This window comes from Sus scrofa, chromosome 2, assembly GCF_000003025.6.
Source record: "Sus scrofa isolate TJ Tabasco breed Duroc chromosome 2, Sscrofa11.1, whole genome shotgun sequence".
Lineage (NCBI taxonomy): Eukaryota > Metazoa > Chordata > Mammalia > Artiodactyla > Suidae > Sus > Sus scrofa.
The window spans coordinates 26903510-27005333 of record NC_010444.4 but is presented as its reverse complement, the minus strand read 5'-3'; the positions used below and the strand labels follow the sequence as shown (position 1 = coordinate 27005333).

General features: G+C 44.5%; 2 long non-coding RNA genes across 8 annotated transcripts; both read left to right on the top strand.

The window, feature by feature from the left end:
- LOC110259281 lies at positions 3007-51966 on the top strand. Of its 2 annotated transcripts, none has more exons than XR_002341526.1 (2): positions 3007-4909; positions 51820-51966. It is a non-coding gene; the product is annotated as an uncharacterized LOC110259281 (long non-coding RNA). The 2 variants fall into 2 exon arrangements; XR_002341525.1 differs by lacking the exon at positions 3007-4909 and adding an exon at positions 33869-34029.
- On the top strand, positions 59017-78764 carry LOC106509384. 6 transcript variants are annotated; one of them, XR_002341523.1, is made up of 7 exons: positions 59017-59130; positions 61990-62119; positions 63766-63844; positions 75608-75796; positions 76343-76428; positions 76512-76629; positions 77932-78764. It is a non-coding gene; the product is annotated as an uncharacterized LOC106509384 (long non-coding RNA). The 6 variants fall into 6 exon arrangements; XR_002341522.1 differs by having other exon boundaries at positions 76339-76428; XR_002341521.1 differs by adding an exon at positions 66434-66478 and having other exon boundaries at positions 75608-76428.

Genomic DNA, 101824 nt, shown 5'->3' with positions numbered 1-101824 from the left:
TCTTTCTTTCTTTCTTTATTTGCTTTCTAGGGCTGCACCTGAGGCATATGGAGGTTCCCGGGCTAGGGGTCCAATCGGAGCTGCAGCTGCCAGCCTACGCCACAGCAACTCCAGATCCAAGCCACATCTGTGACCTACACCACAGCTCACAGCAACGCCCGATCCTTAACCCACTGAGCAAGGCCAGGGATCAAACCCTCAACCTCATGGTTCCCAGTTGGATTCATTTCCACTGTGCCACACGGGAACTCTTTCCTCCACATTTTTACCAACACTTGGTTTTGTCTGAATTAAATGTTAACCAATTTATTGGATATGCAGTGATTTCCCCTTATGGTTTTAATTGGCATTTTCCTGATTATTAACATACATTAAGCACATTTTCAAGTATTTATTGGCTATTTGGATTTCTACTTTAGAAGATACCTGTTCAAATCTTTTCCCCCTTCTTCTACTGTGTTATCTGTCCTTTTCTCTACCTATTCTGAATACAATTCCTTTGTCATTGATAGGTGTGGAAGTATCTTCTTCATGCCAAGGCTTATCTTTTCACCTTATGATTGTGCCTTTTTTTTTTTTTCTTTTGTCTTTTTTAGGGCAGCACCCGAGGCATATGGAGTTTCCCAGGCCAGAGGTTGAATCGGAGCCATAGCGGGATCCGAGCTGCATCTGCGACCTACACCACAGCTCACGGCAATGCCGGAGCCTTAACCCACTGAGCGAGGCCAGGGATCAAACCCGCAACCTCATGGTTCCTAGTTGGATTCGTTAACCACTGCACCACAATGGGAACTCCAGGATGGTGTCTTTTAATGAACAAAATTTCATTGTGTCCTGTTTTCTTGTTTGTTTCACTTAGCATTATACTAATTCATTAAGTCATCATATCAATTCATTTATTCATGTTGCTACTGTCTTTGTTTTAATAATTTTACAACACTCCATGATTTGCTTATCCATCCTTCCATTACCTGCTATTTCAGTTGTTTTCAATTCCCTTCTAGTAGCACCTAACTGTTGGAATGAAATTGTATGGGCACTACCCCAGACTTAACTGAAGGAGGATCTTTAGGGAGAAGGACCAGGATCTGCTTTGTAGATTCCTCTTGACTATTTTCATGCACACTGAAGTTTGTGAATCAGGACTATGCTATGGAGAAACACACATATGAGCACAGGATTGTGTACAAAGAATGTTCACAGCAGCATTGTCTGTAATCGCCCCAGACTGAAAACAACCCAAATGTCCAGGAACCGTAAAATGTCCAAAAGCAGTAAAATAAGTAAGTGGAATAATATTCGAGAATGCAAATGAATAGGGGTTCCCGTCGTGGCTCAGTGGTTAACAAACCTGACTAGGATCCATGAGGATGTGAGTTCGATCCCTGGCCTCCCTCAGTGGGTTAAGGATCTGACTTTGCCATGAGCTGTGGTATAGGTTGCAGATGTGGCCCAGGTCTGGTGTTCCTGTGTTTGTGGTGTAGGCTGGCAGCTGTAACTCCGATAGGACCCCTAGCTTGGGAACCTCCTCCATATGCCACAGGTGTGGCCCTAAAAAGAAAAAAAAAAAAAAGAATGCAAATGAACAAACTAGAGTCTTATGCCATATGGATAAGTATTAAAAAGATAATGCTGATCACACACATACAAAAAATCCAGACACAAAAAAATATGACCTCTATGATTCTCTATAACAATATAAAATTCAAAAATAGACAAAACCTGAATGATATGGTTTTGGGGTGACGGCTTAAGTGACAAAACGTGAGGCAAGGAACTTATATTCCTTAAAGTCAGGATTACTGTCTTTGAGGGGAAAGGGGTGTTTATGAAATAGCACATGGGAGTTTGGGGGGCTGGCCATGTCCTATTTCTTGACAGCAGGGGAGGGGAGAGACGGTTACAGATGTATCTGCTTTATGATAATTTGTTAACATGTACATTTAAGTTTTATTCACCTTTCCGTATGTGTGATCTATTTCACAATTAAAAAATTTTAAAGAAAAGTAACTGCCAGGAATGATTCTCTGAGCTCATGGAACCTGCCAGATCCACTTCACACCTTGCCTTCCCGCTTGGCCAAGTCCCTGTAGCCCACCCAACTGCAAGTTGCAAATTTATAGGCCAACTGAGCCCAGATGGTTTCCTGTGATAGCTGCTAGGGGCATAATAATGAATACACGTCTCCCAGCACGTTCCTGAATGCATTTTGGCAGGATTTTTACTGCAGGCAGTAAAACCTTGTTACAAAGTCCCTCACTGTCTCAGGGGCTTGGCCACATTGTGGTTGAGCCACACTGCCTCTTGTTACAGGCAGCCCGTCATCCTTGTCCCACACAGCATCCTCGAGAGCTGGCTTTCTCTCTGTTGTCCTAGGAGGCCGTTTGATTGATTGTTACTAATAATCATTGCGTTTCAGGACAGAACCCGATTTCTGTCCTCACAGCTGGAACTTCCTCTTTGCACTAATTGGAAAAACATCCTCCGGGAAATGGGGCATTTTTATTGAGTCAGTCTTTGGCGATGGCCCTGTCAACGGGCAAGATGAAGTTTACAGCAGGGAGTTGAAGGCTCTGAAACCCTCCCAAGGCAGGGGTCCCAGGCCTGAGTCCAGAAGCCAGGCCATGCTGGTCAATATACAGATCCCCATTTGAAACCATGAAGGGTCACATTAGGCAAGGGCTAGCTCCGGAGGCTGGGGTCAATCCAGTAGTCCAAGAACCATCCTGGTGAACGGTCGCCTCAATTCTTTCCCTTTTTTTTCTTATTAGCAGTAGCCCTAGGAGTTCCCATCATGGCGCAGTGGTTAATGAATCTGACTAGGAACCATGAGGTTGCAGGTTCGATCCCTGGCCTTGCTCAGTGGGTTAGGGATCCGGCGTTGCCGTGAGCTGTGGCGTATGTTACAGACGCGGCTTGGATCCCACGTTGCTGTGGCTCTGGTGTAGGCTGGCAGCTACAGCTCCAATTAGACCCCTAGCCTGTGAACCTCCATACACCGAGGGAGTGGCCCTAGAAAAGGCAAAAAGACAAAAAAAAAACCAAAAACCAAAAACAACAACAAAACAGTAGCCCTAAAAATTAGCTGCAGAGTTAAGACATTTCCCAGACTAGTTGAAGTTAGAGATGGTCTTGAGTCCAAATTCTGACTCATGAGAAGGCCAGCAGAAGCTGCACATGGAACTTCCAGGAAGGGTCCTCAAAGCGAGTATCTATCCTTCTCACCCCTTCCTGTCCTTGCTTTTGGCTGGAATGTGGTTGGCACGTTAGCAGCCGTCCTGAGCAATGGGGTGACTTTGGAAATGGAGTCCATGCCAGTGGCTAGCAAAGCAGCGAATCTGCCCTGGATTGACTTTCTGCACTTTTTGCAAAAGAAAAGTCAACTTCTATCTTAAGTCACTGCTTTGGGGGATTTTCTGTCACTTGTAGTTGAACCCAATCCTAACTGTTACAACAGCATTTTTATCACGGTAAAGAAGTGAAAGCAACCACAGTAGCCCATAAAAAGGGACTAGTTCAATGCACTCATTTGTTTACTCGTTCATCACATTTTTAATGAGTATTTACTGCATGCCTGGCTCTCGTATAGGCACTGGGGATATAGTGGTAAAAAGAGAGAGAGAGAGAGGTTGTCTCTGCCCTCAAGAACTTTGTGAGAAGAGGAAGCAAGAGGCATAAATACATGGACAGCTAAAATATAGCTTAATTAGTGGAACCATGGAGGCTGAGTAGTTTGAAAAGATATTTTAACGAGATGGGGAAAATGTTCATGACATACGGCTAAAAATAGTAGGTTATTAAAGATCAGGCATAGTAGATCCAGTCTGTAAAACAGCACATGTATTTGCATGGCGAAAAAACAAAACTGATAGAGACTTTACACCTTGACCAGCCCTGGCATTTAGCAGGTGCACAATAAATGGTTAACAGGTGAAAGACGCTATTTCAGGATGGAGGGACTATTTCTTTTCTCTATATTTTTACATACTTTCCAAGTGGTCCCCTCGGCACACGTACTGCTTTTGTATTAAGGACAAATTTACCCGCGTTGGGAAACAATGTGAATTAGAAAGTTGCGGATCCAGACAAACTGTACAGGGTGGTGATTTTAGTTAGAATGCAAACTAAGCTGCGCTCAACTGTCTCAAAAAGAAACTCAAGCCTCAAGTCTGAGTTTGGCCTCTCTCTGGGGGCGAGGACTGGTGAGGGGTCTGGTTCTCTGCCCCAGGCCCTGTCTGCAAGCAGGCAGGGAAGCTTGCCCAGGGCTTTGTTCTACATTTTTAGTGGGGCAGGGCTCCCGGCAGCCAAGTTATTAAGCACTGGCCCTATCACTTCTCTTCCCATGGCTCCTCTGCTGGGCCTCCTGCCCCACCATTAAAGCAGCTGTTGTTGTTTTGGAGAGGCTAATTAACTCCACACTGCATGAAGCCAGACGCTAATTGGCCCCCTCACTTAATCAACTTTAATGTCTCTCTTCTGGTGGACCCGGCTGCTGCTTTTTGTTCTCCCATCACCAACACGCGCAGATTCAGGGGACGGGCGGTGATGGTCTCCGGTGGGCTCCCGCAGCCCTCACCCTGTCAACTCCCCCGCCGAGGGGCGGGCTGCCGGCCTCATGGTGACCCTCACTTTGCTTGGTGGACAGACTCTTAAGTTCGTGCTCGCTGGAGCATCTGGGGACCTGAGCTTATTGCTTGTCTTCCAAACACGGCACGATGATATGAGTCATCCGATGGTTGGTTTCTCAAGAGAATCGGCCTCATCTCTGCCTGTTGCTGACACATATTTAAGGCTCTAAAACCTAACTCACTCCCACAACTACTGCAGCTACATTTTACCGAGTGTGTTTTCTGCAGCGGATGCTGTGTCAAGTCCTTTCCAAAGCCACATGACCACCCTATGGCTCCAGGTAAGTAAGCATTACCTATTTTTAACCGAAGGAAGAAGAAGTGCCACGCTTTTCCCTGTTTGCCAGATGAGAAACCTGGGGTTGTAATCACATCTACATCTGTGGTTGGAATGACACACCTACTCATTTCAATCATGGTCCCTATATGATGAGGATCAAGAATTGTTATCTCGGAGTTCCTGTCGTGGCGCAGTGGTTAACGAATCCAACTAGGAACCATGAGGTTGCGGGTTCGGTCCCTGCCCTTGCTCAGTGGGTTAACGATCCGGCGTTGCCGTGAGCTGTGGTGTAGGTTGCAGACGCGGCTCGGATCCCGCGTAGCTGTGGCTCTGGCGTAGGCCAGTGGGTGTGGCTCCGATTCGACCCCTAGCCTGGGAACCTCCATATGCTGCGGGAGCGGCCCAAAGAAATAGCAAAAAGACCAAAAAAAAAGAAAAAAAAAAGAAAGAATTGTTATCGTCCTCATTTCTGAAGAGAACTGGAGGCTTTCAAAAAGAAAAAAAAAAAGACGTTTCCTAAGGTCACAAAGTGAGGGAGATGCGCTGATACCCCTGCACACCTGCTCACATCCTAATTCCAGAACCTGTTGCCTTATGTTACGTTACATAAGAATTTGTTTCCTTGGAGTTCCCGTCGTGGTGCAGTGGTTAACGAATCTGACTAGGAACCATGAAGTTGCAGGTTCGATCCCTGGCCTTGCTCAGTGGGTTAGGGATTCGGTGTTGCTGTGAGCTGTGGTATAGGTTGACGCGGCTTGGATCCCGCGTTGCTGTGGCTCTGGCGTAGGCTGGTGGTTACAGCTCCAATTTGACCCCTAGCCTGGGAACCTCCATATGCTGCAGGAGCGGCTCTGGAAAAGACAAAAAGACACACATACAAAAAAAAAGAATTTGTTTCCTTATGTGGCAAAATGACTTTGCTGATGTGATTAAGTTAGGATATGGAGAGATGATCCTGGATTATCCAAGTGGTCCTAATACAATTGCCAGGGTCCTTATAAGAGGGGTGAAGGAGGCTCAGAATTAGAGAAAGATGAAAGAATGACAGCAGAGATCAGACAGGAGAAAAGATAGAGGAAGGGGTCAAAAGCCAAGGGATGTGAGCAGCCTCCAAAAGCTGGAAAAGTAAGGAAATGAATCCTCCCCTGAAGCCTCCAGAAGGAACACAGCCCCATCAACACATTTTTTTTGGGGGGGGTCACCCCCCAGCATATGGAGCTCTCGGGCCAGGGATCAGATCTTAGCGCCCATCTCAACCTAAGCCACAGCTGTGGCAATGCCAGATCCTTAACCTGCTGTGCTGGGCTGGGGATTGAACCCATGTCCCAGTGCTCCCAAGACACTGCCAATCCCATTACACCACAGCAGGAGCTCTGCCACCAACACCTCGATTTTAGACTTCTGACCTCCGTAACTGTGAGAGAGTAAATTGCTGTTGTTTTAAGCCACTAAATTTGTAGTAATTTGTTGCAGCAGCAATAGGAAACCAGTACACACTATCCATGGAAGAGTTAAAGGGCTTGAGTTTAGGTCTCATATCAGGAAGTCTTTTTTTGGACTGAATTGAAAAAATTTCCCCATACCCAGTCAATACACAGTGACTTTAAATTCTAGGCTCTTCTGAGAGAAGGCTGACTGTGCACGGGGGGCCGTTGGATGGCATCTCCTTGCAGCCCAGCCTGCCCTCTTCCTAGTCTATTTCACACTTCTTACCCTTCTTTGACTTCCTCAAGCATCTAAAACCCAACTGCACAGCAGAGCTCACCTGGAGGAAACCAGGGTCCTATCTGTACCAGAAGATCGGCTCTCAACAGGGCAGAATGGGTCACAGGGCTTGTGAGAGTTTGGAGCTGGGGAGACAGTAACTCTTCCATTTGCATGCTCTCAATCCCACTTCCTTCCCGTGTGGCTCCCTTTCCTCTGCTAATGAAAAGTTTGGTTGGTGTGAGGATGAAATCAAGCAACCCACGTGTCATGCTTAGCGCAATTCCTGACAATGATGAATCCTCAACAGATGTTGGCAATGAAAACGCCAGTGCAAACTGAGTTTCTGGTTGGCAGAACCCTGAGGCCCCCTCCTCAGAGGCCTAAGAGTCGAGGGCTGTGGTTCTCAAACTGTAGCATCAGATTCAGCTGGAAACGACTGGGCTTCACATCCCCAGTTTCTGACTCAGTAGGTTTAAGGGGGGACTGGAGAATTTGCATACTTAACACATGGCCAGACCATGAGGGTGCTGCCCCACCAGGGACCACACTTTTGGAACCACTGATTTAAAACAGAAGCAAAGATCATGCCTTCTACACTATCTGTGCCTAGTGCCCAGCATAAAGCCTGACATATAATAGGCAGGTGGGCAGCAAATATTTGTGGAATGAATCTGTTTTTCCCCACTGTCTTCCTGAGGCTTTAAGTGTCCAGGAAGCTACCCTTCTCCATAAAAAAAATCCCATTCTCTATCTTTTTTATCACTCTCATATTGACTACAACTTGGTGCTGACAATCTCTCTTCATAGACTCCCTGTTTTCCCCTTGAATACCCTCCATTTCCCCAGCGAGTGTCTCTCCCCTGGATCTCAACCTTTTCCATTAACTCCATACACTGCACAGCCTGTTCCAGGACATCAAACTTTAATTTAAACAGAAAATAATCAATAAGCTTAGCAAATTGCCCATGGCAACCTCTGCTGAGTGAATCAAAGGGTTTTATAGGTAATTTAAAGGGTGTCCTCACTCATCCCTCAAGGTAAAGCTTAGCACATTGACAGGAGCCCTTTTCCACCCTGACCCAGGAAGCTCTGGGACGAAATGGGAGAGAAAGGACCTGGGTTCTGGGGACGGGGGAGGCTGAACCAGGAAGGAAGGGTCTGTCTTTCAGAATTAAAAGCATCTAAGTAAAAAGCACTGACATTCATTTGATCCTGAGCCCTGTGTGAGTGAGGGGTTTGGGGTTGGTTGGTTTTGGTTATAGGCCATTGAAACAGACTCTGGATCACTTCAAAAAAAAAAAGAAAACTCTTGAGGGAAAGGGCTAAATTAGCAGGGTCTCAGAAGTATTTGAAACCAGAGTGGCTCCCTTGAAGGTACGGTTTGGGGATGCACCTGCGCTGTTTCCTGTGTGTGTGTCTTGATTGAGGATTTGTACTGCAAGTGAGCGTCTAAGCAGAATCACTGGGTCATGTGGTCCTCCCTTGGCCTGGGAGGGTGGGGCATCCTGATGGGTAGTCCCACCAAGCCCGAAAGAGGGACAGAGAGCTAGTTCCCCAAAGAAAAACTGAGACGGAGTCACGGAAGAAGGGAATGGCAAAGCTGGGCTGGCAAAAACGAGTCTACTATAGAACTTTTCCGTCTATGCTGAAAAGTCAAAACAGAAAAGTCAAAACTGAAAGTCAGTACTCGTGGTTTTGATTTTCACTTTCTCCAAACAAGCGACCCATCTAGCAATTTTTAGGAGATCCTGGAGCCTCTGCAGGACTTTGAAGGGCCGTCAGGCACGTGGCTTGGTTATCTACCCAAGCCAGAGAGCTGTCTGTCATTTTCTGAGACTCTCCCCCAGACTCCTTGGAGAAGATTATCCAACTGCTAAGTACTTGCAAACAAGACAGTCTCCTCTCTGTCAACGGTGATATTAAATATTTGGCAACTAGTATGCCCTGGGCATGGACTAATCAAAACTATCACAACTGCAAAGAACTCTGAAGACGAAACTGGTCCATGCCAGCTGCCCATCAATCTGGTGTCTCCTAAACCAGATGGGACATGGAAAGCCTGCTCCTGCTGATCTTTACTACGGACGCCTAGATCACCTCCTCAGTTCTTGGGGGAAGTATTGGGGTCTTCTTCCTGAGTTTCACAGATCCATAGGCTCATCAGGGACTCTCAGATTTAATGTGGAACTGTGCAATGGCTGCATTTACAATGACATGCCATGCAATCTGCTGCTTTCTCCTACCTATTGAACGCTGGGTCCAGACTGCCTGGGTTCAAAACCCAGCTTTGCTACTTACCAGCTCTGTGACCTCGAGCAAGTGATTTGCTCTCTCTGAGCCTACCTTTTCTTTCTCTCTCTCTCTCTCCCTTTTTTTTTTTTTTTTTTTTTTTTTTTTTTTGCTTTTGCTTTTTAGGGCCACACCAGCGGCATATGGAGGTTCCCAGGCTAGGAGTTGAATCAGAGCTGCAGCTGCTGGCCTACCCCACAGCCACAGCAACACCAGATCAAAGCCGCATCTGTGACCTAAACCACAGCTCAAGGCAACACTGGATCCTTAACCCACTGAGCAAGGCCAGGGATCAAAACCACATCCTCATGGATACTAGTCGGGTTCACAATCCACTGAGCCAAAATGGAAACTCTGTGAGCCTACCTTTTCATTTGTGAAAAGGAGATAATAGTAGGTCCTGCCTCATAAAGATGGTTATAAGAATTACATGAATTAAAGCTCATAACGTATTTTAACATTATGCCCTGTTCGTACTTGGCTCTCAACAGTTCCTGACTGTTGTTGTTATTAACATTTTTCTCTGAAAACATTAAGGGCAGAGAATCTTTGGAAGCCAATATTTCCAACTCCTTCCTTGGACATAGGGGATTCTGAGGCTCTGAGAGAGGAGTCACTCACCCAAGGCCACACAGCCACGCCTTGACTGTGATCCAGCCTGTGATAGTTAAATGGGTGACTTGTGCATACAGTGGTCGTGTTGACTCCGTATGTAGACCGAGAAACTGGAAACCTACAGGGGTGGCATTGGAGGCCTGGGAGACCAGATAATAGAACTGGCCTTGGGGAGTTCCCTGGTGGCCTAGTGGTTAAGGACTCAGCATTGTCACTGCTATGGTTTGAGTTCAATCCCTGGCCTGGGAACTTCTGCATGCTGCAGGCCCAGCCAAAAAAAGAAGAAGGAGAAGAATCTCCCTCACCTTTGGCCTGGGGGTAGGCAAAGTGGGGAGCAAAAGACCCCAGAGATGAAGCGTTCAAGAACCTACCTTGCTTTTGTTTCTAACTTGACTTGCTGTCAGCCCCAGCCTCATGGGAGTAACTGGGGCTGCCTTTATCCATCTCCAAGTACTTTTATATACGCTATTCTTTCATTTTATCTCCACTCCACCCCGTGAGCTCATTGTTATTATTAGTCCATTTGAAAAATGAGACAGAAGGTAAATGACTTGTACTTTATCCTTAAAAAATTTCTTTATTATGGAAAATTCCAAACCTGCAGAAAAGGAAAAGAAAAATAAGATCACAAACGTCCAGTTACCTGTTCACAGCTTCAACAATTATCAACATGTGGCTGTTCTTGTCTTATCTATATTCCCCCACGAACCCTTTATCTTCCTTCACTTTAAAGCATATTCCAGACATCATATCATTTCATCCATAAATATAACACCAAATGATAAAGACTCTTTCAGCTGTTCCTCTTATGGTTCTCACATAATATCTTGTTTTCTTGGCACAATAGTAATTTTTTCCACTAGACGTAACAAACATTTTACCATGTCATTAAATATTCTTCTAAATGCAACTTGTACACACAAAGAGTATTACTGAGTCAATTCATTGAACCAATCATATTTTTAGATCTTTGCATTATTTCCAAATTTTTACTATTCAAAAGTGTTCCAAGAAACAACCGTGCTAGCCTCCATCCTCCACTTATTCTTTAGAGTAGAATCCCCATTTTACTTTGGTGTGACAAAAAAGATAAACTAAAAATGGCACTTCCCATCTTCCCTTGCAATTAACTGAGGTCAAGAGAACATGTGTTAGTTAATGAGATAAATAGAAATGTTAAGTGGGACCTCTGGGAAGGCTGCCTGGAGGAAATGACTCAGCTGGGAAGTGCTGTATTTTTTTGCCCTCCTCTTTTTTCCTTCTTTCTACTGCCTGGAACTCAGGTAGAGCAGGTAGAGCGGCTGGCGGTCCAGCGCCATCTTGAACTCTTAACATGGAAGCTACACTCTGAGGTGGTAGAACAGGGTAGGAGGGGCCTGGGCCTCTGATGATGCCACAGTCAGAGGTCTGTTTACCTCAAGGCCTCCTTTATGTGACAAAGCAATAAATATCTGTTATTTATTTATTTATTTATTTATTTGGGGGTTTTCAACCACACCTGCAGCATGCAGAAGTTCCCTGGCCAGGGATCGAACCCACACCACAACAGTGATCTGAGCCATAGCAGTAACCATGCTGGATCCTTTCACCTGCTGAGCTACCAGGGAACTCCAAATACCTGTTTTATTTAAGCCACTGTTATTTTGGGATTTGTATGCAGATGAACCCAGTTCTAATGAAATCTTTGCATGTGGGCATGATTATTGTGTACAGTAGTTTGTACACAATACATTATATAGTACCTTGTATTATAGATGTTTGTGTTTCCATCTCACCTTTCCTACTAATCTGTAAGCTCCTTGAGGGCTACGACTTTTTTCTATTTTACATTTTTATCCTATGTAATACCTATCCCAATGCCTGGCACAAAATAAAGATTTAAAAGCGTTTTTTAGGAGTTCTCTTGTGGCACAGTGGATTAAGGATCTCGTGTTGTCACTACAGCAGCTTGGGTCACTGCTGTGGTGCAGGTTTTCTCCCTGTCCTAGAAACTTCCACATGCCATGGGCATGGCCAAAATAATAATAATAATAAAAAAACAGTTTTTTTAAATGTACGAACATATGAACGTGGAAATGTGTATGACCTTGAACAACTGATTTTACTTAATTAAGACTTAGTTTCCTTAATTTTAAAAGGAGATATCAACACCTACGGCAAGAGTTTTTGAGGAAACCCAGTGATCTGTTATTGAAAGATCTGTGAAAACTGGAGCTCCCGTCGTGGCTCAGTAGTTAACAAATCCGATCAGGAACTATGAGGTTGCAGGTTTGATATGTGGCCTTGCTCAGTGGGTTAAGGATCTGGCATTGCCGTGAACTGTGGTATAGGTGGCAGATGTGGCTCGGATCCTGCATGGCTGTGGCTGTGGTGTAAGCTGGCGGCGACAGCTCCAATTAGACCCCTAGCCTGGGAACCTCCATATGCCATGGGAGCAGCCCTAGAAAAGGCAAAAAGCCAAAAGAAAGAATGAAGGAAGGAAGGAAGGAAGGAAGAAGGAAAGAAAGAAAGAGAAAGAGAGAAAGAAAGTTCTATGAAAACAATGTAAGGTGAGAGTTTATCATTATAGAGGACAAAAGAGCAGGGTCGAGATAGCCTTGAGATCAGAACATACCGGTCTTTGCATGGAAGAGCAGGAAGGCTGAGTGGCTGGAGCAGAGCTGTGGTGTGGTACACAGGCAGGTGTGAGGTTGGAGGGCGTTTTACAGGCCATGATGAAGACTTCTCTGTGATAAGTGCCTCATGATGGTTTATTAAGAGAGGATCATGTGACTGTGCTTACCACACAGCCTGCCACATTGTAAGCATTTAATATGTGGTCATTATCATTATTATTGTTGTTATTAACGGCATGTAGTGCGGTTAAAAGAGAATGGGACCAGGAGTCAGAAGAACAGGGCTCGACTATTGCTTTTAGAAGTTACCAATCTTGGAGGTCCCATCATGGTGCAGCGGAAACAAATCCAACTAGGAGCCATGGGGTTGCAGGTTTCATCCCTGGCCTTGCTCAGTGGGTTAAGGATCCAGCGTGGCTGTGGCTGTGGTGTAGGCTGGCAGCTGTAGCTCTGATTAGACCCCCAACCTGGGAACCTCCATCATCTGCCATCATGAGTGCAGCCCTAAAAAGCAAAAAAAAAAAAAAAAGTTACCGATCTCAAGACACTAGTCAAGAATCTTTTGTTCTTGTGATCTCAGTCTCATCATACGTAATATGGAAATGTGGAAAATGTAGGACTGGGTAAATGCCTGCTAAACTTACGTTAGCCTCAGAACACTTTGCTCAGCTGAAATATTCAATGCAAAGTCAAACATGTCAAATAGACACAAGCGGGGTGACTGTGGTAGAAGAAGCCATGGGGGTTTTAAACACCGTTGCTGCTTACTTGGCCTTCTCTTTCCCACCATGGTGGCGCCTCAGGGGTCTTCTCAAGGCACTGCTTAAAAAACCACTAGGCTGATGCCGAACATCATTAGTCATTAGGGAAATGCAAATCAAAACCACAATGAGGCGGAACACAGAGGGGTTTTAGGGCTGTAAATCGATTCTGCATGATGCTATGATGGTGGATACAGGTCATTGTATGTTTGTCAAATTCCATGGAATGTACAACATGAAGAGTGAACCCTAATGCAAACTGTGAACTTTGCTGCTAATGGTCTGTCAATGCAGTTTCGCCAGTTGTGACAAATGGGCCACTGTGGTGTAGAATGTCCATAATGGGGAAGGTTATGTATGTATACAGACAGGGGGTAAATGGGAACTCTGGATTTTCTGCTCAGTTTTGCTGTTTCCTTTGAAGTGATGGAAATGCTTTTGAATTAGGTAGAGGTGAAGTTTGCACAACATTGTGAATAGACTAAATGCACTGACTCAGACACTTTAAAGGATTAATTTTGTATTATGCAAATTGTACCTCAATTTAAACATACAACGCCAGACTAAAATCTCTCTTAATTCTTTCCAGTTCAATGCTCTGCCATTCTGTCCCATTGCCACCCATCATACATAGGAGGATTATAATTTTGAAATTTAATCAATGAATCAATTTTAACTGAAGTATAGTTGATTTACCATATTGTATTAATTTCTGCTATATAGCAGAGTGACTCAGTTATACATATATACACTCTTTTTAAAAAAATTTTCTTTTCCATTTTGGTTTATCAGAGGACATTGAATAGAGTTCTCCATGCTATACAGTAGGATCTTGTTGATTATTCCTTTCATATAAAATAGCTTACATCTGCTAACCCCAACCTTCTACTCCATTCCTCCCCCAACCCCTTCCCCCTGGGCAACCACGAGTTTGTTTTTTCTTAATTTTTTATTGTAGTTGATTTACATGTTCTATCAATTTCTGCTGACCCAGCCATACATCCATATACATTCTTTTTTTTCATATTGTCTTCTATTATGTTCCATCACAAGTGATCAGATATAATTCCCTGTGCTATACAGCAGGATCTCATAGCTTATCCACTCCAAATGCAATAGTTTGCATCTACCAACCCCAAACTCCCAGTGCCTCCCACTCCATCCCCCTCCCTCTTGGCAACCACAAGTCTATTCTTCATGTCCATGAGTTTGTTTCTTTTCTGTAGATAGGTTCATTTGTGCCATATATTAGATTCCAGATATAAGTGATATCATATGGTATTTGTCTTTCTCTTTCTGACTTCCTTCACTCAGTATGAGTCTCTAGTTCCATCCATATTGCTGCAAATGGCATTCTTTTGTTCTTTTTTATGGCTGAGTAGTATTCCATGGTGTATGTGTACCACATCATCTTAATCCTTTCATCTGTCATTGGACATTTAGGTTGTTCCTATGTCTTGGCTATTGCCAATAGTGCTGCAATGAACCTAGGGGTGCATGTATCTTTTTCAATGAAAGTTTTGTCTGGATATATGCCCAAGAGTGGGATTGCTGGATCATATAGTAGTTCTGTATGTAGTTTTCTGAGGTACCTCTGTACTATTTTCCATAGTGGTTGTACCACAAGTTTGTTTTCTATGTCTGTGAGTCTGTTTCTGTTTTGTAGATATATTCTTTTGTGTAATTTTCTAGACTCCGCATATAAGTGATATCGTATGGTATTTGTCTTTCTCTTTCTAACTTACTTCACTTAGTAGGATCATCTGTAGGAGGATTGTAATTTTGAAGTGGGTTGGTGATCCTAGTACCCAGGAAGAGCACCATAGTCTATTTTGACCAGTAGCCCTTCTTACCATTATTCCCCAAACCCTATGTAAGTCTCTGAGGGAAAAGGAGCCCAGAAAAAGTAAGTTTTGAAAGGATCAAGGAAGTACAGAAACTGCCAGAGCATGAAACACAGACAAGGTATGAATGTAGCATAAATAGGGGTGGGGAATGACGGGTACCATAGTGGAAGTCCCCTAAAATTTACCAGACTCCATCTCTGGGAGCAATCGAGACTATTATGCACTTAGAGGGCTAAGTAATGAGCTATTCCTAGCCAAGGTGAAAAAACACTGGGCTCTTCATTGCCTGCAAAGGACCCTCCAGGGGCTTCAAGGAGGCTGTGAAAAAACTCCAGACCAATGCTGTCCAACATGGCAGTCACCAGCCAATGGAGCTATTGAGCACTTGAAATGTGGCTGGTCAGAACTGAGAGGAGCTAAAGTGTAAAATACACATGAGGTTCTGAAGGCAGTATGAAAAAAAAAAGAATGGAAAATATCTGATTAATCATTGTCATATTGATTATATGTTGAAATCATAATAGTTTAGATCGAGTCGCATAAATATATTGTTAAAAGGGAACTCATCTATTTCTTTGTAGTTTTTTATGTGGTTACTAGAAAATTTTTACTTGCATACGAAGCTCATGTTCTATTTCCCTTGGACAGCACTGCTCTATAGACCATTGCATTACTTCTCCAGGGCAGAGACTCCTCAGATTAAAGCACCTTTTGGAAATTCAAGCTTCCTGAATGGTTGCTTGGAAATGTAGGTGTTTTATCCAAGGCAGCACACCCCCCCCCTCAAAAAAAACAAAAAACAAAAAACCAGAATCCACTAAGCAAAGTAAATTTTGCTTCCAGCCCAGATTTAAATACAGGTGCATCCAAAGCTTATAGTCTTTTTAAGTGACCCCATTTTCTCATAAAGACTATATGGCCATAAGCATAGTGTCAGTGGCGGTGGGAGTCCCCACCATGCTTTTCCCCAACAGCCCAATATATCTCCCAGAGTCCCAGAGAGTAAATGGAATAGAATTTCCAAAATCACTCGAAATCAGCCAAGAAAATTGTGAAATGTTTATTCTGTGGCAGAGTGAAAATTGCATATTTTCTATCAAGGTAGAAAATAAGAACAAAGCTCCAACTAGCCAGCCCCGCGCACTGCCATTTTAGTCACAGCCTGCCTGTGCTCTTGGCTGCGTTGCAAAATGAAATAAATCCCTTTATAATCCTTCACACTGGCTCCAAAAAAGTATTTTCACAAGCACCAGAGCAGACCCTTTGGGCGTTATTTCTCCCCATAAAAATGTTCATCTCCACTCAAAACCTTTTCCTTTTTTAATCACACCCTTTGACAAAATGGTAAACTGACAATTTGGGGGCAGGTTTGGTCGGATAGGGATGGGGAGGAGGGAAATGTGGGTAGTGGTCCAAACAGAAATCCCCCTCCCGGGAGTTCCCATCATGGCACAGTGGAAACAAATCCCACTAGGAACCATGAGGCTGTGGGTTCGATCCCTGGCCTCGCTCAGTGGGTTAAGGATCTGGTGTTGCCGTGAGCTGTGGTGTAGCTCGCAGACACGGCTTGGATCCTGCATTGCTGCGGCTGTAGTGTAGGCTAGCAGCGGTAGCTCCAATTCGACCCCTAGCCTGGGAACCTCCAGATGCTGTGGGTGTGGCCCTAAAAAGCAAAAAAAGAAAAAAAAATCCCCCTCCCAAGTTCAATATCCTCCCCAAAATGTCCATAATTCTCCCCAGATCATTCACCTCCCTTGGTTTCTTCTTCTTCCACTAAACCCAGTGGATTTCCCATTTTTCTGCCTGGAAACAGACCCTTGCGTTGTTGTTCGTTAACACTTTATAGTTTGTAGGGTCTTTGAACAGATGACACTTCCCCTTGACCCCCACCCCTCCACCACTTCCCTCCATAACACTCGATAAATAGTTGTTGAATGACTGAATGAAGTTGAATCTGATATTTGCCAACGCTGATAAAATAGAGGAAATCAATGTCTGCTTTCCCAGCTAGGTAGGGAAACAGGGCAGCTATATAAAATGATCTGAAGGAAAAATTGCATCTAGCACTTTACTTTCAGGTCTCTGAAGGAGGCTGTTTTAACAATGGACAATAAATACAGGGTGAATGCTATATCTGTAAAGAAGCAATTCGAACAGTGGTCTGGAAGAGCCAAGAAAATCCAGCTTCTTCTCCCAGAGTATATACACAGGTGCGCTGTGTGGAATGAAATCCACTTAACTTGATTTTATGGACAGTGATTCATGCAAACTCAGTTCCAAACTGCTCGGCACGGCTCAGTTAAATAAATTACAGCAAGAGTAAGCCAGCCAGCAGTAAAGGCAAAAGACAGAAAATAAACTTGAGGTGGAGGATTGAAATTTTAGGAGTGCCTGGTGTGCCAGAATCATCTTTCTTCTGGGGGTTCTGAAAGGGGTCTTAGTAATATGCAAGGTCAAGGCCTTGATTTGACTTGTGGGGAAACTGAGGCCCAAGGAGGATGGATTACACGTCCAAAGACACCTAGAGAATAACTGGCAGAATCAGGGCTCCTGGGTCCCAGGTCAGAGCATTTTTTCATCTCATCAGGCTTCTGAATGTCATGTTCATTGCCACAGTGCCAGGCACATCAAGGGGAGTCCATAAATATTTATGGAATTAATGAATCACTGAATTTCTGCTAGGCTAGGGACAGCCAGCATCAGCCTGAAGGATCAAGTGGAGGAGAGAAATCTAAGACAATGAAAATCAAGAATAAATATCCATGGGAGTTCCCTGGTGGTCTAGTGGTTAGGGCTTGGCACTTTTACCACTATGGCCCAGGTTCAGTCCCTAGTCTGGGAACAGAGATCCTCCATCAAGCCAGTGCTTACCACAGCCAAAACAAAACAAAACAAAACTATTTATTTATTTATTTTTGTCTTTTTTTGGGGGGCGGCCACAGCCATGGCACATGGAAGTTCCCAAGCTAGGGGTGGAATTAGAGCTACAGCTGCCGGCCTATACCACAGCCACAGCAATGCCAGATCTGTGCCATGTCTGCAACCGACACCACAGCTCATGGCAATGCCGGATCCTTAACCCACGGAGGGAGGCCAGGGATCGAACCTGTAATCTCATGGTTCCTAGTCGAATTCGTTTCTGCTGTGCCATGATGGGAGCTCCAAATATCAATTAATTTAAAAAAAAATCTTTAAAAAAAAAAGAAGAAATACCCATGTGTTTAGGAAAGGAAGTGACTGCTCCAAGCAGCACCTAGATCCTCGGTGTTCCAGCTCCCAAAGCTTGAACACGGGAGACAGAACCAGCTCTATCTTTTGGCCTCATCTTTGTTGCGTGTGATAAACCTCCCACAGTGCTCCACTCTCCCTCCACCGGTGCTCCCTGAGGGCCTGCAGGGATAAAGTGTCACTGCCCAGGTAGAGAGACACAGTGGTGGGAATGCTGGCCTCATGAACCCCCTAGCACCCACAAGGACTGAGCACACAATAGGACAAAAGGGACATCCTTGGGGTGTTCAGTGAGAGAACATCGCCTCTTTATAATAAGTTATTTCTTTTTTTCTAAGGTAGCTTGAATAATTTTTTGTTCCTTGCCACCAAGATTCTTACATAAAATAAAGGATCTTAGTAATTGGCACAATGGATACGTAAATTTAAGGTAGGACAGCTTTAATACATGGTTGCAAATGCTTCGCACCAGATAAGCATTTGAGGTCAAGAAATGAGGTCTTGGAGTTCCCTTCGTAACTCAGTGGTTAACAAACCTGACTAGGATCCATGAGGATGCAGGTTCTATGCCTGAGCCCTCTCAGCGGTTAAGGATCTGGTGTTGCTGTGAGCTGTGATTTAGGTTGCAGATGCAGCTTGGATCCTGCATCACTGTGGCGTAGGCCAGCGTCTGTAGCTCCAATTCAACCCCTAGCCTAGGAACTTCCATATGCCGAAAGTGCAGCCCTGAAAAGCAGAAAGAAAGAGAGAAATAAGGTCTCTGTCCCCTCCCCTTGCATCCGGGCAGGCTTGTGACCGTCTTAACCAACAGAGTAAGAGAGAGGTGGAGGAATATCTGAGTTGCAAGATAAGTCATAAAAGGCCACGGAGATTGCACATCATTCCTGGAGCGCTGTGCCACCCTATTAAAAGTTTGATGGAGTTCCCGCGGTGGCATAGTGGTTAACGAATCCGACTAGGAACCATGAGGTTGCGGGTTCGGTCCCTGCCCTTGCTCAGTGGGTCAAGGATCCGGTGTTGCCGTGAGCAGTGGTGTAGGTTGCAGACGCTGCTCGGATCCCGAGTTGCTGTGGCTCTGGTGTAGGCCGGCGGCTACAGCTCCGATTCGACCCCTAGCCTGGGAACCTCCATATGCCACGGGAGCGGCCCAAGAAATGGCAAAAAGACAAAAAAAAAAAAAAAAGTCTGACTACTGTGAAGACATTATACGTGGACAGGTTACATGCCACCATGTCAACAGTCCCAGCTGAACCACATAGGCCTATGTAAACCAAGAAGCTTCCAGATGACTCTAGCCCCCTCCATTCAAGTCTTCCCAGCTGAAGCCCAGACACCCAGGAGCAATGACAAGCCATTCTACCATGCCTTCTGTAGATTCCTGACCTGCAAAAAAAAAAAAAAAAAAAAAACACATGTACAGAAGGAAAAAAAAGGGGGGGTAGCCATTCTATGTCATTACATTTGGGATTGGTTGTTCTATGGCAATATAAAACTGAAAGAGAAGTGTATAAAGGAATACGAAAAAGACTGTGGAGCATTGCTTAGCTGGCGTATACTGAGTAGGACCGTGCAATGACAGTATCCGTCTGAAGATACCAAAGGCTAGGAGCCTTAGTCGGGGACAGGTATTGGCAAAGGTAGTTGTTGCACAGAAACATTGCCTCCTCTGGTCTACACCTGGTCAGCTCTGGGACGAGGCCCTCTCTGTAAAATGAGGAGGCTGACATAGGGACAACCCTCGAATGTGCTTGGGAGATTATAGCTTGCTTTCTTAGCCACGTGTCAGCTGTAGAAGGACCATGAGCATCAGATGGAAGGGGAGGCGCTATAGTCTCTTAAGTGTTCCCAGTGCCACAACCTGGACTCTGGGGTTGCCAGGGACAGAAATGCAACTCAACTAGTATAACCAGCATGTGGACAATATAACATGTAGCTTGTGATCCAAATGCAATTTGACTTCTCACAGTCCTTTTAAACTTTATTCGGTAGAGGGTGATGGCATTACACTATTCCTGAGTGGCCCAGTGGTGCGAGGCTGCTATTGGAATGAAATCGTGTGCCGTCCTGACCATCTTCTCATGTGCCCCTGGAGCACAGTGCTCCCTTCAGTAAATAGACACCTTTCTCAGGTGGCAGCTTGACATCTGGCTGTGCTGAGGCCAAGTTGTACCTGAGTCTATCCAGCATTTCATGACCTACTAGCTAGTATTGCATCTCTTAGGTGCCACCATAATGTGTAGCCACACTCATGCTGCAAAACAAGTAACCACATTAGTGGCATATAGCAATTAATATTCTACTCATGAGTCTGTGGGTCAATTAGGTGGTTTCCTGGGCTTAGTAGGGATCATTCGTGCATCTACACTCAACTGTAAGTTGGCTTAGGAGGTTGGGCTGATCTGGGCTGGGCTGGGTTTTTTCATGTATCTAGGGCCTTGGCCAGGCTCTTTCCCCCACTGAGCTGGCCCAGGGTTTTTTTCTGTGAGGAAGAGCAGAGGAACAGGAAATAGAACAAAAGCAAGCAAGGTCTCTTGAGGCTGAGGTTTGCGACTAGCCCATCATCACGTCCAACACATTCTGTTGGCCAAGGCAAGTTACAAGTTCAGCTCAAGTTCAAAGGGCAGGGAAATAAATAGCCTTCACTGCTCAAAGGGAGGAACTGCAAAGGCCAAATACAAAGGGCACAGACAGAGGGAAAAGTGAAGAATTAGAGTCACTTCTGAAGTCAACCTACCACACGGCATTTGCCACTTAGCAGAAAAATACATTTTATACATAAAATTTAGCATATTGTCTAGGAAAGATTAGCAGTAGACAGAATGCCAAAGTATACAGGTCGAGAACTCCTGGCACAATGGTTAAGAATAGGGACTATGGGTCAGACAGTGGAATTCGATTTCCTGCTCTATTATTTACTGCATGACTTTCGGCAAGGTTCTTAGCCTCCCTGAGCCTGAGTTTCCTCATCTCAAAAATGGGCACAATAATAGCATCCATATCATAAAATTTTAAATAACAGCATCTATTATAAAGAACCTAACACAGTGCTTCTCCTGTAAGTGCTCAATTTATAACGATAATAATAAGGAGCCAAAGCAGGAGTGAAGTACCTAGATCCACCCAATACCATTGTCACTTTTACTCCATTTAGCTCACCCTCAGGAGGACTCTGAGTTTTGGTAAAGTTAGAGAGCAGACACATAAAAGGAAAAAAGAAATATGAAGAATCAGCACTCATGTTAATTCACTGCATGTCCCTATGTGCTCTCTAATTTGTCTCCAAGATACAATTTTGAAGTATGCTGGCCTTAGCAAATAATCTCAGATGTGCCCAAAGATTCAGTCACAGGGATTTTTGGCACGTAATTGCTGATGATGGTGAAAATCAAAAGCCACAGGAGGAGTTCCCGTCATGCCACAGTGGGAATGAACCTGACTAGGATCCATGAGGACTCAGGTTCAATCCCTGGTCTCGCTCAGTGGGTTAAGGATCCAGCATTGCCATGAGCTGTGGTATAGGTCGAAGACAAGGCTTAGATCTGGTGTTGCTTTGGCTGTGGTGCAGGCCAGCAGCTACAACTCTGATTCGACCCCTAGCCTGGGAACCTCTATATGCCGTGGGTATAACCCTAAAAAGCAAAAAAAAAAAGCAAGAAATTGACTATGATACCTTTATTTAATGCAATACAATGTGGCCATTTAAAATGATCATGTAGGATGATAGTGGCACAGAAAGATGCAGACTATATATTGCTTACAGAGAAAAGCAAGACACTTTTGATGGGTATAAGGTGATGTGCTATCTTGGATTCTCTTATATTACACAGCACAACTGTAGGTCCATCACAGGGGTTCAATAATTCCTTGTTGATCAATATCAGAACTTCAAGAGGTAGAAGTTTTGGCAACCTCCTCTCCCACCGAAGTGTCATTTTCTGTATTTTGACCATTTGGTTCTTCAACCTCTATCTTATTTAAGTCCAATCAGAAATAAACATAGGAAGAGTGCTCAATCTCATTAATGGTTGAGGACTAACAATTCAAAACTGCACTGAGATTCCACTATACATCTGCCCAAATGGCTAAAATAAAAAACTGACAATTCCAAGTGGTGATGGGGAAGCAGTGCAGCGGCGACAAACACATCATTTTGAAAACAATTTGTGCAAAGCCAAAACCATCAAACATGCACACCAGCTATGGATGTGGCCCAGCAGTGCACTCCTAATTGCTGCTCAACAGAAATAAGAGTGCATATGCACTAAAAGATATGCATAGGAATGTTCATGGCAGTATTTTTCACGATAGCCATGGACCAGAAACAACCCAAGTGTCCACACAGTAAAATGACATCTTGCCATGTGTTCATACAGTGGAATACTGACTGGTAATGAAAATCAATGATGCAGAGCTACAAGCAACAAACCCAAGTGGGACAAAAGAAGCCGGTTATAAAATTATTCGTACATGGACCCACCAGTACCCACACACATATATGGTTCCATTTATAAAAAAGTTAAACTCCTAAAACTAAACTATTGTCTTAGAAGTCAGGATAGTGGTTACTTTGGGGAGGGCATAGGGAACAGTGATTGGGAGAGGGTGTAAGGGGGTGGGGGGGCTCCTGGGTATTGGTAGTTGTAAGGTCAGCTGAAAGGATGAGACCTGAGTTCAGGCGTAAAAGACTTTATTGGCGGGGTATGTTGCTGGGCTGACTCACAAGAGGAGGTCAGCAGTCAGCTGTTTGAGGAGGGAGGTTATATGTGGGTGCCAAGAAAGGGGTTTCTGTGCAGAAGCTGATTGGCCATTTCTTATGTAAAATAGGGTGAAAAGGAACAGACCAATCTGTGTACTTTCAACAAACTATGTAAATAGGGTGAAAAAGGAACAGACCAATCAGTTTGGGAGAATTGTTAGTAGCATATGAACAGAAGTTTAGACATTCTCCTGGGTAGTGGAGGTAGTCTTTAAGATTGGGTCACATGATTTCGGGGAAGACTTAGTCACATCTTAGTCATGTCTCTCCAGGAGCGAGGCGAGAGCCTAGAGCTAAGTCTTGTATTTCCCAGGACGAACCTAACAGTAATAATCTCTTCTTGAGCTGAATGGTATCCCATGGTATTTGCTTTATGATAACTCATTAACTTGCCTGTAAACATAACAATTTGACAATTCGTGTACTTTTTTTGCATATGTGATATACTTTGCAATAGAGCCTTTTTTTTTTTTTTAAGGGCTGCACCTGCAGCATGTGGAAGTTCCCAGGCTGGGGTAGAATTGGAGCTGCAGCTGCCAGCCTATGCCACAGCCACAGCAATGAGGGATCTGGGCCACCTCTGTGACCTATGCCGCAGCTTGTGGAAACACCAGATCTTTAACCCACTGAGCGAGGCCAGGGATCAAACCCACATCCTTGTGGATACTATGTCAGGTTCTTAACCTCCTGAGACACAACAGGAACTCCACAATGAAATGGTTTTTTGTTTGTTTGTTTACTTTTTAGGGCCACACCCGCAGCTTACGGAGGTTCCCAGGCTAGGGGTCCAAGCAAAGCTGTAGCTGCCAGTCCACACTACAGCCACAGCAACACCAGATCCAAGCTGCTTCTGCAACCTACACCACAGCTCATGGCAATGCTGGTTGCTCAACCCAATGAGGGAGGCCAGGGATTGAACCTGCGTCCTCATAGATACTAGTTGGGGCCGTTAACTGCCGAGCCATGAAGGGAACTCCACAATGAAATGTTTTTAATAAAATAAATTTAATTTTGTCCATACAAGGCATGGCTTTCCAGCACTTTCTAGGAGTTACTGCCTAACAAAGTGAGATTGACTGTCTTTTGTCATTCCTCAGGGGACAAGAAGACATCTCCCTGAGAGTGGCCAGAATGCACAGGCGCCTTGGGGTGATGCCCAAGTAGGCACAGCCCAGCCCCTGAGAGGAGAGCCCAGTCTAGCTGCAGACTCAGGCTAGCAGAAACACTAGTTGGGAAAAGCCTACAAGGAGCCCAAAGGAGGTGGGAGACCCCACCCCCTGGGCAGGGATAGGCTGGCATTGCCTACTTTGGAGATAGGCAAGCATTGAAATGAAACAAAGCCCCTCCCTGCCCCCATTAAAGGAACTGTTTGTTTCCAAAGGCCTGATGGAACAACTAACTGTAAGCTAGGGAGAGGAAATTACACAATGGATGTTGAAATGTGGGCTTGTTGAAAAGTTGTCACTCGAGTAATGAATGCCCTATTTCCTGTTTTTTTTTTTTTTTCCCCCGAAAGTTAAATGCTGGGCATAATTAGCTAGTAAAAAAGCAAGCTTGGCAGCAGAACAAAAATAGCACATTTTGGGAGCCCAGGCCAATTAAAATTGTTTATGCAGCCATTTAGCAATATTTTTCTCCCAACTATTATGACCAGGAAATATGCAGCGTGAGACTGTAAGGCAAGTTCCTCTGAAGAAAAATGGCCCACACAGTGATCCTTTCAACAGCCTGCTGCTCTCAGGGGATTTTATAATAAGAATGAACACTTCCATCCTCCTTGGTCCTCCTTGGGATCTTGAAACCAGCATCACTCACCCTGCGTAGCAGGCAGCTGTGGGTGAGGGGTTGCAACCCGCTAATGTTAAGACCAGCCAAGGTCCCCTACATGTTGGAGAGGCCAGCGACTATGGATTTAGCTGCCTAAGGCAGTCGTTTTTTATTTTATTTTATTTTTTATTTTTTGTCTTTTTGCCTTTTCTAGGACCGCTCCCACAGCATATGGAGGTTCCCAGGCCAGGGGTTGAATCAGAGCTGCAGCTGCCAACCTATGCCAGAGCCACAGCAGCACAGGATCCAAACCACATCTGCGACCTACATCACAGCTCATGGCAACGCCAGATTCTTAACCCCCTGAGCAAGGCCAGGGATCGAACCCGCAACCTCATGGTTCCTAGTCAGATTCATTACACTGAGCCACAACGGGAACTCCATTTTTAAAAATTTTTTATTTTATTTTATTTTTTCAGTCGTTTAATTTCTCAGGCTGATGCCATAATCAATCTGAGTATCTGACACATTTCTGTGAATAACTGGACAGTCTGGCTGGTGTCAGGATTAGATGCTAGAACTCGGCAAAACTGCGCGCTGGCCGAGTCAGTCCCAATGTCTGCTCCTTCTAGCACTTTCTGGGTCTCTGATGATCTTCCACCTCAAATACTCAGGTTACATCCTCCTTTTCCTCTCCAACCTCTCTGTCCCAACATGCTTTCAGATCCTTTCCTCACAGTCAGGTGTCATCGGCTGATGACAGCTTTAGCAATCACAGCCTCCAGCTAATAAGAGATTTGATGATGGAATTTTAGGCCACATTCAGGTAAATTAAGGGATCGAGTGGGCAGTTTGGAGGCAAGGAGCCTGCTCATTATCCCTAAAATTTTACCTGAGGGAAATAGCCGATTTGACCTAGCTTAGCAGGTGAACCCACTTGGCTGAACCCCTCTTTGGCTTACAAGAGAAAAGATCTTTGGGGGGGGCTCACTCCGTGATGCACATTGCTCCAGAACTCCAGCGCAGTTATCGTAGCCTAGCCATCACCTCTGCCAGCCCACGCCACGGCACTGTCCTATGGTAATGAAGTCCTGGTGGGAAGCTTGAGCTCACGCCGGGCAGTGGGTACAGGAGGGGTGAGGGCTGCAGAAGCAAAGGAGACCTGGAGCCTCCTCTTTACAAGCTCAAGGTACTTGAGGACTTCCATTTCCATACAGATGGAATTGGAAACAACATGTAGAATCCAGGCTGTTTCCCTTATTAAATATTCCTAACGTCAACCAAAAAACTTGGGTTAGTTGGCAATACCGTGTGACGCCATAACTGTTAAGTGAGCTGGTAGGGAAGGGAGTGGCAGCTTCCCAGCCCTGAGGCATCCAGGTGTGCAGCACTCACCTGAAAGACTTTAAAGCCTTTTGTCCTCGCTGGTTATTCAAACAGCAGAAGCACCAGCCAGCTCCTTCCTGTTTATATTCTATTCATTTTCATATGCATGCATTTGTAGATAGTACTTATCAAATATATATGTGAATCAAAAATAATAGTGCCTTTTATTTATTTATTTATTTATTTTTGGTCTTTTGTTTTTTAGGGATTCACCCACAGCATGTGGAGGTTCCCAGGCTAGGGGTGGAATCTGAGCTGTAGCTGCCGGCCTATGCCACAGCTCACGGCAATGCTGGATTCTTAACCCACTGAGCAAGGCCAGGGATGGAACTGGCAACCTCATGGTTCCTAGTTGAATTCGTTTCCGCTGAGCCATGACGGGCACTCCTGATCAAAAATAATAATTTAAGTTCCTGTTGTGGCTCAGCAGATTATGAACCTAACTAGTATCCATGAGGACATGGGTTTGATCCCTGGCCTCCCTCAGTGAGTTAAGGATCCAGCGTTGCTGTGAGCTGTGGTGTAGGTCAAAGACACAGCTTGGATCCCACATAGGCTCTGGTGTAGCCTGGGCACTTCCATATGCCTCAGGTGCAGCCCTTAAAAAAAAAATTAAAAGTAATAATAATAAAAAAAAATTGTGGAGTTCCCGTTGTGGCGCAGTGGTTAACGAATCCGACTAGGAACCATGAGGTTGCAGGTTCGATCCCTGCCCTTGCTCAGTGGGTTAAAGATCTGGCGTTGCCGTGAGCTGTGGTGTATGTAGCTCGCAGATGTGGCTCGGATCCCGCGTTGCTGTGGCTCTGGTGTAGGCCGGCGGCTACAGCTCAGGTTCGACCCCTAGCCTGGGAACCTCCACATGCTGTGGGAGCTACCCAAGAAATGGCAAAAAGACAAAAAAAAATTGTTACAAAAAGAAAAAAGTAATAATAATAAATTCACTTGATATTAAGAGCTCTCCTTGCCTTGACCGTAGCCTCCCTCTCACCTTTTCTCTGACTAGGCACTTTCCTGAATTTGTCAGGACCTTCTTATCCCAGCAACACACACTGTGTTTTTCTACTTTCATACTCTGTTTAGACTCTGTCCCCTGCCTGTGCTTTTTCTCCATGTATCCAAATCTCTCCCATCATATGAGGGGACCCTGCTTCTTACCCATGAACCCCGCTTCTTACCCGTGAAGCCACCTTTGACCACCTCTGGCCGTGATGGTCCCCTACACACCTGAACTCCTATAGTATTTATTCCCTCAGCCTGCACTTGGCCTTCAGTCAAGACTTGCCTTTAGCATGTCCTGTGTCGCTAGTAAACTTTTTCTTTGGAGGGAGAACCTACAGCATAGGGTTGGCCTCCCTCCCTCCCTCCAGCCCGTGGGCATTTGAGTCAGAAGGGGACCTCTGGTCAGCAGTTTCCAGTTCAGAACTAAATGAAGTCCCTGACAATGGTCCCCCCCCACCCCCGCTCCCCCCATCCCCACAGGAATTTCCTGTCAACCCCCCCCTTCCATTTCCTCTCCTCCAGGCCTTACCTCTGAGTCATCAATTTCCCTGCTAGCCCTTCTTTTTTCTCTCTCCCCTCCAAAGCACCACAAGGTTCAGATAAGACTATTTTCTGAGGTCAGCCCTGCAGCCCCCAAAATGGCTCCAGGAGACATTATTCTGGTTCTACAGGGTGGATGTGGTGCAGCAGCTGTAACACTGTTGCAGGTAGCCAACCAGGGACCTTGAAAGGCAGCAGCCCCCTTCATTCATTCATTAATCCATTCATGCAATTAACAAATATTTTCTGAGTACATACTGTGTGCCACGCCCTGTCCTAGGCCCAAGGATACATTGGTGAAGAGATCCCAGCCCCTGTCCTTCTTCCTCAAGAAGCTGGCAGTCTAGAGCGAGATCTGGGCAAGCAAAGTAGCAGTTACCGTGCAAATTCTGTAGGACGGTGCTGGGAGAGGTTTAAGGTATCCCATATGGATGAAATTCTGTTCTAACAGTAGCTGTTGAGGAGTTTCCATCATGGTGCAGTAGCTGAGTTCCTGTTGAATCCAACTAGGAGCCATGAGATTGTGGGTTCAATCCCTGGCCTTGCTTCAGTGAGTTAAGGGTCCGGCGTTGCATGAGCTGTGGTGTAGGTTGCAGCTGTGGTATTGCTGTGGCGGTGGTGTAGGCCAGCAGCTGTAGCTCCGATTCAATCCCTAGCCTGGGAACCTCCATATGTTGTGGGTAAGGCCCTAAAAAGTCAAAAAAAAAAAAAAAAAAAGTAGCTGTTGAGACAGGGTCAGCAATGTTCTTCCTCAGCCCTCTCCAGAAACTGCAAGGTTTTTTTTTTTTTACTGTTCCCCCAAATCTGCAAATATCTCAGGTTGTTTCCATTACCTGTTACACTTAGCAACAATCTTTTTAAAAGAGCAGGTCACAAGGCTTAGTGGGATTCTTCAGGTATCTCAAGATGCTAATTAGGCCATGCCTCCAGCATTTCGCTATGTGCTTTAACTTTGCCTAATGTTTACAATTATGCCACAAGGTCAAGGATTCCAGCACAAATGGTCCTGGCTGTCACTTAGGGAACATAAGGGCATTTTCACAGGCCTCGGGGGATGGGGGGGATCCGAAGGCCAGGGGGTCTGAATGAGCATACCCTGGGTCACTTCGGACCGCCTTTGGGCCCACAGCCTCAGAGGTCTGTCTGTCTAGAGGACTTCCATTATTTTTGCCTGACTCACATCCAGTATCTCCTCTTTTGGCATCATCCTCATCTTTACTAGATTTGGACCATCTAATCGCCCTGCTCTCCTTTGGCCAAAGGACAGGCAAGTGACCCAACCGACATCAAACTGACATCCTCTCCCTAGAACTTGCATCTTCAGAAGCTTGGCTGGGGCTGACGTAGCCTCACTGCTCTCTGAGGTGACGTCCCACCAGGCCCTGCTTTGCTTACGGTCACCACATTGGATTTCTGTTGCTTGCCACCAAAGAACTGTAACCCAAACTGCTGTTAATTGCAACCTAGTGCAGTCTTATAATTCCTCTGTTCCCAAAAAAATGAGCTGATCCTGTCTGGAACTCACAAACCCTGCTCAGCACTCTGTAGAAGGAAGAGTGATTCGGGCGCCGGGGCCACGGACCGTGGGACGTTAGAGAAAGGAAATGCCTGACAAACAGCAAACGTGCCAGATGGATGCTTTCAGGGAAACAAGGGTGTCTGAACACTATTGATTCTAGGTCCACTAATGGTTCAGGCTGTGAGGCCGGGTGTGACAGCGCTGCCTCGCTCAGTGCAGCAAGACACCGCCACGTCAGGCCTATTTTCTGGTGTCAGCAGGAAAATGGGAGACTATTAAGGAAGCACCTTATCAGAAACGGAGCTCAGTGTCCCTGGGGAGACAGTGGCAATTAGCATGATGGAAGCCACGAAGCAGCCCCAGCTCCTGGCCAGGTGCAGAAGAAATTAGCAGGCAGCCTCTTAACTGACAGGTCAGCTTAGGCCCCAACAGAGAGAAGGCCCCGAGCAAATGCTGATGCTCCCTTTTCTCTGGTTGGGAAGATCTCCAGCCCTTCCAGTTATCTTTCAATTTGCTCGCTCCCCACACATTTGCTGGTGGACATCTATGCCCTTTACTGTCCCCAAGTGGCAATAATGACCCCTCTCATTTGACTGGTATACTCATCTTTATTATGTCAGGCAGGCAGTGTGGCTAAGGACCCAGGCTTTCAGACTAGAGTGTCTGGAAAAAAAATGGGTGAATAAGACAGACGTTGTCCATCCCTCTAGGTCTTGAGCTAGAGGGAGCTACAAGTGAGGGTGCAAGGAGATTTTTTTTTTTTTTTGGCCATAAAGCATGTGGATGTTCCCAGGCCAGGGACAGAACCCACACCACAGCTGTAATCAGAGCCCCAGCAGCAACAGTGCTGAATCTCTAACCCACGGAGCCACCAGGGAACTCCAATGAAGGGCTTTATTTTGAAGAAATGCTCATCCCTTCTCTCCCCTTCCACTCCAAACACACATGAAGCAAAGGAAACAGATATGGCCCGAAGGCTGGGAGAACCATTTCCTGCTCTGCAAGAGTTTACTGTGTGACTTCAGAAACATCCCTTTGCCTCTCTGAGCTCCGATTTTCTCAACCATGAAATGAGGCACTTACTAGATGATCTCTGAGTTAGTCCAGGTCCTCTAGGCAGCAGATGCCAAGAGCAAGTTGAATGTGCAAGAAAGTCCGAGGAGAAACACCTGGGAGAGGAAAGAAGGAGGAAGCTGAGCAAGGCTGAGGGAGCCCTGGGACCACAATGCAAGTCGAACTCAAGGAGAAAGGAGGAAGGATAAGTGGAAGCCCCTCGGGTGGCCCTACATCTAAGGAAAGTTCAGCTAGACCATTAAGGAGTCCTCAAGCCAAACACAGCTGTCAGGGAGTCCGGTGTCTCCCAGCAAAGGGTCTGCCTCAGCATCTGTGCTGTTCTTTGTCATCTGGGAAGTGTGGCCTCGGAGGAAACACTGCAAGGAGCGCCTTCAGAGCAAGCAGCTGGGGCTTTCCGTGCTTAGAGCTCGGCAAGGTGCATTCTTTGGACCAGTCATCTCTAAGCACCCCATGTGTGCTGATCTCCAACATTCCAAGAACCCTGGAGCTATGCCAGCAGACCCAGATCCACGTCGACCTGAGGGGGTCTGGCCAGGCACGGCCCTGCAGGCTGACCTCCTGACCGGCCTGCGTGTAGCAGCTGTTCTTGGGCACTCCCTGATGGCAAAGCTGGCAGGATGTTTGCGCTCATTTAACACATTGGGATCAAATGCTTCCTGTCGCTCCTATTTTTGGCTGTGCTTTGGTCTTCAGAGAAGGGAAGTGGGGGCTTCAGTTTCCCTGCTGTCATCTTTATTTGAAGTGAAGCCAAACAAAAGAGGCCCTCCCTGATTACATCTGTCCTGGCTTTTCTGTCCCTCACCCCAAGCCCTGGACCCTCCGTGCACACGTCCGCACATAGGAAGCTGTATGCCTTTGAGTGCTGGATGGGTCTGGGCTCAGGTAAACCTGGTTTGAGTTTTTGTTCCACCACTTCCTGGCTGTATAACCCCAGGCAAACGACCATCTCAGTGACCCTAGACATGCTCATCTATTAACAGTGGATAATAATACTTCCTGCATTCAATGTGAAAATTAGAGAAGGCACGCAAAATCTTTAGCACAGTTTGGCACATAGTACTTGTTCAACAAATGATACGTATTAGTGTTGTCACTTTCAAAATATCTGCTGTCAATATCATCACTTTTGCCTTCAATAGTGTGTTCTGGAGTTCCTGTCATGGCACAGTGGAAATGAATCCGACTAGGAACTATGAGGTTGCAGGTTCAATCCCTGGCCTTGCTCAGTGGGTTAAGGATCTGGCATTGCCGTGAGCTGTGGTGTAGGTTGCAGATTCGGCTCGGATCCCGTGTTGCTGTGGGTGTGGCATAGGCTGGCAGCTGTAGCTCCGATTCGACCCCTAGCCTGGGAACCTCCATATGCTGCGGGTGTGGCCCTAAAAAGACAAAAAAAAAAAAAAAAAAATAGTGTGTTCTGATGAGAGGCATCAAGTTCTCAGAAATTGCTCCAATTCTCAAGCATTCAGACTGGGACAAGAACACATAGAAAGCCTCTAGGTTATGGGACTGGCTTGGGAAATTTTTTCACGATCAAGACTGTCTCATTCATTCCGTGACTTTGACTGGGCTTCCCTCTCCTGTCTGTATATCCAGTCTCCTGAGCTCACGGGCTCTGTCTTAGACCCAACATGTCATAATGTGTAGATGCTCCTGGCATGATGAGTGTACATGCTAGGCACTAAGAAAATTATAAAAAAGAGTAGAGGTTGGGGAGTTCCCATTGTGGATCGGGGGAAACGAATCTGACTAGCACCCATGAGGATGCAGGTTCAATCTGTGGCCTTGCTCCGTGGGTTAAGGATCCAGCGTTGCCATGAGCTGTGGTGTAGGTCACAGACACGGCTTGGATCTGGTGTGGCTATAGCTTAGGCCAGCAGCTGCAGCTCCAATTTGACCCCTAGCCTGGGAACCTCCATATGCCTCTGAGGTGGCCCTAAAAAGACAAAAAAAAAAAAAAAGAGTAGCTGTTGGGAGTGATGATAGATAGAGCAGGAGGAAGCAGTGGGCCGCCGAGGCCAGGTGATGAAAGGCCTTGTAAACCATATTAAGGAATTGGACTTGATCCTGAGGGTACCAGGGGTGCTCTTGATGGGTTTCCAGTAGGAGAGTGATGTAATCAGATTTGTCTGATGGCTTCAGAACAATTTACTCAGATTAGCCCCCTTCCCTGGGGAAAGCCTGTCCCCTGGAGAAGAAAATAGGAAGAGAAAGGATTAGAATTGCACCCACCCCTGCAAAGCGCTGCCTGCTCAAACTTTCCCTGACCTGTCCGCCATCCGAACAAAGGCCCCGCGGCCAGCTGGAGAGGAGTCTTGTTGATTACTCACAATTCCCTTCCCGGGAGGACAGGCGCTGATGTGTTTTCTCTTGATAACACTGGCTCCTTTCGAGCAATAGGACTTCCTGCCTGATCAGAAGGCAATTACGGCACCTCCGAAGAGAAAACGTTTTAAATAAATCCAGTTTTCACCCTCCATGATAATGGAGACGTTGGCTCACTCATCAACCACTGCCCCTGAGTTTAAGCAAGAGTGGGCGCTTTGGATGCCCGGTAAACTGGGATGTATCCGGATCTGTGGGTAAACGATTCCAGTGGCCAAAGAAGAATTTTCCCCAGGGAATCTGGGCCCCCATACACCGACTGGGGCCTGGGACCGGGGGCCTGGGAAAACCAAGGCCAAATTTTGGTACCCTCGGGGCAAGTCTGAGCTACTCAGGTCAAACTCTGTGCCCCTTGGTCTGTTTGCGTGAGGGGGTCACAAGGAAATCTGCGCGAGGATAAACTGTCACCCAACAGCTATCCGTAAAAAACTGCATTGTTTCCCACCTTGGGAGAATTTAAGACCTGAAATTCCACCCCTCCATGAGCATTCCTGCCAGAGACCATTAGTTGTATTAACTGTCTCCTTTCCTTGCTAGGCATAGGAATATCCCTCACTCCTTGCTTGCTATTATAAGACTGCCTAAAGGATAAGAAGTAGATGGTAACATTAGTTGCCACTTATATAGCACTTGCAGTATGCCAGTAACCACTTTACATATACTTACTCTTGTCTTTCTTCCAATGACCCTACGGCATAGTATTGCTATTATTCCCACTTTTAAATGACATAACTGGGGCACAGAGGGGTTAAGAAAATTTCCAGAGCTCACACAGCTGGTACATGGTGGGGCCAGCCTCTGAACACAGATTCTGTGCTTGTAACCACTGTGCAAACTACCTCTCAAAACCACCATCCTCTCCCCAAATCCTTGGCCTTCTCTTGTGTCCAACCCTGGCTCGATCCTTATCTCTTCTAGGAGGCGTTCCTGAGCCTTAGCTTCCTGAAGGGCAGGAATAGTCACCTTGGTGCCTCCTTGGCAGTTGGCACCTAACCGATGCTCAAAATATTTGCTGAATAAACATTATGATTTATTGAGCACTGGCCAGAGGCTCTTCACCTCCTGAGGGCTTTTGTACCCTGTTACCACTCTCTGGGTTGTAATCACTTGCAATATGCCAGGTTCTCGAAGTGAAGCTCTCGCATCCTGGTGTGGACTTCGAGAGCCTCGGTCCATCCTTAGCAGGAAGCTCAGCCCCAAATAGATGCCTGGTCAGTGTATTATTTGGCTTTGTCTACTTTCCTTTATATTAGGTGTGGGAGGCAAAATAAGGGCTCCCCAAAGGGTGCCTATTGAATCCCTAGAATCTGTAGATATGCTATATTACATAGCAAAGGCGGGGGTTAAGTTTACAGATAGAATTAAAGCGGCTAATCAGCTGCCCTTGAGCTGGGGAGAGTAGCCTGGATTATCCAGGTGAGCCCAATGTAATCACTAGTCCTTATAAGGGGGGGGGGGGTGTCAGCATCAACTTTGAAGGTGCCTTGCTGCTGGTTTTGAAGGTGGCAGAAGGGGCCACGAGGGGAGGACCTCAGCCTCTAATTTCCTTCCCAGAGCCCCCAGAAGGAATGAGGTCCTCTAATGCCTTTGTTTTCGAGCCCCTGAGACGGATTTCAGGCTTCTGACCTCCAGAAGGGTAAGAGAAGACATTGATGTTGTTTTAAGCCATTAAGTCTGTGGTAATTTGCAACAGCCACTGCGGGAAACACATACACAGTTCCTGGGAGTTCCTGTTGTGGCTCAGTGGTTAACGAACCAGACTAGGATCCTTGAAGACATGGGTTCGATCCCTGGCCTGGCTCAGTGGGTTAAGGATCTGGCGTTGTCGTGTGCAGTGGTGTAGGTCACAGACGCAGCTTGGATCCCACATTGCTAGAGCTGTGCTGTAGGCCAGCAGCTGTAGCTCCGATTCAACCCCTAGCCTGGGAACCTCCATATGCCGCGGGCGTGGCCTAAAAAGACAAAAGACAAAAAAAAAAAAAAAAAAAAGACAAATACGCGGTTCCTGAGTGTACAGTGGGAAACAAAAAAACGTGGTGTCTGCCCTTGAGAGCTTGCTGGATGGAGCTGCCGCCTGTGGACTCTAGGTCCGGCCGGCAGGTCCTAAAGCACGCCGGGTCCCAGAAGCATCTCAGGGACAGCAGGAGCTCTGCCCTTCCTGGGGCCCAGGGCCTGTCCATGGTGTTCAGTGTGCTCCTTGGCCCATCTGCTTCCCCTCCTTTGGCGGCCATTTATCATGTATTTCCTTGCGTTAGGGGCTGTACTAAATGTTTTGCATACGAACCTAATTTCATCCTGACCACAGCAACTTTGAGTGAGGTATTTTTATCCCCATTTACCAGATGAAGAAACTGAGGCTCTGAGAGGTAAAATGACTTTCCTAAGAGCACACAACTAGTACGGGGGAGGTATACGCCCAAGACCTCGGACCCTGAAACCCTCCCTACTCTGGCAGCTACCAGGCTTTAGTCCCATCCTCAGCAGGCCAGTGCCGCCCCACCGCTCCCCACCCCACGCACATCTGAGGGCAGTTGCAGGGCCCGCTCTGGGTGGAGTAACCGGATAAAATCCCTTGTTTGGGCAAACGCTCTTCCCACCCAGGTGCACAGAGGGGTGTTTTTCTCCTGGAAGCGGAGACAAGCAGGATTCAGGACAGCTTACAGGGTGCTGTGGATAAAAGCTCTTGGCAGAGTGGTGGACTAGGCAACTTCCCGTGGTCTGGATGGCCACAAGCCGTGTACAGGGTGAAAGAGATGAGCTATGTTTCCCGGGGAGCTCTGGGCCCAGAAATGACCCCCAAGGAGGCCGAGACTCTGATTTGTCCCATCTCTAGGCAGCTTCATCCCTCTCCAGCCTTCACCTTGGACTATTGCTATCCTACTATTGCTATCGGGGAAGGGAAGACCGTGGGGGGAAGGAGGAAAGCAAGGCATTCTTAACAGCAGCAGCAATACCGGTAACCGAGGCTGTTTTCTTTTTGTTTTGTTTTGTTTTGTTTTCTTAAACATTAAAGTAATCCCGTTCAATCTCTCACCATCACCACTTTGCACATGGGAGAACTGAGGCTCAGAGAGGACTTCCCCAGGTCACAGAGGCAGGAAACACAGAACCTAGTCTCCCCTGCTCCAACGTGCATGCCATCGCAGGAGTCGGGGACACACAATTGAGATCATGAACAGGCTGCCTGTCACCATCACCTAAGAAACAACTGTGGGGAGAGCTGGCCTCCAGCCTGCTCCTGTTTCTCCCACGATCCTGGCTCCCAGCTGCCCTGCTTGAGAACCTTGCTGTGGGGCGTGGGACTGTCCGGCCAGCAAAGGGTGTGTGTCTGCAGGGCGAGCTGCACTATCGCACCAAAGGGAGTGGGGAGGAAGTGACTCAATCATCAAAGGCCTGGTCTTCCTCCGGGAACTGTCCCTAATCACAATTATCCCGCTACAATAATACCATTTCAGAGGGACTGTGAGCCAGGGCACTGTGTAGCCATGTAAACTGCTTCCTGTATCTGCCAAACCCAACAGCATTCAGCAATTAATAGAATCCAGCAAGGCCTCCCGCCCCGATAAGGCCAGAGCAGCCCTGCTGCCGCCGCCACCGCTGTGGCTGCTACTGGCCTTGTTGTTCTAATGACGAATCGCCCTCGTGCTGCAAAGTCATTTCTCTCTCCTCCCTGCCAGCCTGGGGCCACTGGGGCCTGGGGTCCCCAGGAAGCCAGAAAGAGCCACACACACTCTGCTGGTTTGGGCATTTCATGGAGATGAAAATTATTGTCATTCTCCTGCTAAACCAAAGACAATCCAGGCCAGCCCAGAATGATGATCCGGGGTTGGGCCGGACCGCACAGGCTGGATCAGGGACTCACAGACAAGTAGGCACTTCATGAGGTGGTTCGAGGGAAAAAGGACTTAGAAAAAGTTAATAGGGCATGACCTCTAGATCACACCAGGGCTCTGGGATTTTAAGAGCCTCAGATCCTTGTAATAAACTGCCTTGCAGGACGTAGAAAAACGCTTTAGAAAATGACCTAGCGCCACATAAATTCTTTGTGACTCTCTGGATACAGTTGGGAGGTGACATTTCACAGTCCCAGGGCCTCCCTGAATCTGGGAGTGAATTTGGTTTGACAGATGATGGCAACTTAGAGGCCCCGCCTGACTCTGCAGCCCGGAACAGCAGGCCCAGTGAGGGTGGGAGCACATGGAAACACTGGGAATGAAAATGGGTGCAGCCACAGTGGAAAAATGCGGAGGTTCCTCAAAAAATTAAAAAGGAAACTACCAGATGATCCAACAATTCCACTTCTGGGTATATATCCCACCCCCCAAAAACCATTACTTTGAAAAGATACATGCATCCCAGGGTTCATAGCAGCATTATGTACAATAGCCAAGACACAGAAACAACCTAAGTGTCCACCAATGGATGAATGGATAAAGATGTGGTATGTATATATATATATATACAGTGCACAGTGGAATATTAGCCTTACAAAAGAAGGAAATCTTGCCATTTGCGACAACATGGATGGATCTAGAGGGCAGTATGCTAAGTGAAATAAGTCAGAGAAAGACAAATACTTTATGGCCTCCCATGTGGAATCTTAAAAAACAAACAGAAACAAAACCCCTCCAAATTCAGTTACACAGAAAACAGACTGGTAGTTGCCAGAGGTTAGTGAGGCATTGGGGGGCGGGTTTGTGGAGTGGGCAAAATGTGGGGAAAGCATCAAAAGTTCCCACCTTCAAGTTAAAAAACAAATGTATGTCTCAGGGATGTCATGTATAACCTGGTAGCTTTAGTTAACAACACGGGGTTGTGTGTTTGACAGCTGCTAACAGTGAATCTGAAAAGTTCTCATCACCAAGAAAAAAAAAATGTGTAACCATGTGTGGTGATAGGTATTAACGAGATTTAGGGTGGTGATCCTTTTGCAATATATGCGGTTATCCACTCATTACATTGCACAAAGTCTGAAAATAATATAATGTATGTCAATTACGCCTGAATTGTAAAAAAGGAATGGAAAACACCCACTGTTCTTCCCAGGTTTCTGTGCTCTTTTTGGTGACCAGCACCCTCATTTCTTGTAAGTGGGTGGAGCACACCCATGGTCTTGCTGAGGATCAAGTGTCTGCAGTCCCTGGGGGGAAACACTGACTAATTAGCTTGACTGTTTTGGATCTTCAAGCCAAATTCCTGTGAAGTCACGGCTGGTCAGGTTGAAGGTGTGATTCTGACTCTTTTCCGGGGAGTGACTTCACAGCTTGCTCACTTTCCTCCACCCAAGAATGATGCAAATAAAGGCAAAGGGATTTTTGCCAGAGCCAGACCAGATGAACCTGTGGGGAGGAGGGAGCAGGGCCAGAGGATGGTGTGTGTTTTAAAATTGGCTCTCCAGGGGAGTTCCCGTCGTGGCGCAGTGGTTAACGAATCCGACTAGGAACCATGAGGTTGCGGGTTCGATCCCTGCCCTTGCTCAGTGGGTTAACGATCCGGCGTTGCCGTGAGCTGTGGTGTAGGTTGCAGACGCGGCTCGGATCCTGCGTTGCTGTGGCTCTGGCGTAGGCCGGTGGCTACAGCTCCAATTCAACCCCTAGCCTGGGAACCTCCATATGCCGCAGGAGCGGCCCAAGAAATAGCAACAACAACAACAACAACAAAGACCAAAAAGACCAAAAAAGACAAAAAAAAAAAAAAAAAAAAAAAAAAAAAAAAAAAAAAAAAAAAAAAATAAAATTGGCTCTCCCTTTGCAGGAAGACACTCTCTCTTTCAGGGGCTTGCAAATTGTACTCAAATGTAGTAATTCCCCACCCCCACCCCCCAGTTTGTGTTGTCGGTGTTGCTTTTCTGAGTTGGGGCCCGTCCCAATGAACTTTCTCTTGAGCTCCAGCTCAAATTACTTCAAGTCTCTGTTTCTGTCTTTGTCTCCTAGTCTCACAGGGTGGCAAGTGCAAGCTTGCATGCCCCAGATTGCTGTGAGGACTAAATGACATCATGCACATAAAGTAGCAGTATCGTGCTTGGTGGATCTAAGTACTCAACACCCACACACGGAGCTATGAATGGCTTTTAATTGTGTGGTCAGAGTAGATTACACTGTCCCCTTGCTTCTAGCATCCTGACCTTTCTCAAGAACAGCAAGCCCATGAAACATCCCTTGTTACACAGATGGTAGAACGGAATAGACAACCTGTACCTTGACCAATCTTGAACACCTTCAGGGACGGAGGACTCACTACCCACCTAGGTGGCCCATTTCATTTTCAGAAAGTTCTGCTTGATAGACATTTCTTCCTTTCCTTGCGTCAAAGGCTGTCTCTCTGGGATCTTTGCTTGATTCATGCTGTGCTTTTCAGAATCGCGGGAAATATAAATCTAATCTTTGTTCTATGTGGAAAGTTCATATCATTAGACATCCCTTCTGAGATGTCTCCATGCAGAAAGCTTGGGAGTCTTTAATGAAGTTGATCATGCTTTTTGGAACTTCTTCCCCACTCATCCCTTTGCAGTGAAAGGGTGAGATCAAAAAATCCAGAAGACTTGTTCAGTCAGCAGGAAGCACATTGCAATTTCCACGTCTTTTGTTATGGAGGTGACTCTCCATACCTATGGCGCCAGAACAGGTGGAGGTGGCCGATTGATGGGAGGTGGTTCTGGGTACCAAGCACACTCCAATGTCCTATGGCTGGTGGAGCATTTCCTTGACCAGAACTACTGGAGGTGGCTTTCCTGGAAAGGTAAGAGGGCCCCTCTGAAGCAGGGCTATGGCTGGGTCTCCCCAAGGCCAGGCAGCAGGTTGGGTTAGATAACAACTGGATTGTGGCATCAGGGAGCCATAATCTCACAGGCCATGTTGTGTGAGCATTCAGGATCAGGGGAAGGGACACTTCAGTCAAAATGCATTTGATTTGAGCTCAGGAGCCCTCCTACTCCCTCCTCTGCCTGCAACAGTTAACTACTTAGAAGACAATTTTCAGTCTCAATGCTGTCACACCTACTTCAAAGGGAATGGCTCAGTTTGACTTTTAGTTGCTATCTATAAGGATTTCCAGCTAAATCCCTTGGTCCAATGTCGTGTTAAATAATCATGACTATCACACACATTTAAGTCTTAAGTTGCTTTGCCCAGGATTTATTTGTTTTAATTAAAAAAAAATTTTTTTTGGTGACGTATAGTTGATGAACAATTGTATTAGTTTTAGGTGTACAATGAAGTGATTCAACTTATATATATATATATATATATTCTTTTTCATATTTTTTCCATTATAGATTATTATAAGATATTGAATATAGTTCCCTGCATTATATGTCAGTCCTTGTTGTTTATCTATTTATATATATATAGCAGTATGTTATCTGTTAATCCCAAACTCCTAATTTATCCCTCCCCCACCTTTCCTCTTTGGTAACCATAGATTGTCTTCCATGTCCGTGAGTCTTCTGTTTTGTAAATAAGTTCATTTGTATCATTTTTTTTGGATTCCACAAATAAGTGATACATGATATTTGTCTTTCTCTGGCTTAGTGTGATAATCTCTAGGTCTATTCATGTTGCTGCAAATAGCATGACTTCATTCTTATGGCTGAGTAATGTTCCATTGTATATATGTACCACATCTTCTTTATCCAGTCATCTGTTGATGGACATTTACGTCACTTCCGTGTCTTGGCTATTATAAATAGTGCTGACATAAACATAGGGGTACATGTATCTTTTTGAGTTGGTTTTCTCCAGATATATGCCCACTAGTGGGATTGCTGCATCATATGGTAACTCCATTTCTAGTTGTTTAAGGAACCTCATACTGTTCTCTATTGTGGCTTTCCAGTTTACATTCCCATCAACAGTGTAAGAGGGTTCCCTTTTCTACACACCCTACCCAGCATTTATTATTTGTAGACTTTTTGATGATAGCCATTCTGGCCAGTGTGAGATGATACCTCATTATAGTTTTGATTTGCATTTCTCTAAATAATTAGCAATGTCGAGTATCTTTTCATATTCCTCTTGGCCATCTGTATGTCTTCTTTGGGGAAATGTCTACTTAGGTCTTCTTCCCATCTTTTGATTGGGTTGGTTTTTGTTGTTGTTGTTGTCGTTGTTTTGTGTGTTTTTTTTTTTTTTTTTAGTATTGAGTTGTATAAGCTATTTGTATTTTGGGGAAATGAAGCCCTTGTTAGTCACATCATTTGCAAATATTTTCTCCCAAAATATTTTGTCCCAGTAGATCATCCTTTTGTTTTGTTTACAGTTTCCTGTGCTTGCAAAAGCTTTTAAGTTTGATGAGGTGCCCTTCATTTATTTTTGCTTTTACTTCCTTTGTCTTGGGAGGCTGAGCTAAGAAAACGTTACTATGATTTATGTCAGAGAATGTTTTGCCTATGTTCTCTTTTAGGAGTTTTTCAGTGTAATGTCTTATGTTTAAGTCTTTAAGCCATTTTGAGTTTATTTTTGTGGATGGAGTGAGGGAGTGTTCTAACTTCATGATTTACGTGCAGCTGTCCAGCTTTCCCAACATCAGTTGCTGAAGAAACGGTCTTTTCTTTGTTGTGTATTCCTCCCTCTCTTGTTGGATATTAATTGACCATAGGTGTGTGGGTTTATTTCTGGGCTCTTTACTCTGTTCCATTGATTCATATGTATTTTTTTTGTGCCAATATCACACTGTTTTGATTACTGAAGCTTTGCAGTATTGTCTGAAGTCTGGGAGGGTGATACCTCTAGCTTTGTTCTTTTTCTTCAGGATTGCTTTGGCAATTCTGGGGCTTTTGTAGTTCCATATAAATTTTAGGAGGGTTTGTTCTAGTTCTATGAAAAGTATCAGGGTAATTTGATAGATAATTTGAGTAGTATGGCCATTTTAACAATATTAATTTTTCCAATCCAAGAGCATAGGACATCTTTCCATTTCTTTGAATCGGCCTCAGTTTCTTTTATTAATGTTTTATAGTTCTCAGCATATGTCTTTCACTTCCTTGATAAAGTTTATTCCTAGGTTATTTTTTGTGTTTTTTTTTTTTCTGACATGATTTTAAAAGGGAGTATCTTTTTACTTTCTCTGATGTTTCATGGTCAGTGTAAAGAAATGCAACAAATTATCAGTTCTAATAGTTTTTGTGTGGCGTCTTCAGGGTTTTCTGTATAGAGTATCATGTCATCTGCATATAATAACAATTTTACCTCTTCCCTTCCAATCTGGACACCTTTTATTTCTTTTTCTTATCTGATTGCTGTGGCTTGGACTCCAGTACAATGTCGAATAGAAGTTGTGATAGTGCTTTGCCCAGTGTTTAGCACTGCCTAGGAAAAAACACCAGTTTCCTTTACTCTCACACTAACTCCACACTCCCAACACATCTGACCTGACATATATGAGTTTATTCCCACACTAACCAATTCTCTGACCAGCTGGATGTTCTACAATTCCATTCTGTTCTGACACTATCTACCTGGAATGAGCATCAAATCCTACAAGTGAAAGGTTCAGTCCCACAGACTGTCCCCACTTCAGACATGATAGTTAATTTTATGTGTTAACTTGAGTGGGCCACGGGCTGCCCAGATATTATTCTGAGTGTGTCTGTGAGGGTGTTTCTGGATGAGATGAACATTTGAATCCACAGACTGAGTAAAGCAGACTGCCCTCTCCAGTGTGGGTGGCTCTCATCCAATCAGTTGAAGACTTGAATAGAACAAAAGTCTGACACACTCTCAAGGGCATGGAACTCTTCCACCTGCGTGCCTTCAAGCTGGGACATTGGTTTTTCCAGGCTTTGGAGACTCACCTGAGCTCCAACTTGATGAATGCAGATCTTGGGACTTACTTGTCAGCCTCCTTAATCTTGTGAGCCAACTCCTTGTAATAACTCTCTTTAATTTGTATATGTATGAAGTGGGTAGGAGCACTCCCCTTGCTAGGGGCAAGACTTCTATAATGAAGAAATAGAACAAAGCAAGGAAATTATTTGACTGGCTATAGCTTAAGCAGTTGCCTTATTTGGGAAAGCCTCGTTGGCTGTTTGTGATTGGTTGTCCTTAGGTTTTGATTTGGGGCATTTATAGACTTAGGTTCTGGTTTGTTTACATTGGCTGCTGAGATATTAGAATGACTTCGGTCTAATGGTCTCCTTGTTTAATTGATTTAATAAATGTATTTGTAACTAAATAATTTTGGCAGTGACAATCATCAAGATCTTGTCTGCTTCTTCTACAGGAAAATATATGTTTAGTATGGGATGGATATGCCTGGATCTGATAAAGCCCTTAAAATGCTCCTCTTCATCTCAAGTCTCCTCTGCTTCATTGCATACAGTCATCACTCTCCCTACCCTGGACCACCTTTGGTATCCCGTGCCCTTCATAACGCAGTCCATCCTGAACATGAACTTTATTTCATTCATCCATTTATCTACCCATTCATTCATTCATTCATTCAACAAGTTCCGTTGAATCATGTTTATTCAATTGAATCAACTGTTACTGATATTCTAATTTAGGTATGGTTTTAAGGAGGATATAGTTTAAGCAAGGCAAGCATCCTTGCTCTCCAGAAATTTAAACTAGATTGGTAGGGGTAGGAGAGTATCTAGTGGATTAGAGATAGCCTGTAGGCAAATAAACAAATAGATAATTTAAAAAACTGTCAGCTTTAGCTGAAGAAAAGTGAGGGTAAGTAACTTGGGTATGGCCAGAGGGCAGGTGCTCTTTTTGACAGAGTAGCTAGAGAAGGCCCTCTGAGGAGGCCACATAAAAGCAGACACATGAATTATATCAGGGAGTCAGCCAGGCCAAGGTCTGATGGGAGAGAGTTCCAGGCAGAGGGAACAGCAAGTTTAAAGGCTCTGAGGTAGGCCTGGGTTGGGTGGGCTGCAGGAAAGGCAAGGTGGCCGCTGCAGCTGCAGCAAAGTGAACAAGGAAAGTGTGTTAGAAGTTAAGTTCAAAGAGATGGGGTGGAGAGGACAGCATAGGAAGGACTTGGTCAAGATTCAACTCCTCTGCTTTCCAGTACTTTCCTTCAGCAGCTCAATTTGCAAATGCCGCCATTGTGTGGGAGGCACTTAATGGCTGACCAGCTCATTAAGCAACAGTAGCAGTTTGCAGAACACAGTGGGCCATCACAGGATCTGCCAACACCTCCTTCCGACACACATCTCCATGGGCAGGGCCAGGGCCAGCCAGGCACAAATTACCTCACTAACCAGCCACCACCTGCCAATTCCAGCAAAGGCCTTCTCGGCCCCTTGCTTGGCTTTGCTGCTCTAAGAATTCACTAACCACCCACCAGTTTCCTCTTAAATGCCCATTGCCCCTGTCCTTGGCTGACCACACAACTGTGAACTTAATGTATTTTGCCTTGACTGGTGTTGCAGGGGACAGACCAAACTTGTTTTTTCTTCTTGGTAATATTCTGATTTGGTATTCATGACTTTTAAATCGTGGAGTCAGCAGGAGTTCCGTGACTACAACACAATTCAGAATGCTCCTAGTTTAGAAGTCTGGGGTGAATTATAAATATTTTCCCCACGAACAGAACTTCTTTGACTTTCGTGGAAAAGTGCTGGGGGTTTGCAGGGCGGTAGTTTAACAGAGCCAGTGTTTTTTATTGAGCGCCTCTGAATGTCAGGCATTATTTGAGGCATTGGTGGAACCGTGAACAAGACACAGCAGACCCCCTTGGGAGGAATATACATGAAGAGGGGGAATAGCCAACAAACAAGTAAACAATACATGATCGAGGTGCATTTGGATTGTGATAAACAACATTGGGGAAACAAAACAAGATGAGAGAGAGAGTGGCTGGAGAGTAGGGAGTCGGGTGGACAATGCTAGGATGGTCCAGGGTGGCGTCTTCGAAGATGTCTTCTGAGATGAGACCAGAACAAAAACGGGGAGCTGGCCATGAGTTTCCAGCAGATATGACAGAAGATGCAAAGGCACTGAGGTAGGACCGGCTTAGCCTTTGGAGTCACAAAGGCAAGTGGGTGTCCCAGGGTCAGGCTGTATAAAGTCCAGTGAGCCATGGTAAGAGGCTTGGACTTACATGTAATAAGGAAGCACTGAAGGAGTTTTCAGCCAGGGAATGATTTGCTTACTGTTTTAAATGGCCCACCGTGGTTGCCAGATGACAAAGCCATCAACCGCCAGCCCTTACATCTGTACAGTGCTTTTCCATTTACAAAGACCTTCCTCCTTGGCAATTTCAATAGCATCACAAATGAGATCCACAGGATGCTTCCCGTTTTGTAGATGAAAAAGTAAGGCTCAGACTGGTGTATGTGACTGAGGCCAGGTAAACTAATCAGCAAGTAAGTGACAAGATTCAGTGGAAAATATATTCAGCCTTCGGTACCACAGGTTCTTCATCTGTGGATTCAACTAAGCCCGGATTGAAAATGTTCAGAAGAAAATTCCAGGAGTTCCCGTTGTGGCTCAGCAGAAACAAACCCAACTAGTATCCATGAGGATAGGGGCTCGATCCCTAGCCTCACTCAGTGGGTTAAGTTTCTGGCATTGGCATGAGCTGCGGTGTAGGTCAGTGGCTGAAGCTCCCATTGGACCCTTAGCCTGGGAACTTCCATATGCCCCAGGTGCAGCCTTAAAAAGACGAAAAAGGAAAAAACGTCCAAAGAGCTAAACTTGAATTTGCCTCATGCCAACCGCTATTTATACAGTATTGGCATTGTATTGTATTACAAATATTTACAGAACAGCTACAATGTATTGGGTATTATGAGTAACCTAGAAATGGTTTAAAGTATAAGAGAGAATGGACATATGTTATATGTAAATGCTATGCCATTTTATGTCAGGGACTTGAGTATCCTCAGATTTTGGAATCTGGGGGGTGGTCCTGGAACAAATTTCCCATGGATACCAAGGGATAGCTGTACTTAGTGCAGAATCTGCTCCTTAGGAGAAGTTCCCTGGAACTGGAACTTGAGCAGCAGCTACTGTTCCATCCATTTCCTCTCTTTCTATGGCCAGCAGACAGCTGTTCCTTTTGAGTGTGTTTTTCCCTTACCTGGAATTCCTCCCCAACTCCTTTGTCCTTCCACCGACTCCTCCCCTTCTCAATCCAGAGACACATCCTCTCCTTCCAACCACCCACCAGAATGTATATGAAGATGCTCCAGTATAGTCGTATGTCCTTGTACTTTATCTTATAATCACACTTTGAAAGTGCATCTCCCAACTTTGTTAGTGCCTGCAGGCACACACCTAATTCCTGTGATAGACTAAACATGTCATAGGTGCTCAGTATAAAACAGGATTCTCTCAGTTGAATTAGGGTTACTATCCCAAGTGCTTCTTATCTGCCAGGCATGGAATTATTGGTATTTTTCAAAAATTCTTTCATATAATTCTAATAGCAACTATCTTTAAGAAAGGTACTATTACTATCATTTTATACATGAAGAAACTAGGGCCCAGAGATGTTAATGAGGAGCAAATGACTTCAATGCCCTTGCTCTTAATCTCTGCTGTACTTCCTTCTTATTGGAGAGAGAGTATCTTTGCTTTTTCAGCCTTGATATTTGACCCTTAGGTGCTAAAACAAATCAACATGTTTTCTGTTGCACACACATGGAAGAGCCTTGCAAAACTCCACGAAACAAATCATCCAAGCCATTGGTCCACCCATCCATCCGTTGAGCCATCCATCCATCCATCTTAGCAACCATCTTTCCCTCTGATTTATGCCAAGTTATGAAGAGAGACTAGGTGGGCGGGGTAGGAGGCAGAATGTATAAATTAGGTCTGGCTCACTTCAAATGCCCTGCTCTTCCTTGAAGTAACCGCTTTGCACCTCTAGAAGAGACAGAAGAGTTTTAGGCATGCTATGAAAACAGACGCTTGACTTCCTTCTCCTTGTCACTGCTTCTCCTCACCCCTTGCTGTCCCAGGGAAAGGAGCTATGAATCCGGTTGCCCTGGAGCTTCTGCAGAACTGGTCATCCCAGGGAGGGAACGTGCAGTTCAGAAACGCACATGCAGATGCACAGTCTGTTGCTCATCTGGATCAGTGGTTCCCACCAGATCAGTAAAGCGGAAATGACCGCAGCTGCAAAGACGCAATGGAGTAGATGTCAAAGGACCTTGATGAGTTCCTTACTCTCCCAGCCTGGTTTCTTCCTCTGTTTAATAGGGCAGAGTTTTCCTTTTTTTTTTTTTTTTTTTTTTTTTCCTCACTTCCTTTATCTTCTCCAATGCAAAACCTCTGGCCTGACAGAGATTTTTAGTAAGACAGGGTGGAAAGACCGAGACATTGTTAAGCTAATAATGCTTGAAATTGAAACAAGGATCCATAGAACTAGCTAACTTCAGCAAGAGCCAGGTCTGTTGGTCCTGCAGAGATCTCCACTCTAGACTTCCACGGGTAAAGCAGAGGCAACAAACTAAAATGACCAGAAGGACGAGGCAGGAAATAAGACACATGAGTGAAAATGAAGAGAGCAGTATCTGCACAGTAGGGAAGGTGGGTCTTTGATGAGCTAAAGCACATGGACCTGCCTACAGGAGCAGGGACAGCTCAGCTCGGAGCAGGTTCATTGCTGATGAATCATTCCAATTTTCAAAGAGAGCCAGCAATTCTAATTTTTAGGCAAAAATCTCCTTACTTTTAAACATGACCTACTATATCAACTTTGTGAAAATAGTATGGGTCAAGGGACCATGCTGTGTTAAGGGGAAACACTTCCCTTCCTGACGAGTCCCCCCCGAGGAGAAGAGTCATCCATAAAGGTAATACCTGGTCTCTCCTCACACTTCATTCATTCCTCCCCAAGTAGGGAAAAAGAACTCACCTGATTGATGGATTGGGGAAAAGGAACTGGGTTATGGAGAAGGAACTGGGCCTTTATAACTCAACGTCGGAGTTCCCTTGTGGCACAGTGGGTTAAGAATCTGGTGGTGTTACACCTGTGTCGTGGGTTCCGTCCATGCCCTGGAACTTCCACATGCCACAGGCGTGGCCCAAAATAAAACAACTCGGTGCCTTCCTCCCCCTTTCCTTAGGAGCTACCATCCACATGGTTCTGCCCTGATGAAGGCCAGCTTACCCCAGCCCCAGCATGGCTAAGACTGTGACCCGGGATTCTGAGTAGGAATGCTGTTTGCCTACCACTATAAGCCATATCCTCCAATATCCACTTTTTCATTGTGGTGATAAGTTACCTCAGCTGGCTTCCACTTTGGTCATACTTCTCAGTGGGTTCACAGTTCAAGCAGAAAAAAGGAGCCGTAATTACCAGGTCTACCTCAAGATTCCAAGCGTGGGAGTTCCTGTCGTGGCTCAATGGAAACGAATCTGACTAGCAACCATGAGGATATAGGTTCAATCCCTGGCCCCATTCGGTGGGTTAAGGATCTGGTGTTGCCATGAGCTGTGGTGTAGGTCGCAGACATGGCTTGGATCTGGTGTTGCTGTGCCTGTGGCGTAGGCCAGCAGCTACAGCTCCAATTCGACCCCTAGCCTGGGAACTTCCATATGCTGCAGGTGTGGCCCTAAAAAGACCAAAAAAAAAAAAAAAGACTCCCAGGGTCAGCTCTGGTTCCCACCACAGGTTTGCTCCCTCTAACAATAAACCAAATTTGGAGTGTCTGTTGCAGCTCAGCAATAAGGAACCCAACTAGTATCCATAAGGATGAAGGTTCAATCTCTGGCCTCGCTCAGCGGGTTAAAAATCCGGCATTGCGGAGTTCCCGTGGTGGCGCAGTGGTTAACGAATCCGACTAGGAACCATGAGGTTGCGGGTTCGATCCCTGCCCTTGCTCAGTGGGTTAAAGATCCGGCGTTGCCGTGAGCTGTGGTGTAGGTTGCAGACGCAGCTCGGATCCCGCGTTGCTGTGGCTCTGGCGTAGGCCGGTGGCTACAGCTCTGATTAGACCCCTAGCCTGGGAACCTCCATATGCCGTGAGAGCGGACCAAGAAATGGCAAAAAGACAAAAAAAAAAAAAAAAAAAAAATCCGGCATTGCTGTGAGCTGCGGTATAGTTCCCAGAAGTGGCTCAGAACCCACATTGCTGTGGCTGTGGTGTAGGCCAGCCACTGCAGCTCTGATCCAACCCCTAGCCTGGGAACTTCTATGTACCTCAGGTGCAGCCCTAAAAAGTTAAAAATAAGTAGAAATAAACCCAATTTTTGGATGCAGGATCAGGAACTGCTATCTCTCAGGAGGGTGAAGGCAGAAGCCATGCTTAGAAACTTGTGGACCTTTTGGCGGTTCTCCTGGACGGAACTTGCCGAGATGGGGTAGGGTAGATTGAGGGGATTATGAGAGGTAAGAGAAGAGGGATCTAAAAAGGGGGGGAACCTCGATGCCCATCAGAGGAGGACACTATATGGACTGGAAGGTGAGTCAGTGGGAAAATACAAGAGGGTTTTGCACCATCTTCTTCCCATCCTCCGTGTTCAGGATCATCTAATAGAAAGGTTATTTTCTTCCAGCTAATAGTCTGTACTTACGCCCCTTCCTAGGGGGAACATGAAAGTAGTAACATCGCCCAGGCCTCCTTCACAAGGTTGAAAGGATCAAAAGAGTTCTCTTTGGAGAATCTGACCATAAGACCCTGTTATCTGTATCATCAATAGTGTAATTCAAGGCGCCAGGAAAAGTCAAAACTTACTTACTCCGAAACTCACTTTCCAAAACCCTAGAGAACTCAGATCAGATGCTCTTTGCTTGAGGATGATTTAACAGCCATTGAAAACAAGAGAAGCTAATACCTAGGAAGAAGGTTAAACAGCAAAGTAAACCATTGTGTGGCACATTCATTGAACATTTATTGAGCACTTACTATGCGCCTGTCACTGGTGTAAGAGCCGAGCATGTAAAATTGAATAAGTACTCAGAACAAAGAGTTTATAGGGGCAGCAATTTCCAGCAATTCAATGTGCTGTGTTTTTGTTTTGTCTTATTTTAACGGAAAGTACATTTGTAAAGAATGTTTGGGAATTATAGCCCTACCATAAAATATGTTTTGTTTCACTTCCTTTAGCTGTTATTTTATGACAGCCCTGACCTTCTGACCAGAAGCAAAAATCTGGGCTTTCTAAATAGCCCATATTGGCTGGGCTTAATGGGTTTTCAAAATAAATGGATTGGATTTCTGAACCTGTCAAAATATAGAGCACGAGGGCTTTTTTGAACTTGAGAGGCCTGCTCTGAGCGTGGATTCAGAGTCCACTGTCTGAGCCAGGGCGCCAAGAGCCAGCTTATCAGCCACCTGTTATTTTTGATGGAAGCAGAGGTGACCAGGACAAAGGAATGAGCTCAGGGAGGTCAGATGTCACTTAAACATGATGTCACCCGGGGCAATCAAGGCATTAGGGACCTCAGATTCTCTCAGAGGGGAATTCTAGAGGATTTTAACCAAGACTTAAACCAAGGCCCATCTTTGGAATTCTAGAGGATTTTCCCCAAGGCCTAAACTAAGGCTCCTGTAGGACTATCTTTGGTAGCCATCCAGGGAAGGGATGGTGCCACCTGGCACATGATCCCAGGTGCCCGTGGCTGATGAGTAAGTACAGGGTCAGCTATCAGATGATGCGCTGTGCTAACCTTCAAAACAGGAGGAAGGAAAGATGCTTCCGTGTGAGGCCAGCCCAGCTCCACTACTTTCTTTTTCCTTTGTTGTTGTTGTTTTTTTTTTTTTATTTTTAGGGCCACATCTGCAGCATATGGAGATTCCCAGGCTAGGGGTTGAACTGGAGCTGCAGCTGCCAGCCCGCCTATGCCACAGCCACAGTGATGCCAGATCCAAGCCTCATCTGGGACCTACACTGCAGCTCATAGAAACACCAGATCCTTAACCGGCTGATCAAGGCCAGGGATGTTACCCAGATCCTCATGGATACAAGTCAGGTTTATAACCCGCTGAGCCACAACAGGAACTCCCCAGCTCCCCTGCTTTCCATGTGACCTTGAACAGGGCCTCAGTTTCCCCATTTATGAAATGGGGCTGCTAACAGTATTGAGCACACAGGGCCGTCACGATGGTCAAATAGAACAACCAGGTAGAAAAATTCCTCCAGTACCTGGAAGCCCAAACCAGCTCCTCGGGACAATCAGTCTGGTGGCTGCGTTGTCATACCCAGGGTCTCTCTGAGGTCAAGAGAGGCTCCTTGACGCCAAAACCGGTTGAACAGAATTTGATGTTTTAATGGTTGAATCCCATCCGTGGAATTTTGTGACTATCTACCTGATTGCACTCATAGATGGTGGATACAGTGGAATTTGAGGCCTTTTTTGTGACCAAGGCCATTGCAAAACCACCCCCTCCCTCCTGACCCCCACGGACCCCCTCCAACCCCCGAGCACTCTCTGCTAATAGAGTGCCCTTCAGGAGTGCCTGGCCTTGGCCCCTCATCCCTTCTCCCCACTACCCTCCAGGCTGTGTAACATTTAATACCTGATCCCCAAGCATGAGGGGAAGCGGAAGAGAGGCCCACAGAGGCCATCACTCTGTGAAGGCACCGCCAAGCCCTCGCCGCCGAGAGGGGCCTCTGCTGCAGGAAGTGTTTTATTTCACAATTAGCCAAGGCAAAGAGAAACCTTTCTAGAATCTGTTTGTCCCTCAAGGCCACAGGGTTTAAACTTCTCCACCCACCCACCCACCACCCCCAGCCACGGCTCTGAATGAATGATAGGAGCCAATTATTCTGCCAATAGGTGCTGGCTCTGTTGGAATGGACTCCACCGAGCTCTTCGGCACTTTCTCCAAGGGCAGGGTGGGGTCTCTTGTCAAGGGCACCCAGAAGCCTCTTATATGACTCAGCAGAGATCCAGAGTTTTCCTAAATGTAGGGGCAGGGTGGGGGAAGGGAGGAGGAAGAGAGCCAATTACTGACTCCTCCTGGCCACAACCAACAGCTCATCCAAGATACTTGCAGCGTGGGTTTGGGGATCCTAGAACATGTATGAGAAGAAGGCACAGGAGAATCCAGCTCAGACCAAGCTGAATTAGGGGTGCAGGAACCCACTGGGGCAATTCCACATTTCCTATCTTGCGAGCTCCAGGTCCCAGCAGATCATTAAACGGACCTCAAGAGCTGGCCCTGGGGGTGCAAATTACAAAATAGAAGGGTTTCCCAGCCAGGCTTTGAAATAAACCACGAACAAATGCCCACAGACAAAAGGAAGCGCCTATCAGCCCTGGGCCAGCGAACAACCGGGGAGCTACAATGGCATAAACCAGCGGGGGTGGATGTGGCCAGTTTATATGCTTCTAACTCTTGCATCCTGTGAATTGTGAGCCCGGGAGCAATGTTTGTAGCCCATCGAACTAGAAAGGGATCGCCTACAGTGTTCCCAAGTTTGTCTTCTTTTTTATTTGTTATTATCGCCATCACCTTGACCTTCCCCGTCACCGTTGTTATGGTCACTATTAATCATTTTTATCATCATTCCTTGCCTGTGCACAGTCTCTCACCATTGACGGAGAACTTCTGCATCCACCCTGACAACTCGATCGTCACAGTAACTCTCTGAAGCGGACTGGGCAGTATTAGCATCCCTGTTTCCCCCATGGGTGAGCCAAGGCTGGTGGAAAGTAAATTGCTGGCCCTACGTCATGCTCAAGTTCCCATCTCTTGCAAGGATCATCCATTTATAAGACTACAACTTCATTCTGAGACTGACATCAAAGTATTTAACAACTGATAAGACATAGGTACTGACCAGTCAGGACAGACACTAGCTATAAACAATGGATGAATGTGGCCCTTCTGGTTCATGCAGCTGAACATCTCCAAGAGTTTGTTTGACCTGAGGATATTACTTTATTTTTTTATTTAAAAAAATTTGTTTTTTGTCTTTTTGCCATTTCCTGGGCCGCTCCCGTGGCATATGGGAGTTTCCCAGGCTAGGGGTTGAATTGGAACTATAGTCGCCGACCTACACCACAGCCACAGCAACACGGGATCCGAGCCATGTCTGCAACCTACACCACAGCTCACAGCAACGCCAGATCCTCAACCCACTGAGTAAGGCCAGGGATCGAACCCGCAACCTCATGGTTCCTAGTCGGATTCATTAACCACTGAGCCACAGCTGGAACTCCCCCGAGGTATTACTTTAAACACAACATTGTGTCTTCTGGTCCAGTCTTCTCTGTCATTTCACAGAAGCCCTTCTGTCCCCACATAAGACTGCAAGATGAGAGGTGAGATGATGGGGTTATTATAATAAAGAGATGGCTTTCAATCTTATCTTCCTTGACCATCTTGAGACAAGGCAGTGGAAGAAGGGGGTGGGGAGGGCAGCTGTTGCGTGGGTTTGTGGCCTCAAATAAAGGAAGAGAGCACTCTCTTCAGAGCTGGGAGGTTGAGTTCAGACCAAGATGTTAAGGTGTCCCGAGGGAATCGTGTGGCTTTAGCAAGAAGAAAAAGCCAGGAATCAGGAGCCAGGCAGAAATAAGACTGGTGTGGGAGGCGACTGGGAATCGAAGAAGCCTCTTCCCAGTGAGAAACAGAGGGGTCTGCTGCTGTCTTCTCCTGGCACGTGGCACATAGGCATTGCAACCTGGCTTAGACACAGGGATAGAGCTGGGCAGCCGGTGGCCAGTGTTTTCATCAAAGCTAAAGGAAGTGTGCACAATATGAACTCAGAAATTAATAGAAGATTGGAGTTTCCGTCATGGCTCAGTGGTTAACGAATCCAACTAGGAACCATGAGGTTGCGGGTTCGATCCCTGCCTTTGCTCAGTGCGTTAACTATCTGGCGTGAGCTGTGGTGTAGGTTGCAGACGCGGCTCAGGTCCCGCGTTGCTATGGCCCTGGTGTAGGCCAGTGGCTACAGCTCCAATTCGACCTCTAGCCTGGGAACCTCCATATGCCTAAAGAGCGGCCCTAGAAATGGCAAAAAGACAAAAAAAAAGAAATTAATAGAAGATAAATCAGATTTCCACTTTCTCCAAAGCTACTCTCTTTATTTTCCATTATAGAATGTTACTCATTCTATTTCTGTACTTAGTTTTATCAGTTCTTCCCATGTCCTATTCTTGGAAAAGTATCTCTTTTTTTTAATTTCAAAAGTAATATACAGTCACAGAAAAAAATTAATATCGATAAGCCCCCCAAAAGGAAGAGAAAATTAAAATCATCTCTGATTTCTCTATCCCCAAATAATATCATTTAACATGTTGATATGCATCCTTCCAGACACTGCCCCAGGCATAAAACTATCATTGCTCCTAGAGTGATTTACAAATATTTAGTTATTTTATGCCTAACGTCTTCTCTACCTCCTGCTCTTGAAGTTTAGGGACATTTTCTTCGTTTGACAATGTGGACTTAATACGGGGACTCTGAACATATTTTATTGCATGAGGATCTTGTTGATATCATAAAATCAGAGGAAGGATAATATTTATTAGAAATATCCAGGCACAGGGCTCAGAAACAAATCGCTTGTGCCTGAGCAGCATTCTGTGTGTTCGAAGTGGCCATGTAAACACCAAGCCCAGTGGAATCATATATCATTACTCCATAAACAACAATAACAATCCTTGATTTATATCTTCATATTTTCTGCCTTGTTCTTGCAGAAAAGTTGGTAAAGGCTGATTATACTGTTACACCTACTTTTTTTAGAAGATAGAAGATAGGAGAAAATATTACCACAGTGGAAGGAGGGGGGAACCCAGAGGAAAATCCGTTTTTTAAAAAATCTGGGACGTGTCAGCTTGATACACAGCTCTGAAGATGAGAGCAAAGCAAAACAAACACATGAGTTATTTCTTGGATCAAAAGTTTCAATCATCTTTGGGGCTCGCTTCTTAGGTATTTGGATATTTATAAACGATAAGTAAGATGGCAAACTCAAAAAAAAATCTGGAATGTGAAGCTTTCAGGTGAAATGGTCTTGAACCATGTTTCAGGCTGCAGTCTTCATCAAAAGAATTTTTATCAGTGTGGGGAGCAGAGCTTAACATTAAGATGAAGGTGTGTTTCTTTTTTATGAGTATAATCCTGCTGCATTGATGTGAAGCAGAAATGTGTGCAGAGATTGCTACCAAACACAGCCCCCAGTTCTTCCATTTCAACAGGGAGTCATCTGCAGGATTTTTTGGCCATACATATGATTATTATGATGTGATTACTTCTAATAGAATTTCTACACAAAATGTGCTTGGTTAATTTTGTATTCTCAGGTTGTAGCAGTTTCAGAATCCACCGATTTGGATTTTTTTTTTTTTTGGACATTTTTGAGTACAGCATATCCAAGTTTTATTTGGTTTTTAAAAGTGCTGCTGATTGGAGTTCCCATCGTTGCTGCAGCAGAAACAAATCCGACTAGGAACCATGAGGTTGTGGGTTCCATCTCTGGCCTCAATCAGTGGGTTAAGGATCTGGTGTTGCCATGAGCTGAGGTGTAGGTCGAAGACACGAAGACACGGATCCTGCGTTGCTGTGGTGTAGGCCAGCAGTTGTAGCTCCGATTTGACTGCTAGCCTGGGAACCTCCATATGCCATGAGTGTGGCCCTAAAAAGCAAAAAAAAAAAAAAAAAAAAAAAAGTTCTGCTGATCAATGCCCTAGAGTTTATTGAGATTAACTTGCCCAGAACTCAGCCAACCACTCCCTGAGTTCGAAAAGAAATTCTCTTCTTAGCCTTCATCCTCATTGTATTCATGTGAGAACATAAGGAAAGACCAAGAGAGCTCAGTGCTGAGTTTCTATGGAGAAAGTTCCAGAAAATGGGAAAAAAAAAAAATTGTAGACTAGAAAGCTGAATCCCAACACTGGTGTTTATATGCTAAAAGCAGTAAGAAGAGAAAAGAAAAACAAAGAAAAAGCAACAATGAGGAGTTTCTGGCGTGGCTCAGTGGTTAATGAACCTGACGAGTAGCCATGAGGATGTGGGTTCGGTCCCTGGCCTCACTCAGTGGGTTAAGGATCTAGCATGGCCATGAGCTGTGTCATAGTTCAAAGACGCAGCTGGGATCCCAAGCATTGCTCTGGCTGTGGCGTGGGTGGGCAGCTACAGCTAGATTCAACCCCTGGCCTGGGAAGTCCCGTAGGCAATGGGTGCGGGCCCCAAAAAGATTAACAACAAAAGAAGAAGAAAAGAAAAGGCAATGATGGATGTTCTACTCCAGAGTATTATGTTCCAAGAAAACAGGAAATAGAAGAAAATCCAGGCAAAAGGTAACAAAGGATAAAGATAATAGAATTGGCCACAATTGGGAAAGGATGCTGGGAAGGGAAGAGACATTAACGATGCTCATTCTTTCTTTTTCTTTCCTAAAACAAATAATTAATGAGAACCTATTACGTGCCAAGAATTATACTCGCTGCTGGGGATAAAGATGAATCAGACATGGTCCTGGCCCTCATGGGGCTTAAAAGAGAGGGGAGGGGCAGCAAATAAGTAAAGAAATAAATTAAATGAACCTGGCCTTTGTTAATTACCATCAAAAACAAGATAACAGGCCCAATAGGGAGTCACTTACGCGCTGAAAGCCCCATGTCACTGAACCAAGAGACTTAACTAAGTACAGGTTCAGCTCTCCCAGAAATGGAATCTTAAACCGATTGGCCAGGAATCTCTTCATCATCACTAGTTAGGTAATCTGCCTAATGAACCCCTGCCATCCCCTAAAGGAAAGTCACTTGCAATAACCACCATGCTTTTGCCTAGCAAAACTTCCTCATTCCCGCTCCCTTCTGCCCCTAATTATGTCTTGCCTTTTTGCACAGCTTCTTGGGGCTCCTTTCTCTCTACTAGATTGGGCGCTGCCTGAATCATAAATGATTGAATAAAGCCAATAAGATCTTTAAAATTTGCTCACTAAACATCACTGTGAGGAACACAAAGGAACAAGGGGCAGCGTGTGAAACCTACTTTACAGAGAGTGGTCCACAAAGAATTTTCTGAAGAAGGCACTTTTAAACTGAGACCTGAGGAACAAGAAAGGAGCCACCAGAGGAGTTCCCATCATGGCTTAGTGGTTAACGAACCTGACTAGCATCCATGGGGACGAAAGTTCGGTCCCTGGCCTCACTCAGTGGGTTAAGGATCCAGCATTGCTGTGAGCTGTGGTGTGGGGTACAGACGTGGCTTGGATCCCGAGTTGCTGTGGCTGTGGTATAGGCTTGCAGCTACAGCTCCAATTGGACCCCTAGCCTGGGAACCTCCATATGCCACAGGTACAGTCTTAAAAAGAAAAAAAAAAAGGAGGAAGAAGAAGAAGCCGTCAGGTATTCTGCATTTAGGTATAGGAAACAGCAGTGCAAAAACACTGAGACAGGAAGGAGTCTGCTTGATTAAGAACTGTTAGAAGGACATTAAGAACTGCTATGACTGCAGCAATCTAGAGCGGGCCATGAGGTGGGGGAAGTGAGGAACTTGGAGTGCATCCACAGAGCAGTGGAAGCCAGTCCTGAATTTTAAGCAAGAGGAGACGCAAAGTCTGGTTTCTGCCTTTAAAAGATCACCCTGGCTCTGCCTCACACCACATGCAATAAGTAACTCAAGATGAATCAGATACCTAAATGTAAGAGCTAAAATTTATAAAACATTTAGAAGAAAACATTGGACTAAATCTTTCTCACTTTGGATTTGGTGGTGGTTCCTTAGTGATGACACCAAAGTACATGCAAAAGAAGAAGAAATAGAAAAATTGGATTCTCAAAATTAAAAACATTTGCATTTCAAACTACATCATAACAAAGTGAAACTACAACCCACAGAATGGGAGATAATATTTGCAAACTATCTGATATGGGGTTTGTATCTAGAATATAGAAAGAATTCTTATAACTCAGTGATATAAAGAAAAATAATCCAATTTAAAAATGGGCGAAGAACATGAATAGACATTTCTCCAGAGAAGACATACAGATGGCCAACAGGCACATGAAAAAAATGTTCTACATCACTAATTGTTAGAGAAATGCAAATCAAAACCACAATGACATGCCACTTCAAGTCCATTAGGATAGCTAGTGTTAAAAAATAAAAATAATAAAAAGTTAAAAAACAGAAACAAGAATGTTTGTTAGCAGGGCCTCGGAGGAGGAAGTTTCAGTCTGGGAGAATAAAAAATTTCCGGAGATGGACAATGAGGATAGTTAAACAATAATGTGAATGTACCTAATGCCACTGAACTGTAATAGTTAAAATGGTAACTTTTATGTATAAGTTACCAGAATAAAGAAAAATTTTAAAGGTGGGGGTGGGAGCAGGAAGTGGGAAAGCAAAGTATTTATTTATTTATTTATTTATTTATTTATTTTGCTTTTTATGGCCACACCCGTGGCATATGGAGATTCCCAGGCTAGGGGTCAAATCGGAGCCACAGCTGCTGGCCTACACCAGAGCCACAGCAACACCAGATCTGAGCCTCGTCTGTGACCTACACCACAGCTCACGGCAATGCCGGATCCCTAACCCACTGAGCAAAGCCAGGGATTGAACCTGCAACCTCATGGTTCCTAGTTGGATTCATTTCCGCTGTACCATGATGGGAACTCCCCAAGTATTTAAATAGACACTTTCCCATCGAAGATATATAAATGACCAATAAATTCATGGAAAGATGCTCAACATCATTGGTCCATAGGGAAAGGCAAGTCAAACCACCTATGAACTTGAGATACAAGTTCATACCCACCAGGATGCCCATACTCAAAAAAATAGATGATAACAAGCGTGGCAAGAATGTGGAGAAATTGGCACCCTCATACATTGCTGGTGGGATTATAAAATGGTGCAGCCACTTTGGAAAATAGTTTGGCAGCCCCTCAAAAATATTCAACATGGGTCGTCATATGACCCCTCAATCTAATCCTAAGTATACACCCAAGAAAAGTGAAAACATATGTCCACACAAAAGCTGTCCACAAATGTTCATAGCAGTAGTATTCATAATAGCCTCAAAGTAGAAAGAACTCAAGTTGTCTCTCAGCTGATGTATGGATAAACACAATGTGTGTACATGGGATATAATATTAGACTGCCATGTGAAGGAGTGAAATACTGAAACATGCTGCAACATGGGTGAACCTTGAAAACTATGCTAAGCAAAAGAAGTCAGAAGCAAAAGATCCCATAGTATTTCATTTCATTAATACAAAATATCCAGAATAGAAAAGTCCATAAAAACAGAAAAAGTAGTTTAGTGATTGCCAGATTGAAGAGGGAATGGGGAATGATGGCTAATAGGTATGGGTTTCTTTGGGGGTTGATTTAAACGCTCTAAAATGAGATAGTGATATGTATATGCATACATATATTTATGCATGTATATATGGATCATTTTTTTGTATACATGAAACAACATTATGAATCAACTATACTTGCATAAAAATAATTAAAGAGTGATGGTTGCACAACTGTGAATATACTGAAAGCCCCAGAATTGTACACTTGAAATGGATGAATCTTATATGACTTATATCTCAGTAGAGTTGTTATGAAAAACAATAACAACAAAAAAGATCACCTTGGCTGCTCTACAGAGAAAGGATTCTTGAAGGAGGAAAGTGGAAGCATGTGATCAATTAAGAAGCTACTGCAGCCATCAAGGCAACAGGTGACAGCAATTCCCATGGGAGGCAAGGCAGGGTGGGGGTGGTACAGGGGCGGGGTAAAGGAAAGAGGGAACTATGGGTTTCCGTTTGGGTAAACAGGTTGTAGGGTGGTGCCATTTACCATCCTCTGTCAGAGGGAGAATCGAGTTTGGGACCAAATGGGAAAATCTGCACGGAATCATGATCCCAGCCCAGAGAGGTAGGTACTGTTATCCCCTTTTATTATAAAATAAATGAGGCTCAAAGAAGTTAGAATACCTTAAATAAATACCTAATTAGTTCTGTGATTAATGTCAGCCTGAATCTGACACCCACGCTCTTTAATGCATACTATGAGAAATTTTAAAAAGAGGAAGAGAGAGAAATTATGGGGCAATATGAGAAGAGTAAAGAGGGAAGGGTCAGGCATCCCACATGGAGCATTTTTGCCACCTGGTTTTGGCCTAATACTTTGTATGCACTCACTAAGAACCAGAGAAGCCAAAAAATATCACCCTCAGCTCCCAGTCAGTAGCAAGGGGCTGTTAATTCTCAAATTTGCTCACAACTCTCTCCGGTCACATTGCTGGAATTGCCTTAGTCCAGTGACCCCTATCTCTTACAGGAGGTATTGCAACACTCTCCTGACTTCTCCCTACTTCTGGTCCCACCCACCTCACCATTCCTGCTCCAGCAATTCCTGTTGGAGAATGCGCGCACACACACACACAAGCACCCACACCAATCCCTCCTAATCCCTTTTCCATAACTAGGGTGCTCTTTCTAGAATACAAACCTGTTCATTGCACCACCTTCTTCAAAACCCTTCAAAGATTCCCCATCGGCTCAGGATCAGTTTAAGCTCCCGAACACAACTTAGAAGGCAAGGCCCTTCACAATCCTCCCTTCAAACCTCTCCAGCCTCTTCCTCACTCTTCCTTCCCATGTCACACACCCTCTACCCTGTGAGCCAGCCCCACTAAACCATTTTTAGTCCCTTAAGTGCACTGTGCTCTCACTGACCTCAGGCCTTTGCACGTATTCTTCCCTCTGTCCAGAACAGCTGTCACTGCCACCTTTTTGTATAACTAACTCCTATACATTCTATAGGCTCCCCTCACCCTCCAGCTCAGGTCACCTCCCCTTAAAGGTATCCTCATCACAGTCTGCAGAGCCCCCATCTCTGCAGGATTGAGGGGTGGTCAGCTGATCAATCACCTGGGGTAGCAATCTACAGGGGGAATAAAAATCATAGAAAATGTAACAAGATCAGAAAATTTCTCTCCTAGAATTTTCTCAAATCGTACACTATGTCGTTGGAAAGAATAAACCTCTTGGGGTAGGGGGAACACACACAAAGGACTTGCTTGAGAAATGTTAGATGAGTTTTGTTTTTTTTTTTCACTTTTCTAGGGCCACACCCACAGCCACAGCAATGCCAGTTCCTAGCCTTGTCTGTGACCTATACCACAGCTCACAGCAATGCCAGATCCTTAACACACTGAGCGAGGCCAGGGATCGAAACCCGCATCCTCATGGATACCAGTCAGGTCTGTAACCCCTGAGCCACAATGGGAACTCTGAGAAATGCTAGATGAACCTTTAAGGGGGCTTGTCTGTTTAACTTTGAAGTGTTTGTTTGGCCTAGTGGGGACTGCAAATTTGGGGCAGAGTGGAATTGCTCAGGACTTTGGGTATAAGGCTCAGAGTTAGCACTAGCAGGCCTCCTTTCTCTGCCCGTCCCTCCAGACTGAGTCCCAACATCTGTGTCTAGTTACACTGGACAACTCTGGGGAGGAGAGGGACGACCATCACAAAACCCCTAATGAGTGAGCCGTAATCCTGCCTCACAAAGTCCCCAGCCTCTTCTCTAATGAAATCTGAATAAAGATTTAGAGCACATTGACTTGAGGGAGTGTCTAATGATTAGCCTGTCCAGCTGCTCAGGTATTTCAGTCCAGACATGCACATCAGAGCATCCATCACATACCAGTGATTTATCTCTAGCTCTTGCTGGAAGGTATGTGCTGTGATAATCCTTACCATTTGAATGGTTAATATACACCAAGTATTAATTCATTTAATTGTCAAAATAATCCCTTAAGGCATGTGATATTTTACCCCCATTGTACAGCTGAGGAAACTAAAGCACAAAGAAGTCAAATCAGTAGAAGAGCTGGGTGGTGTGGCAGCGTTGCTCTATCTTATGCTTCCAGACTGGATGATACCCTCCCCCTTGGTGATGGGGGCGAGTCATCTTTTTTGCTAATGCATCCCCTGCAGTTGTGTATAGATTTAACACATAGAAAATTTTTTTTTGTCTTTTGTCTTTTTTTTAGGGCTGCACCCGTGGCATATGGAGGTTCCCAGTCTAGGGGGTCTAATCAGAGCTGTAGCCGCTGACCTACACCACGGTCACAGCAATGCCAGATCTGAGCTGCCTCTGCCACCCACACCTTGCTCCTTAACCCACTGAGCAAGGCCAGGGACCGAACCCACAACCTCATAGTTCCTAGTTGGATTCGTTTCTGCTGTGCCATAACAGGAACTACAAAGTATTTGTCTTTTTTTTTTTTTTCTTGTCTTTTTAGGGCCACAGCCCATGGCATATGGAGGTTCCCAGGCTAGGGGTCCAATCGAGCTGAGGCACCAGCCTACATTACAGCCACAGCAGTGTGGGATCTGAGCCGCATCTGCAACCCACACCACAGCCCACAGTAATGCCGGATCCTTAACCAACCGAGCAAGGCAAGAGATCAAACCCATGTCCTTGTGGATGCCAGTTGGGTTCCTTAACTGCTGAGCCATGACGGGAACAAAATTTTTAATAAATATTTAAAATATTTAATATTTCAATTAGTAGAAGACTGTTATTCATTTGTTCAACAAATATTAAATCTCTTCTACGTGCCCATCTCACAGCCACATGCCTCAGTAACACCCTTGTTCTGCCCTGAACTCAATGAAAGAACCCCTTCTCCCACATTCCTACTGGATAGCAGCCCTGCCTCTGGCTGAGGGGATGGGAAGGTCATGGCCCCAAAGGTAACTCCTTTTTTTTTTTTGGCTTGCTCCACAGCTCCCAGGCCAAGGTGCAATTGCAACCCACCCGGTCCTTTAACCCGATGAGCCAGGAGGGGATTGAACCTGTGTCCCAGCACTCCAGAGATGCCGCTGATCCTGTTGCACCATAGAGGAAACTCCAAAAGGTAACTCCTTTTATGTTTAGGCAACTCGGGGATTCTTTCTCGTTGAAGAAACGGGCCTCCCAAACCTTCCACCGGATGAGGCACAATCTTGTTGGACAGTCCCACTCGCGTGACAGCCTTTCACACATGTGAACGTAGTTTCATATCCCCCCAGGTCCTCATTTTTCTCATCTAGACTAAGCCCCCTGAGCTCCTTCCTTGGCTCAGGCTCTGATACCATCTCCATAGGAGATGTCTTTCCTTCATTCGCTCATTCATTCATCTAAACTTTACTAATGACTCCCTATGTAATGGTACATTGCCAGGCCCTAGGAATCCAGAAACAAAGGCATAGTTCCTCCCTTCAAAAATCAAAGGGTTGGCATTTCTGCCATGGTGCAATGGGTTAAGAATCCGACTGCAGGGGCTCTGGTTGCTGTGAAGGTGCAGGTACAAGCCCCTGCCTGGCACAGTGGGTTAAAGGATCTAGTGTTGCTGTCGCTGCAGCTGTGACGTAAGTTGCGGCTATGGCTGGGAGTCGGTCCCTGGCCTGGAACTTCCATATGATGTATGTGTGGCCATAAAAAAAGAGAGAGAGAGAGAGGGAGAGAGAGGGAAAAGAAACACAGGGTCCACCAGGGGAAGGAGGCATTTAAAGAAAAAATTGGCATATTCTGAGTGGCCAGCGCTATAACAAGGAGGCGCTGGACACCAGGCCCACTCAGTCCTATGACTGAATTTTTATTCTGGCCACTCTAGAGTGTTGAGTTGGTCCATGTTCTTACATAATGACCGCCAGAACTAGAAAAACTAAAGAGTAGAAAAACTAAAAAGGATACCTACACCACTCTGACATAAATGTTCTAAGAATGCGGTCCAGAACTGTGATTAATTTATTTAGCACATGGCTAACTAAAAAAAACAAAACAAAAAAACTATGGTATTAATTTCATGAAATGCTATTAGACTCATCCTATACAAATAAAATGAAAAAACAGGTAGATAGATGATTGATTGATTGATAAAAGATAGATAGATAAAGCATTTTATATTTATTCATCTTTGGTAAATACCTTCTTATTTTACTCTAGCAAATCACTCAGATACAGCCCCAGACTGTAGGAAGCAGGGTTAGATTTCCAGTTCTGCTGCTTCTAGCTGCAGGGCCTACCTCTTAGGTCTGTTCGGGGGATTCAAAGGAATAATGAATGGCATTATCTGGCATATCACCAGCCCCATAGTTGGTGCTCAATAAATACTAGTAATATTTATGCTCACTGGTTTGTCAAAAATTTTTTCAACTTTGTGTCTGACACCCGGTGTATAAGGCTGCCCTCAGCTTCATGCCAACTGCAAACCTGACAATATTTACTGATTTTCATTTTTCTTTTTTTTCTTTTTAGGGCCACATCCCAAGGCACATGGAAGTTCCCAGGCCAGGGCTCAGATCGGAGCTATAGCTGCCAGCCTATGCCACAGCCACAGAATCCAAGCCACATCTGTGACCTACACCACAGCTTGAGGCAAGGCCAGTCCCTTAACCCACTGAGCAAGGCCAGGGATCAAACCCGCATCCTCATAGATACTAATCCTGTTTCCTGGTTTTCAATAATCCCTCCACTCCCGACTCCATTCCTCAGGCGCATCTCTTTCCTCTCAATTTCCAGCTTTTCTTGGCCCAAGCGGCAGGCTCTCAGAAGCTTGACAAACCAGCATCGCCATCTGGAGGACAGCATGAGAATCTGGGTAAGAAAACAATTTTGTGGCTCCAGATAAACTAACTCAGCTGTTTCGTGCTGGCGCTAACGAGGCCAGGCTCACAGGTTCATCCCCAAAGGGGCCAATTAGCTTTGCACCGAGAGACACTTTGGAGCACAGCCCCAGCCCCTGACCTTGGCCCCCGGTTCACACGTGTGTGACTGTTGGCTAGAAAGTGGATTCATCACTCCGATCCCATTTTGTATAATTTCTTAAAAACCCGATTGTTAAGGCTGTGTGGAAACAATGAAGATGAATAAGACTTGTTCCCTGTTCTTAAGGAGTCTTGAGCTGCAGCTCTGTTTCCTTGGAAGATTTCTGAGACATGGATAGGAATTAGGAGAATAAATGGCTCTGCAGCGTTAAATTAGTTTGGGAAACACTGATCTAATCAAACTCAAGCAGGCTCTTTACAGAAGGGCTCATTAGAGCCCTTAACATGCTAATATGCACTGTTAATCTTCCAAGAAGAAAATAGAAGGTGCAGTGTCTCCCAGATTTTGACCGCCCGAGGCATTCCCTCCTCTTTTTAAAAAAGAATAGTAACGAAGCTGCTGTCCCTGAGTAGGGCTGCTTCCACTGGAACATCTATTTTAAGAAGCAACTCATCCATGGGGAAAAGTTTAGAGTCTATTGCTAGGTTTTTTTTTTTAAAAAAAAAAGACTAGGAGTTCCCTTCCTGGCTCAGCTGTTAACAAACCCGACTAGGATCCATGTGGACGCAGGTTCGATCCCTGGCCTCTCTTAGTAGGTTAAGGATCTGGTGTTGCCATGAGCTGTGGTGTAGGTCACGGAGGCGGCTAGGATCCCGAGTTTGCTGTGGCTATGGCTCTAGCCACCAGCTGTAGCTCCAATTTGACCCCTAGCCTGGGAACCTCCAAATGCCGTGGGTGTGGCCCAAAAATAGCACACACACACACAAAAGACTATAGAACAGTATCCCATTTTGGAAAGATAAAACAAAGATGTCCATACACTTAGGAGGAACAAAAAACAAAAAGACAGGGAGTTCCCTTCGTGGCTCAGTGGTTAACGAATCCGACTGGGAACCATGAGGTTGAGGTTTTGATCCCTGGCCTTGCTCAGTGGGTTAAGGATCTGGTGTTGCTGTGACCTATGGTGTAGGTTACAGACGTGGCTCGGATCCCGTGTTGCTGTGGCTCTGGTGTAGGCCGGTGGCTACAGCTCCAATTCGACCCCTAGCCTGGGAACCTCCCTATGCCCTAGGTACGGCCCTAGAAAAGGCAGAAAAAAAAAAAAAAAAAAAAGCCATGAACCAAAATGTTAGTTTTTGTGATCTTTTTGTTGGAGGAGTGGTTGTCTTTCTGTGTTCTATGTTTTCCAAGGTTTTTAAATTTTTTTTAATTTTTAATTTAAATTTTAAGTAAAAACCACAAAGCCCAAATTCTTGGATGATATACCATCTTCATGAGGCTCCTACTATAGAATACTGGTAAGAGCTAACATTTACTGAAGGCTAAGTGCCTGGCTCATGGATTATCTAGATTATCTCATTTAAACTTCACATATAAATCATATGAGATGAGATAAACTTCACATATAAATCATATGAGATGAGATACAATTCTGCCTCAATTTAAAGAGGGAAAATGAGAAAAACAGGAGTGCCCATCGTGGCTCAGCAAGTTAACGACCCAACATCGTATCCATGAGGATGCGGGTTCCATCCCTGGCCTCTCTGGGTGGGTTGAGGATCCTGAGCTGCCTCCAGCTGTGGTGTAGGTCAAAGACGGTTGCTCGGATCCCACGCTGCTGTGGCTGTGGTGTAGGCTGGCGGCTGCAACACTGATTCAGTCCCTAGCCTGGGAACCTCCATATGCCACAGGTGCAGCCCTAAAAAGAAAGGGGGGGAAGAAAAGAAAATGAGAAAAACAGAGAAATAAACCCTGTGGAACCAGAATTTGAACCCATTACATCCCTTATTTGCTGTCTGCCACGCTTCCTCCAAGACACACATACACACCACAAAAAAAGATGCTACTCCTCTGAGGAGAGAGACTATCAGAGGACAACAGTGAGAAGCTTTGCGACATGGCCCCAGCTGCCATGTATTAAATGCCCTCTGGTGCCAGGAATTATTCTAAGTACTTTGACATATGCAAACGTCTAAGCTGAACAACAGCTGGGCTCTACTAGCCCCTTAAGATCTGCCTTCTGCGGTGAAATTCAGGCCACCTCTCCCCTTTCTCTCTCTCCGTAGCCACTAGAAACTCCACAAATTGCTTATGAACCCCCCAAAAGCTATTTCCTGGGTAGAGAAACTCAGCCCTCTCCAGCTTCTCTAGCCCCATTCAGCTCCAGTTTTACTGCGGATTATCTGAACACCATTAATGTGCTGTTACACAGCAGACCAACTACCCAATCGGTCTGTCTCTCTGTCTGTCTGGCTCTCTCTTTGGAGAAAAGCATAAAGAAAAAATGTATTTCCTCACTGATATGAAGCCTCCCCCTTAAAAACCAGAAGTGTTTATGGTCAGTTTGGGGTTAAAATACTATTTTTATTTTCCATCACCTACATATAATTGAAGCAAGTCCTTTCATGAATGCCCTTTACAGATGAGGAAGCTGAGGTCGGGTGACTTGCCCCAGGCACCAAAGCAGGTAGGTGGCTGTGCCGCTCTTTGAACGAGGCCCGTCCAGCTCCACATGTCACCAAATTGAGAAGAGAGCAGGGACACTTGGGACTGCAAGACACAAAAACTCCCCTCAAGAGTTCCACCTTGGAGTTCCTGTCGTGGCTCAGTGTTTTACGAATCTGACTAGGAACCAAGAGGTTGTGGGTTCGGTCTTGCTCAGTGGGTTAAGAACCCGTCGTTGTCGTGAGCTGTGGTGTAGGTTACAGGTGTGGCTTGGATCTGGTGTTGCTGTGGCATAGGCCAGTGGCTACAGCTCCGATTAGACCCCTAGCCTGGAACCTCCATATGCCACTGGAGTGGCCCTAGAAAAGGCAAAAAGACAAAAAAGAAAAAAAAAAAAAGGAGTTACACCTCGTCAGCTGACCCCATTCCTTCAAGGCGAAAACAGACCGGTTAGAAGGGGCCTCAGCTGAAGAAAGCACACAATTCTTCATCCTCCGGTTGAGAAACCTGGTCCCAGTTAGAAATGATTTATTTAACAGCTCACCTCACTGACAGTAGCCCTCTGATAGAAAATCCCTCCTTTTTCTCCACTCCCTGCCTGACTTCTGCTTCTCCCCGCCTGATGTCTAGGAGCCAGGCAGCCACTCCCATTCCAAAACTACTCCATTATGCTTAATTTTTTTAATTATAGGAGATCGTCTCTTTTGCCCTCCTTGGATCTGGGGAGCAATAGTTACTGGACCCTTTTCCCCATTAGGTGGCATCTTCTACCCCAGCTGAGGTCTCAGGCTCCTGCCAAATGGCACAAACCATTTTTCTGTCCTTCCTCTGCCTTCCCGCTGAGCTCACAGCTGAGTTTTCCCACCAACTGGGCCTTAAAGGGCAAACAGGGCACAGGGCAGAAGGTATCGTAAAGCAGTTTTGGACAACAAGAGTTCTTCGTTCCATCTGTGAAATGCCACTGGCACCTTTGACCAAACGTTAATACTGCATGGCTTTGACATCCTACGATATAGCTGGAGTTTGAGAAATGGGGCTGAGGGTTGATTGGGGTCCAAAAAATAAATCTTTTCTATTGCCACGAAGCAGTTACAGTTGCACAACTGAAATACCAGCCCTTTGGAAAAGCTATCAAACCCACTCATGCAGTCGGGTAATACGATCGTTCAAAGCACTTCTTGGATGCCTGGTGTTCCAAGCACAGTGCAAAGCAAGCTAAGCGCACACAATCTATTATATGGGACATTTCCAAGGCTGGATATATGTTTCTGATGCTGGCAGTGAAACTGGCTCCAACAGATGCCCAAGAACCCCTCTCAGAGGCCAGCAGGGTGTATGATAATCATAACTAAGAGTTATTGGGCCCCTTCTATTTGCCAGGTCCATGCTCCACATCTCACATAATCTTTAGAGCAAGCTTTGAAGGAGGGGCCATTTTTAACCCCGATTTACAGATGACGAAACACAGGCTCCAAATCCGGACCAAGGTGACACAGCACGTAAATGATGGAGCAGAATTCAAATCCAAGACCCCCGATGCCATGGTTCACAAGCTTAATCGCTGCACCATACCTGTAAGATGCATGTAGATCGGCTCCAATGAGAGTCCTGGAGTTGGGTAGCTCTGTGTTCAAATTCTGGCTTTATTACTCAATTGGACCAGGTATACAACCTCTATAAACTTTAGTCACTTCATCTGCAAAACATGGAGACACTAATGCCTAGCTTGTCAGGAAATGAAGAAATACTTTTATAATCAATTGCACCCAAAGACCCACACGGATCCATCCCAGAACCAGAATCCTTTTCAAATGCACATCAGGGAGAAAGAGACGCTTCTGTTAATAATTATTGTTTTATTTAATTTGTGAAGCCTCTGTCCCATGGTAGGCATTCAGTAAGCTGTAGCTATTGTAATTCTTTTTTATATACTTTGAAGTTATTATGTTTTTGCTATTTCTTTGGGCCGCTCAGTGGCACATGGAGGTTCCCAGGCTAGGGGTCGAATCGGAGCTGTAGCCACCAGCCTACGCCAGAGCCACAGCAACACGGGATCCGAACCATGTCTGCAACCTACACCACAGCTCATGGCAACGCCGGATCCTTAACCCACTGAGCAAGGGCAGGGACCGAACCCACAACCTCATGGTTCCTAGTCAGATTCGTTAACCACTGCCCACGACGGAACTCCCTGAAGTTATTATCTTTAAATAACTCACCCAGTCCATCTATTTGAAATGCAACTTAATATGTCTCCACAAACTCTCCTATTTAAGAAAAAAAAACTACAAATTTGAGTTTCTCCTCATTTGTACTAAAACAGAATGAGGTGTGTAACAGAAGCTTCAAGCGATGTTTCTCAGAATTTGAGATTGATCTGCACATATTTGGAAATCTGAATACACAAATCCTGGGACAGAGGCACTCTTGGCAAAGAAATTAAGACGTGAGGCCCACCTAGCCACCTGGTTTAAGTACCAGGACAACCTCAGTGTTGGAGAGGAAAGACAGCTATTTGACACAGATTTTCCACTGGCTCAGTTCATGGGACTATTTGTCTGATGTGAACCAGCTGTTCCTACTCTTGACCTGAGACTTTCCCTGTATAAGACTCTTAGAGTTCCTGTTGTGGCTTAGCAGGTTAAGAATCCGATTAGTATCCTTGAGAAGACGGGTTCGGTCCCTGGCCTTGCTCAGTGGGTTAAGGATCTGGTGTTGCCACAAGCTGAGATATAGGTTGCAGATGTGGCTCAGATTCTGGTTGTTGTGGCTGTCGTGTAGGTCAGCAGCTGCAGCTCCACTTTGACCCCTAGCCTGGGAACCTCCATACGCCATGGGTGAAGCCCCCCCCACCCCCCCAAAAAGTCTCTTGTTTTACTCTAATTTATCCTTCACACAGCAGCCAGCGTGGTCTTTCTAAAGTGAAAATTAGATTGTGCTCACTCCCCTGCCCTGTTTAAAACTTTGAGTAGCTTCCAATTGCATTGATAAAATCCAAATTCTGGTTGTTCCCTGGTGGGGCTCAGCAGGATAAGGATCCAGCGTTGTCACTACAGTGGTCTGGCCTAGGAACTTCCTCAGGTGCGTCCAAAAAAAAAAAAAATCTGAACTCCGTGTTGTGACTTACAAGATGCGACACGATACTGTCCCTGCCTCCCTCTCTAGGCTCATCTAAGCTCATTACCTCCCCCTCTCCCTGCATTCACTGTGCTCTAGATACAGTAGCCTTCTGTCATTCCTGCCTTGGGGGACTGGCCCTCCCTGTCCTCCTGCCTGGGCCCCCACCTTAGCTGAGACAGCCTCCCAGGAGCTCTCCCCACACTGTCCTGTGCTGCATTCCTTGAGTGCCCTTCCCAGAATGGGAAGTTGGCTTCTTGGAATACAGGCTCCCAGTATTGGGAAGAGTCCTGGAGAATGCTAGGTCCCCGCTGTCCTCTGCACTCATCCGCCCTGGTTGCCAGTCCCGGCCCCGCACCCTGGATTTCAGCCCAGCTTGTGTTCTGACGCTCTGCCACCCATTTGGATCTCATTGTCTGGCTTTCCGACCTCAGCCTATAGGACTGCCTCCCCCCTTTGGATCTTTTTAGGGCCACAATCGCAGCTTATGGATGTTCCCAGCCTAGGGATAGAGTTGGAGCTACAGCTGCCAGCCTACACTACAACCACAGCAATGCCAGATCCAAGCGACCTCCACCACAACTCAGTACAATGCTGGATCCTTAACCCACTGAGCAAGGCCAGATATTGAACCAGCATCCTCATGGATGTGGGTTCGTTACCACTGAACCACAATGGGAACACTCATGGGACTCTTTTGACTCTTGGTTGGCAGATTCTCAGCATCTCTCGGAGCTTTGCCTGAGAAATACCTCTTTTGCCATCCTGAGTCCCAAGCCCGTCTCCCAGCGAAGCCTATTTCCTAGCACCTGTGGGAGCAGCAGTCTACACAGGCCCTGGGGATGGTAGAAAGGCCTCACCCGAAGGGGCCCACTTTGGCCATTGGACCTTGAAGTGGTTAAAGCAAAAACAGAAATTGAGACCACTCCAAAGAGGTGAGATCCCTTCTTTGTGGTTTCCTCCATGCTGGGCAGCCAGAACCATTGGGCTATGGAGAAATTTGGACTGGCAGGATGCAACGGAAGCTCCCCTGCCAGAGAAACTGTCCAGCCCTGGCACAGTGCTTCCATTTCTCCTGGAGTGGCCAACTGGGACAGACCATCACATATGGTATCACATGACGATTCCCTGCTACACACAGAAAGCAACAATAATAAAACCATGAGTACTTCTGTCACTTACTGGACTCCATAATCAATACCAGGTGTCAGGTACATTCTGTTCATGATGACAATTTTCACGATAAAATTACCATAGGTGATTATCCCCATTTAACAGATGAGACAATCAAGGCTCAGAGAGAGAGAAAATCCCCATTTAACAGATGAGACAATCAAGGCTCAGAGAGAGAGAAAATCATTTGCTCAAGGTCCTATAACCAAGAGTGGGAGAACCTGAATTTCTGACTCCAAAGCACATACTCCCAATCCTTACCTTTTAAATATTCAATTATGGGTCTCTTTACACCTACACACATACGCACACCTCCCACACACACACCAAATTGTATGCTCCTCCAGAGCTAGATTTATTTCTTGTTCATCATCCACATGGCACAGGAACTGATCCTTAGTGGATGGTCAGCACATTTTTGTAAGTGCATTCTTAATGCTATTGAATTAGTGTTATAATTTATATATGCTATAATTAATAGATTGATATCAATATTCATTGCCATAACACCAGGGTTGGTTTTCCTACTCCCTGTGATTGACCATTTGGACAATTTCCAATTTTTAGTTTTAATGCTCAGTACAGTAATTTGCTCTTACTGGAACATGGAATGGGCGTAAGAAGCAGCAGATGAATCTAATAAAGGAAAAATAACATTCTGCATCTTTCATGAGACCATTCAGGATGAATCCAATTAAGTAATATGCTAATTACATTAAATAGAGAAACAGTTCTGGGATCATGATAATAAAATTATCAGCCTTTTCTAGCAAACTTAAATACCACAATTTTCACTAGGAAAGCATTCCTTTTTTTGTTGTTTTTTTTTTTAGGAAAGCATTCGTGTTTAATGGATTGAAAAATACACTGTACCCTCTTATCTAGGCAAATCCAAAAAGCCTTTCAAAAATAAATATCAATCTATAAATGAAAGTGTCAAAATCCTATAATGTAGAGGAAAAAACATGTAGCTATCTTTTAGAAAATTGAATTTAGTTGATTGTGTACCAGACTGTTAAAAAATGGAGAGCGAGAGCACTTTATGTCTGGTTTTTTGGTTCAGATTTTTAAATTTGGTTTCCTGAGTGCTTTTAGTGACTGACTCTCAGGTGCCCTCTAGTGGAGGAGCTGAAGAACAGTTTGGTGCGGGAGGTGATATTTGTCATCCGTTTGCTATGCATTACATGCCTAAGAGTAACCACTGGTCACACTTCTAGTTCTACATGAAGGATATAGAAGTAACGATTTTTTTTTTTTTGTCTTTTTGCTATTTCTAGGGCCGCTCCCGCGCATATGGAGATTCCCAGGCTAGGGTCCAATCGGAGCTGTAGCCACCGGCCTACACCAGAGCCACAGCAACGCAGGATCCGTGCCTCGTCTGCAACCTACACCACAGCTCACAGCAACGCCAGATCGTTAACCCACTGAGCAAGGGCAGGGACCAAACCCGCAACCTCATGGTTCCCAGTCGGATTCGTTAACCACTGCGCCACGACGGGAACTCCACGATTTTTTTTTTAATATTTTATCCATTTATAGTCATTCCTAATGACAGAGTTTACTTTTTGTTTTATTAACATGAACAGGTCTTTGGTCTCAGTTTATTTAAATAACTACTACTGGAAGTTTATTTTTTCCCATCCTTTTTTGAAACATGAGTAAAAATTAATATGATGGCTTTAATCATCTCAAATAGATCATTAAATATATTTTTTCAAAGGACCCATAGGTAGGAGGTTAAAGTATCGATTTTCTCCCAAATGCAAAGAATTTACAAAGGAACACTATAACCCAGCCATAATTTGTGCTTTAAGGGGACCTCAAAATGACAGAGAGGTCAACAGTTTCCAAAACATGCTCTGTAAGATACTAGTTCCCTGATGTGTCAATGGGGGGAGGGGGCACTCCTAGTTGAGAGACACTTCAGAAGATTAACTCACTCCCTTGTCTTGTTTCTACACTCAGCTCCTAATTTTTTTTTTTTAATTTGCTTTTCTGTGCTACTTGTTCATGGGAAGAGAATACAGTGGGTAGCATGAGTCAAGTTTACAGCTCAGGTTATCCTTGTGAATTTAATTGTCGGCATTCATATTTCTGGAAATACATCAGCATGTGTTCCTACACACACCACACACACACACACACACATTTAATTAGTTAGTTGGTTGGTTTGCTAGCTATTTAGTGAATACAGTCAGTGGAAACGTACCAAACTCTTCACAATGCTTTATTTTCGGGCGAGGGGGCAGTGTGGAAGGGAATAGCAGAGGTTTCACTTTCAAAGATATACTTTCTCTAACATTGGAAATTTTTACAGTGTGCATGTTTAACTTTTATAGCCAGATACAGTGGGAAAATTAAAAAAAAAACTTTTATAGCCAGAAATATACATATATATGTATATGTGTTTGTATATATATATATACACACACACACATTATCATATTCAATCGTTGAACTTGAAAGATAAAAAATGTCCTGGAGCTCCTGTTGTGGCTCAGGGGTTAACGAATCTGACTAGGAACCATGAGGTTGCCCTTGATCGTGGGTTATAACGATCCGGCGTTGCCGTGAGCTGTGGTGTAGGTCACAGACGCGGCTTGGATCCCGAGTTGCTGTGGCTCTGGTGTAGGCCGGTGGCTATAGCTCCGATTCGACCCCTAGCCCGGGAACCTCCATATGCCGCGGGAGCAGCCCAAGAAATGGCATAAAGACCAAAAAAAAAAAAAAAAAAAAAAGTCCCCTAAGGCACCTCGCAAGCTCCCACATTCCTAGACTAATCAAATCTCTTCTAAAAGCAGCCCACCCACCTACACCTTGTTCCCCCAAAAATCCCATCCCTTGCATTTTGTCGGCTTTTTTTTTTTTTTTTTTTTTTTTAAGGGCTGCACCAGTGGCATATGGAGGTTCCCAGGCTAGGAGTTGAATCGGAGCTACAGCTGCTGGCCTCCACCATAGCCACCACAGCAACTCGGGATCCGAGCCGCATCTGTAACCTACACCACAGCTCACAGCAGTGCTGGATCCTTAACTCACTGAACTAAGGCCAGGAATCGAACCTGCATCCCCATGGATGCTAGTCAGGTTCATTTCCTCTGAGCAGCGACAGGAACTCCATCCATCCCTTGCATTTGCTTGTATCTGGAAGACAAGACCTGGTTGGATGCTCCGCCCTGTTCCTGGAGCTGATGCTTAGGGCGCCCCCTTGAGGCTTAGGACTCCACAGTGCTACCCAGGTCCGTTGTCTCAGAAGTTGCAACCCACAAAGGTGAACTGGTGTCAGAGCGGAAACCTGGACAGTTCCTTGAAACTGTCTTGTCACTGTTGGTGGTGTTTTTCCTCCTGGCAACCTTCAAGCTTTTTTAGGAATCATTTCTCTCACTGAAAAATATAAAGGTCATCCTCTCCAGACTCTAAACTTCTATTTGTTCTCTCTAAACTTCCCCCTTCCCCTTTTCTGGCCTTCTCTACGAGTGCATACACACACACACACACACACACTCCACTGATGTCCAGTACTGTAAGTATAACCCCTGAATTATAGCTTCCCTCTTAGGGTGTGACAAAACCAGGTTTCTGCATCAGCAAAATGAAAACCAGACCCCAAGTCAAGATGAACTCATCAGAATAAATACCATTCTGGGAGTACCCTGGTGGCCTAGTGGTTAAGGACTTGGCGTTGTCATTGCTATGGCTCAGGTTACTGCTCTGGCGAGGGTTCCATCCCTGGCCTGGGAACTTCCGCATGCTTCAGGCATGGCCAAAAAATACATAAATCAGTACTACCCACGTCTGGGAGCTGAGCAAATTCCCCTTGTGATACCCTCTCTGTCTCATTATCTGCCTTCATCAGAGTGAAACAATACCTAATTTTGAAGAGGTGATAATAAAATATTAATTTCTACTGAAAACATTTAGTCAAGGACTCAGCAGTCCACACCTTGGATGGGCTAACCCCAGGCTTTTCCCACATCACGTGTATTTCCTGGAATGGGCTGGGTACCACAGGCTGAAGACGCTGCAGGTACATGTGGCGCTTCATCCAGGAGTGTCAGTTCTCCTAGGTCTTAGGGAGAGAGAAATGTCCCTTTACGGTAAGATGAGTAGATACTTTAAGGAGTACGTTTAGGCTAAAATGCAAAAAGATAAAACCGAACTAAAACCATCCCTCTGATAAAGGGCCGCATCACTGAATCCCCCAGGGTGAGGCTTTGCAGGCTTTGGAGTACATTCCACCTGCGGGCAGGGCCGGAATGGCTGGCACAGGTGTGAGACCGGAATGGCTGGCACAGGTGTGAGACCTGTTAGGACCCCTTACACTTGCCTTGATGCCCTGCTGCCAAGGTTTTGATTTTTTTTCTACTCATTTTTAAACTTGTGCTTCGCATTTTCATTTTGCACTGGACCCCACAAATTATCCAGCCGGTCCTGCCTGAGGATCTTATTACGGTGGAGATTCTGGTTTAGTGTGTCTGGGGATCTGTGTTCTAACTCCCAGGTAATACTCAATATTGGTCCAAGACCACACGTTGAGTGGCAAGACCTGGCCTTTCACTCTCTTCCACAGTTTCTAATACTTCCTCTTCTTCGAAGGATACCAATTATATTGCACTAGGTCCCACCTGTAAGATCCCACTTTAATTGCCTCTTTTTAAAGGCTCAACCTCCAAGGAGTCACAATCTAAGTTACTAGGGCTTAGGATCTCAAAACATAAATTTGGGGTGGGGCGGAGTGGGGGACCCAATTCAGCCCATGACAAATACAGAAGATAAAACCAAACAGAAATAACATGGGATAGTGGGTCCATAGGCAGCCCGTTCTTGATTTCAGCATTCACTGCAATGCATCCTTTATTCTCAGGTGAATATTATCCATTGAAAATGATGCGCTCTTCCATGGAAGGCAAGCCGACAGTGTGTGTGAGGGGCTTTTGAATCTCTGCTCTGTCACTGACCATGGAGAACTCGGTTGCTTCATGTGGCTTTCTTTCCTGTAAGATGAGGATAACGGTGCCATCTGACTCGTAGGATCATCATGAAGATTAATGAGGTAACCTCCGATCTCATCTTTCTCTGCTGTCATTTGGTATAGATTACCCTTGAAGAGGACAAGTCTTTCTTACTTACCCGAAGTTCCAGGCCCCTGATGTTTAAGCGGAGTGTATTGGCCCCTTCTCACATACAGGGCTCTGGGAAGGTTGAGGGGTGAGTTTGCAGAGTGAGCCCAGGGACCTTCTGGGAGGGAAAAGGCTGGTCCCTTTCCCTATTCCCTGAGAGTAGGGTTTAGGGAGATACATGGACTTGTGAGCAATTCAGAAAAGGATTCAGAAGTAGGAAAAGCCAACAGGTCCAATGTGTTACTGAGTCCAAGCTTGTGCTGCTCGCTGCAGAACAAGGCATTAAATCCGCAGACACGTTGCTGGGGCAAGGAATAGTGACTTTATTCAGAAAGCCAGCAGACCGAGATGGTGGACTAGTGTCCCAAAGAACCATCTTGCCCTGGTTTGGATGTTAGTTTCTTGTATGGGACAGCAGGGGACATCAGGAGGTAAAGCAAAAAAGGCAATAAGTTGTAACTATTTTCTGTTCAAGCCAGACTCCGGAGGGGATGTGTTCATTTCTTCCCGCCTGCAGTCATTCATAGGTGGGCCTGATCGGGAGGTTTCCTGAGAGCCAACAAAGGTATTTTAGCTTAATGCTCAGACATGGGAGGCAGGGTTCCTGGAGAAGGGCCATTATGTATCCCTTTTGTGATTAACTTGCAGCAAAAGCAATAGAATACAAAACTTAAAGAAACAGATCCAGTATGGAGTCAGACTGTTCTTCCCTATTACAAACTGAATCCAGGGACTTACAGCCAGGCTTGGCAATAAACCCAGAAAGGTGAGTGTGAGATGGGGATTCTGGCTCCTTGAAGTGCTTGATGCTGTAATTGGTTCTGCCTGTCCCTCAAGGCCGGTGTATTGTAAGATGAATAACCCTAGAGGCTCAGTTCTTTTAGGAATGACAGGGGGCCTCTCAAATGAGCATCACCTGGAGGCATCTCCTTTCCTTGAAAAACTGCTAGTGAGAAACTGGGTTGGTGAGCTAAGGCCCTGCCTCTGCAGCATCTCACGCAAGGATTGGGCTGCAGGTCAGCTCTGCTGCTGTTATCTTGCAAAGTTACTGAGAATCTGGGTTCCTCCACCATCCCCGAGTAGCTTGGCCTCTGGTGGACATGGCTCCCCAGTGGAGACTAAAAGAGAACTGTGGATGGTTTGGCTGTGAGCCCCTCAGGGCCGTATGGTTCTTCCTGGAAGAATTCCCCCTCCCCTTTCCCTCTGCTGGAGATTCCACTCCAGCAACTGGGGTTATAGCAGGAGCAGAGAACTGGGACCTAATCCTGTGCTTTGGCCACTGCCCACCATGACCAGCTTCTACACATTCAGTGCCCTTATCTGCAGTCCACCCACGGAAATGGGATCAAACCATGTGAGCTTCTTGCTACAAGACACAGGTCATGGCTCCTGGATTCTAGATGCCTAAAGAAAAGGGGGGATGAATCAACCCCTGGGGAGAGGTTGACGGGACTTCTGCACTTCCACCTCTCACCAGCAGGTGGCGCCTCAAACAATGTAATCTGGGACCTGACCCAGAACATTGTACCCAGCAAAAGGGAACCCTCCAGCGCACAGCAAAGACCTTTGGGGGCGGGGGGAGGTACTTCTTATTATGGGAACGATAATTACTCACATGATCTCCCCACCACCACTGCCATTTTGTTTTTACAAAATGGAATGAAGAGAAGGAATTTCTTTCTATTCGCGGAAGAATGCAACTCCCGTCAGGAATATAATTTTTCTTTTCGTCTCATCTGTCTTTTTGTCGGGCCGCTTCCCGGCATATGGAGGTTCCCAGGCTAGGGGTCTAATCCGAGCTGTAGCCACCGGCCTATGCCAGAGCCACAGCAACGTGGGATCCGAGCCGTGTCTGTGACCCACACTACAGCTCAGATCCTTAACCCACTGAGCATGGCATGGCCAGGGATTGAACCTGCACCCTCATGGTTCCTAGTCAGATTCGTTAACAACGGGAACTCCAGGAGTATAATTTTACCTCGACCTTAAAGGATTGACTAGAAGGAATGGAAAGTCCTAAAGTTCCCTCCTCACCTCTCTCACCCATCCTTTCCCTTTCCTCCTCCAGCTTCCATTGCCTACTATCGCTATAACCACAGCAACCTGGCTGGCGGGGAAATATGGAAACTCCAACTCATTCTTCTAGATTCAGGTAAGTCTCCACCTTTTCTGTGAAGCCTTTGTCCATCCTCACTTCAGCTTTGGAGAGGACAACCTCACAGATATGCCGATATGTACACCCTGTGCACACCTGTGTTACCACACTCACTGCGTTGCTTCAGAACTCTGTGTACCCGTGTGTCTCTGTCCCAACCCCATGATCCCTTGAGCATATGTGCACCCCCGTGCTTGGGTTAGAGCCTGGCAACACAGGAGCTGCTCAGGCACTTCCACTCCTGAATGTCAGAAACTTAAGGGAGGAGGGGAGCAGACTGCCCTGGAGCGGCGTGAGAGTGGGTGGGAGACAGGTTGTCCCAGGAGTGGAGTGGAGCCTAAGTAGCCTCAGAGGACAGAAATCATGTCCTCACCCAGGAAAGCTGTGCCTGGCATGCAGGCTGTTCCAGGCAGGAAAGGGAGGTAAAAGGTGGCAGAAAGCAACGGGGCAACAGAGTGGAGGTGAATGGATGGAACAGGGAGGGAGATGTTGACTTTCAGATCAGTGCGCAGCCCTTGAAACTGGACTAGAGTTTCAAGGCTGAGATAGTGAGAAGGAGCTCAAGTCCTATGTTTAAATGGTAATGACTCTAGAGGAGATGCCTGAAGGACTGCAGTTTAGACAGAGAAAAACTCCTGTGCAGAATTCCTCCTTTGGGAGTTCCCATTGTGGCGCAGAGGAAATGAATCCAACTAGGAACCATGAGGTTGGGGGTTTGATCCCTGGCCTTGCTCAGTGGGTTAAGAATCTGGTGTTGCCATGAGCTGTGGTGCTGGCACAGATGCGGCTTGGATCTGGCATTGCTATGGCTGTGGTGTAGGCTGGCAGCTGCAGCTCTGATTAGACCCCCTAGCCTGGGAACCTCCATATGCTGCAGGTGGTGCCCTAAAAAGCCAAAAAAAAAAAAAAAAAATTTCCTCTGTTGACTCAGCGAGGTGGGAAAGGAATCAATCCAGAATAAATACCTTCTAATCACAGTTTCACCCTTTTAAACTGCTGAATTACAGGCATCATCTCACTTAAAAGCAATATGGAGTGATAGCCAAACAGACCTGGTTGCAAACAAATCCCACTTATTAGCTCTGTGAATTTACAGGAGTCACCTCAGGTCTCTGACCTTCCATATGTTCAGTTAATAAACCTTCCTCAAAGGACTGATTTTAAAAAATGTTTTAATAATATATGTAAAGTGTTTAGTCTGACACAGTAGATACTTCATATTAACTCCACACTTTTCTGCGCCAGCCAGGATTGTGTTGCTTTCTGAATCCACTGAAACTGCTCTAAATCGTATCGTGATTTGTGTTTTAAATGGGGCTTGAGTGCTCCGTTCGATTGCACAATCCAGAATCAGTCCAGATGTCCTCTTTCAGGGTCTGCAGAAGACGGCGTGGTTGCTTGCTAGCTTTTGAACTATATTCTTCTTCTGTCTCTCATCTGTTACCTGGGGGATGCAATCTGTGCCATTTTATTTTCCTGTTCTTTCACCTTTGAGTGATGAGGCAATAATCTTTGCTGCAGGAGCATTTACTCAGCCAAGCTATTTCACCAGCCTTTCACTCTCAAATATACTCTTTGTTCCCCCACTGAAAATTGGGCTGTCTTTCATGAACAGAGATGACACCGTGACACTCTTCACCGTCAATGGGCTTTGTTCGTTTTCTTACAATAACAATAGGTGGTGCTGAGCGATCCACAAACTGTTTCATTGGGATCTCAGCCTTATTAGTAAGAAGCATGATTGGAGGACTGAAGCAGGAGGCTGGAAATTTGTGCAATTACAATTCCAACCTTAGCCATAAAACTGTCCCGTATCAAAGGATGGATGGGTGGACATATACACTGAAATTTCAAGTTAGGCGTCTCGAGGATGGCTCTCTTTGTATGATAACCAGCTTCCATGGGGAAGGAGGGAGTGGTCTCCTCTATGTTATATCATTAATCTTCTTTCAGCACATCACCTGTCATTTGTCACTGCTCTATGATAATAATGAGATTCTGTAAACACCATGAAAAACACAAGGCGCATAAGCCATAGGTTTTCAATTTTAAGGCCAAACCAAGGGCAAAACACCCTTTTTATCTGGTTTACAGTTGAGAGATATTTGGAGATAACTCAATAGCACTCTTTGGGCCTTAAAGCTGGGCACAGAAAAATTAGCCACAGGGTAAAATGGTCAGCGTATCCCAGAGAATTCAAGTTTACAGATGTTTCGTTCCCAAATGAAGGTGCCTTCTAGATGGATTTTGCCACCTGTTAGATGTATGACCGTAGGCAATCACCTGACCTCCCTGAACTTCAGTTTTCTTGGCTATAAATTAGGAAAAATAATAATTGAAGAGAAAGAGGATAGTTTACCAAATAAATAAATAAATAAAAGTAGAACTGTGATACTAAACAACAAATAATTGGAAAATAGATAAGTGACTGTAATTAAAATATTTTAAGGTCCTGGAGTTCCCACTGTGGCTCAGCAGGTTAAGAACCTAACATAATGTCTGTGAGGATGCAGGTTTGATTCCTGGCCTTGCTCAGTGGTTTAAGGATCTGGCATCGCTGCAAGCTGCTGTGTAGGTCACAGACAAGGCTCAGATCTAGTGTTGCTGTGGCTGTGGTATAGGCCAGAAGCTGTAGCTCCAATTCAGCCCCTGGCCTGGGAACTTCCATATGCCACGGGTGTGACTATAAAATATATATATATATACATATATATGTATATATATAGAGAGAGAGAGCGATCCTTGTATTGTTTTGAAGAAAAGGCTATTGACTAATTTTCAACATTGTTAAAATAGGTACACCTTTTTTTTTTTTTTTGTCTTTGTCTTTGTTGTTGTTGTTATTGTTGCTATTTCTTGGGCCGCTCCCGCGGCATATGGAGGTTCCCAGGCTAGGGGTTGAATCGGAGCTGTAGCCACCGGCCTACGCCAGAGGCACAGCAACGCGGGATCCGAGCCGCGTCTGCAACCTACACCACAGCTCACGGCAACGCCGGATCGTTAACCCACTGAGCAAGGGCAGGGACCGAACCCGCAACCTCATGGTTCCTAGTCGGATTCGTTAACCACTGCGCCACGACGGGAACTCCATAAATAGGTACACCTTTTATTGAGTAATAAACTTAAAAAGGAAAATAGAATGCATAGCTTTCAAATGAGTAGAAAAGTGAGAGAATACAGAAAACTCAGTCAATTCAATGGAACTGGGTAAAATGAAAAAAACAGAGCATGGTAGGAAAAGCCAAAATAAGATAGTAGAAACACCCCAATATGCATCAATAATAGTAAAGGGAAAGGGATTAAATTTACCAGGTGAAAAGCAGAGATCCTCAGATAGATTTTAAAACTCTCTTCGCTGTTGGCAAGAGATACCATTTCAAAAGGATGAAAACCACCTAACTACATAAACCAAAACCATGTAAATCTCAGACAAAGCTAACTAAATCTGATGTGACAGAGAAATTTAAGAAAAAATATTAAAGCATCACTAGAAAGAGGGGGTCACCTATGGAATGATGAGTAATTTCCAGGCAGTTATAAGCATTTCGGAACTTGTGTGTACCTACGAAGATGCCCTGAAAACATTTATAGCAAAAATGGAAATTTTAATATACCACTTTTAGAATAGATAAAGCAGACAAAAGAAAATAAATGTGAACAAATTTAACCAAATGGCATATAGAACTCAGTGCTCAATAATTCAATATTATACCTGCTTTTCAAGCACACATGGAACATTTACAAAAACTAATCCTAAATTGGGTTATAGAAGGTTGCAAAAATACAAAATAATTTATGTCATTTAAACCACATTATCTGCCTAAAATGTAATGAAATTAGCAGTTCCCCTCGTGCAGTAGAAATGAATCCAACTAGGAATCATGAGGTTGCGGGTTTGATCCCTGGCCTCACTCAGTGGATTAAGGATCTGGCGTTGCCATGAGCTGTGGTGTAGTTGCAGACGTGGCTCGGATCTCCCGTTGCTGTGGCTGTGTTGTAGGCCGGCAACTACAGCTCCGATTGGACTCCTAGCCTGGGAACCTCTATATGCCATGTGTATCCCTAAAATAATAATAGTAGTAATAATAATAATAATAATGAAATTAAAAATACTTTAGTGAAAACATAACCAATCACCTCATCATACTGTGCTCTAACATAGTTAGAAAAATCTAAACACTTCTAAATACATTGATCAAATAATAAATTATTATAGAAATTATTACATGTAGGACAAAGTAACATATATTAGAATAAAAGACAATTCATAATGCACTGAAAGCAATTCCACAGAGTATATACCAAAAGGGGGGGGGGACTAAAGATAGGCACAGAAATTAATGAAATAGAAAATAAGGAAAAAAGAAAGAATATCAATAACACTAAAATCTTGTTCTTTGAAAAGATTAATGTAATAGACAGCCCTCTACTGAGATCTATTCAAAGGAAAGAGGAGACAAACTGTATCAGGAATGAAAAGTACATAATTATAGTAAATTTTAAAATAATAAGAAAATGTCATAAATCGGAGTTCCTGTTGTGGTGCAGTGGTTAAGGAATCCGACTAGGAACCATGAGGTTGCGGTTCGATCCCCAGCCTTGCTCAGTGGGTTAACGATCCTGCGTCGCCGTGAGCTGTGGTGTAGGTTGCAGACGTGGCTCGGATCCTGCGTTGCTGTGGTTCTGGAGTAGGCCGACAGCTACAGCTCCGATTAGACCCCTAGCCTGGGAACCTCCATATGCCACGGGAGCAGCCCAAGAAATGGCAAAAAAAAAAAAAAAAAAAAAATGTCATAAATCAACTTTATGCCAAGACGTTTAAAATGTAGCTGAAATGAGCAGGGTTTTTGAAAACTACATTAAAATTGAAGAAAAATTATAAAAAATAAAATTAAGAGGAAACAGAAAACTTCAGTAGCTTTAAAATAAAGGGATTGAATCATTAATTTAAAATCTACCCATGAAAAAATGAAAAATTATTTTTTAGTGAACAGATTCATTAAAATCAAAACATCTGCTAATGCCAGAAGTTGTCAAGGATGAAGGAAAATGTGAGTTCTCAAACTCACTTGAGAGAGCCATTGGCAGTATCTTCTAAAATTGTACTTGGAGGAGTTCCCGTCGTGGCGCAGTGGTTAACGAATCTGACTAGGAACCATGAGGTTGTGGATTGATCCCTGGCCTTGCTCAGTAGGTTAAGGATCTGGCGTTGCTGTGAGCTGTGGTGTAGGTTGCAGACGCGGCTCGGATCCTGCGTTGCTGTGGCTCCTGGCGTAGGCCAGTGGCTACAGTTCCGATTTGACACTAGCCTGGGAACCTCCATATGCCACGGGAGTAGCCCTAGAAAAGGCAAAAAGACAAAATAAAATAAAATAAAATAAATAAAATAAAATAAAATAAAATAAATAGTATTTGGAGTTCCTGTGTGGCTCTGTAGGTTAAGGACCTGATGTTGTCTCTGTGAGGATGAGGGTTCCATCCCTGGTCTTGCTAAGTGGGTTAAAGATCCAGTGTTGCCATGGCTGTGGCATAGGCCTCAGCTGCAGCTCCAATTTGACCCCCTGGCCCAGGAACTTGCATATGCCACAGGTGTGGCCATTAAAAAAAAAAAAAAGAATAAAATAAAATTGTAGATATGGAATTCCTTAGTATCCTTAAGGACTCAGCCTTGTCACTGCTGTGCTTCAGGTTAATTCTGTGGCTCAGATTTGATCCCTGGCCCAGGAATTTCCACATGCTGCAGGCACAGCCAAAAATAAAAATAATTCCCATTGTGGCTCAGCGGGTTATGAACCCAACTAGTATCCATGAGCATGCAGGTTCGATCCCTCATCTCACTCAGTGGGTTAAGGATCCAGTGTTGCCATGAGATGCAATGTAGGTCACAGACTCAGCTCAGATCCCAAGTTGTTGTGACTGTAGTGTAGGCCGGCAGCTGCTGCTCTGATTTGGCCCTAGCCCGGGAACTTCCATATGCTACAGGTGTGACCCTAAAAAGCAATAATAAATTAAAAAATAAAATTGTAGATCTGCTCATACCCTATGACCTAGCAATTCTGCTTCCATGAATTTGCTATAGAAAAAAATAGATGTATAACCCTGGTCATTGCTGTATCTTGTGAAACAGTATAAAGAAAAAAAGTTGGGGGGAAAAATGTAATTGTAATGTATACATGTAAGGATAACCTGACCCCCTTGCTGTACAGTGGGAAAATAAAAAAAATATATTAAAAAAAAAAGTTGGGGTTCCTGTCGTGGTGCAGTAGTTAACAATCTGACTAGGAACCATGAGGTTGCAGGTTCGATCCCTGGCCTTGCTCTGTAGGTTAAGGATCTGGCATTGCCGTGAGCTGTGGTGTAGGTCACAGACGCGGTTTGGATCATGCGTTGCTGTGGCTCTGGTGTAGGCTGGTGGCTACAGCTCTGATTCGACCCCTAGCCCGGGAAGCTCCATATGCTGTGAGAGCAGCCCTAGAAAAGGCAAAAAGACAAGAAAAAAGAAAAAAAAGTTATGTAAATTTCTATCAGTAGGAGGTTAGATAAGTAATATATGTCTATGCATATGGAAAGAAAGGGAGACACTATCTAGCAGGTGAAGTGCATGAACTTAGATACATGTTGCAAGAAAGATAAACCTTAAAAACAAAACTTTGAAAAAGCAAGTTGCAAAAGGATACATATAGTATGATATGTAAAAGTTTGAAGAACATAAAGTAATGATAGGCTTTGAAGATTCATGTAATAGTCTCAGATAATTTTAAAATCTGGTTGGGATGATTCAAAACAATTTAAAGACAGTTCTCTGGGGAAGCAGGGAAGAAATGGCATGGAAAGGTATTCAATAATGTGCAACATTTCATTTCTTATTATCTCAGTGTAAACGTGTCAAAACTGAGCAGTGTTCCTGGATGTCCCTGTTATTTGTTGTATTTCTTTTGTATGTTTGAAACATTTTTAAAAATAGAGACAATAGTACCTGCTCTGTCTTCTTTTGTAAACATCGAAGGATATTTTCCAAATGTTCTGTAAACAGCAAAACTCTATGCAAATATGAGTGGGTGTCCCCTCCACGGTCCTGATGGTGAATGTCTTCTGTGTGGCAGAGCCTGGGGCAGAGGTGGGGAGCCAGGCCCCTGCGCTTCCTACAAGGTCAAGGTCAAGAGCATCTCCAGGAGGGATGCTGGCTCCAGCTCAAGTTGCCTGTGGAAATGGGTAGCATCAGAATTATTGAGAGCCCGAATCAAGGGCTTGGCCAGGGCACCCAGAGGAGGGAAAGTGTACCAGGAAGGTGAAAACCAAGGCTCCAGGTTCTAACCAAAGCCAGAAGGGAAATGGCTTGAACAAATTCTGCAGAGGAAGGCTGAGGTCCACAGCGGGTTTTCAGGTGGCTTCTTAACTCAGCTTTTTGTGAAGAATGGAACAAACGGGACTAGAGCTGTCATTACGTCTGTTAGACGTGGTACCTCGCAATTCTGTAGACTGGATGTTCCTTGTTCAGGCTGCTGTTTTGATGATGCTTCCTGCGTTTGAGACTCAGGCTGCATTTCTCTTATGTTGTTTGTGTTTGGCCTTGTATTGTGGATTGAAATGGTTGTATTCACATGAGCGAAGTATGTCAAAGAGACTAAAGACTGAATTCTAGCTCTACTGCTTACTAGATGTGTGCTCTTGGGAAAATTGTTTCACTTCTCTGAGGCTGCATTTTTTTCATCGGTAAGATGGGGCTCATGAGGGGGCCTCCTCTACAGGGATGATAAGGGATCACTTAGCAGCATGGTGCCTGACATACGAAACCCTTCATGAGATTGACCATTTTTTGTAAATAGTGATAATATCATGGTTCTGTGATTACTGCCAGGCATCCAAAAACAATGTATTTCACCAGGTATAGACCGCTGTCTTATTCCAGAGTCATGTCAGGAGAGATAATACTAATTATCCAATTAATAAAAGGCAATTAATCCTTTCTGGGACCAGTCCCTTTGCTAACACAGGGTTTCCAGGCAGCAGGGCCTATGTCCTCTGCTGACTGTCACAACAGATTCTGCAGCCTTGTCAAACCAGTCTGATCAGGACGCAGGGCTTCTAATCATTCCTTTAGTTCCCTCTTTAGCCAAGTCTGTACACTGAGGTAACCAAGGAAGTTGGTTCTAATATTTGGTTTAAGAAAGAGAGAGAGCGAGAATTAAGAGAAAATGTATTCAGGAACTAGATATGATAGTTGCACAATATTATGAATGTATCAAATGTCACTAATGACAAATTTCTGTGTATTCTATCACAAGAGAGAAAGATGCAAGGATAACTTCCAAGATTCATAGACTAATCCATCAGGTGCAAAATTGGACTACAGTTTCAGTAAAGAACTGAGACAGTAAGTAGTCACTTTAGAACTGACAGAGATGCATAAAAGATGTACATGTAGGAGTCCCATCGTGGTTCAGTGGAAACAAATCTGACTATCACCCATGAGGACTCAGGTTTGATCCCTGGCCTCACTCAGTGGCTTAAGGATCCAGTGTTGCTGTGAATTGTGGTGTAGGTCGAAGACGCAGCTCAGATCTGGCATTGCTGTGACTGTGGTGCAGACCGACAACTACAGTTCTAATTCAGCCCCTGACCTGGGAACTTCCATATGCCGCAGGTGTGGCCCTAAAAAGACCCCAAAAGAGATGTAAATATATCATGCACAACAGATAAAAGTATTCTGTGTCAGACAAGAATACTTTTGACCTCTAGTTTGTCTTGGTGAATGGAAATTCAGATCTGTCCAGCCTCTAAGAATCAACCGCATACCATTTGAATTCACCTTCATGGGAATAAGCAAAATGTGACAGGTTCCAATGGTGCCACTCTCTTGGTGTGGCAGTGTCAGCGTGGTTCTTCCTCGCTCAAAGTTGTCTGGCATAGGATTTACATTGCCTAAGAATGACATAAAACTCACCAGCTGTTCTTTTCTTTTCTTGAAATTAAAGTCAGGCATTAGTTATTTTTGGCTTCACATATTTAAATAAGAAATAAGAGTGTGTTGATTAGAAGACTTCTGATATAGAGGGGACTTTGAAAAACTTATGGTTACCAAAGGAGACGGATTGGGGGATGGATGGATGGGCTGGGGCTCTGGGATGGAAATGCTATAAAAATTGGGTTGTGATGATCTTTGTACAACTTTGTACAACTTGTACAACTATGAAATTCATTGAGTTAAAAAAATGATGGTTTCTGATACAGAAGGTCTTTTGCTGTATGTTAAAGGGGTTCTTTTTTTTTTCTTTAGGGCCCTCTAGTGGCATACGGAGGTTCCTAGGCTAGGGGTCCAGTCAGAGCTATAGCTGCCAGCCTACGCCAGAGCCACCTCAATACTAGATCTGAGCCGCATCTTGACCTATACCACAGCTCATGGCAATGCCAGATCCTTAATCCACTGAGTGAGGCCAGGGATTGAACCCACAACCTCATGGTTTCTAGTGGGATTCGTTTCCGCTGTTCCCATGATGGGAACTCCTTAAAGGAGTTCTAATCCAAGGGAAGATTGGAAGCTCACTTGTGACCTTCAAGATCCCAGCACAGTTGGGAGCCTCTCCATGGGGCAGAGGTTCCAAGTGCACCTCAGTGTATACAACAGGCACTCACGGTGTGTTTATGCTCTGCCCAGCACTTTGCTAAACTCATCACAGTTAATTGTCACAATCCTATGAAAGCAGGTCCTATTAGTATCCTCATTTTATTGATGATGAAGCTGTAGCCTGGAAATATAACTTTCCCAAAAATACATGGCTAATAGACTCAGGGTTGAAGAACTCCAAATCTCAAGCTATTTAACCACTAGCTCTATGACTTCTCTGTTCCACTCGGGTAGAAAACTGAGTTTCGCCATTTTTTTCTCCACCTCTTGCTGTACTTTGCTCTAAGCTGACTTCGTTGTCAAGCAGGCTTTTTCCACAAGGCAGCAAAGATGGCCCCAGCAGCTCTGGGTTTGCATGATTCTTGGCATCTGCACTTTCCCAAAGGAGACTAGGTGTGATAATTGTCCTAGGGAGGGCTCTGGGGCAGGTTCCCTACAAAATACTTACCAGCAGTTCTTCCCTTTCCTATGAGAGCTCCCACTCCTCCAGCAAGAGGTAGAGTCCATCTCCTTTCCTCTTGAATCTGAGATGATTTTCTTTGATCAACACAATGCAACAAAAGTAACATTCCAGAACTTCAGAGTCCAGGCCTTTAAAGTACCAGCACCCTCTGTTTTCACTCTCATGCCATGAAGGACCCCAGGCTAATCTCATGGAGAAAGGCCGCACGGGGAGGCCCTGTAGGATCGAATACCATGTGGAAGGAGGCCTGTGGAGGAAGATCAAGGCCCCACAGTTGAAGGTCATCAATCATCATGGCCCCAGACCTTCCAGCTTAGCCTGGATGCCAGCTAAACCCAGCTGCATGTATAAAACCAGCCAACACCACCTGGGGCAGAAGAATGCCCAGTCAACCCACAGAATCATGAGGAAAAAGGAATCATTGTTGTTTTTAGTTGCCAAGTTTGGGGATGAATGGTTACGCAGTCTTTGGCTTGGCATAGGTAACATCATGTGTCCGGGAGCCCCTAGGCCTCCGACTGGAAATACCTGCTTTTCTTGTGTCCTCCCTTGACATCTCAGTGGCTGTTCAGAAAAATGGTAGGCAAGTGGGGGAGAAAAGCTATGTTCACCTGCTTTGGGGGGGTTTGTATTAATGTAATTTTCAGAAAGAGCAAGAACTTTGGGGCAAGAATACTTGGATTTGAATACTCAGCTTTGTCTCTTTCCAGTGAGTCACCATGAACAAGACACATTGCCTTTCTGTGTCTTTCTAAAAACTAGAAGTAATTTTTTTTGGCCATTTCTTTATTACTCAATGAATTTATCACATCTGTAGTTGTATAATGATCATAACATTCCAATTTCACAGGATTTCCCTTCCACAACCAAGCACATCCCCCCACCCCTCAAACTGCCTCCTTTGGAGACCATAAGTTTTTCAATGTCTGTGAGTCAGCATCTCTTTGTAAAGAAGTTCAGTCTGTCCTTTTTTCAGATTCCACATGTCAGTGAAAGCATTTGATGTTGGTGTCTCATTGTATGGCTGACTTCACTTAGCATGATAATTTCTAGGTCCATCCATGTTGCTAAAAATGCCAGTATTTCATTCATTTTAATGGCCGAGTAATATTCCACTGTGTATATATGTACCACATCTTCTTGATCCATCCTCTGTTGATGGACATTTAGGTTGTTTCCATGTCTTGGCTATTGAAAATAAAAAAACTAGAAATAATTTTGATTTTTACATATAAGGTTCTTTTGTGGAGATGAAGTGAGAGATATTCCACAAATATTTACTGAGACTTGACACTACCCATTACACTGTTGGCTCTTCGAGAACAATCTCTTGGTACTATCACTTTTTCTAAAGTTCCAAAATTATTTACTGAGTGAATGAATGGTGACAGATCCTGGTGACACAAAGACAGAATTGATGTCTGAAAAGCTCAAAGGTACGGAATGTGTATGAAACTACAAAGTGGTATACGATTTTTATTTTTATCATTTTACTTTTAAATACAGTGATTCACTGACTCGCTAATTAGATTTGCTAACTCTTCCCACCTCATTCCCAAAAGGATTTGCAGAAGCTTTAAAAAAGCATCAAATATAAAAGGATAAACTATAGATGAGAAAACTAGGGTAAAGGGAAAATAAAGGTCAGAACAATGATTTGTTAATCTGTAACTTCATTGCAACATACTTTGGCTTTTTAAAGCTGATATCTTCACTTAAGGTAATTAAGATGCCAAGATTTCTAGAAGCAATAAAATCTGTTAAATTAGCCACCTGTAGTTTAGCCATAGGTAGGTCCACTGAGATTTCACTATATGTAACAATTGGTAAGAAAAGTCCTGAAAACCTCCTCTCCTCCAGTTGGCCAGTTCAGTCTAGGAATGCAGCCATTGTGTATATAGTGATCAGGTGATAAGCAGTGGAGACTAGCAGGTAAAAACTGGAAAGCAGCTAGTAGCTAAAATAGGCTTCTATCTGGAGTTCCCATTGTGGCTCTGTGGTTAAAAAATCTGACTAGAAACCATGAGGTTGCAGGTTCGATCCCTGACCTTGCTCAGTGGGTTGATGATCCGGCGTTGCCGTGAGCTGCGGTATAGTTGCAGACGAGGCTCGGATCTGGCGGTGCTGTGACTCTGGCGTAGGCCAGCAGCTGTAGCTCCGAATTGACCCCTAGCCTGGGAACCTCCATATGCCACAGGAGTGGCCCTAGAAAAAGGCAAATAAATAAATAAATAATAAAATAAAATAAAATAGGCTTCTATCTCTTACTAGGTATATGACCTAGAGCAGGTCGTCTTTTAAGCCTCGGTTTCCTTATCAGTAAAATGGGTGAGTAATAGTACTGGCAACATAGGGTTGTTTGTGAGAATTAAATGAGATAATCCACATGGCACATGGTACATTTTCACGGGTGTTGGCTGTTATCACCATTGTAGCAAAGAGAAGATGGCCTGTGGGAGGGAGAAGGGTCTCTGGATCTTGGGCAGGTGTAATTTTATTGTAAATCTGAGTGAGCAGGTATTAATTGGGACACTTTGCTGGCAAGTGGAGTGTGCTCTCGTATTTCATCTGTCAGAACACGTGATCACCACCCTAGTCTTCCTGGGGTATCCTTCTGCCTTGGGAGATTAAAAGCATTATGGAGGAGGGCAAAGAGGAAATCCAGCTTCTGGCACTCAAAAATTGGATTTTTGCTTCTTTTTGGATGCTTTGCCCTCAACTAAAGTATCTCACCAATGAGGAGTTATGTCTTAGGTATAGTCATCAGGTATAAATGACAGGTCTTCCACCTCAGATGTGGTTAACTGAGAGTGAGCAGCAGAAATGAGCGCTCATCTAAGGAGACTAAAAGCTCTTTAAAATGATGTTTATCCATACTGATTATGTTCATATGTTTTAACTTTTTTTAGTTTTTATTTTTTTGGTCTTTTTGTCTTTTTAGGGCCACACCTCTGCATATGGAGGTTCCCAGGCTAGGGATTGAATTAGAACTATAGCTGCCAACCTATACCACAGCCACAGCAACTCAGGATCCAAGCCCCATCTGCAACCCACACCACAGCTCACAGCAACTCCAGATCCTTAACCCACTGAGCAAGGCCAGGGATTGAACCCATGTCCTCATGGATCCTAGTCAGGTTCGCTAACCACTGTGCCACAAGAGGAACTCCTCATATGTTTTAACTTTAAAAGCAATTTTAGAAATCAATATTGAAGTATAATTTGATTCTTTACTTGCAAATTCCTAATTGTAACACCTTTGAGTCCTCCTTTTTAGAAAAGAAAGCTTTTAAGAAGCAAGCAGTGTAGGTGTACTATTATGGTTCAGTGGTTAACGAACCCGACTAGTATCCACGAGGACATGGATTCGATTCCTGGCCTTGATCAGTGGGTTAAAAACCCGGCATTGCCATGAGCTGTGGTGTAGGTCACAGACCTGGCTTGGATCCTGTGTTGGTGTGGCTGTGGTATAGGCCAGTATCTACAGCTCCAATTCGACCCCTAGCCTGGGAACCACGATATGCTATGGGTGTGGCCCTAAAAAGACAACACCAACAAAAAAGAAGCACTGTAACTCAGAGAGACCATGAGAAAAAGTATGCCAGAGTCGCCCAAAACAAAAGTCCCTTGTTTCAGAGAAATGTGTGGATTTGAAAAGATTAGCAGAAGACCAGCTTAATTCATGTGATGGCATACACATTCTTAGTAAAAATTCAAAATGCTTTCTGTGTTCAGGGTGCTAAGCTGGTGTACAACAAGGTTAATGCCATATTCTGTTAGAATTTGCTTGCCTAGAGTCCAAAGTTGATTTTAGATTCTAAAGTTTTCTTCTTTTATAGGCATTGAAATTTTTCAAAGCTGAGTTTCAGAGCACATGGTGACTCAGCTTTTGTGGGGATGGGTTAACAATTCCAGCTAAATTTCAAATTCATTGAAGGTCTCCTTCATTCTGGAGTAGTTGAAAACTTAAACTTGTAAGGTCAGGACTATCCATGTCTCATCATCCTGTCATTATATGAATAGCAATGGAGAAGCAAGCCGAAAAACCAGCAAGGGAGATGAGTCTACTGGAATACCAATAAGAGAGAAAAACATGAAATCATCCTGTTTGGGAAGGTGGGTGGAAGCTCTTGGGAGCCAGGACAAAGCGTTTGTAGTGGCCATTTCCTCTGCTGGCAACAGCCCTCAGGTTTTACTTGGAGGGGAGCACCCCTCCCCGACTATCAGCTGTGTGGTTTGGGTGGGATTGACCTCAGCTGCAATTCTAGGCTAAACTGTCATTTGCTTAAGCCACCCTCTGCCCCTTGGCCACCATGGTCTTTCCAAAATAGCCACATGATGCAATCTAAGACTAGATGCAAAGGGAGATTATGATATTGGGGGATGCGAAGGGGAGTTTCCTTCCCTTCACTGAGAATTCTGTTCCCCCGAAGAGTGATTATAAAACCTAGAGGCCTGACCTGCTTGGTAGTCATGTTATTACTGAGTGTGGGGGTCCCAGAGCTGCCAGGAATCCACTTTGTGGAGGATAAAGCCAGCCCAGCAGAGGGCAGAGGAAAAATGTGGACAGAAACAGTACTTAGTTGAAATCACTTGAGCTATTGGATCAAAATATACTTGAAGTCAGATACCACAGGACTTTCAGTGAAATAAACCAATAAACTCCTTTATTGCTTAAATGAATTTTCTGTGGCTTGAAGCAAAACAAATTCTAATCATTGACCATTTTATAAGGTTTGTGGATAACCCTTAAAAAATGCCTAAGATTAAAATGGTAAGTTGTAGGTTATGTATATTCTATCATAATTTTTAAAATGCAGCAACAATATGGGGGAAAATGTCCAAGCTTAAGAGTCTAGAGCCTCTAAACTCTCCTGGAGAGTTCACCCAACTGTTCAAATTTACCTTTGCTATAGTTCTCAAAGAAGGCCTTTTTTTTTTTTTCTTCCAGCATGTCTGTATAGGCATCCAACTTTGATGGTAGCAGATACTATTCTTTTATTATTTCTGGACCATTTGGGCCCAGGTAAACAAACAAACAAAAACTAGCGCTAATTCTCAATTGGGTACTTGTTCTACACAGATATTGTGTTGAGTAATTTATGCATATCATCTAATTTTCTTGTAGTAGCCATTATTCTTGATATCACACCTATGTTATAGATGGAAAAACTAAGGGTTAGAAGAGTTAAGAAACTTGCCTATGCTCACACAGGAAGCCAGTGACAGCGCTAGGGCTGGAACTCCTTCAGGGCTGTGTTGAAGCGTGAAGGTTCCCCCAATAATGTTACCAGTGGGAGAAGCCAGACGCCAGTCCAAAGTCTCTGAGCATAGAAAGGCTGTAGCCAACGTTTTCTCCTCTCCAGGAAACAAAAGCAGAAAAACAAAACATGAGTTAGCAGCACGCGTACTTCTGCATCAAGTATATGAAACCTCAGGATCATGTGTTTCTGAGTATCAATTTCCCGGCAAGCTCTACTTTGAGGAGGAAATGAAATTTCTTCTGCTTTTGTATTGTCAGTGTATGTGCTAGATCGTGGTCAGCTGTGGAATAAAGACAATGGAAGTGGGGCTGGACAAGAGTTGGAAAGGGAGACTGAAAAGAAACTGGGTCCTGAATGACGTTTTTTTGTTTTGTTTTGTTTTGTTTTTTTTAGGGCCGTACCCAGGGCATATGGAAGTTCCCAGGCTAGGGGTCAAATTGGAGCTGTAGCTGCTGGCCTATGCCACAGCCACAGCAACTCAGGATCCAAGCCGTGTCTGTGACCTACACCACAGCTCACAGCAATGCTGGATCCTTAACCCACTGAGCAAGGCCAGGGATCAAACCCTCATCCTCATGGATACTAGCCAGGTTCATTAACACTGAGCCACAAGAGGAACTCTAGGTTGTGGGTCTTGAGCAAGGTTGTGACTCCGATAATTGTCCAAGGACGAAGGTGAATCTGAGATGTTGCATGAGTTGGGCTCCAAGGAGGTGACCTGAGGATGCCCCAAATTCTATAATGGGCAGATCCTACAGTGGAGAATGCGTAGACTAGTATTCAGATCTCCATGTCTGGTAAAAATGCACTATCAGAATGTCCAGGCTGCAATCAATGTCCAAATGTCCAGTCCAGGAGGAAAAAGAACAAGGAAGTTTATCGTTGGAATGTGACTAAACCTGGGCACAAGGGAATTTTTTTTGTTGTTTTGTTTTTTGGTTTTCGGTTTTTTTTGTTTTTTTGTGGGTTTTTTTTGTTTGTTTGTTTGTTTGTTTTTTTCTTTCCTTGAGCCGCTCCCACGGTATATAGAGGTTCCCAGGCTAGGGGTCTAATCGGAGCTGTAGCTGCCAGCCTACACCAGAGCCACAGCAATGCAGGATCCGAGCCGAGTCTGCGACCCACACCACAGCTCACGGCAACACCAGATCCTTAACCCACTGAAGCAAGGCCAGGGATCCAACCCGCAACCTCATGGTTCCTAGTCGGATTCGTTAACCACTGCGCCACGACGGGAACTCCAAGGGAATGTTAATAGCACCTAATGTTTCCATGACCATTTGGTGTCATGTAAGCTTTACTTACACTATCTCAGTTAATCCTCATCTATAAAGTAGGTGGAGGTGAGGAAAGTGAAATTTAGAAAGCCATTTAACTCACCAAGATCCCTCCAGTCTGTCTAGCTACAGACATCTGGTTCTTAATATCCTCTCCCTTGGGAGGGAACTGGGAAGAGCATGTTGGCTGTTGGTCTAGGGATAAAAGCTTGAGACTGTGTTCTGATTTTCAGCTAATTAGAGTAAGTCAGATTCTGGAGGGCATGATAATAGCAAAAACAGACTTGATTCTCTGAGTAGCCATAATTTTCATAATTTGATCAAAAAGGAATTGCTGAGCTGTATCATAGCCAATTATCATAAATGATAGTGCTTTGAAATTTTCCATCTCTTGCATCATATGTAGACCTAGTGATTCCTTTCATAAACATATACTAATGTCCTACTATGTGCCAGGCACTATCGTAGGAGCTGGGGATATAAAGATTAACAGGACTTGGAGTTCCTATTGTGGCTTAGAGGAAATGAATCAGACTAGGAACCATGAGGTTGCAGGTTTGATCCCTGGCCTCACTCAGTGGGTTAAGGATCCAGCATTGCCGTGAGCTCTGGTGTTGGTTGCAGACGCGACCCGGATCCCACGTTGCTATGGCTTTGGTGTAGGCCGGAGGCTACAGCTCCGATTAGACCCTTAGCTTGGAAATCTCCATATGCCACGTAGTAACCTCCATATGCCTCCATATGAATAGGACTCAGCCCCAGCCTTTTAAGTTTACAGTCTACTGAAGAAAATAATATTGGAAAAAATAAAAATCTCTGTGCTAAGTGCTGCAGGAGGGGTATATGGGGTATATGGATAACTCTGCCAAAGATGCTTCAAAAAGATGATATTAGAGTTGGGTCTTGAAGAATAAGTAGGAATGATTTGGAGGTCCCCTTGTGGTTCAGAGGGTTAAGAACCCAACTAGTATCCATGAGGATGCAAGTTGAATCCCTGGCCTCACTCAGTGGGTTAAGGATCCATTGTTTGCCACAAGCTGCAGTGTAGGTTGCAGGTGTGGCTCAGATCTGGCATTGCCACGGCTGTGGTGTAGGTTGGCATTTACAGCTCCAATTGCCCTTAGCCTGGGAACTTCCAAATGCCTCAGGTGCAACCCTAAAAAAAACACACAAAAAAATAGGAATTCTTTAAGGATGTTACAGGAAGGAAAGATTCTAGGCAGAGAGGAATTGGGGCCTGCAAGGGTATGGAAGAACATAGTCTGTCTCTAGATCAGCATCATAATTTGTGAGACTGGCGTGCGTGAAGTTTATATCAAGAAGGATATGGCAGAGGAGGTGGGGGTGGAATGGCTAGTATGAAGTAAGTAAAACTCCAGAATGTAAAACTCCAATTCAGATCTCAAAAGGGCATTAAAATGCAATGCATGTATTTATTCTTTTTGAGTTGGCTGGGAGATAAGATAGCAGGGTATAAATTAGCATTTATACTGAGGAATGTTAGTTTGGGTGTTCTCAGGGGAGAGAAACCATAGAGTAATTATAGCAGGGAAAGCTTAATATAAAAAATAACTATTGGACTTCCTGTGTGGCTCACAACATAACTACTCGGCGTTGCTTCTACAGTGGCTGTGGCTCGACCCCTAGCCTGGGAACTTGCATATGCCGCAGGTGCGGCCACTTGTTTAAAAAAATAATAATAATAACTATAAGAGGAGTTTGGAGTGATGAGGATTTGACTAGTAAGAATTTAAAAGAACTCTAAAGAACATAGACATTGAAAATGTAATTTATAACAGCAGGTCTACTATATAATATCTAATAGCCATCACCCCCAGGATTGGGTTTGAACACTGAAAGCAGAGGCCCCATGGTCACTAAGATTGAGATCCAGGCCTTGTTGGAAAGGGTATGGCCATGGTTCCTGGGAGGGCAGAGAGGTTGCTATGGTGCTGCACCAGTAAAACTCACAAGAAATCTGCTCCCTGGAATATATACATATGAATCTGCCAGCAAAGGGTATCAGGGAAACCTGGCTGCCAAGCCACCATGCATTTCAGGGGTAGGACACTGGAAAAGGCCCTCATACAACAGGAGCTGGGTACCCTGAAGTCACATGCACTGCAGAAGCCTGGTGTGAGAGAGAGCTACACAGGTACTCAAATATGCTGTAGGAACCAAGAAAGAGAGAGAGAGAGAGAGAGAAGAGAGAGAGAGAGAGAGAGAGAGAGCAGACATCCTTGTCTTTTCAACATAGTTTTAGAAGTCCTAGCCATGGCAATCAGAGAAGAAAAAGAAATAAAAGGAATCCAAATTGGAGAGAAAGAATAAAATTGTCACTGCTTGCAGATGACATGATACTATACCTAGAAAATCCTAAAGACATTACCAGAAAATTGTTAGAGCTCATCAATGAATTTGGTAAAGTTGCAGGATACAAAATTAATACACAGAAATCAACAGCATTTCTATACACCAACAATGGAAGACTGGAAAGAGAAATTAGGGAAACAATCCCATTTACCATCACATCAAAAAGAATAAAATACCTAGGAATAAACCTACCTAAAGAGATAAAAGACCTGTACTCTGAAAATTGTAAGATGCTGATGAAAGAAATCAAAGCTGACACAAACAAATGGAAAGTTATACCATGCTCTTGGATTGGAAGAATCAATATTGTCAAAATGACTATACTACCCAAGGCAATCTACAGATTCAGTGCAATCCCTATCAAATTACCAAAGGCATTTTTCATAGAACTAGAACCAAATATATTAAAATTTGTTTGGAAACATGAAAGACCCTGAATAGCCAAAGCAATCCAGAGAAAGAAAAATGGAGCTAGAGGAAGCAGGCTCCCTAACTACAGGCTATACTACAAAGCTACAATCATCAAATCAGTATGTTACTGGCACAAAAATAGAAATATAGATCAATGGAACAGGATAGCCCAGAAATAAATTAATCTATGACAAAAGAGGCAAGAATACGCAATGGAGAAAAGACAATAAGTGTGCTGAGAAAACTGGACAGCTATGTGCGAAAGAATGGAATTAGAACATCCTCTAACACCATACACCAAAAATAAACTCAAAATGGATTAAAGACCTAAATGTAAGACCAGATACCATAAAACTCTCAGAGGAAAACATAAACTAAACAATCTCTGACATAAACTGCAGCAATATCTTCTCAGATCCATCTCCTAGAGTAATGACAATAAAAACAAAAATAAATAAATGGGACCCAATTAAACTTACATTTTTTTTTGCCTCTTTTTAGGGCCACTCTCACAGCATATGGAGGTTCCCAGGCTAGGGGTCTAATTGGAGCTGTAGCCACTGGCCGACGCCGGAGCCACAGCAATGCCACATCCGAGCTAAGCCTGAGACCTACACCATAGCTCATAGCAACACAAGATCCTTAACCCACTGAGCAAGGCCAGGGATTGAACCCGAAACTCATGGTTCCTAGTCGGATTCGTTAACCACTGCGCAATGACAGGAACTCCAAACTTAAAATTTCTGCACAGCAAAGGAAACCCTAAACAAAACAAAAAGACAATACACAGAGTAGGAGAAAATACTTGCAAATGAAGCAACTGACAAGGGATTAATCTCCAAAATATACAAACATCTCCTACAGCTTAATATCAAAAAACAACCCAATCAAAAAATGGGCAAAATATCTAAATAGACATTTCTCCAAAGAGGACATACAGATGGCCAAAAAAATACATGAAAAGATACTCAACATCACTAATTATTAGAGAAATGCAAATCAAAACTACTGTGAGGTAGTTATTACACCTTACACCAGCCAGAATGGCCTTCATCAAAAAGGCTAAACGTAATCAATGCTGGATACAGCAGAAATGGACAGAACATTGTAAATCCACTGTAATAAAAAATTTTTAAATAAATATAACTAAATAAATGCTGGAGAGGGTGTGAAGAGAAGGGAACCCTCTTGCATTGTTGGTGGGAATGTACATTGGTGCAACCACTATGGAAAATAGCATGGAGTTGCCTCAAAAAACTGAAAATAGAGCTACTCCATATAGTCTGGCAATCCTACTCCTGGGCACCTATCCAGAGAAAACCATAATTCAAAAAGATACATGCACCCCAATGTTCACTGCAGCACTATTTGCAGTAGTCAAGACATGGAAGCAACCTAAATGTCCATCAACAGAGGAATGTTGTGAGCCACATGGGAAGTCCTGTCAACAGAGGAATGGATAAAGAAGATGTGGTACATATATACAATGGAATATTACTCAGCCATAAAAAAGAAAGAATGCCATTTACAGCAACATGGATGGACCTAGAAACTTATCATACTAAGTGAAGTTAGAAAATGGAAGACAAACGTCATATCACCTATATGTGGAATCTAAAAAAATAAAGGATACAGGATTTCCTGTTGTGGCTCAACAGTAATGAACCTGACTAGTATCCATGAGGACGCGGGTTTGATCCCTGGCCTCACTCAGTGAGTTAAAGTATCCAGTGTTGCCATGAGCTGCTGTGTAGATCACAGACACAGCTTGGATCTAGCATTTCTGTGGCTGTGGCATAGACCAACAGCTGCAGCTCTGATTCAACCCCTAGCCAGGGAACTTCCATATGCCATGGGTACAGCCCTAAAAAAATAAAAAATTTAGAAGGGATACAAATGAACTTATTTGCAGAACAGAAATAGACTCATAGATTTTGAAAAACGTATGGTTACCAAAGGGGACAGGTAGGATGTGGGAGGGATGGACAGGGGATTTGGGAATGGCATATGCACACTGAAGTATATGGAATGATTGGTCATCAGGGACCTGCTGTATAGCACAGAGAACTCTGCCCAATATTCTGCGATAATTTGTGTGAGAAAAGAATCTCAGAGAGAAGGGATATGTGTATATATTTGACTGGGTCACTTTGTTGTATAGTAGAAATTATCACAGCCTTGTAAATTAACTACACTTCAATAGAACTTAAAAAAACATACATACATACATAAACAGTGGTTACAAATAGGAGCTGTGGCATTGACAAATGTAAATTGAGTGTGGCCACTCACTACATGACCTCAAGGAAGTTTCTTGACTGACTTCAGCCTCAACTCCCTTGTGTATAAAATGGGGATAATACTTACTTTGCAGGATCGTGGTGACAATTCATTGAGAAAATATATTTAAATTTCTTGGCCCAATGCACATAAATATTATCAAAGGGCTAATAATAACAGCTCAAAGAATGATAGCTACTATAATAATACTGAAAAACAATTTACTATGTGCCAGGCATAATAATGGCTTTAAAATACTATTTACTCACCAGATATTATATAGCGATTTTTATTAATTCACACTCGAAATTTAAGAGATTGACTGCAATTGTCACAGATTTGTATCAATATGGCAGTTAGAATGCATCACTCTTTGAAGTTGTGAAATGCCTTGTTTGTGTACCTCTGACACACTTATTTCGTCTGTCTTGTATCGCTGTGTTACAGAAGATGGTCATCACTAGACTGATTTCTTCATGAATGAGACAATTTTCTTCTCCCTCCAGACTTTTAAAAATTACGTACTTCGCATATAATAGACATTCAGTTGTCCAATGGAATTTTCTTATTTAATCACTAGTCTTTCCTTTTTTTTTTTTTTTTTTTTTTTTTGTCTTTTTCCTTTTCTGGGGCCACACCCACAGCATATGGAGTTTCCCAGGCTACGGGTCGAATCAGAGTTGCAGCTGCCAGTCTATACCACAGCCATAGCAACACCAGATCCAAGCCGCGTCTGCAACCTACACCACAGCTCATGGCAACGCCGGATCCTTAACCCACTGAGCAAGGCCAGGGATCAAACCCAAAACCTCATGGTTCCTAGTCGGATTCGTTGACCACTGAGCCACAACGGGAACTCCTAGTCTTTCCTTATTCTTGCATATCTTGAAATTCTTACAAACTCCTTATGAAGCGTTAGAGGGAACAAAAAGTTTTAATAATCTTGTTTCACAAAAGAGGATCCTGAGACCAGAGTGAGTCATCTGCCTAAGATCTCACAGCTAGTTCAAGGATAGGCTCAGGACTAGAACCTAAGTTTCATTTATGTATGTAGACATTTGTCAAATATTGAGCTACGTACCATGCTGGGTTCAAGAGTTCTACAAATGGGAGTTCCCATTGTGGCGCAGTGGTTAATGAATCCGACTAGGAACCATGAGGTTGCAGGTTTGGTCTCTGCCCTTGTTCAGTGGGTTAGGGATCCAGCGTTGCCGTGAGCTGTGGTGTAGGTTGCAGACGCGGCTCGGATCCCACATGGCTGTGGCTCTGGCATAGGCTGGTGGCTACAGCTCCGATTCGACCCCTAGCCTGGGAACCTCCATATGCCGTGGGAGTGGCCCAAGAAATAGCAAAAAAAAAAAAAAAAAGAAAAGAAAAGAAAAAGAAAAAAGAGTTCTACAAATGAAGCACAAAGTCTTTGTTTCAAAGAGCTGACAAGGTATTGGGGACAGAGGCAAGTAAAAATGATTCAATGGATAGCAAGCATTGTGACAAGTGCACTACTGGGGAATATAGGCTGACACTGAGCTGATATCCAGCACAGCTGGCAAGATGGTCCAAATACTGAAATACTTCTATGGCATTGATTAATAGCTACCTCCCCTGCTACCCTCTTGCAGATATTCCCATAATCCAGAAACTAAAGGATTAACGCATAAATGTCCAAAACTCTGTTCTAGTTCTTGAGATTCTCTGTTCTAGTTTCTCTTCTGATTGGTCATTCCCAAAGCAGAGCCAATTTTTATATATCTTACTACATATTGAATATCACCCCTTGAGGATATGCATAGAGAGTTAGGAATCAATGGAGTATAGCTCAGGGGAGGGACATAATTCAGAACAAAAGGTTAAAAAAAACACCTTTAAGACCTAGAAGAAGACTTTTAAAAAAATATAACATATTATAGAAAATTTGTGAAAGGCATACATAGTTATGCAAGATGATGTCACAGAGTAAAATGAGTGAAGGGTAAGGTCGGACCTGTCTGAACTATTTTTTGCGACCTCCTGTGAATCAATATGAAAAGGTTTTTTTTTTATTTTAATGTGAAGGAAGCCTATCTATCAAAGTATTGTTAATTACAAAGATGTTCAATATGCCACTGCAAATGGAATT